The following is a 128,153-nucleotide window of genomic DNA, read 5'->3' on the forward strand; positions in this document are numbered from 1 at the left end:
GGAGGCCATAGAACCACTTGGATGTTTCCCACCACCCACCTTACCATATGGTAATTTATGTGGCTGCTTCACTGACCTTGATTTGGACCATGAAAATTACAAATGTGGAAACGTTATCAAAAAATAAAAAACTTGCAATATAGACCAACTTGAATTTCCAAACATTTCAATGAGTGACCTATAAAGGGTTATGCAAGGGTTGACGTACAGTGGGGCAAAAAAGTATTTAGTCAGCCACCGATTGTGCAAGTTCCCCCACTTAAAATGATGACAGAGGTCAGTAATTTGCACCAGAGGTACACTTCAACTGTGAGAGACAGAATGTGAAAAAAAAATCCATGAATCCACATGGTAGGATTTGTAAAAAATTTATTCGTAAATCAGGGTGGAAAATAAGTATTTGGTCACCTCAAACAAGGAAGATCTCTGGCTCTCACAGACCTGTAACGTCTTCTGTAAGAAGCTTTTCTGTCCCCCACTCGTTACCTGTATGAATGGCACCTGTTTGAACTCATCATCTGTATAAAAGACACCTGTCCACAGCCTCAAACAGTCAGACTCCAAACTCCGCCATGGCCAAGACCAAAGAGCTTTCGAAGTACACCAGGAAAAGTATTGTAGACCTGCACCAGACTGGGAAGAGTGAATCTACAATAGGCAAGCAGCTTGGTGTGAAAAAATCAACTGTGGGAGCAATCATCAGAAAATGGAAGACATACAAGACCACTGATAATCTCCCTCGATCTGAGGCTCCACGCAAGATCTCATCCCGTGGGGTCAAAATGATCATGAGAACGGTGAGCAAAGATCCCAGAACCACACGGGGGGACCTGGTGAATGACCTGCAGGAAACGAGGCTGGGTCTTCCAACATGACAATGATCCAAAACACACCGCCCGGGCAACAAAGGAGTGGCTCCGTAAGAAGCATTTGAAAGTCCTGGAGTGGCCTAGCCAGTCTCCAGACCTCAACCCCATAGAAAATCTGTGGCGGGAGTTGAAAGTCCGTGTTGCTCGGCGACAGCCCCAAAACATCACTGCTCTCCAGAAGATCTGCATGGAGGAATGGGCCAAAATACCAGCTACTGTGTGTGCAAACCTGGTAAAGACCTATAGTAAACGTTTGACCTCTGTTATTGCCAACAAAGGTTATGTTACAAAGTATTGAGTTGTATTTTTGTTATTGACCAAATACTTATTTTCCACCCTGATTTACGAATAAATTCTTTACAAATCCTACCATGTGGATTCATGGATTTTTTTTTTTTTTTCACATTCTGTCTCTCACAGTTGAAGTGTACCTCTGGTGCAAATTACTGACCTCTGTCATCATTTTAGGTGGGGGAACTTGCACAATCGGTGGCTGATTAAATACTTTTTTGCCCCACTGTAAGTTCAAATGATGTAAAGTTCATTATCAGAGGGTGAACATGAGGCTCTGCCCAAACTGATTTCCACGTGACCTCTGAATTGGAACAATGCAGGCTTGTTTATGCAGACACTACTGTATGGTTACCCACTACCTGTGATTCTTTGAATCAGGCTACCAAATGGTGTAACTTAAACAACTTCTCATCCATGTTTTCTACAGCTGTCCATGTTCCTTTATCTGAAAGCCCGTGTAGCGTTCAGTTACACCAACACAGTGACTTCAGTATCAAAATTCAAATACAGTTAGAACAGAAAAAGCCAGAAAAGTACAGTCCACATTAACATTAAAACAGTAATCTATTACTTTACGTATTTACTCCCTGAAAAACTTTAGCTGCACTTCTCTTTGCACTTTTGCTTTAATCACCCAAGATACATTAAGACAGAGTTAACCAGAGGGTTAACATGCACATCACTGCATATCCACACTAATGACTGTGCTAAGGAGGGGACATATGTTGGCACTTTACTGTCACATTCTTGCCCGTTCATGGAACAGGTTCATACTAAATATCTCCTCCCATCAGAAGTATGTTTCTTTATGCACGTTACCTGACAGCTGTTGCACAAACAGGCATGAAAGAGCATGTTTGATTTGGTTTTTGTTTCTGTTCACTGATTATGCAAGACAAAAAAAAAAACAACACAATTGGCATAATTGCTTGATGAGTGCACTGAATTTACCAAATCTAATGTGATTAGAGTGATGTTACCCTTCCTAGAGAAAAGTCTCTCATCTCTTGTTTTCTCTGGTGAAGGGACCACTTCACTCCTTGCTATCTGACACCAGAGTTCAAAGACTGCAGATCAGGTTACTCCAACTGCAGGCCCTTCATTATTTAGACTGTCCTCTTTCTCCCCTCCACTCAGTCTTGATTTTACTTTGAAATTGTGCTTTGTTCAGAATGCGTTCAGACTTACCTGCAAAAGAAACAAACAAAAAAAACAAGACCTTTCTGGGGTACTGCTCTCTAAACGCTGCCTGATTCATTGAGTTTTAAAGGTCAGAGATGAGGGTTGTGGAGCGGTAATACAAAAAATTTGACTCACCCCAGATGTTATGCATGTGACCAGATTAAGAATCTACGTGGAATTCTACAGTGCAATGCATTCAGAATTTTTGGTGTATGTTATGGTGTTAACGCTTGTCACGTGCATGCCTGGCCACAGATATACATGTAGAGAAACAAGTTTTCTGCACTCATTCATGTTGTGTACAACGAATCCTGGCTCTGCCATCTGAACGTCACAGCCGGGTGTGACAGAGTATTAAGGCCACATTAAGAAAAAAATATAATTTTGCCACGGCTGCTTTTTCTTTTTTTTTTCAACTTTATTCTCAAAATGCGGCACTAATACTCCTTTGTAGCAGGAACTCATCAGAACCAGGTAATATCTTCTGTTGTCCAATTTTGGTGAGCCTCTGTGAATTGTCACCTCAGCTTCCTGTTTGTAACTGATGGGAGTGGCACCCAGTGTGGTCTTCTGCTGCTGCTGCCCATCTGCTCTTCAGAAATGCTTATCTGCATTCCTTGGTTATAACGAATGGTTCTTACTATTGCCTTCTGCTCAAAGCTGACTGGCATAAACAGTATTTTTCCCCCACAGAGATGCCTGCTGGATATTACCTCTTTTTTGCGACATCTGCTGATGCTCTGTTGGAACTCCAGCATGTTGTCTTGACCATGTCTACATAACTAAATGCAGTGATTTGCCGAACTGTAATTGACTGATTAGATATTTGCATTAACGAGCAGTTGAATCTGTGTACCTAATAAAGTCAGTCAGTTGTCTGTTGGGGTTTCATTCGTTTAAATACTCTGGTATTAAAATGGGCAACTTTATTGTCATAGATGCTTGGTGTTGGCCATTAACAAGGAAATAAAGGGAAAAAGAAATGCCACTAAAAAATAGCGTAACATGTTTAGATTTGCACAAACAGCATGGGTATTTAAGAAATATTTTTTTATTAAAAAAACTGTCACAGTGCGTGGCAAACAGATGCAGCCATACAAGGGGTCAGAATTGACAAGTACATCTTACAATGCATCATTATTGATCATAGAAGCAGTTACATAGCAGGAGTAGTAAGAAAAAGGACACAGGAAAGTACAGGACAGGGAATAATGCCTGTGTCTGTACATGTGGGATGAGTGTTATAGCTTACAGTACATTTAGTCGTATGTACAAACATGATGATCTACTGGCTGACGTAATATGTTTTAAAAAAGCAACACCTGACATCTGTACAGCGTGCAATAGCTGTGGGTGAGTGACTTCCATTACCAGTTATATGTGTGCTAACTCAAAATATAGCTGCTGTTAATGTGGTTCACATTAAATGAAATGAACCCCGGGCCACGTTTCACTTCCTCCTTCAGTATAAAATGTATTATTGCAACAACTCTTTGCTTTAAGGAAAATAAGATGTAATTTTCTTGAGAAGGACCCAGGGCAGTTTGTGTTCATTGCTTATAACTAGGAAATCTTTAAAAGAAAAGAAAAAGAAAAAAGGAAGAAGAGCTTTTTAAGCAATAATTTCCTCTGTCTTTACTCAGAAGAGTATTTCACATCTTAGAAACAAATGCTAAAAGTGGGTAACACCTCGCGGATTATGGGTATTTCAAGACAGTATTAATGGAACAAAGTCATATTTATTAGCAACGTAACTTAAATGTGATGGCCATTGCACATTTTACTGTCGTCTTTCCAAAAAGAACATGTTGGATGTGCCTTAGGTGACCATTGGTGTTCCCTGGAAAGCAGACACATATCTTATATATACACACACACACACTACAAACACACCTCTAAGGCACAGTTTTTTCAGCATTACTACCCTCAAACCCAGTACTGGCCCTCTTTTAGAGTTGGAGTCGGGGACCTAGATCTCACAGAGGTCCTGAATCCTGTAGTACGTGGAAGTGGATTGCTAGAAGTTTTATTATCTCTTTCATTACTGTTACAGCCTCTAATATTCCTATCACCACCAGCTAAATCAGCCTCAAATGGCCCCCAGAAGGTCATTCCAGGGGCCAGACTCCTCCGGGGACTTGTGGGCACCCTGGGAGAAGTTGGGCAGCTTGCAGAGCCGAGTGGGGTGACCATAACTGAGGGCATAGCCACACTCCGCTCTGGCCTGCCCAGATACGGGCTGTCCTCATTGGGAACCGGCACTGCAGCGAGTGCCTGGACAAGTCGAAGCCGAGCTTGTTTTTCCTTGCGATGGCGGAACACCAGGATCAAAACTATGAGTATTATAATGAGAAGCAAACAAGCTAGCAGCGGAAGGATAATGAGGAGGGGGTCCGACGCAGGACGAGGCAGAACCTCGACATGAATCAGCTGGGTGTCGGGAGGGTTCTCCGGACCGTGTTTCTCTGGGATGGAGGGAGTGTGGGGCTGGGGGGCATGGCTGTGACCTCCTCCTGCTCCCTCTACGCTGCTCTTTGACCTCCCTCCAGGACTCCCATTCCGTGTGTGGTTCCCCAGTCGGTTATGAGGCCTCAACTTGTGGTGTGTCCTGTTGTGGTGTGACAAAATGTGGGGGTGCAAACCCACAGTGACCTCACCGTGTGCTGTAGAGCCTCCTCGTCCACCTTCCCGTCCTGCTCTTCCGGCAGTTGTCCTGTTGTGTGCTGGTAGACGGGCTGTTGTGTGTTCGCGACCTATCTTGTCTATTTTATTGAAACCACCAGGACCGTGGCGCATCTGGTGATGAGGTAAGATGGTGAAGTGAAGCTCGCCCTTTGCTGGCTGGACGTTTCCAGACCTCACCAGGAAGCTGAAAGAGTCATTAAGAGGCGTGGCGGGAGCGTGGACTTGAGCTGTTGTGAGCGTGGATTCATTATTGTGGAGCTGGTTGTCGCTGTCACTAAGATTCTCCTCGATGGCAACTCGGCCTTGCACCACATCTCTGAATGTGAATGACTTCAGGACCTCTGACGCTCTGTTAGGATCATATGTTATCTACACAAACACACACACGAAAACACATAGCAGAGGAGAAAGTCAACAGCAAACCAGTCAGACACGCGACATACTGTAGTTTTATGACATTGCAGTTGGAGAAAGGGACTGTCTAACCCCGACTCATTACAACAAATGGCTTTACCTTGACTAGTTTTCCATGTTTTGGTGGAGAGAGAACCTCAAAGACCGGGTTGGCTCGGCTGATTCTCGCCAGCTCTGAGGCATCAATCATGGCTTTTCCCAGTTTCACAGCGATACCACTGGGGACTCGAACTGGCTCTCTCAGGTAGATCAGAGGCCGCACGGTCACTTTCACCGTTGCTGTTACATTTCCATAATTAATGCCAGGTGACGAGGCTGACACTGACATTTGAAAGGTGTCCTCGGACTCGCTGAGATCAGTCATGTGATAGACGACGCGTCCAAACTGGAGGTCCTCGTGGCGGAATGTGGTGACCTCCTGGTCGTTAATAGCGATGCGTCCGTGGCGAGGGGGTGTGGTGACAGTGTAGGAGACAGTGGCCCGGCTCTGACCATTGGTTTGAGCTGCAAGCTGATTGGTTGTCAGGACCACCGCGGTCCGGCCTTGAATCAACGACAGGCCAGTGTTGTTCACAATGGACACCGAGGGCTTAATAACCTCCAAACTAAACAGCTTGTAGAGTGGACGGTGATGGCCGTCTGTTACGTTGAAGTAGAAAACTCCTGTTGAGGGGTCGCCCTAAGGGAGGAAACATTGAAAGGAAGAACAAAAGACACAATGCAGGAATTAGTAGTGGAAAAAACATAAACATGAACTTTATTCACTGCTTTGTTACCACAGAATAATGGCACCACTTAGCCAAAAATAAGGCATATTGAGCATTAACCATGTCCAGCACTTTTTAAATCTCTGCACAATCACAATTACAACAATGTAAGTCTGACGCTATTTTTTTTTTTCTAAATACATAACACTGACACATGTTTAGGCTTCACTGCTGCAGTAAACCTTCTTCACCTGCTGTATAAAATGCAGCCGGCCGTGGTTGACGTCGTACTGGGTGAATGAGGTCACCGGCTCCGGTCTTTCCCCCAGCGTCAGGTAGCCATTGTTGGGCTTACTTATCACGAGGTAGTGCAGCTCCTCTGGAGGAGTATCATGGTCCTCCACCTCGACATGGAAAAAGTGAAGGATTAAGAAATGATGTAAAAGTTTTGTAGACGTAAAAATAAATTGCAGCTCTACCTAAATTTATACTTGTCCTTTTTGCACTTACTCACCTGAAGACTGCTGGGTCCAAGTACGACTCTCTCCCCCACTACCACCTTCATACTGGGAGCCCTACTTCTGATCAGTGGTGGCTGGTCATTGACTGGTGTTACTGTGATGTTGAACATCTCTGTCACTCCTGTGGTGTCTTTAACGTGATGATGAGAAACTGTGTCTAGTGATGAAAAGGGAGATGATGACGTAGAGTACAGAGAGGAAAAGGAGCTGGAAGAAGAGGAGGAGTCAGAGGAAAAAGCCGACAAGGATGATGAGGAGGAAGAAGAGGGGAGATCCAAAGGCGCCACCCAGGCCCGAAAAGTGAAGCTGTCACTTGTGGTCTCAGAGTCATCGTGGAAGTATGTGATGCCAAACTTGTTCAGGGTGACTTGTGAAAAATCTGGTTGGTTCCTGAGAAAAGACGATAACCCAAAAGCCATATTTGATACTTTTGTTCATATTTACATGGATGCATGTATTTATATATATAAATCAACACAAGAAGAGAATAATAAGTGGCGCTGAATGTTCTGCATTGTCTTTTAACTTGACAAGGCCGAGGCCTATTGACTTCTCCTAAGTGATCATGATTCACTATAAATTGTAATTTCTCTTTGCCAGCATAAAAAGGATTTGTTAGGCAGCAGTCACTGGACTCTGTGACAATGGAAAAATCCAAGGAACTCAATGAAGTTCTAAGTAGAAGAACTGTAGCTTTACACAAGTTGGGAAGGTCACTTGCAAAAAATCCCCCAAACAAACAACAAAGAAACCCACCTACAAGCTGCCAATGGAGAGACGCCAAACTGTGTTTCATTGTTCTGGTAAGAGTGACAATAAAGATCTATCTTATCTTATCTTGCAGCCATTTCTAAAAAACTTCAAAGTTCAAGATGATCAGTTCAAACAACTGTATGTAAGTATAAGTTCTTTGGATGTGTCACTACTTTGCCAAGGTCTGGATGAATACCCAAACTGTCACCCTCAAATGAGAGGTAATTGGTTAAAATGTTCAGGAACCACCAAGACTCAAGCCTGACATGAATGGAAACTGCTGAATGCCGACGTCGCTGCCCACAATGAGACAGTTTGGACTAAGAAGGTGTAGAGCAAGAAAGAAGCCCCTGCTCAAAAATCAACACCTTCAAGTTCAACTAACATTTGCATCTGTTCACATGGACATGCCAAATGGCTTCTGGTAAAAGGTTTTATGGTTAAATGAGACAAAGACTGAGCTATTTGTCCAAGAGCTATGTGTGGAAGAGTAAAGGCTGGGCTTTGAAACCTATGATTATGGTGCCAACTATCAAGCATGGTAGCAGTAGCGTCACACTGCCAGTGGCAATGATATAATTGGACAAAGAGGATGGCATGATGAAGGAGGAACACCTACAAAGTATTCAAGTTCACCTCAAATCAATAGCTAGGGAGCTAAAACCTGGACGTGATTGGGTGGTTCTAACACGACAAATACACAAATACAGGATCCCAAACACCTCAAAACTGGTTTTAAAATTGATAAAGCAGGCTAACATTAAGGTTCTGGAATGACCTTCTCAAAGCCCCGACCTCAACCCGATTAAAATTTGTGGAAACCAAGGAATTTGAATGAACTTTACCAACTCTACCAAGAGGAGTGGTCAGATATTCAGTCAGAATTATACCAGAAGCTTGCTGATGGCTACCAGAAGCATCTGGCTGAGGTATAAAGGACATTTAACCCAATACAGGGGTGTATGTTCATGTTTAAGAGTATACATTTGACCCCATGTGGATTAGAGAAAATCCAAAATGATTTCAAATTAAAATTTTTATGGCCATGATATAGTATATGTAAACTAATCCCAGCTGTATAATGATATATATCTTTTATTGAATATATATATATTTACTTTTGCACTGTATATGGTATTACATTCCTTTGATTTTAATTTTGTTTTTCAGTTCATTTCATGACAAATAAGAGCAGCTATGTACCTGGTGAGATTGTGTCCTCGAATAGACAAAATCCCATAGCGAGGCAAAGAAATCACACGATACATGATGTGGTGGTCTTTCCGATGGGACTCTGGGATTTTTCCCAGGAGATTAGAGGCATCAAGCTTGGACCTGTCTATTGTCACCCTGCCTCCTTCAGCCACCACAGCACCTGAGTGATAAATACAGACATAAATGTAGTCACCCTTATATTATATTCTTCTTGCCACATGATATTTATTAGTTTGAAACATAGATAGTACCTGCATTGTTTATTAGTCTGGTCTTGTGCTGAGAGCTGTCATGATGTTCATTGGCTTGGTAGGAGATCAAGATGGTGAAGGTGTGTGGAGGAAGAGAAGCAGGAGGCAAAGACGCCGTGAAAGAAAAAGTGTCTGCAGCTGACCATCCCACTGACTCTGGCTTGTTCTGATCATACAGGATAACGCCATCATCCAACTAAGAGAGCCAAATAAATGAGGAGGGAAAAGAGAATTTCTTTCAGAAGTCAGTCCTCTTAGAAAAAGCGAACACTGACACATGGAGACACACACATCCCTACCATGCTCTGTGTAAAGGTGGAAACATTTCTTGTGGAGTTGTCCGGCATACGTCGGACCAGGCGGCCGAGTTTAGGAGGAGAGGTCACTGCAAAGACCACGGACTGGTTCCTCCTGATGTTGCCGTCAGCAATGTTAGTAACCGCCTGAAGCTCCTTGTCTGAGATTGGTGTCACAGAGCCTTCAGGATAAACAAAAAAAGTAATGCTAAGGAGTGAATCTACCGAGTTTAATGTATTAGTAGCAGGTGACGCCATGCGTCAACAATGCCAGAGTGTTTGGCCTTAACGTGACCAACATCTGCTGCTTTGCTGTACATTTCACTCAGGAGTAGTCTACACCTAATATGGGCCAGATGTCATGTGTGTTGTGGCATGAGCCCACACAATAACCCACGCCAAGCCCACCCCACACCTTTGTAGGGCGTGTTTAGTCTACAGACATCCTGTCACTGAGTCAAAGTGCCAAATGCAGCCAAGGTTCAAATATATTTGTCACCTGAGATCGAACATAACATTGTAAAACAAATATATCAAACAAAAATTTCATACTCGAATGTCTAACTGTGCTCATTCGTTCCTTTGACTGTCCATTGATTGTCAGCGGAAAAGTTGTAGCTAAGTAGTTCATATTGTTCTTAAAATAGCAGCATAACCAAAAGAGAGATCAGGAGGAGATGTTTTACTTTTTCTTGAGCCACAAATTCTCTTTCCCCCCCAATAGTGCCACATTAGATCAAGTTCTTGCAGTTTTAACTGATGTGCTAGAAGCACTGTAACCGTTTAGCCTTTAACAGTAAATCTATATTCCCAGTTTCAACACCAATTTTCTCAACACGTTTTTTATAAACTGTTTTTTACTTGACTGCAAAATGTTGTAATTTTTCTCATCAAAGCAAGTAAAATAGTTGTGTGTGGTTATATATAAGAATAAATGCTGTACATATGAGTAGGTGTCACTGTACGCATGTGCTTTATAGGTTTTGGTGTGAACATAAGGCACTGTGGTTTAGAGTAGCGAGGGCACCCAGCGGATTTGCAGTGTATTACATCAGCGTGTCACTGTTGTGCCTTCAGAGCGGCCTTGATTCTTTGTGACACAGATTCACCACAGTGCTAGAAACATTTCTTAGAGATTTTTTTCTGAAAGTCCCGTTCCACCACATCTCAGAGGTGTTCTGCTGGATTGAGATGTGGTGACTGTGGAGTACAGAGGCCATTCAGAGGGTCTTTTTAACTTCAGGTCAAGATGTGACTTCAAAACCATCAGTCACTTTATTTATTTATCTAGTCATTTACTGATTTATTGAAGCTGGAAGAGCAGGTATACCTGGGTAGACTTCCATCGGGTGGTTTCTCTGCAGGGTGAGGATCAGAGAATGAGCAGTTGTGCTAAAGATCTGACGAGGAGCAAAGTTGAGGCCGTCATTCACTTGGAAATGAAAGCCACCCGACGGCGCCCCTGCAGACAGACAGAAACATGTGGTCTACTCCTCTGCTGAATCAAAGGTCTTTTTAGAAAACAGAAACACATGCTTACCATTGTGCACAAACACCAGCTGCTTGCTTTCTATGTGACTTTGAGTGAAGTTCAGAATGTGTCTGGAGGGGGCGCTCTTCAAAGCCAAGTGGCCATTACTGGGTGGTGTCACTATGAACTCCAGCCCCTCAGGTGGAGTGTCAGTGTCCTCCGCACTGAGATCGCCTGTGGTTATCTCTGTAACAGAACCCACCCACACCTGAAGAGCAGAAAGGAAGCACGACAAGTCAGCTTGGCTCAGCATGACTATAAAGAGATATAGATATATAGTTACATAGATACATTTTGTTTGTTTTAATATGCACTAATAAAAAAGCTCTTTCATGACTTTTTGATTTAAGTGTGTCTTTGAAATAATTTTAGCTGAAAATAACAATTGTGTTGGCTCTTCTTATCAGTGTGTGGGCTTTTCCCACCTTCAGTCCGTGGTTGGTTGTAATCACTGGGGTCTCATCATTGACAGGTGTGATGTTGATGTGAACGGCACACGGCAGGCTGTGTTTCCTGGTTTCTGTCTGGTTTGCCACAATGGTGAAGTTGTCTCTCAGGGTGTCACTGCCGTCGTGGATGTAGGAAATGTACTCCCGTTCCACCTAAAAACAGATGTTGTGTGGAAAATGGAACAAACGAATCCAATGAAATGATAGCTCACATCATAGTATGAAGCATTTTATCACAAAGATGAGCGCTACATTTAATTTAAGGAAAAATCTGCCAGGTATTGTTGTAGGGTGATTGTGCTCAAGGTCAGCAGGTCAACGGAAAGTGTATCTTTTGTATATTTCATGTTAGATTTTATTTGCAATATACATGACCTGATCAGGGATGTTTGACCTGAGTATCAGCGATGAGGATTATACAAGTTTTGTGAACAGGTAGAACATGGGTATAAGAAGAAAACATCTATTTTTTTCCACTTATCCAATACAACGTCATGGTTGGAATAGAGCCAATCAATGCGACCATAGGGCAAGAGACGCAGGATAACCACTCACACCTACAGCCAATGTAAAATCACCAGTTAACCCTATATGCATGTCTTCGGACTGTGAGAGAGTATGAGAGGACTCAGACAAACATAAAGGTCTCACTGGCTAGTGGACAAACCCAGGATGTTCATGCTGTCAGGCAATGGTGCCAACCACTGCAGCACCATGTCACCCATGAGATGAACCCATTAAATGACCAACTGTTCCTGTGTCCTAGTTTACTCCATTTGTGAGAAATTATTTTAAAAAAAGAGCCTATTAAATGTTTTCAAAGTTGTAACACATGGTTGTGTTGATTGCCCTTCTAGTAAAAAAGGGTCTTTTCCTGCTTTTTGATGCCTCTGAGATGAACACATGGAGTCTTTCAGTCTTTAAGAGCTACGTGTGTAATCAAACTTGGTTTTTGAGTGGGTTCGGTCAAACCTCAGTGTGTGTGAAAGCTGTGATAGGCATCCCTGGAATGCGGCTGTGCTCCAAATGTCCATGTCGTGGTGGATTGATGACCTGATACAGGAAGTTCATCCCAGAGAAGTGATGGCTGGCGACTTTAATGATGTCAGAGGTCAGCGGCATAGAAGACCCCTCATCTAGAGTCAAGTCGGACACCTAAACAAAAAATGTGTAGAAGAAAGTAGTGACTGACTGCTTTCTGGTTTGGTAAGTTGACCTCCGTTTGACCTTTTTACCTGCAGAGGAAGCAGGATTGGGATGATATCAATCTCCAGCCTGATAGGTCCAACCTTTGTCACCCCATTGGTTGCTTCCAACAGAACAGAATCATTGGTGCTTCCTGTGGTCTGCTGTTGATAGATGACCAAGCCCTGGTTCAAGTCCTCCTGGGTGAATGTGGGTGTTGACTGCTTTTTGATACCCTGCATGGAGGGAGAAAGTGAACAGACCCCTTGACTGCAGCCTCATTGTGAGGCCGAAATATCACAAATCACCTACTGATTAGAAGGTTGGTTCGATCACTGGCTCCCCCAGTCTGCATGCCAAGTATCCTTGGGCAAGATACTAACCCCAAGTTGCTCTCCGATGCGTCCATCGGAGTGTAAAGGTGTGTGAATGTTATTAGAAAAAGCACTCCGTTTAGAGTCAGAGCATGGGAGAATGGGTGTGATTGGGTGAATGTGGCATGTTATATAGAGCGCTTTGAGTACTGCGGGAGAGTAGAAAAGCACTATATAAGAATCAGTCCATTTACCAAACACTAAGTGTCAGTGACTTTGTTTCTCAGCTGTACTTGAGCTCCTTTAGATTGTGCCATGATGTTGCTTTTTGAGATCTCTTAGCCTACTTTGTCAGACAGTTTCCATTTAAATGCCTCTTATGGAGGTACCTACTTTATAGTGCTGTCCTCCATTCATGCGTTGATGCTTGTTGTCAGTGGACAACCTCTGAATGATGCCAACTGTGGGAAGACTGTGCACAGTAAAAACTATCTCTGAGGGCTGACTGTCTTCATGGACCACCTGGTTAAAAAAAGAAAATCACAAAAGTGATGCTGAATATGAAACTAAACATATTTTATAATCAGAGAATTTACCTGCATATGTGAGGATCTTGGTTTTGCTTACCTCTAAGTTGTCCCTGCTTATAGAGATATTCTGTCCCTCTTCCACCACCACTGGCCGGTTGTTTCTGACTGTTGGTGGCCTCTGATGACTCTCCAGGTAAATCTTTACCGAAACTCCAATGTCTAGATGTACCTCCCTCTTCCCTCTTTCCACCTGCCTCTCTGTGCTCCGTTCTCTAGCTCTTGCTGTCACATTAAAGCTATCCGACAACTTGTGGCTGCCATCATGGCGATATACCAGGCGCCCTGCTATCAAGTCTCGCTGGGTGAATATTGAAATTGCATCTGCGTCTGTTATAATCCCACTCTCTCTGTCAATAAAGCAGATCACGCCATGTTTAGGTGGGATGAAGACCTCAAACGTCACTTCGTGTGGGTCTCTGATGTCAAGGTTGCTGAAGACACTGAGGTTAACAGAGGTCAGGGTCGTGATCCCACCCTGCTGGACCATGATGCCTGTGTTGTTCTCCACCTGCAGGTAAGGATCCTGCGCCATCACCTGCACCCCACAGCAAAAAGAAGACCAATCATGCTAACATGAACTTCATTATTTTCACACTAAAGTGTCTTCTCAAATAAACGGTATGAATAGAAATGAAATAAATCACATCACATAGGAATTTATAGTGAGTGCCTAATCTGAATCTTTGCCAGATTTCTACTGCTTGGTTTACTCAGCTTTTTTATATTTGTGCCAGTCATGGGCCTAATGGTTCAATCACAGTGAATCACATGACTCGGAAAAAATCAATAGTTGCCCGAATCAATAGTTCAGATTGCAAGTAAGCAACTGGTTTCCCAGAGGAAGTGCCTTTGTAATTTTGCAGTTAAAAATAATTTCTGTTTAATGTAGATTTCTGTGCTTGCGAACAGAAACAGATTTGAAAATAGATTGTGTGCAATTGCCAAATTGAAACCAATTGTCAGAGATTTACAGTTAACAAACATTCAGGTGAATAAACAACAATGAGACACTTGTGTAGGTTAACGTGCTGCACGGGTGAAAAGCTCAGAGCAAATCACACCGAACTGAAGTATTCGTTTATTTTTATAGGTTACATCGTCAATATGCAAATATAATCACATTTCCTGTTACGCAGGTCCTGATGTCTGTCTGCATGCAAGCTGTGTGTGTGTGTGTCACAGAGTATGTGTGTTGCAGGTCAATTTCTAAGAATAATATAATACAAGTCAACTTCTGCGGATATGTATTTCTGTACTGATCTCTTGTCAGCGTCACAGGGTCAGCTTCCTGTTTCAACAGAAAGCTGTGTCTGGTGAAATATGTATAACATAACATTTGAAGCATAATCAATTAAAACAATAAAAATTCCTTAACACCAATCAATTATAAACTGCTGGCAGACTGACTCAGTGTTATTGATGTTTTATCCCTGTCACTGTTGAAGTCAGCAACTGACTGCCAGTCACCGCAGACTTGGTCCTTGTCTTCAACACAACGATTTAATGGCAACAAGATCACATTGCACATGCTCGTAATAACTTTGTGGGCAACCAAGTTTCCTCAGCGTGACTGCAACATTACCCTTCCTGTCATTGTTATTAAACCAAAAAAACAAAACAAAAAAGAGAATAATCACCTCCAACAGCGTTGAAACATAATGCTTCCCATCAGATACGAAAAGCACAAAACGCCCAAAACTCACTCCTTTGTGGACAAACAGCACCTTTTTCTGAGATGAGAAAAAGCAGGAGGCCATCATGACCAACGATAAAAAAAAAAGCATTAGCAGGCTTTATAAAAAATATACAAACTATAAAAGATACCATTATTGCTCTTACCTGTTCGAGGTCTCGCTGTGTGAACTCATACAACTTGTGGCTAGGATCACTGGCCAGCACCAACTCTCCCATGGGGATCCCCCTCCGTGTGTACACCAACCAGCTGTCCTCGAAATCTGAGTCATCATCACGATAACGCAGGTCACTCAGCGTCACCAATCTCTGGCCCTCCCGTGCCACGTGGAAAACTTTATCCACAACCCTGAGGGGCCTCTGATCATTGACGAGCTGCACTGAGATGTTAAAGGTGTGCTGTTCTCCATTTCCGTCCTCTTTCTTGTTCGTGTGTTTGTGAGCTTTGTAAACCACTATCTGAAATGTGAAAGAATCCTGCTTAGTTTCGCTGTCGTCGTGAACGTACATGATCCTTTCCTCAGTTATATCCTGATTCGTGAACGCCATAATGTTGTCGTTAATTGAAGTTGAGTTGGAGAGGTTGATCCGCCTTATGTGCCCATGCCTGGGGCTCTCTATAATGTTGTAGAGGACCTCCCGGTTACTCACTGTGTGAGTGAACAGAATATCTCTGGTGATTACTTTACTCCCTCCTTCCATGACTGAGAGACCTTTGCTTATCATAGTGACGGTGGTCGACTCGGCTTTGATGTTGATTCTGAAGTCGTAAGTTGTTGAGTTGGAGTGAGCTGAAAACACCTGGAAGCTGAACGTGTCTCTCGTGTCGTCATGTTGCCGGTTGATTAGCTCGTACCTTACCAAACCATCACTGATGTTCCTCTGGCTGAAGGTTGAGTTCCTTTGTAGGGCCTTGTTGTTGAGGAGAAGCTGACCTTTCTTGGGTACCGTTACCATCCTGAAATGGAGGTCACTCTCACTGAGCTTAACACCCTTAGAAATCACATGGAGGTCCTCGGGAGTGAGAACAGCAGCCTGAACGCCATTGAGCTCCATCTTACTCCGTGTGATCTTGAAGTGAATCCATCGTACCGCGATGGGGAAAACAGCCTCTTGTTTAGCCAGGGAACCGATACTGACTTTAAATTTAAAGTGGTCTGTGATGTTATTCTGCATCTGTAAGCCACGGTAGGTGCTGAGGTATCGAATCCGTTCTTTTTCCAGAAGTTTCTGGGAGAAAGAGGTCGCTGGCTTCCATTCGCCGCTTGAGTGTAACCTCTGGAGCTCGCCATATTGTGGGAACTCTGTAACATTATACCAGATTTCTACTGTGGGGTCAGCCACATTAACTTGTACTGCAAGGTGATTGGTGGTGATGACTGAAGCTTCGCCTTGGTTCACCTCCAGTCCGGTGTTGTTCACCAGTTTATCTTCGAGTGGCACGGTTATTATCCTCAAAACTACTGTGTTGCTTACCTGACAAAGGGAGAGGGAAGAGGCAAAATACCATCTGAGAGGATAAGACATAAGATGAGAAAAAAAGACAAGCTGCTATTTTACTCACCTTCTGCCCGTCACTAACCCTAAGAGCCAGCCTAGAAGTTGAGACCCCTGTGTGGATAAAGCTGATCTTACCCTCCTCTAGATCGTTTAGGGAGAACAAGTTGATGGGCCTGGAAGATAAGAAGGTCAAAACCTTGGAGGTCAAAACAAACAACAAAAAATGTTTTAGTTAAAAGTTGTAGAAAGATGAAAACTACGGGAAAAAATTAGAATAATACTGCTTACTAACTCAAATGACTTCATCCAAGACAAGTGGATGAAACAAATTGGTTCAATTCGTTTTTGTCACTTGGTGCAATGTCTGTGAAAAAATCCTACCAACAAACACTTTACCAGATGAGGGGCTTGGCCCAGCTTTGAAGAAATACTCTCCACATCTGGGCTCAGGAATTTTTGGAAGGACTCTTTAACACAAAATCCCATCATCAGAAAAACAAAATTTGGGAGACATGTTCTCAATAATCAGCACTGATATAATTTTAGTTTTGCCAGTTTGGTCAAATTTGTCAAGACACAAGAGAGAGTGCAAATGCAAGATGTGACTGAAGGGCAGGCTTTCAGCCTTAATGCAAGGGGTAACACAAAAGTATTACATTAACTGTTTAGGAATGACTTAAATGTTTATGTAATGCTGCAAAATATACTGATGTATAAAGTGACCACACTAATTATACACAAACAGCCACTTCCACAAAAGAGCTCAGTATCTGGATCTAAAAAGATTTGCAATGCCCCATTAAAGCTTTATAAGCCGTAACACCAACCTGCCAGGGTAATCCTGATGCTCAAGGTATCCAGCCTCAGTGTTGAGGTTTCCCAGGGAGCTGAAAACAAGCTCCTCAGGACTGCTGTCAGGGTCTAGCGCTCTCAGCACATCTGTAGTCAGCTGGGGGAATTGTGAATGCATTAATTTTGATCTTTGCACGTATAATTACTCAGACATTTTGCTGTACCTACCTGTCGTCTGGACTTCTCGAGTAGAGTAAAATAGTTTCCCTCTGGCAGGCTGAGCACAGGGGCATCGTTCACAGCACTGATGCTAATTTCGAACTGGTGCAGACGGTTGCCCTTGAGAAACACAGGAAGCTCCTTCTTATTGCTGGAGAAGACTGAAAATGTGAAGAAGTCACTCTGGTCCTCTGAGCCGCTGTGAACGTACATCACCCTGCCCTGCCAGAGGTCCAGCATACTGAACGTCCGGTCCTTCTCCTCAATTCCTATCGTGATGGTCCTCTCCTGGCCCTCGTCCAAAATCCTGTCGGGGTCTGGACTCAGGTCCAACCGGAGCTGGCCATGAACAGGCTGTTCCTCAACGCGGAACATAAACTGGGATGGATGAATGCCCAGTTTACGGAAGTCCAAATTCACCTGGCAAAGAGTCCAAAGAGAATTATATATCGGTGCTGCTTATTTTTATTTTCACAATTACTTAAAAAACACTAAACTCAAAAGACAGATCAGCACTACCTTTATGTGTTTTGGTTCAAGAGGTGCCCGGCCTCCCTCAGATACTTCTAGTTTCCTCAGCATCAAGAAGTTAGGGCTCCTCTTCGCGTTAGTCTGTGCAGTTGTGATATCAACCCCAGGAAGATCTGTTGGGCTGGTGAGACTTGCTCTCTGTGGAGCCTGCCCTGTCCTACAGCCAACAGTGACATCCTTGGTGACTGTGGCATGAGGTAGGCCTGTTTTTTGAGTGTTCACCCTGATTTCACTGAGGCAGCCTTTAAAGGAGCCTCCTCCTTCTCCTCCAGATGGAACAGAAATCAGTCGAGCTCGCCTTGCTTGTCCCCGAGCTGCTTCATCCAGCCCTCCTACGAAGAGAGGCCCCGTGAGCTGGAGGACCTGAATCTCTGGGCTCAGACTGGCCTTCACCAGCTCTTTGCCTACCTTCAGCTGAACACTGTGAGGCAACAAGTGAAGCTGGATGGTGTACCAGGTGTGGTTGCTGTTTACATTTGTTAAAGAATGCAGCTCAGTTTTACTCCCCTCTCCACCTCCTACCGAAGCTACCAGATGACCACGTACGATCTCAATGGCAACAAACCCTCCTTGATTGTCAGAGCTATAAAGGACAATGCCGTCTTCTTCTTCTTTTGCAGCAGGATGTAGTTCACATTCAAACACTCCCTCTTGAAGCACATCCCACGGTGGGAGTGACATGAACGCTTCTGAGCTGAAAAAACTGACAGGATCTTCTTCTGTTGCAGAAAACTGTGGACTACAGCCCAGAGATACCTCATGGACGGTCTTGTACCCAGAATGTGGCCTGAGACTGGACAGTAAGTCATGTTGATTGAAGACGACTTCGTCCATGCAACCTCTAAACCCAGAGGAGATGTTGTGAAGATAGAGATGTTTTAATCCAGCTGTCCCGCCAACAAGGAGTCCATCCTCCACACCGAGCTCCAGATCTGGTCCCTGTATTTGTAGGCCGGTGTGGGAGTTCTGGTCCACAGTCATAGTGATATTATGGCGGGTGTGGGTGAGATCCACAGTGTGCCACGCCAGGTCACTGAGATGGATGCCCTTTTCTGAGTGCAACGAATGCTCACCTGAGCCCAGATCAAGACGCACCTGAGGATTAAGGGGGAAGGTGAAAAAGGAAAAAGTTCATAAACTCAAAAAAGTTGCAAGGAAAGCCGAAATATCACACATCACATGTTAAATACAGTGGGGCAAAAAAGTATTTAGTCAGCCACCGATTGTGCAAGTTCCCCCACCTAAAATGATGACAGAGGTCAGTAATTTGCACCAGAGGTACACTTCAACTGTGAGAGACAGAATGTGAAAAAAAAATCCATGAATCCACATGGTAGGATTTGTAAAGAATTTATTCGTGAATCAGGGTGGAAAATAAGTATTTGGTCAATAACAAAAATACAACTCAATACTTTGTAACATAACCATCCATCCATCCATCGTCATCCGCTTTGTCCGGGGTCGGGTCGTGGGGGCAGCAGCCTAAGCAAAGAGGCCCAGACCTCCCTCTCCCCAGCCACCTCCTCCAGCTTGTCCGGGGGAATACCAAGGCGTTCCCAGGCCAGCCGAGAGATATAATCTCTCCAGCGTGTCCTGGGTCTGCCCCGGGGCCTCCTCCCGGTGGGACATGCCTGGAACACCTCACCCAGGAGGCGCCCAGGGGGCATCCTTGTCAGATGCCCGAACCACCTCAGCTGGCTCCTTTCGATGTGGAGCAGCAGCTGCTCTACTCTGAGCCCCTCCCGGATGGCCAAACTTCTCACCCTATCTCTAAGGGAGAGGCCAGCCACCCTTCGGAGGAAGCTCATTTCTGCCGCTTGTATCCGCGATCTCGTTCTTTCGGTCACTACCCACAGCTCGTGGCCATAGGTGAGGGTAGGGACGTAGATCGACCGGTAAATTGAGAGCTTCGCTTTTACACTCAGCTCCCTCTTCACCACGACGGACCGGTGCAACGTCCACATTACTGCAGCTGCAGCCCCAATCCGTCTGTCGATCTCCGGCTCCCTTCTCCCATCACTCGCGAACAAGACCCCGAGATACTTGAACTCCTCCACTTGGGGCAGGAACTCATCCCCGACCCGGAGTGGGCACTCCACCCTTTTCCGGCTGAGAACCATGGCCTCGGATTTGGAGGTGCTGATCCTCATTCCCGCTGCTTCACACTCGGCTGCGAACCGTTCCAGTGCGAGCTGGAGGCCTTCACCCGATGAAGCCAACAGAACCACATCATCTGCAAAAATCAGAGATGAGATTCTGAGGCCACCAAAGCGAAAGCCCTCCGCCACTTGGCTGCGCCTAGAAATCCTGTCCATAAAAATTATGAACAGAACCGGAGACAAAGGGCAGCCCTGGCGAAGCCCATCACCCACCGGGAACGAGTCCGACTTATTGCCGGCAATGCGAAGCAAGCTCTTGCAACGGTTGTATAGGGATCGAATGGCCCGTAGCAATGGGCCAGACACCCCATATTCCCGCAACACCTCCCACAGGACACCCCGAGGGACACGGTCGAATGCCTTCTCCAAGTCCACAAAACACATGTAGACTGGTTGGGCAAACTCCCATGCACCCTCAAGTATCCTGGAGAGGATAAAGAGCTGGTCCAGTGTTCCGCGACCAGGACGAAAACCGCATTGTTCCTCCTGTATCCGAGGTTCGACTAACGGACGAACTCTCCTTTCCAGCACCCTGGCATAGACTTTCCCAGGGAGGCTGAGGAGTGTGATCCCCCTGTAGTTGGAACACACCCTCCGGTCCCCTTTCTTAAAGATGGGGACCACCACCCCGGTCTGCCAGTCCACAGGTACTGCCCCTGATCTCCACGCAACATTGCAGAGGCGTGTCAACCAGGACAGCCCTACAACGTCCAGAGCCTTCAGGAACTCGGGGCGGACCTCATCAACACCAGGGGCTCTGCCACCAAGGAGTTGTTTAACTGCCTCAGTGACCTCGCCCCCGGAAATTGGCGGGTCATTCCCCTCATCCCCAGACTCTGCTTCCTCCTCGGAAGACGTGTCAGTGGGATTAAGGAGGTCCTCGAAGTATTCCTTCCACCGCCTGACAATTTTCTCAGTCGACGTCAGCAGCGCTCCGCCAGCACTATACACAGTGCAGGTAGAGCACCGCTTTCCCCTCCTGAGACGTCTGACGGTTTGCCAGAATCTCTTCGAGGCAGTCCGAAAGTCTTTTTCCATGGCCTCTCCGAACTCCTCCCACACCCGAGTTTTTGCTTCAGCCACTGCCCGAGCCGCATTCCGCTTGGCCTGTCGATACCTGTCGGCTGCCTCCGGAGTCCCACAGGCTAACCAAGCCCGATAGGACTCCTTCTTCAGCCTGGTGGCTCCCTTCACCTCTGGTGTCCACCATTTGGTTCGGGGATTACCACCACGGCAGGCACCCACCACCTTGCGGCCGCAGCTCAATGCAGCAGCTTCGGCAATGGAGACGCTGAACATGGTCCATTCGGACTCAATGTCCCCAGTCTCCCTCGGAATGCTGTTGAAGCTCTGCCGGAGGTGTGCGTTGAAGATCTCGCGGACTGGGGCCTCTGCTAGACGTTCCCAGCACACCCTCACTACGCGTTTAGGTGCACCAGGTCTGTCCAGCGTCCTCCCCCGCCACCTGATCCAACTCACCACCAGGTGGTGATCAGTTGACAGCTCAGCCCCTCTCTTTACCCGAGTGTCCAGAACATATGGTCGCAGGTCTGCTGATACGATTACAAAATCGATCATCGACCTACGGCCTAGAGCGTCCTGGTGCCACGTGCACTTATGGACACTCTTATGTTCGAACAGGGTGTTCGTTATGGCCAAACTGTGGTTAGCACAGAAGTCCAATAACAGAGCACCACTCGGGTTCAGATCAGGGAGGCCGTTCCTCCCAATCATGCCCCTCCAGGTCTCGCTGTCGTTACCCACGTGAGCATTGAAGTCTCCCAGCAGGACAACAGAGTCTCCAGGTGGAGCATGTAACATAACCTTTGTTGGCAATAACAGAGGTCAAACGTTTACTATAGGTCTTTACCAGGTTTGCACACACAGTAGCTGGTATTTTGGCCCATTCCTCCATGCAGATCTTCTCGAGAGCAGTGATGTTTTGGGGCTGTCACCGAGCAACACGGACTTTCAACTCCCGCCACAGATTTTCTATGGGGTTGAGGTCTGGAGACTGGCTAGGCCACTCCAGGACTTTCAAATGCTTCTTACGGAGCCACTCCTTTGTTGCCCGGGCGGTGTGCTTTGGATCATTGTCATGTTGGAAGACCCAGCCTCGTTTCATCTTCAAAGTTCTCACTGATGGAAGGAGGTTTTGGCTCAAAATCTCACGATACATGGCCCCATTCATTCTGTCCTTAACACGGATCAGTCGTCCTGTCCCCTTGGCAGAAAAACAGCCCCATAGCATGATGTTTCCACCCCCATGCTTCACAGTAGGTATGGTGTTCTTGGGATGCAACTCAGTATTCTTCGTCCTCCAAACACGACGAGTTGAGTTTATACCAAAAAGTTCTACTTTGGTTTCATCTGACCACATGACATTCTCCCAATCCTCTGCTGTATCATCCATGTGCTCTGTGGCAAACTTCAGACGGGCCTGGACATGCACTGGCTTCAGCAGCGGAACACGTCTGGCACTGCGGGATTTGATTCCCTGCCGTTGTAGTGTGTTACTGATGGTGACCTTTGTTACTTTGGTCCCAGCTCTCTGCAGGTCGTTCACCAGGTCCCCCCGTGTGGTTCTGGGATCTTTGCTCACCGTTCTCATGATCATTTTGACCCCACGGGATGAGATCTTGCGTGGAGCCCCAGATCGAGGGAGATTATCAGTGGTCTTGTATGTCTTCCATTTTCTGATGATTGCTCCCACAGTTGATTTTTTCACACCAAGCTGCTTGCCTATTGTAGATTCGCTCTTCCCAGTCTGGTGCAGGTCTACAATACTTTTCCTGGTGTCCTTCGAAAGCTCTTTGGTCTTGGCCATGGCGGAGTTTGGAGTCTGACTGTTTGAGGCTGTGGACAGGTGTCTTTTATACAGATGATGAGTTCAAACAGGTGCCATTCATACAGGTAACGAGTGGGGGACAGAAAAGCTTCTTACAGAAGACGTTACAGGTCTGTGAGAGCCAGAGATTTTCCATGTTTGAGGTGACCAAATACTTATTTTCCACCCTAATTTACGAATAAATTCTTTACAAATCCTACCATGTGAATTCATGGATTTTTTTTTCACATTCTGACTCTCACAGTTGAAGTGTACCTCTGGTGCAAATTACTGACCTCTGTCATCATTTTAAGTGGGGGAACTTGCACAATCGGTGGCTGACTAAATACTTTTTTGCCCCACTGTATGTGTGTACATAAAAAACAAAATGAAGAAAATGAAGGCTTTTCCACAAATAGAAATGCAACTGAGATCTCTCTAACAGCACCAGTGACTTGTACTTGGTATTTTTATTAAGCTATTGTGGTTTTCTGTCTTAACCTCACTCGTGTATGAACTTGTCTGGAATTAAAGCAGTGCCGGGGGGGTTACTTTTCCCCCCACTCGCTGAGCAATTTGACGCCAAGATTTCTGGGTTTAATCTTCTGGCTGGTCTTCTTCTGGATAGTAAATTCCAGCATATTTAATGAGCTAAAATGGCCCGAGGGACAATTTTTACCCTTTTTTCCCTTTTTTTACGTCGGCCCCTGGACAGTTTTCACTAATCCGTAGCCATTTTATTGAAATGGATATAGCCTTTATCTTACCTTGTCTCACAGTGATACACTTTGTCTCACATTTTTTGTGTCTTTGAGATAAAGAAGATTAGTTTCTTCTGTGTTATAACCTCCTACCTGCAGGTACCCAGAGATCAGCTCCAGAAGCATGAAGTCTGTGTGTCCTGCTGCCAAAAGCAGCAGCCCTGACTGACTGGAGGTTCGAAATCGAACATGGATTAACGTCTGTATGGACGTCTCAACTGTCCGCAGGTAGATGTAGCCATCTCCGTAGAATGAAACTGCAGCAGTGCAACAACAACAACAAAAAAGACAGATATAAATTGAAGCCTGAGCTGTCACGAAATCACTAAAACATCGTGTAGTTAATCAAAGATGCTCTGACAGCCATGTTTCAGGATTAAGCTTAATTTCATTTGCTACCATACAGGAAGCCCTCATAGCGATCTGGTGGTGATTATAGACCTTCTACCAGGAAAAAACTCTTCCATTAACCTGCATTGACTGATCTGTCACTATGTGCACTCTGTACCTGCTATCTGAAGTCAATTAATGACAACTAATGCATTCTGTAGGGGTTCATTAGACGTCATTAGACCCCACCATTGACCCAGATGACGCAGATTGGTCTTTTAGTTCAAAATACATACCATTAACTTCAATGGGAAACTATGGGAAAAATATACATTAGAAGGAGTTTTAATCAAGGCAATATGTGCACTATATTGCATGACAGATGTCAAAAAGACAAAGTGAGGCATGACTGTGGCTTAGTAAATCTGTACTTATACAGCAGAGCACATGATTTTCACATTTTAGCATGATAGCATGATTATATTTGCACTAAACACAGTAAAGCATAGTGTTAAAGCAGAAGTTCATCTTTTTAAAAGGCATCACAGTATTTTCTAATGATAAAAACCATCTCCGTGGCCATTCATACTACACCAAAGTTATTATAGATAAATTAAATGACAGTAAAAGGAAAAAAAAAGATTTTCCAAAGAAATTCCTGTTTTTTTTTTGTTTTTTGAGGTTTTTGTTTTTTGAGGTTTTTATTTACTTATTTTTTAATAATTTCTAAATAGTTATTTCTGTGAATGACAAAAACTGCTTTATAATTACAAGACAGTCCATGCAATACACTATTTTGTAATTTTACCCACAATTTTAAACATTTGTTTCTTACAGTTTAAACCCAAACAGTTGTGGTGGCAGATCTCTTTCAATTACAACATCAGCATTTTATATAGATCATATATAAAGTATTTGATATTCATGAGCCATGAATTAGTGCTGACAAAAATTCAAGAAGCATTTCCATTACTTCTGTTTTTATTCACCTGTAGTCCAATGATCTTTATAATTAAATACAGAGGATGCTTGCCCGTCTCTGGCTTTATAAGCATGTAATTACAGCATACTTTTATCTATCAATGAGGCCAGCATATCTACCACTAACTATAAATGAGCACCAAAAAAGTACGAGTGTCTTTAGCATCATCGATTTGATCTACAAAGCAGCGACACGCTCTCTGACTGTCCATTTGTGCAAACTGTGACGTTCAATGGATAGAGGTCAGAGCCATGTGTCTGGATGCATGCAGCTGCAGTTTGGTGACACTAAAAATGATTCAAAGCTCTGTAAAAGCAGACAGCACAACACTGCAGAGGCAGTGACCACAAAATGGAAATAAAGGGACAATTTATATGACAAAAAAGGGTGGCAAAAAAATCAATGCATTTTAAAGGTGAATTAAAGTTTGTTTGTTTCCACATCGCACAGGAAAAATATTAACAATCCAGGCCTGTATAATCTTAACTATTAATTAGTTAAGATTAACAAATCTATTAGACTACCTGTCATAACAACAAATCTATCAAAACTTTGTTTAAACTTATAACTTGTGTTTATTAAGCAAATAACAAACTAATTTCACTTTTTATAGGCAAATTTGAGCTGACACACTGGAATTCTTAGAAAAGTCAAAAATTGATCAAGCACAACATTCAACCACTAAAATGAATTTGTTTCTGTTACAGCAATACAAGTAAAAACTGTAATTTGGTATCTAAATTTGAAAAAATAATAAGAATGCTCTTCACTATTTCTTTCAGCTTTTTTGTAAAATGTTTGAAAAAAACAATAATTATATTTTACTGGTGGACTAACAGTTACAGACACATTCAAAAATGATTTTGGTGAGTGCTAATGCTAATGTTAATTTAGGCATAAATCTTACTCTGGGTGGTGGTCTATTAACTTTGTTAAGACGTGTATTTGGTCTCTAAACATATTTTTGTGCTTTTGGTTACACATCTAACATTTAGGTGTTTTTGCGCGTGCTTGCTGTAAATAACTTTAACACAGAATTTATTTTTTTCATGTATATTTTGTAAATGTAGGGAAATTGTAATGTTGGTACAAAATTTTAGAATGAGAAAAAGTATTTACATTTATGTGTCTGCACTGTAACATATGTCACAGTGGCTTAATATTTTTTTCTTAAAATCCCTTCTTATCTCTGAGTGGGAAAACTTTTCTATGAAAGCTTTTATTGACTATACGTGCTGCAGTGTGAAGTACTCAGTCAGCAGACTGGCCCAGCATGCTGCTCTGCATAAAGCCTATAAGCCCGCTGTCAGTATAACCCACGTCTGTCCATGCATCCCTAATCTGCCTCTATGATAGCAGTGAACATTGGATTATTAATAATCTTCCTACACTCGCAGACATCTCCAATGTGAATGCAAGTCACTTATGTGCTCTGACAAGCAGGTGTGGTACAGAGACATGTGTAACTGCCCGAGGCAAAGCTGGTGACCATTAGAAAGTTTTGCACGCATACAAAAACTTTCCAAATGTTGTTAAGTGTTTATATTTAAGTGGCAGATACCTGTAGTGGAGAAAATGACATATTGTTTTCTTGGACAAAGAAATGCATTGCAGAGAAGAGCTTAAGAGTTAAGATCAAAGCTGTATTTGCGAGGATTACCACCACCAAAAATGTAAAATTCCTGGCATCAGCTCAACTAACCATGTTGCCGCAAATTCATAAGGGCAAGCATTCTCCCCCAAATATAATCCATCATAATGCCATATGTCACCAGTCTGCAATGTTAGACAGGATTAGATAATAAGCAACCAACTGCCAGATCCATTTGAAGTAAATCAAAGGTTGTAAAAAAAATAAACAGGCCTAAATAACACCAGCAAAACCTTCTTTTGTCTCTATAATGATGGAAATCATTTCAGCGCAGCAGTAATGTATAAAATACACGCCAAGAACCCTTAAGAATTATTTTTCACATGCATCTAAAGGTGAAAGTTTTCTCACGTTGCTATAATGTATTGAAACAAATGCCAGGTTTAACTTTTACATCTAGTTTAAGACAAGGAGTATTTTTTTCCTCTGCAGGAACCTACCTCCATAAACGTGTCCGGTGGAGACCAGCAGCAGCAGAAAAACATCAGCCAAAACACTCCCCATGGTTATGTAGGCTCCTAAAATCTATTTTGCATCTTGGTTAAGCGAAACATCTGGATGCATGACTATGCAGCCGATTATCTTTACTGCCCATGTCACTCCCAACACTGACAACGTCAGGACAATCTCTTCATGCTCTGCTGCTGGCCTTGGATTACAGACTTGGCTCCAAAAAAAAACAAAAAAAACAAAAAACCATACCTGTGTCTGTGAGCAGAGCGCAGAGAGGTGGAGCTCCACCCTCGGATCCTCCCCTCAAATTCAGGAGACCTGTGTGTGTAAGTATCAGTCGGGAACACAAGGGGGAGTTGTTGCAGCATATGGAGACAGAGATGGAGGGGGGAAATGAGAAGGTACTTTCAGAAGATGGGGCAACCTCAAGAGCCGAAAAATGAGACCAATGTGCAAGTGGGGAAAACTGCAGTACCTCTAGGCGCCACTTACGGCTCCCATGTTTAAATGCCCGACTTTACATCATTAAAAAGCATGTTTCCATTGCAAATCCAGTTTGGCCTCTGTTGATAATTTTCTTCACAACAACTCGGAATGGGGTGACTTAAAAAACACCAACAACACCAACAACAAAAAACCTCTTTGACCAGGATAACTGAGTTATAGTTGTGCGGCCTTATTTTTTTTAAGATGTCCTGATACAGTCGCTAGAGTTCATGGAAATCTTCAAGGCACCATCATAGACAATATAAAACACTGACTATCTTCTGAAAAAATGAAGCCAGTGCTAAAGTAAGTGAACATAACATTTAAAGATATCACAAAGTGCTTCACAACAGAAATGCTAAAACTTATTTATACAAGTTAGCCAAAAGCAATCTTATAAAAAAATGTAACTGCTTTTTAAAAGGGATCACTGAGCCCACAGAAATCAGGCTGGGGGCTCAGTTAGCTACAGTGTGACATGTGAGTATTTATAAGACTTAGAAGCCTCGCAGAATCATTGTGAACAACCTGCAGACGTTCCAAAGACGTTTTGTGAACACAAGTGAACAATGAATTATAATAACTGAGGTGTGATTAAATAAAAGCATGAATAACAATTTACATGTCAGAGTGTGACACACTGGAAGTTAACTTAGTGATAAAAGCAAGAGCAAACCAGAAATCTTTAACATGAGCATCCCGAGTGAGGATGAGTCAGGAGTTACTCTAAGGCTCATGACAGAAGATTTGGCAAAAGTGGAAGAAATCCATTGGGGACACAAAGACTTCAGTTTTTTTCTTCATTAAGTTGGAGAAAATTGTAAGCTTTTCAACTTTTAATGGAGTCTAAGCAGGTATAATAGACATGTAGCTAATAAATATCTTAAAAAGAAATACAACTTAATGTCATTTGTATAGCAGTGATAAGAATTGTGCTTAAAATGTGTGGAAGAGAGAGCAGATAGCAGAAACCATAAAGGTCCCAAAATAGAAACTTGTGGCACACCGTAGGCAAGAGAAGTGGAAAAGGACCTGAACTTAGAAGCAGCAGCAGAAAAGGTTAACTTAGATAGAACCACGACCCTTTCTAAAATCATAGCAATAAAAAGTAATTTTGAGATTGGGCTGTAAGTGCTAAGAAGAGAAGAGTCAAGCTAAAGTGCCGTAAAGCTGCATTTTATCTGAAGGCCACCAGATGGCGACAGTTGCAGTTACAAAAATACTTCTGGTCCTATACTATGGGCTGTTTGTTTGACTAATGTAAAGACTCCTGATGAGATTATGGGCTCATATGGGCTTTTGTAAAATTATGTTATATTTTGACTCAAAAATCAAGATTATTCTCGGTCCAGTCTTTGGGTAAAGACTTGTGACTTGTGACAGAGAGCATGAATGAGCTCTCTGTCTTAGCCTTGCAATAGACTAGCAACCTGTCCACGTATCTCTCCCCAGATTGGATAATTGGCAGAAAATTCCCAGGTTCCCAAGGTTTAATTCCCAGCAGACTGAATAATACATTCTGCAGCCTGGTTTCTTAAACCGAAAGGGTCACAACCAAAGTGGGTCACAGTTCAGGACAGGAGAAGTGGACTATTTTAATGAGCCTGGATCCCACGCTGAGAGGATTACTGTCTTGTCTTTTAGGTTGTAAAGGTTTTTAAAGCTCAGCTAGCAGACAGCAGATCAAACCAGTCTTTATTTTTGTCTAATTTCACACTTTTTGCTAAACTTAATGAAGCTGATGACAGGAAAAAATCTTTTAAAAACAAAAAAACTGGGAAAAGTTTATTAAAGTTCATTAACATCACTATTAACTGAGATATATTTTAGCAGGAGTATCACAAACTGATTCACTGTCTATTTGCTCAGGAGCATAAAGAACTCTTGAGCAAAGATAAAGGGTCATGTGGGCTGAGGAGTCCAGATTTACCCTGTTTCAGACTGATTGGCGCATCACGCCATCATCCTCAATCCTATTTGTTTTTAACCACACAGCTTTTCTTTTGGTAAATGTAACATTTTTTTCTGACTGCACTAAAAGTTTCACTAATCTATATTCAGAAATCAAAGCAACAATCAAAATTGAGTTACCATATTTGCGTTATATGCAGTTTTACAAATCAAAACAGATGTTGTGCGTTTCGTTTTCACTTTTACAAAGATGATTTACACAACTCGGCACGCCGGGGATTTGTCATAGTGCAAACTCAGTTGTTTTTCCCTGCTGGAGTCAATCAAAGGACTGGGACAAACTGTGGTGTTGTGGGAGGAGAAGTGCTCGAATAAAGACAAAAAGTACAAATAACGGCAAAAGATTATCTTTAATACAAAAGAGATTAGCTGAAAAATAAACTCAATTCAGTCTTCCGCTGCTCGCAGTAAAGCAGGCAACATGTCGTACAAATATTTCATATAAATCTATCTTAAGGACCTGAAATGTGGGCGGTTTTCTGAGATTGAACAGCTACATAACTGTACTGCACAAGTTAGAGAACAGGAACCACCTGGTTCCAAGCTAAACAGCACGGAGCTGGAAGAGATAGAGGATTGGGACTGATTTAACCCCAAAAGCAACTAAAACAACAAAAACACATCACACATCTGGGTGGAAGAGACTCAAACCCTGCTTCTTACGCAGTCACCACTTTACAATGTTTATAAATGAACATGTAAAGAAAACAGAAAGTTGCCATGTGTGTTCGTGCTTGCACTTGTATTGGTTTCTGCTTGCATGGGGACAATCTACTACAAGAGAAGAAAAAGTGCAGCACATTATGCACCTATGCAGGGAAGATAAATGACTCACTGTTTTGATACCGGAGTAAAAATAAAGTTAATGGAAGGAAGCTTAAAACCTTGTGTGGGCTCTGGTGTAAACCTTGGCCTGAGCCATTCGCCCATTTCCAGTATGAAAACAATAATTGAGTGACACATCCATTTTGTATTCATGAACAGGTTGCATAAGAAGGGAGAGAAAGAAAAGATGAATGCTGGGGAAAATTAGCGACAGAAGGAGATTTAGAAGGTCGGGATTCTTTCGCTCAGACAGGAGGTGGATAATTAACAACCTGCAGGGTTTTTTCCTGTTCTCTGGGCAGTTTGCCTGAAATATCATGGCATTTCTAACAAAACTTAACAAAACACAGCTCAGGTGTGGTGGTGTGTGTGTGGGGGATAGACTAGAGCTCGATCAGTCATTTATTATGGTAAGTGCTCTCTCTCCATCATTGGCTCATATAATATACCACACTATTAACACACTTTGCTTGTGTGTGTGCTGTGCATGTGTGTGTGTGTGTGTGTGTGTGTGTGTGTGTGTGTATTCCATGTCTAAAGGCACCTCTTCAAATGTTTAGGGGAACTTTTAAGATATTTGATATTTCTTTGCCAAAACATGCAACTTGATGCTGAGACCAGCTGCTGCCTTTGCTCGGGGACACCTTAGAGTCTTTGTGTGTGTGTGTGTGTGTGTGTGTGTGCATGTGTGTGAAAGTGAAGTGAGGTGTGACTTACAGAGAAGAAAGTACATCATAAAACACAGGCATTGATAGCAGTGATCAAAGATGGGAAAATGAATGTAAGACAATCAAGGATACTGTTAATAAGGAACTACAACTCTAATATTCTAATATTATGCTAATGCACAGTAACTGAACCACTTTTTACAAGCAAGATATGCAGAAGATCATCTCCGAACACAAAACCCCCATTAATCCTTGGACCAGATGGGCGACAGCAGCACCTGTTAGCTGAGAACAGGAAACTGGGCTCACCAATATTGGACAACTGAAGATTGGAAAAACCTTGTTTTTTTGGTTTTGCTGTGCAGCAGGAATAAGGTTCAGTTCCTGCTGCTATATTCAGATGGTAGAGCTTTGTGCAAACAATATGAAAACAAGGATCCATCCACGCTTGTATCAAAAGTTGATGGTGATGTAATAATATAGGAGATGTTGTCTTGGAACTCTTTGGGCCCCTTAACACCAGTTAGGCATGATCTAAACACCACAGCTTGCTTGAGTATCGTCACCGTCCATGTCCACCACAGTATACCCATTTTCTAATGGCTGCTCCCACCATGATAAAACATCATGCCCAAAAACTCAAATCATCTTAAACTGATTTGTTTAAGACGACGGTGAGTTCACTGTACTCGAATGGCCCCCACAGTCACCAGATATCAATCCAGTAGAGCACCTTTGGGATGTGGTGGAACGGGAGATTGACATCATGGCAGCAACTGTGTGATGCTGTCTTGTCAATATGGACCAAAATGTCAGGTGAATTTTTCCAGCACCTTTTGAATCTGTGCCGTGAAGAATTAAAGCAGTTCTGAAGGTAAAATGGGGCCCAAGGCAGTACTAGCAAGGTGCACCTATGCTTCTCGATAGTTTTAACATTTAAAATGAACAGACTTGAGTTCCAGCTTGAGGCCCAGCTATCCCACCTTACAAGTGCTTTCCTCTCAAAGTCCTGAGAAAATAAAGATGGGCAACATCTGCCGGATCAGCGCTCAAAGTGATGAGTGATGGGAAGGGAAATTGTAGAGGAGGAAGGATGGGATGGGATGAGAGGAAATGAGCGTACATTTTTTTTTCCAAAATGGTAAGAAAGTTGAAGAAATGGAACAAACGTGCTCATGCAAGGGGACATTTTGGTCATCTGTGTTGTTTATTTTTTCCATGTTCAGCTTTATAAACTGCCATGTGAAAGGCGATTTGGTGCTTGCTTTTACAAAAAAGCCCATTAGAAAACATTGAAGCACAGGTATACACTTTTAGAGCTGCATGCGTGCAGAAATTTACATAAATGGCTTATGGTCCACATGCACCTCTTTGCTCTTTCTCTTTCTATGTTATTTTGTCACTCACTGAAACACACACACACACACACACGTACACACACACGTACACACACGTAGGCGCCGCTTGTTTCCCTTGTTTCACAATTTCACACTTTCAGACGAGGACTGTTTTGCTCTCATTTTAACTCTTCCTCTCCATCACTGTGACAAAGGTCACGCTCCAAACACAATGGCTGCTGGCAGCTGCTCGCCTGACTCACTGCCACCAGTTGACCCTGCAGCTGATCAGATAATTTAACTTTGTTAAAAGACTTCTAAGCAAAACATAGTCTGCTTCTGCTTTTGCACAAAGGCAGGAGCTGGACTCTGTCACTAGCAGACACGGAGCATCGCTTTATCTCACCGAGCAAACATTTACGATAACATAAAATACTCGAACATGTGATCGATGACACGTACAGGACACTGCAGCTCAACAGTGTGACGTGCTGCCACAGTTTTGCTGCTGGTTGGCTTTCAGTCACTTGTGTTGTAGCCTGGAGTCTGTAAAAACAAACAAGACTTGTTTGTGAGTTTAAAAGAAGGAAATGCATTACATGTGAAGTTAACATCAGATTTCTTTCAGTGAAACTTTCCTCTGATCTTTTCTTTAGCTACGGTGATACATTTTCTCAGCAAATGATTCTGATTCAAAAGCTATTTTTACACAAGTGGCTGCTGAAAACCTTCCCAAAATACTAAACAAGCTAAAACTGAATTTAGCACATAATGTGGAGGGGGCTAGAGAAATTGAAAGTGAATGTTCCCCTCAAGATACAGTCATGATTTTTAATCAGTGTATGACTACATTGCAAAGAAGAAACATAGTAAAGTAGGCATACTTAAAGAAAATAAATGCACCATCAAAAAGATTAACAGTACTGTATGCATCAACGAATGCACAAAGCTCTTCACTATGCATTAACACAAGCTCCATCACCCACTGTTTTTTAGACCTTCCTTTAACAGATTCCTTTATCTCCACCTAAACCAGCACAACTAGTACAACAGCTCCGTGGTGTCGCATCTTTTTTTGAAAAACAACACTGAGCTTGGGAAGACAGCGAGGGCCTCGGTATGAAAGAGCCAATTGTAAAGTTGAACTAATTAGGAGGCCACGACTGAGAATCTGAGACAAAAAGTGGGGTCAGAAGGTCAAACTGAACCAAGAAAGTAAGTGAGTTAGATATGAATCAGCTATTGTTGTCTGCAGAGTGGTCTAATTTCATGTTTACAACTGGGTTTCGTGAAAATTATTCACATTTTGATGCTCTCCATGAACCAGAAGTTGTATTCTGATAACTGTTGTATCCTTAGTTCTACTCCAAAGTGAATTTTGGTGCACCTCAGCAGCACTTTAATCTACTAAAATATTAACAGAAGCAAAACTTAAATGCAACATTTTCACTTGAACGTTATTTCCTCTGCCAAGGAGGTTATTTGATTGGTTTGGTTTTGTTTGTCTGTCCAAAATTTATGGATGAGGCAGAGTCTGGCACAGCTAAGGCGTCATGGAGTCAATCCTAATCTAGATCCAGGAATTTTTGGAAGCTTTCTTTGCCATTTTGCAATACATCTTCACAATATATCATCTTCATGTTCTTAAGAAAATATGACAAACTAATCCAGATCCAGATATCCTGGATCCAGGGATTTGTTTCACTTTAAAAGAAATTTCCAGCCTTGGCAGAGCATGCGGCCCTGGACCGGTCTTGTTTTTAAATGTAAGCCATGCCCAAAGCAGATTCAAAGATCGCATTCAGCTCTTGTGCGGTCAACCAAATGTTGGTGATCTGCTGTTGTTTTAATTCCTTAAGTCACAAATTTTGCCTCTCTCTTGTCACTCAGCAGCGTGTGTTTGGCACAGAGTGGTTTGTATTATTTATATGAGGGAATTAGTGAGAGCTGCTGGGACTCCATCAGACAAATGAGTGACTGACCACAGCTATGAGCTAAACAGCACTGTGTATTGTAAAGCTGATCCTCAATAATCTGGGAGTCATTTGATTAATTTTTTTATTTAAAAAAATGTCACTGTGTTGCCTCGTCAAACTGTCATTTTATTGCGCTGACTGTGCCATCGCTGCTCCGGATTTGTCTTAAATGTGATAAACGGCTGTGTGGTTGGCAGGATTTGGATGTGAATGCAGGACTCGGGAGACAGGGAATGAACTCCAAATTCAGCCCTGTTGCTGGTATTTCACAGGAAAAGAGCGAAACAAAAAAATCAGAGCAGGGAGACACACGACCATGAGAGAGAACATGTAGAAGGGAAATGGGCAACACAGACAATTTATACAAATGTAATGAGGTGACGGGTACACAGCTGTGCAATGCGACACTGCAAATTGTGGTATCAATATGATACCAAGTAAATACAGGGTTAGTATTGCCAATACCAATACTGAGCAAAAAGGTTCAGATATTTTTCATGTTCATGTTTGAGGTATATCAATTCACACACAATTCAGTGAGCTATATGAACTTAGAGGATAGAAACAAAGCATCGATTCTACCACGTTAATATTGGTCCCATCCCAATACCACCATTAGTAACAATACTAACGATATTTGGATCAATCTGCCTGCCTCTAGGAAACACAAAGAGTTGGCGACACAAAGAAGACAAATCAGGACAAACGAGACAAAGAAAATTAAACTGGAAAGCCCAAGGCACAAAAGGCCAGCAAATTAGAACAGGAAGTAACTAAACAGATGACAGACATGTAAAATTGACATGGAAAGACAGAAAGACAAGACTAGGCAAACATAGCGAACCTATCATCTAAAGCAAAGAACTTTGGGTAAAAAATGCACCAGAAAATATGAAACATTATAAACAGAAGACCAAAATCATAAATCGTGACAAACAAACTCTGGTTTCAAGACCCGAGGACCATGATATTAAAGGTTCTCTGACATTAGGGTCATAATATAGATGCAGGCATCTGTTTGCTATGTAATGGTGCAGTGGGGACCCATTTAAGGATGATGTCAGCCAGTATAAGTTCAAGCTTCTTTGTTGCATGACGCTCTGTGTTAGTGCATGTTTATAGTGTTAACATGGGTTAACATTAGAAAAAAATGATGAAGCTTCAAAACAGGATTTCTCTAACCAAAGGGTGACATCACACTGTGACCATCATCTATATACAGTCTGCGGTCTCTGTGCTTACCACATAGATTCCAGGAGCTTTGACAACAGCAGTGTTCAGAAACCTGAGAATGAAAAGGGACTGCTACATATGCTCTTTGTGAAAGAGTCTTTCATTTTGTTTCCCCGGCTCCGTGAAGCAGAATGAGACACAAGGGAAGTAACATTAGTCGAGTTCCAACACATTCAATGTATTTAAAATGCTAATGGTTGGATTAATGATTGAAGAGTATTTTGCTGGTTTTCTTGGACAGGCGAAATGTGGCTGGCAATGACATTGTAAGTTGCTGACTAATGTAGTAGTAAAAACATTTGTTTTTATGATGTGAAACATTGTGGAAATGCCCCACTTGTTACACGTTATTGTTTTTTGCCCTATTAAAGCCAATAATAGCAAGCGTCGCTGTTATGCAATAATTTAATAGGTTCGCTTCACCTCTAAAGGTTGTGCAAATGCTAAATAGCTCAGTTATAATTTGATTTCCCCACTCTCTCTTTCTTTCCCGTCCCACTTCTGTGTCTGTCTTTTGCTACAGGAACGAATCACTGCCATGAGTGGAGCTGAAGTGGCACTTCACTCCAAAAACAAGCAAATCCTTCCCACCCTTTGGTGCTGGCGTTAAAAGAAGAGCTGTTTACGGTCCAGATTCAGGTCACAAATCACTGCTGATGTATGAAAACCTTATGTACATTTGTACAGCTATCCATGTGAAAACTATTAAACCTAACCAAAGGATTACAGACTCACTTAAGAACTGACGCTATCTTCGCTCTTATGAAACACTTTTGAATCTAGTTGGATAAACTCGGAGACTCTTGGCAGTCTTGGCGGAATTTATTTTTTTCCTTATTGAAATCTTGACAATAATGTTTCCACCAGACATGGAGGATATATTTCTGTTATGAAACAGCTACGGTCAAACTGCAAAATTGATTAACCCACAAACAGTCTCTTATTTTTGTATTAGTTACTACAGATTTGCACAAACCCTGTGCAGATGCCAAACCTTCTTCTTTTTCTTTTTTGAAACGTTTTCTAAGGTCAAACTCAGGCAAAAACTATTTCAGGTATTCCTTATGTTGTGCAGGAGTCAGTGACAAACACTGACTTTCAAAACTGGAAAACATCACAGACAAACAAACACATGACCCCTCCCACAACAAACTGCCTCGAGACGCGTTTTAAATCTAGCACGGCGGGAGTAAGTGGACAGCAAACAAAATGCAGACGCACTGGAATGTTTGCTGTGACTCGTTAGTGACGCACTATTTGTTGTCGTGCAGCGCTGCAGTGCACTTACTGTTAAACACTTTGCACGTGTTGGTGGAGGGGTTGAGGGGAAGGGACAGAGAGAAAGGTTTTGTTGTGTGGCCGAGAGGGTGTTCTCCTTTCCTTTCCTCTCTTCCCTGAAAAGCCCACCCGTCACTCTCCCGGTCTCCCTCCCTCTCCTCTCCCAACACCCTTGTTGCTCCTAACGTCTTTCCTGTGCAGGGGAACGATCTGTTCCCACAATGTGCAGGACATGCCTCTTTCTCAAACACGCACACAGACCGCCAAGTCATTGTGAATATAAATTATTAAAAGGAGATCACATTTCAGTAATAAGCTCACCCTCTTCTTTGAAATAAGATTGTTTGTTTCTGTGGTTTTAAGCTGTTTTTTGCAGATTTGAAACTCTCGGGTTTGTTATCGCTTCATACTCTTTTCCAGAGAACTTCCTACAACACTACAAAGGCTTGCGTCATCACACATCAACAAGTCCAAGGAGGACAGGTGTCCCATATCTAATGAACAACAAACTGAAAGAAGGGATTTTTTATATAAGGAGCCAATTCCTGAATAACTGATGGCACTTTGCCCAGAGCTCCCACTAATTAGTAACTCAGATCTGCACTCACATAAGTCTGAGTGAAGCTAAAAATTTGGTCAGTTACAGATTTTAGTGCTTTAGTAAGTTGATATCTCCCACTAGTGTTTGTTATGTAAGCTCCTGGCAAAGCCCACAAAATACCCTGGAAAAACACAAAGTTTGGAATAAACCTTTCGTGTGCACCAAGGAGCAAGCAGGAACACAAAGCTCGTTTCCTGTTTGTGTCACACTCAGACCCCTCCCCTCCATTTCCTTCCCCGGGGTTTGATTGTGAACCTGCACCTGCAACTTAAGGCCAGCACAAACGCTTTTAGCTGGACTCAGCTGGACACTGAATTCATCTGCAGCACAACAACATATGGAGAAACAATACAGCCCCTGCTTGAAAATATGTTTGTTTTTCACTGATCCATGGTGGTACACAATGGAAAGTCCAGAATGCCCTCAGATTCCTTTGCATTCTTCCCGGTTAGTGTAGACAATGTACATTTGGTCACTACAATGAATATAGCCATCTTATTATGTAGAAGAATGTGAGGAATGTGAGCAGCCGTCCTACTTTCTTCAAAGTATAAAGATTCTGGGTCACGGTGACGAAAGTGGCCAAAGAAAAATGTGCATTAATACAACAAATCATTTTAACTTTTTTTTATTTGAAAATGCTGTAGCATAAAACAAAACGAATCCAGCTTATTACGTTCAACATCACAAGAAACAAACACACTAATATATCAGCATCACTGATAAATATATATTTTAATTTCCAGACTCTGGTAGAATACATTGCATGAATATGCTTTGCATCTCTTTCAAGAGTATGACAGCAATAAGGAAAATCATAATCAGCCCACTTTAAACGCTGCTATTGGTCTCTTTTTAAAAATATTTTTTCTGGCTTTATTTGATACAGTAAAGAGTGCCAGGAAACTAGAGAGGGGAAGACACGTGGCAAAGGACCGGGGTCAAACCCTTGCCTGCCACTTTTAGCCATGCAATATACTGTCACCTGCTCCTCCCAGTGAGCTAAACTGCCATCACTGTTACTGGACTCTACCACCAAATTATTTTATTCTTGAACTCCACGATGCATCACAATGACTCCTGCAAATTCTCTCTTTGCAAAACAATCACCACAAGACGGTTTCACACACTCCAAAAATTTTATTTTTGCAATTTGGAAGTCAGAGATAGGACCGCCAGGGCCCTGCTTCTGACTGTCACCGAGTCGACGAGGCACCAAACCCTCTGTGGTCCCTCCTGTGGTTGGTAAGCTCACAGGAGAGCAGACCTATGCTACTTCACTCTACTATGCCTGGTGGGGCCTCATGGGCTAAGGCCCACCCACCAGGTGCTCGCTCAGAAGCCCGGGCCTTTGCTCCTGGGTGGGACCCTGGTTACACTGTCCTGGGCAGAGTAGTCCCTTGGTCTAACGGTCATTGTGTGTGGGGGTTTTGAACCACTTTTTGTCTGGCTCCTCACCCAGGACCAAATTGCCTTGGGAGACCCCACTAGGAGCAAACTGCCCCAGATGGGACCACTGAAACAAACCCCTCATCCACCAAAGGTGGTGCTTCACAAAGGGGATCTGTTGTGCTTAGCATAAAAGCAAAGATGTTGATTTACGTTTTTACCCTCACCTATTGTCACGAACTCTGTGTAATGACCCAAAAAATTTGATTTGGGGCCCAAGTGATGGAAATGAGTTTCCTACAAAATGGCTGGGCTCTCTTTTGAAGATAGGGTGAGGAGCTCTGTCATCTGGACTAAAGAGGCTGCTCCTCAAAGAAGACAGGTAATGTGGTTCAGGCATCTGAATAAGATGCCTCCTGAGCCTACAACATAACCTACACAAGTGGCCAGAGCTGTTAGCAGCATCCATGCTTGTCCATGGTGAATTCTTTGTTAAATACCTTGTGGCTGTGAATCTGTGGCTTTCTAGCAGCCATTTGTTTCTATCTTGCCAGCCAAGATAGAAACAAATGAAATGCTGGGACTCTTTCCCCCCCTCTTGGGTCCCTTCTCTTTGTTGTGCTCAGTTTTTGTATCTAATTCAAACATAATTGTCCCACAAGTTTTTCCAGTTCTCTGAAGAGTCTCTCATGTCTGTTCTGATAGGTTTGGCAAACTCTCTGCGGGAATTTGCTGACATGTCAGAGACTTTGGTTATTATTATTTATATATGGGCAATGAGTATTATTCTTTCACTGATTAACTGAAAAACTGAAACGATGAAGTAGCTGGAGATGCATAGGAGGAATCAACAACACTGATGAGGAAGGCCCATGCGAGGTTAGTGTGTACATTATGTCCTAGGGTCTCACAGGGGTTTGCATTTACAACATACCTACAGAGGTATAAATCCCATGTGAGGGTTTGTGAGATCCCCCACACCACCTGAAACCAAAGAAACAAAAGCTTTACTTGTTCTGGCTGCTGACAGTTTGTTTCTTTTTTTAATGTGCTGTCACACTCATAATTCTGACCATCTAACAACAGCAATGGAATCCCCTTCACAGAGTTAAAAAAGAAGAAGAAAAAAAGATTTATTTACTGACAACTAGTGTGTACTGATATACATTTTTTATTATAAATGTAATTCCTAACTTTAATATTGTCCATGTGAAATATTTAAGACTGTTGGAGTATGCAATCTGATATCCAGGTAATGTGATTAACATAATGAGTGTGCGTGTGTGATGAGAGACAATGAACAAACAGGAGAATCCACTTTAAGTGTGACTTATTTGTACAGACTGACACCGGCTGATGCTGGTTTGAAACGCAGTTTTTCACTCAGTCAAACAGTTGTTTTAGCTTAAAGGCCAAAGTTCTGCTGCAGGCAGGTGAGAGTGCTTCACACCTGAACTCACTCCTGTTTAAAAGGTGTGATCAAGTCTGCTCTGCACAATAGTGTAGCTGTCACAAAATCCCTTCACTTACCTAATGGTTCGCCATTTCCCCTCGACCACTCCATTTGGGAACCACTGACATAGACAGTGTCCCTGGCTGTTTGCTCTCAAAGCATGAAAGGAGTTCATTTTCATGTTCACCAAAGGGACTGGGGTTTGTTTGTTTTTCCATTTTAAGTGCTGATTGTTTGCTTTTGTTCTTCTCACTAACATTACTAAGGAACAGTTTGTAATGTGGGTTCAATAGAGCCTATTTTAAACATTAAAGCTTGCTTTCTGAAAATGAACTATGTGGAGACTTCTTTTGCCTGTCCCGTTTGGATCTTTAGCCATCAGAATTGTTGTCTGAAGGTCAACAAAGATGCCAAGTGGATTTACTTTACCAAGTGGATCATCGTGGACTTGCCATATTGGTCCATTTGATTGACCTTTATTATAATTATGTATTTTTTTTATTTGATTTTCGGTTGTTACAGATGGGACAGACATGACTGGGGGATAGGACAGGGAGAAAGAATGAAAGAAAGAGAGGGAGAGAAAGAAAAACAGAGGGGAGAAGAGGTGGTGAGAAAGGGGGGAAGAGAAAAAAAAAGAAAAACAAACAAAACACCTGGATCACCTGTATGGAGATAAGAAAAAACAGAAGAGAAAACAAACAAAAAGGAGCAACATGGTAAATACAATACCATCACAATAAACTAGCTAACAGTAGATAACAGTAGATACTAAATATTACATGTTATTGTGCAGCACGCAAGATGGACATAATAGAATAGTCCAGACTGCTGGACTCTTCTTTATTTCAAAACATGACTATATTCTGCATAGCTCCTCTGAAGCTCTTTGAGGTCAGAGTTCAGTGAGTCTACAGGTCGTTTTTAGAGTATCTGAGTCACTGTGACTGATTCATAATCCCATGTAGTAAATTCAGTTTTAGTTAAAAACACTCTGAAAACAGAAAATTCCTCAGAATCCTATTTAGTTTGAACATGAAGCAAAGCACACACACACACACACACTCACTACAGACATTTATTCCCTCCCACTAAATCCAGTGCCACATCTGCAGACAGTGTAGGAGTGGTTTACAGTAAAACCACCAGAGCTACAGTGAAATTACAGAAGTAAATCAAACCATTCACAGACTGTGCTCACTCCCAGATGTATCTTTACTTTTGTTTTTAGTAAGAGCGTGGGCAGCTTACAACCCACCTCAGACCTCTATTGGGTTAACAGTTTATTGGTAAGATGAGGAGGTAGTGGAGTGGGCACTTTGTGCCGATATGGAGCTGAAAGAAAAGCAGAAGTGCCTACGCTGTGTATTTAAAAAAGGTTACTTGAATATGTGTTTACTGCCTCCTTTTAAATATTTAGGCTTCATGGGTCGTCAGCTTTAATTAGATAGTAAACAGGGACATGAGAGGAGGGATAATTGAGAGCAAGCAAACCAAGTAGAGAAAGTGAGTGAGTGGAGAGAAATGTGACCTCCTTCAGAGTGCAGAATAAAGCCACAACTAACTTTCTTTGAAAACAAAGCTGTATTACTCTGTTATTTTTATACATTTCTTCTTGTTGTTGCAAAATTCCCCAAATAAGATTCCAAAGAAATGCAAATCAGTGCTGTTTGTCATGGTCACACGGAAAACCTAATGACAAAGCACTTTAAGAAAGAAGAGGCATCGTCAACACTGAGAATGTTATCTTACCTATCTGTAGTGGAAAAACAGACAGTAAGGTCAGTGTAAGGTCAGCTGTGCAAAAGTCTTGAGACACTCCTCATTTCTTTATATTTTACTCCCAAGCAGCCAGATTTTCTTGTAATCTTTTAAAACTGGTCTTGAGCTCTCAGAGCTTTCAAAATGTTTTCACTCATTTTCAGTCCAGTCCTGACCATTTTCAGAAGAATGGGTTTTTTTGTTTGTTTGTTTGTCAGGCCACTTATCACTGATGTCTGAATCATTCACCCATGAATGATTCAAGCAGAAAATGTTAGGGTACCTGGGTTGTTGACCCAGTGGTTTCAGTTTTGTACCTTTTTATTGGTGTTCTCATCTTAGTTTGTTTTTGTGAAGGTTTTGGTTTCTGTTTTGCATTTCTAATTTTTCCCCAGTTCTTCTTGATGTTTGATTATGTAGTTCTCAGGTTTGGGTTTCCATACTCCCTCTATTCTGTGTCCAGTCAATGTCTGTGTCTGCCCTGTTCCCACGTCTCTGTTACAGTGCCTGCTTGTGAGTCTGTGTCTCTAAGTTCAGGCTGTTTCCTGTTTTATTTTGAAGGTCCATGTCTTATGTTAATGTATCTGGTTTTGCTTCCCCTGTTTGGTTAGGCCTGAGTTGCCCCAGCTGTGTTTCCCTCCTGTTACTCATTCCCTGATTTCTCTGTGTCTGTGTTGTGATCTGCCCTTTTCTTGCTGTGTGTTCTGTCTGTGTACGTTTATTTGCAAATTTGTTACCTTTTGAGTTTAGCAATAAATCTGAGTTGGAGTTACTGTCCACCTCTGAGTGTCTGCACAATGGGTCCTCCTACTACCACTCCTGCCTGCACACAGCCTTCACATGACAGAAAAAAGGAGCAACTCAATGGATGAAGCAGTGTTGTGTCCACACAAAACAAACAGCTTAACAAAAAAACAATTTTAAACTATATCTTTAGGGACTTTGTTATGAGCAGACTGTCACAAAAACATAATTTGTTCCCATTTCTTTAGCTGAATCAATTAAAAAACGCCAAAGATAAAACTGTTTGACAGGCAACAAATTGTTATTTTGTACCAACAAAGTGAGTCCCAAAGTTCTATTAGCCAGTTCTGGTGTATCTTAGCAGTGTGTGCTGTGTGTTTTTAAAAATGTTGAGGAAACTGGTCAAGAAAGCCAAAAGAAGCAGCGGCAGATCTAGAAAACTATCAACAGCAGATGAACAATATCTGAAAGTCACGTCCTTAAAAAGTAAGAACTAGAGCAGCAAAGATCTAACAGGGCACTTGAGAGATGCTTCTGGTCCTTCAGTTGATCCATCTACTGTTCACTACAGTCTCATCAGGAATGGTCTCAGTGGTAGGATGGCTGTCAAGACGTAGTTCTTAAGGGAGGGAAATGGGAGAAAAAGCTGAGGTATACAAAACTACACAACAACTAAATTAACATCAAGGGGTCTCTTAGAGCGATGAATCCAAATTCAAAATCTTTGGTTCAAATGTTAATCAATATGTATGCTGGACATCAGGAAGAAGGTCCCACAGTGAGTGTCTGTCGCAGGGGTCTCAAACTTAAATGAGCTGTGGGCCACTGCTGGCACACTCGTCTCATTGGAGGGTGACTTTAGTGTTCAAGTAGTACAAAAAAACTAATTAACAAACAAGAAAGCACCCACAAATATTTCAGAAAATAGTTTTTTTTTAAATTTCAAATATTGTATAACAAGACAAAACTGCAAATACAATTTTTTTTCTCACTCTTAACTAACTGAACCCTTTCATTGAACAACCAAATAAACACATTGGTACTCTCTTTCTGGCCAGACACATGGCAGCACTTCTGCTATAATTTTGTTCTTGGGCGATTGTGGCTCAAGAGTTGGGAGTTCGCCTTGTAATCGGAAGGTTGACGGTTTGAGCCCCGGCTTGGACAGTCTCGGTCGTTGTGTCCTTGGGCAAGACACTTCACCCGTTGCCTCCTGGTGGTGGTCAGAGGGCCCGGTGGCGCCAGTGTCCGGCAGCCTCGCCTCTGTCAGTGCACCCCAGGGTGGCTGTGGCTACAATGTAGCTGCCATCACCTGTGTGTGAATGGGTGGATGACAGGTTGTGTAAAGCGCTTTGGGGTCCTTAGGGACTAGAAAAGCGCTATACAAATACAGGCCATTTACCATATTTAACAAAATAAAAATGCAGACACACATGTACACATACATTTTTGACTGCTAGTGAAAATTTTCTTTACAAATCACTGAACTAACACAGTCATTTCCTCAACATGTTTGTATCTCTGCTCATATCACCTTCATATTAAAGAATTTTCTGCTTTTTAAAAATTTTATTTTAACATTGCACTCAACAGCAAACAAATTCTCCCTAACAGAAAAAGTAACTTCAAGGGCCAAATTGCATTATAGTTTTTCATGTCAATATATGGGGCGCAAATAGGGGCGACGTGGGCCGCAAATGGTCCCCGAGCCGTAAGTTTGAGACCCCTGGTCTACAGCCATCTGTAAAACAGAGTGAAAGCTCTGTCAAGGTTTGGGGCCCCTTTTCAGCCAGTGGTGTTGGGGATTTTTTCAAAATTGGTGGAATTTTGAATGCAGAAAAGTACCGTCAGACTTTGATCCTACCATCTGGAAAGCATCAGAGCGAACGGAACAAGAGGCAGCCAAAATCCAAGGAAGAGCTTTGGAATGTCCTTCAAGAAGCCTGGAGAACTATTCCTGAAGACTGCTTAAAGAAAATTATAGATTTCTCAGGCTGTGTTGAACAATGAAGGTGATTAAACCACATATTGATATTCAAGCTTGCTAAAATTGTACAGACCTGTTTTTGCCCTAAATGCTGTATTTCCATGTGCGTTTGCACATGTTTCAATGAACCACTGCACCCATTTCCCATTAAACCAAATATTAAGAAACAAATGGTGGCTCAAGTCTGTTGCACATTTCATATAATTATCTGTGCACTGATTTACTTTTTCGTTGTAGCTTTTGGCAGAACGTTTTACCTGATGAGAATTATGTAACGTGGGTTCATCCGCTTTTCCCATGTCTTTTCACAGGTACATGCTGTGTTTTTATAAGCTGCCTAAAATGTGTGCACACGCATATTATGAATGATTTGTTATGTTCACAGACATTTTATCAGACACTTGTGGTATACAATAACAACAATATGCAAATGTAGGTCAGCGTAAGGATATTAACTTCTCTACTGAAAAAGGATGTAAGGTGCGCCTGTGTGGACATGGGTCATGTGTTTAAATGTGTACCTCCCATCCTAGGAGGATATCTGTGTGTGTGACATGGAAGTTGAGGTCACATCCAGGAAACAGTCCCTCTGTCTTTATACCATCCATCAGCAGAGAGTTCCACAGAAAGAGCCAGACAGGTCAAAAGAGAAAGATGGGGGAGTCTCATTGAAAGATCAGGCAATTTACCCCTCAAATTTGCTGCTTTATCTTTAATTTAAGCAACTTAAAACAGTTGATTCACACTAAGGATGGAAATGCACCAACTAAATTTTGGTTTCCTCTTTTTTGCATGGGTTATATAACCAAGTGACAACAAAACTCCTTTTTTTCTCATGAGCTGTTGTGTATTTTCAAACAGTGAGAACAAAATCCGTGCCAAGTGTAGAAAACGCCAAAAACACAAAAAGTTAGGGGAATGAGGGGACAGTCATTTTCCTTTCTCTTGATTTAATGCCTCATCGGGCGTTTGTAACTGTGCTCGACAGCAGGAGAAAGCACACACAGATGACGACTGACGTTTGAACCTTAGTCATCCGTTACATAATCAAACACCTGCATTTCCCTTGTTCTTTCAATATTTAAAGGCCAATAAAAAAAATATGAACAGAAGAATGAGACATTACATATGCTGCAAAAGTTGGCGTGTTTCCACAGATCGGCCATGTGACTCATAATGGAGTCTCTGATCAGCAGGTTCTGTCATTACTGTTCCCGTGGGTGAAAATGATCCCCTTTCTCTCGTCTCAGCGTCGCTATAGGAACGCTGTTTGAAGGTCACAAGGTCTAAGAGAAAGACGGATCACTTCAAGGAAAGGACGGCGCAGTATGAGAGAGGGGTGGGACAATGAGCCCATGCAGGACTTGTGGCAGGGAGGGGGTGCATGCATTAGGGTTTTGTTTCTCTTCTTTTTATAGGACTGGGGAATGATGAAGAGTGAATCAGCTCATCTAAACGGTGACTCACATACTCATGTGCTTTCTAGAAGTCAAAACATCATTAAAACCGATTTGAGGCCTGTTGATTTGGCTGATTGACAAAAGCATACAATCGGTGTTGTTCTTCATTATCTGTGCGCAAAGGACAAGAAACTAAAACACTGGTGTCCTGAGGGGTTTGCTTTGGGATTTCGTGCTGTTGGGGCTGATATACAATCACAGTAAGAATGTGGTCAAACTTGTACGGTTTTCTACGTACGCCCTCGGACAAAGGTTTTCTTTTTGCTGATTATGTGGTCCTATTGTCTTCACTGAGCAATGAAGGCAATCAGTTTCCAGCTGAGTGCAGCGTTGCTGGGATGTGCATCAGCACCTCTGAGCACGAGCCCATGTTTCTCAGACGGAAATGGGTGTAATGCCTGCTCCACCCGGCTTAAGGAGGAGTTGTTTCCTCAAGTCAAGCATTTCAAGTACATCAGAGGTCTTGAGATTGAACATACGGCAGATCCAAGGAGCGTCTGCAAAGACACCGTACGGGTTTTTGTGTTGACAGCAGCGCTGAACCCAGCAGCAAACCTGTCGATTGACTAGTTGATCAACATTCACCAGTGCTTTCACCAGTGGCCTCAGGCTGTGGGGCGGTTCCCAAAACAAGCAGCAGATATCAGCTTCCCCTGAAGGGTGTCTGGGGTGACCTTTAGTGACAAGGTGAGAAGATCAGGCATCTAGAGGGGACTTATTTTAGATCTGCAGCAGGAGAAGTGGTTCAGGGATCTGATGGGGATGCCTCCCAGGTGAGGTGTTTCAGACATTTCAATGGGGAGGAGACATATCCAGGATTCACTGATAGATTATATCTCAATGCTGGCTTGGGAACTTGGTGGTAAAAACAGCTGAAGAGAGTGGTGGTACAGCTCTGCAGAGACTGCCGGCCCTGTGACTTGGAACTGGATAAGCAGCAGAAAATGAACAGCTTCATGGATGGATGTGCACTCTCCACAGTTTACAAGATTCTACACACTTCTGAAGCCAGAAAAGGGAAAGTAGTGAAATCTGTAGTTTAGCTTACATATTTACTGCTGCACTGTTTTTCTGCCTTTTTTCCTTTGGCATACTTAAAAACACAGATAATTGGAAAACATATTGTCTCCAGACAGGGTCAAGGGGCTTCCAGTAGCTGAGTCAGACCTCTTACTGGAAGCCTATGAGTAACCCGTCTCCCCCCTCCCCCCCCCCCCCCCCCCCCCCCAATCCACTCCTCTGTCGCTTCCCCTCCCCTCATATAGTCTACTTATCACCACTATTTATAACCTCTGCTGTCTTCAAGCTTGCTTGTCACAAGCATAAGTGCAAAACACAGACAGGACGTGTTTAAAATTCTTTTCTTCTTCACTGAACTCCTGCTTTTTATATATCTGCAGCATACAACTCCACACATTCCTCAGAGAAAGAATGTCACCATAAAAGCTTCCCACCCATTTGCCCCCAAGACCCATTATACTCAACCCCTCCCCCAGTTTTTGAGCTCTCCCCTTTCTTTATTCCCCCCTTTCCCGAACAGTAATGATCTCACCCAGCTGTCACTGCGTAATCACACCCACACTCAGTGCGACACACAGGTTTGCTTCTGGTGGCGGCTGACATCACTTGTTTTGAACCCTGTCACCGTTTCCCCGAAATCCAAAACACGATGTTTTTTTGAACACACGTGTTTAAATGATTTAATCTTAAATAATATTCTCTTGGTCACATTTGAAGGTGGTTATTATAGCTTTTGTAAAAGTTTGTGTTGTAAAAGTTGTACAAATAAGCAGGATTAAATCGGATTTAAGGGTAAATTGAGACTATTTAGTGAAATTACTCCCAGGTCACACAGAACTGTGCCCTAGAAAACTCTGTATGAACCTTTACATGAAATGAGGGCCTCACCTGTAAGACGTGCAATCCAATCTTTTCATTTTACCTTTGCCTGTTCTCCTAATCATGATTTTGATGTCAATGTGATGTGAGGAACATCTGTTGCTTTGTCTGCCTACATGTCATGGCAAGTAATTTTCTTGAAGCCCATGGATGACATCCACTTTATTTATGCATTTGATGTATCTTCCCATGTGTTAACATGTTCAAACAAACCACTGCAGATCATTTATTGGGCCAATAATGCCCAATAAATGATCTGCAGGCCTAAGTCTGGCCCTGCAGCTCATTTGCATCCCGCTTGTCCGCTCACACTGTCACTTACTTTTAGACAGTTAGGTAACTAAAATCAGTGTATGTAAAACAGAAAGACATTTGTGACGTTATGATCAGATGCCAGGATACGTGGCTGCCAGTTTACTGAATAACCAAATCCTGAACACTTTATAACCACTTCTTCAGGTTAATCGTATTTGCATTGACGTCGTCCACTCTGACAGGAAGTCTTCCTTAACAACACTCCAGCATCAGTGGGCGTCAAGTAGTCAACTGCAAAGCCAAATCTAATGAGAGCTGTCACTGAGCAATGCAAAGGTCAAGTATCAAGGCAAAAAGATGCATGTGCACACACATGCATGAGAGCGTAGTTGTGCTTCAGTCTCAGATGAACTGATGAGCCGGAAGCGGTGCACTTGGGTGCCTGGTGTAGGAGTTGGGTTATTGAAATGAGAAGACCCCGCAGCCTGAAAGACTCAGCTATTCTTGCCTGAATGGTGATGTGTCAGAATGTAAGAGGCGTCAGTGATCAAAAAATGAGCGCCACCCACAACCCGAAGGCCCGGCTGTGCTGCAAGTCTAAAGCTGGTGTTTATGTAATTTGACGTTTATGCAATGAAAATGATCGGACTGAGCTGAGGTGGATGCAGCAGTGCCTCGAGGGGGTGGCTGTGGAGTGCACCCACCTTGCTTTAATTACCATATTTCAGAGGAAATTTGACCGTTTGAGGGCGAGTAGTATATATATTTAGAGTATATTCTAAACATTTAGAAAAAGAGAAGAAGGTGCACTCTGTTGAAGTCTGAATTTTGTTTTCTTTGACCGTGCTGCATGTGGTATTCCTGTTGTTACATCACAATGTTATTTTTCTTGTTTTCTCTTCAATTTAAGGATAACTTTGTGCCATGGGTTGAGTAATGTCTCCAATCTTTTGTGGGTTGTGAAATTCTTTCAAAATCTTATTGTATGAGATTGAGTAAATACTACCACTGAGTGTCAACAACTGTGTTTAGTTTAAATTTAGTCAAGTCAGCTGCAGTTTAAGGGCTTTGCAGAACTGCAGGTTTGGCTTTTGTGTCGAGTAAAAGTAAAAGTGTTCTCATTATAACACCTTTACATGCATGATAATGATTAAAAGAGGCATTAAAGGTTAGTAGCTAGACTAATGCTAGAACATAAGAACAAAAGTTACCCAAAAGTGAGTTTACAAAGATGAGTTTTTAGCTGATTTTTAAAAGTGATCACTGAGTAATTGTAAACTTTGACATGTACTCTGCCCTTGTATCTTGCACAGCCAGCAGGCCATGATCACCATGACCTCAGGGACCTGCTAAGGATGTATAAATGTAAAACTTCACTGATGTATGCTGGTGCTTGTCCATGCGAAGCTCTAATAGCTAAAAACCAGAAACTTAAAATGGACTCTCAAGTAAATGGGAACAAAGTGAACCTGAATTAGCAATTCTGTGACATGTGAGTTCTTAGAAAACTGAGTCAGAAGCCTCGCAGTAGTGTTTTGAAAAACCTGCAGACGTTCCAAGGAAGCTTTTTTAAGACAAGCGAACAATGAACCACAATGACTGAGGTGTGATGAAATAAAGGCATGAATAACAATTTCCATTTCAGAGCGTGACGTGTTAGAAATCAACTTGCCAGTATTTCTTAAATGATAAAAGCAAGAGTGAACCAGAAATTTAATTTTAAACCTGAACATCCAGAGTGAAAGGTGAAAACAAAAGCTACTCCAAGGTTCCTGACAGAAGATTTGGCAAAAGTGGAACGAATCTGTCAGGTACACAAGTAAGGACTTCTGTTTTCTCTTCATGAAGTTGGAGAAAACTTCTTGAATGTAAATGTCTTTAAAAGGACTCAGAATGGGCTGAAGAGGGAGCAGATATAACATAAAAAACGAGGTCCCCGAAACAGAACCTTGTGGCACACCATAAGCAAAAAAAGTGGAAGAGGACTTGCACCTAAAAGCAGCCACAGAAAAGGATTGTTCAGACCGATATGAAGAGACCCACTCCAAGGTAAAAAGTATCAAAGGCAGAGATCAGGTCCAGCATCGCTAAAACAGAACATTTTTCTGCATCATTTCACATCAAGATGTCTAAGAAAAGGTGTTTCAGTGGAACGAGCAGTGGAATGTATTTGTATAGAGCAAATGAAAGCTGCTTTTTAGCTGTTTTTTAAAATCTTAGGGGGGAAAAAGACTCATTTTGAAATTGGTCTGCAACTGCTAAGACGTGAAGGGTAAAGCTTGTTTGTTTGTTTTTAAACTGGGTGGATAACCATATTCTTAAAATAAGCAGGGAGTTGACTAGACACCAGTGTTACGTATATTACAGCACACAGGGACCTATGAACAAGAATTCAGGTGAAATGTCGCAACAGTGAAAAGATGCTTTTATCAAGTCAAATAATTTGACCAGATCAGCTAAGTAAGAAAGTTTGCAACATTCCTTTGAAGAAAATGAGAAAAGCAGGTAGACCAGAAGCGACAATACCACTGATAGAGTCAAATAACACATTTGGGTTACCTCTGCTCTTTGAAACCAAGTTTGACAATTCTTTCATCTCTTAGTGAAGTGCTGACAGAAACTAAAATATCCTTTAAATGAACGACATGAACACTTTAAACAGAGAATAGTCTGATATATCCCAGGAGAAGGTTTAAAATAGGGGCTAATCAAATTTTAAAGAACATATTTCATCTCAAACAGAAAGACAGTGATCAGTAACAAAAGTTTTCGAGAGATCAACATTGTTATTAATTGTTAATAAGTCCCCCTCTCAGCCACATTGCCACACACTTTTGCAGTTTTCTTCTCTCTTTTGTTTTTTTTTTGCAAAAGATTACATAATGCTGCTTGTTACAGATCATATGTACAAGTAGTCCATGTCAGCTTATTTGACAAATATTTATACATTATCCTATTGTACCCAGCTATTAAATAAACACAAATGTTGATTATGGTTCACAAAAATGAAATTAACAGAATATTGTTACAATGCCAGTGATTTTTTTTTCCTCCTTTGCTGTAGGGAGGAGCCAAGATTTTCCTCCATGCAGGAAAATCCCTGGTTTTGCTTCCAAGATGCCAGATGAAGAATCGAAAGTATCAAACTATAGAGAATTGGTAATACAGGAGCCAATGTCAGCAAACAATCTGACCACTCCACACAGATTTCCGTACAGTGCTGAAATAAATGGCAACATTTGGCAGGTAGGAAAAAGTGAAACCAAGTGCTCTGAGTAACACATACTATCCAATTCATGAAATATATAAGCCCTACAGAAACACAAACAAAACACTATTCAGGGATTTTTTGTCTTATATTTTAAGTCACTAAGACCAGCATAAAGCCACACACACTAACACATTCCCGACGGAAACCGTATACCTTCCATATTTCAGCTCTCCAACAAAAACACTCGTTGCAAGGCTTCACTCGAAAAGACAGAACTTAGATGGAGAGGGAGTCAGCCAATCAGAACTTGGGAGATTTTTGATTTTTTGACCCCTTTTCTGTGATTGGGCCTAGTCGCCACCCGCCCCCTTGCGTTGATTGGTCAGTTTTCCCGGCTCTGTGGAAGTCATTTGAATACGTCTGGCTTTGTGGGTTATTGCGAGCTTTTGCTTGTTCAAATACTCAATGAAGCAAGAGCGGAGACAGACAGTGGAGAAGAGCACTGCATGGACTCACAGCAGCTAAACGATTTCCCTGTTTGTTACACGTTTAGCGTCTCCTCGACGTGAGAAAGACTCGAAGTAGCGTGGAAAACCTTTTTCCTTTTAATTTTCTCAAAGGTTACTGGCAGAGACACAGTATTTGGACGCTGAGTAGCACCGTTTCAGAGGTGAGTTGTTTGGAGTGTTGCTTATGTGGATTTTTCGAGAAACGATATACTACTATTTATTCATTTTGTGATAATAAAACCATTTTTGCTATTGAAATATAAATAGATAACTTTCGCATAGGCATAATCGAGTTATAGAAATGCCTTTTCTTGCGCAAAAGTTGATTAAAGTTTCCTAGTTTTTTTATTATTATTTTAAAAACGTATTTACTTCACCTAATATTTTAAAGTGATCTATATCTGATGAACTATTTTCTCTCTAAACGCCCAGTTTCACTCCCGACCTGTTGTTGTTGTTGTTGTTGTTGTTGTTGTTGTGCCACCCATAGGAGTATATAATTAGGCTGGTTGTCAGACTCAAACGAGCATTACTCACCAGCACCTGCGATGGGACCATGCTTGCACAGCATGACTTTTTCACAGTCAGCTTTTACTTTTAGTGTGTTATGACTCAGTCTGAACCCCATCATGCTAACCAGGCATGCTGGGCTGGTTTATATGTGTGTAACAGATTGTGTGAGTGTGTCTGTAGGGAAAAGAAGAAAGAATGGCAGAAAAAAAATGTGTGTGCTGCTGGCCAAGGAAAAAGCCTCCACACACTTCTACACAAACCCACAGGCACTTAAAAGAATGTCAGTACTCTGTGAGCTTGTGAAGCTGCTTAAATAAATCTCACATTAAATAGCTAAACTAATTTAATTATTAACCGAGGCGGTCTGAAGGGTGCCAGCAACATTTGAGTCTTTGGAACTACCTCAAAGTCAACTTACTCCAAGTTAAAATTAAATGCTGACATCTGTGTGTTGTGCAGAGGTTGGAAGTCAACCCCTCCATCCCCAAACAAGCTTAGGTTTAATATAGCTTTGTAGTAGTGTTTATCCTTTCTGGCTGTAGGTTAATACTGTACTAGCCTACCAGATGATACGGGAGACAGGTGTGTGTATTTGTATGAAAGTGCATCCCTGAATCCATTGTGTTTGGAAATAAAAGAAGACAACAGGCTCATAAGTGGTTGAGCCCTGTTGTGCGTATCTCTCCTGTCGATCTGAGTCTGGTATTTTTGTCTGGCTCTGTTTGCCTATCTATCAGATTTTTAAACCAGGCACCGGGTCCCAGCCTCTGGTGTTTTGCTGTGGGCCTCCCCTGACCTGCACACTTCCTTGCGCCACATTTGTTTGGACACTAGGGCTGTTTCCTCCTACTTTGGTTTGGCAATTTGGTTGGTACTTTGATGACGTGTGACTTTGCTTTCCTGCACTCAGAATGCAATCCTGAAGCATTATAGGTTGGAGCTTCTGATGCTTGGACGGCCAAGCAGAACAAAACAACATCTGGACAAAGATATAAAGAATTTCATCAAGTAGGCTTTTTCTGTAATTGAAAAAACCCCCAAAGTCAATGTGTCAGACAATTTTTACCTAAAGGGATTTGAAAATCTATTTCATACCCAAAAAACAGATCTATCCTCCCTTTAAAATCACTGCATGTGTCTTGATTTTCACTACTGATGTATCCTAAGTCCTTGTCATGTCCCCATGAACACATTTAAAAAATTTTCCTGCGCAGAGCACATGAAGGCATCTTGGTCCATTGGCATGCTGCATTTATGGGGCTGTTTGAAAATTAAAATCTGACATGGAGGAGCAGTAGAATGTTCTTCACACCGAATGTATTGCTGCAGGGGAGACCTGCAGCAATACATTTTGTATTTTATTTCAACTTATTTCAACATCTGTCCAGTCTTATAATCTTTAAAAGGTTCAGTTTGCTGACTTCTGAGGTGCTCAATCATAAAAAATTAAAAGAAGCATTAAATCATTAGAGAGCCATCTTATTTTTCTACGATATTATGTTATGAGGTGAAGTTACTAGTCCTCCCACGTAAATCGACAAATCATCAGTGACATCATTGTACAGCGTCTCTTTAAAAGGTTAACTCTTGTACACGCAAGCCACAAATAAGTGTCATGAGCACAGTCTGAACTTTGGCCTCATTATTGATAACGATAATCCCGGCTGTCAGGAGTTTCCTCCAGACTGTCATGCTTCTCTCACTCACCCACCTTGTCTGTTGTAGCTCATTAGTGTCAAAGTACATTGGGTACAAAGTAGAAGTAAGATAGCATTGCAGTACATTGACATCTTAACACTCTCACAAATAGTTTTATGGATCCTCTTATCAGGCGCAGGCTCTGCCTTCAGCTTACTCCGCTGCTCCTCTCATGAAACCATTTTTATGGGTATACACTTTATGGGTATATAAACTTTGCAGAAGACAAGGTGCTAATTTAGAAAACGTGACTGTTGTTTTCTTGCTACTGACCAGCTGCTTAAAGTCTTCGAATTTTATTAGATGTTTTTTTTTTTTTTTTAAAAAGCAGGAGTCAAACAAACCCCTGTCTCATCTAAGCTAAGGCAGTTGGTCCAGGCTGTTCTGAGGTCAGTATCTTGTAGCTTTTATTTTGTATGAATAAAGCGATCTCTACTAAGGTCAGTAAATGGGTTTCAATATGCTCTTTTATTGAAGTCATAAACAAAAAGTCTTGTCCTTGTTTAAGCCTGGCAGATTATTATTTGTGACTTCGCTATAATAAGAGGTCCCACCTTAGAGAAGAATGAGTAAAGTCTGCTTTTCTGGTTTGACTGATGTAAAAATGATCCCAGGCTCGGCTCACGCAGAGGCTGGGCGTCGTATAACCTGACAGCGGAGACCAGAGTGTGTGAAAGCTGCTGTGTGTGTCTGATCTGCTGGGATCTGCTCTGATCTCTTCCTGTGGGTCTTTGTGTGGTTGTTAATGCCATGACAGGATAGATAATGCTTCTATTGTTGAAGACCTCCTCCCCTGCCCCGTCCCCCTCCTCCTGTAGGGCACAGCATTGCTAGGTGTACTCTTTAAAACCACATTAAATGGTTTTAGAAAAAAGTATTCTGACAACGCCTTCAGATTCATTAAAAGCCAGACATGGGCAGCTTTCATGTACAGAAGACCTTTTTAAATCCGCCGAATTGGCTTGTCTTGTTGATGCAGCGCGAGCACGTTTTATTGGTGTAAATCCATTAGTGGATGAGATTTTCCTGCTGCACCATCAAAAGTTCAATTTGTTTTAACCATTTCATGACATTTTAGCCAATGGGCGCTGCAGTCTTGTTTCGATGCCAGCTGGTAAGAAAATGCACAGACGTGCAAGCCCTTAGGATTTTTAACGGTCTAGTACAAAAGTGGTTTTCTTGGTAAAAATGTTCTTACATCACTGTACATTTTTTGCTTTTTCCTGTATTATTATATTCACATCAGTCTGCTTCTTAAGCCTGCAATCTTCAAAGTTTACAAACAAGAGAATATAAACAATGCTTTTAATATGAAATTATACTCCCAATGCCATCATTAAGTCATTCACGGAGAGTCCAACCTATGATTTAGAAAGAGTGCAATTGCAGTGCAGCAGCGGGGAAACCGCAACTATTCAAAGGGTCAACTTTTCAGGAAGTCCGTGTGGAAAAACACAGGATTGTTTTCCAATTTCTTAGTTTTCCCCCTTTGCACAAGGTCACCTTCCAATGCAAACAGAAGGACAAAAGGCATCTACACTGGAGTAAATATTACTCAGAGGACTCTTATCTCAACTTCACCACCGCAGCCATGCTTTTCCAGATTGCGTTTGTAATTCGAGGAAGGTAAAGACACCGTAATCTCTAACTAAGTTAGAAGAAGAACAGCAGGCTGAGATCACAGAGTTCAAAAGATGGTTTGGCACTGGACTGGCTTACACTGGCAACATGCCAAACGCTGTGGTATATGTGTGCGTGTGTGTGTGTGTGTGTGTGTGTGTGTGCATCGTTCAAGCCATCATTTGTTTGTGTGTGTGTTTGGATTATACCGGCATGGGGCTAGGCGCCATTGTGGACAAGGGTGTGTGTGTGCGTAAGATGTTGGCTCAGGCAGACACTCCTCTGTCGGCACTGTGATGGACAAACAAAAGTCTGCTGGATTCCTGCAGGGTTTTGTTTCTGGCACAGTATATGTGCATTGCTCATATGTAACTGTGTGTGGCTCGCTTATGCTGACATGTGGTGCCAAGACAGACAACAGTAGCAGGATAAAGATGGCTCCAGAGTTAAAGCACGCCTCGGTGGTGATCTGGGATCAGCTTACCCAACTCAAATCCAATTATATTAACCATTAAGACAAAGGGCGGGGGGATCACTGCTGTTGTGTCATCTGGCAGGTTGTTGTTGTGAGTATAAGCTGATTTGTAGAAATTTTCACCAACAAATGACTTTCTCCAAGCTGTAAATTTCCAAAGGAGAAATGTTTGTGTTCAGAACCAGAAAGTATAGACAGAGGAGGGATAAAATTATGTGATTAAGTATAATTCTTTTCACAGACATCCCTAAGTCTTTCCTTTGCGTGATGGAGTTGCTTAAACGTATTTTCACAACACTCGGCTTCCCAGAGAGACGGGCAGGCTAACGCAGTAAGACGCTGCAAGAGACACTAGTCACGATTTTGTGACTTCAAGTTGACTATAAAAGGATTGGTCTGTTGACAACTGTTGGGAAACCTTTGGGAAATCATGGATTAGCTGATCAACGAAAGAAACTGCATCATAATTATTCTTTAAAACTGGCTTGTGCAATGGAGTTATAATTTTTGATGGTTGATTGGACTTAGACACTGCAGTAAGGGTAAGGAGAAAGAAAATGAAAACAAAGATCTGCTTTAATTCAATCACAAAAGCCTTTCTACTTCATTCAACACCTACATGTCTGGTATTATAACTTGTCAGGATTTGTTTGAATAATGCAAAGTGTCACTTTGAAAGCCTCTGTTTCTACAAACTAAATGCAATGTTTTATTTTTATTGGGCCTCTTCCTGTGCCGTCCACTGTTTCAGATACCCGGGGAAACCTACTGATTGTTGCTCTTTTCCTGTTTAGGCTGTGCAATCATCTCTTAATTTTCCTGGGATATTTCATACCCAGTTCCAGAAAGATTGGCTTTAGAATGAGGTTTCAGGAAGCAAATCTAAATTATCTTTTTAAAAAAAAGAAAAAAAAGAAACCCTCCCTGTTGCCTGTTTATCATATCTGGCTTATTGGGAATCTTTAAATTGGCTGGAAGATGTATCTTCATGTGAATTATGAAAAACATTTATTCAAGATTGCATGTTATCCATCATGTATTTCTCAGCTGACTGAGAAAATGTATTATCATGTCATGAAATTGCATATAAATAGTCTGTTAATCTTTATTTCTCAACCCTAACCTACTCCTTGTATGTTTTGTAAAGGTCATCATGCCTCCAACAACGCCATATGCTGGGAAGTTCAGCTCCTGCGTCCCTTACAGCAGCAATGCCAACCACCAACAACCTACGAGCCCGTACCGGAGCAGCACTGTCCCGAAACCTGCGAGGGAGAACATCTACAACGGCGCCTACTCGGTTGGAGAGAACCCCTACGACATACCTCAGCCTCACAGCGGGGCTTATCGGAGCGCCTCTGTCTCCTCTGTGAATGCGAAGGAGCATCATTACACCAGCTGCGCTCTGTCTGAAAACCCATACTCCTCGCCGCAGCCTTACAGCCCTCGCCAGCACAGCACTTCCTGTCCAGGCCGCGCACATCGCCACACGAGCGGCAGCAGCGGCAGCAGCAGCGACCAGTCCTGTCGTAACAACAACAACGTAGCTGCGGCGAAAGCGCGGTTTTACGGACACGGCGTCACCACCAGCTACGGGGAGATGTGTTACCATGACAATAGCTTGGTGTCTGCATCTCTTGAGGCTCTGATCCAGCACCTGGTTCCCACAGTGGACTACTACCCTGACGTACGTTACAGGAAACATGGTCTTTTTGTGAGAAACGGAGTGGTCTAGAATAGACGAGTCTGAGAAAAGAGGTCGGCTGTCCTGGCTGTGTTGACCTTTCTCTTCTTGTTCTTTCCTCCTCATCAGAGGTCGTATGTGTTCACTTTCCTGCTGAGTTCACGCCTCTTCCTCCCCCCCTACGAGCTCATGACGAGGGTTTGTCACCTGTGTGTGGAGCAGCAGCGGTCTGGAGATGCCCTGCTGGATAAGGTGGGCTGGCAACACACACACACACACAGGGCTATAATTTGCTTCTCTTCTCGTCACACTCACTCTCTGCTCCCACACAACCTTCCACCCACTATAAAATCCACAAGCTCGCTCACCCACATGCTTCTTTCTGAGAGAAAGTATTTATCTGGTTTTTTTTTTTTTGCCCAAGCAAATAAAATCCAGGCAAGGGAACACTCGGAAACAGAAACTGCAAAGATAAAATAAATAATGGCAGAATATGCTCTTAGAAAAACAGCGAGCTGTGGCTACTCTTGCGTGTTTTAAAAGATATGAGGGCCATGCCGTTTAGATTATTGACCAGAGAGAGATTTACTCATAAGATAAATCAAATCATGCCTGCCTGAGTGTCACTTAGTGCGCCATCTGATGGTTTTCAGATTCGTTTCCGTGAGGTGGCCCCTAAGCTGGTGCAGCTGCTGACCGAGTGGACTGAGACGTTTCCATACGACTTCAGGGACGAGAGGATGATGCGCTGCCTTAAAGACATGACGCTTCACGTGGCCCGAGGGGACGAGGTTAGCGTTCAGAGCTCCTGTAGTTAAAACTTCTCATGCAATGAATTTGCAGTAATTCAACATAAATATCTCAAGTTCATTCTCACCTCCCTGTCATAGTTTTCATTATTTGTGCTGTCTGTGTCACGCTGCAGTACTCTTGGCGAGCCATGCAGCAGATGACCCAGCGTCTTATCAAACGCCTCTCTGCCCTCGGCCAATACGAGGAGGCTGTGGCAGCGCTCAATGTGGTGGCAATGGAGCGTCCCGCTTCCTTGAAGAGCAAGCAAGCATCGGCTCAGCGGAGCGACGTACTGAGCGTGTGCGACGATCCCTTCGTCCTCGCCCAGCAGCTTACACACATTGAACTGGTAGGAAGTTGGCGTTAAAACTTGGGTGCCTGTGCTTATTATCGGATTCTGTAGAGAGAAATTTTTTTCACTCCTTCAAAGCACGTCTGTAGATTATATTAATGAGCTTTTATGATTGTCTGTCTTATGCTATTGTCATTGTCTTAATTGTTTTTATGTTCTGTTTTCTGCCCTCAGGACCGACTGAGTTTTATTGGTCCCGAGGAGTTCATCCAGACGTTTGCCATGAAGGATCCTCTGGAGAACCATAAGGTACAATTGAGTTTGAATGAAAAAACGCTTAGCTTAGCTCTACCTCCAGCGTTTTAGATCGAGTTTTGGACAAACAGCTCACAAAAATTCCCATCTTCTCACTCAGGAACTTGCAGGCTCAGGTTTACTTTTCATTTCATTATTTGCTTTTTTCCTTTTGAACTTCTACATGATAAAACTGGAGACATGAGGAGCTTGTGCAAAGTCATATAAATGAATCTCATTCCAGTCACAATTAGCAGATAGATCTAACAGCTACGGCTTGCTGCGTGCAGTTTTACTGTGTAAAGACGGCTTGAAAATACAGTAACATGACCTCTTTATAATTATCAGCATCAAAGGACTGCAGACGATTGCAGTTATTTTGAGTCAATTTTTATTGTTTTGATTTGAAGTATATTCTAGGCCTGCTTTGGGTGTAATTTGTGGTCTGCTTCAGTTGAAGTAAATATGCTTTGGAAACCACATCAGAGAATCTACTGGCAGATAGATAACAATTTGTGCAGTGTTATTTTTAACATAGCTCAGACACAGTATGAAAAAGTCCTTTTGCATATGTCTAAGTGAATCTGAGGGACCTGTAAGGGAGCTGAAGGGTCGTATTCAATCACTGCTGCTGGGAACAAGTGCTCACCCACTGTTTGTAGCCGTGCTCCAACCAGTGCTGTGCCAGTTATATAAGACCCACTTTGTATAAAAGAGCAGTTGAGTCAGCGAAAGGGGTCCTGAAGTGTAGAAGGGGAAGTTTGGAGTGGAGTGGGCTGTCGCTGTTGTGTAAGCATTTAATAGAGCCATGAATCTCTGAGATTACATCATCACGGACAAGTCAAATTTATTTATACAGAGCTTTTATAATGTTTGTTTAAATAAAAGGGCCTCTGAGAAACAAGTTCTCCACAGAGTGTCCTTATAAAAAAACAAAAAAACAAAAGGCACCAAAGTAGATGTAAATGAGATGAAAATAACAAGCAGACACGTCACAGGCTTCAGTGCAGGTCCAGAGGTTGTGTGGGTGTGAAGGCTAACAGGATCCATTAGCAAAGGAAATTATAGAGGAGCAGCAGTCTGTCTCCTTCTATTTCTGATTTATAAAATAATTTATTGGCTAACCTTAAGAAGATTATGCCGATGATGCTGAATCTCAGGGAACAAATATTAATAGAAGACCAACAAGTAGCCAAAAGGTACATGGAAACATTAGCTTGACTGATATGAGGAAAAAGTAAAACAAAGCGGAAATTAAAACCTAATTAAAGAATTGAGCAGACCTACCTCCGAGCAGAAACCTCAATAACAAAAGGGTATTTTATTAGATAATTAAAATAGATAAGATCTATAGAAAACATATATTTGAAAGATTGTTAAGTTTGTCTGTAGTTGAAGTTGTTGGCTATCTGTGGATAAACATTGTCAGTAAAAGAAAAACAGATACACAGTAACCAATTACTTTAGAAGCATGGAAAAAGCTGGAAAGTGTTAGCTATGGCAGTATAACTAGCTTAGCGTATGAGTTGAATTATTAGCTAAAGATAATAGATAAACACTGGATATAGCTCGCTAAGATTATGCTAAAAGGTGGAGATTACTAGCTAAATGTAAACTTAAATAGCTAGGTAAAATCTAGTATAAGAGATTGTTGGTTAAAGCTGTGGATAACCTGTTGAAATTTTCAGTTACAGAAATTGATAAAATGCAAATGTTAATCATGCCTTAAATTTAAACAGAGGGCAAACATTAAAATAATAAGCCAAAAGCTTTGGTTAAATGCCGCGGACCGTTTGCTAGCTAAAAATGATAGATGATGAGCTGAAAGTAGTACAGATATAATTTAACCTCCTAGGACCTGGCATCCACATATGTGGACATCACATTTTGGGTTATTTAGACCAAAATACAAAATTTTGCTCTACAAGGGCCTGATATCCACTTACAAGGACAATATACTGCTAGTGTTCTATCGAAATTTTAAACGAATATCCTCATATGTGGCTCTGATTTTTCTTAGAAGGAAAAATCTGGTAAAACAAAAATCTGGTAATTCTTTGTTTTTACATTCATCGGGTTCCAATCAGCCCAAATATCAAAGAGAAATTAAAAATGCATGCTGTGGAAGAGTTCGGGTCTTAGGAGGTTAATGTAAGTTCACATTTGAACGTGAGTGATGGAATTTATGAAGGTGTCAGAGCTTTAGGGGTCCATAAAATGAAAGAGATCTAAGTTCTAAGATCTCATTTAATTTCGAAATGGTCCTTTCTGTGACTCACAGTTTTAAATGTTTAACTTCTTTCAAAAATAATGAAATACAGACAAAAATGCACTCAGATCTAGACTTGTTCTTTGTTTTAATTATGCCATAATTTGTGTTTCAGGGTTTCTTTCGGAAACGTAAAACTAGCAACCTGGAAGCTTACGTCAGCTGGTTCAACAGACTGAGCTATCTTGTGGCCACTGAGATCTGTATGGTAAGTTGTTGTGATTCGTTTTGGACCAAGGAACGCCTTTGAATGCACAGCTGAACTACAAACCACTCTTAGATTCTTACTACACTCCAAAGGTGCATAATTTTGTACATATATTGAATTTGTACTGACCTGCTCTGTTTGTTCTCTCATTTAAGCCGATGAAGAAGAAACACAGAGCGCGGATCATAGAGTTCTTCATCGATGTTGCTCAGGAGTGTTTCAACATTGGAAACTTCAACTCTCTCATGGCCATCATCAGTGAGTATTTGACGGCACACATACAGCTCGTTGGCTCGATCTGACCCCGTAAGTGCTCTGCATTTACTCACCCTTTCTCTGTGTCCAGCTGGGATGAACATGAGTCCTGTCGCCAGACTGAAGAAAACCTGGAATAAAGTCAACACGGACAAGTTTGAAATTCTGGAGGTAAGGACAATTGGCATGCAGCAGTGAATCCTGTGTAGTGTAATGTAAACTTAAGATTTCAAGTTGCTCAGGATTTCAAACCCTCACCATGTGCAAACTCATGCCTACACGGATTTGCGTTTGATGGCCGTCTCCTGTGTGTGCTCTCATTCAGCACCAGATGGACCCATCCAGTAACTTCAGTAACTACCGCACTGCGCTCCGCGGTGCTACCCAGAGGTCTGAGACCGCACACAGCAGCCAGGAGAAGGTGAGAGAGCACCTGGGATTTACTCTGAAAATAAAAAGCTCCAGGTGGTGAATGTGTACGTAAATGAGCTGGTGTGTTTCTCCTCCAGATTGTGATTCCTTTCTTCAGTCTCCTCATTAAAGACATCTACTTCCTGAATGAAGGCTGTGCCAGCAGGCTGCCCAATGGACACATCAACTTTGAGGTTAGGACACATTTCAGAAGATTATGTTGTTTAAAGGATTAAAAACGGTCAGATTTGTAGCAGTACAAGTTCAGGCTTTTACATGTGATGTTGTGACTCCCCCTTGTGGCTAAAAAGATCAATGCATTTTCCTTAATGATGCTTTTCTTTCATCTGCCCATTATAATCGATTGTACAATCTGTCTCCACAGAAACTCTGGGAGCTTGCAAAACAGGTGAGCGAGTTCCTGGTTTGGCGTCAGGTTGTTTGTCCGTTCGACAGAGAGCGGCGAATCCTTCAGTACCTTGTCACAACACCCATTTTCACCGAAGACGGTCAGTATTCAGTCTCCCCTGCGTTTTGGAGATGTCAATCATACAAATGTTTGCTATAGTTTGTCAGCTTTAGGAAACAAACAAAGCCATTATTGTTTATCTTATTGTTGCAGAGCTGCATCTGGCTTCATATGAGAGCGAAGGACCAGAGAACAACATGGAGAAAGACAGTCGCAGGTCACTTCGGTAGGTGTAGACATATGTGCACACACCCACATATCCCAAACATTGTACTAATGCAAAAAAGGGCAATTTTTGAGTGTAATAACACTGGTTACTTATCTTGTGTATTTTAGATCTTCGCTTCTCCATCGAGAGAATCGGACCTAAGGCCAGGGAAATCTCTGCTTTAAAGACTGAAATTGAATCAGGTGTCTTAAAGCTACAGGTTTCTCCGTTTTATAATATGGACACAGAAGATTCTTATGGTCACAGTTAAGATGTTGGACTTAAAACAAGCTGGGACCACATCCTGCCTATATTACTGTATTTGGGCTTTGAGATCACAAGGAGCACTCCACAGAACTCATTCCATAAAATTCATCCAGTGCCAAAGAAGCCCATTTTATGTTATTATTGTAACCTCTTTTCCAACAAGTCTTCATGGATTTAAATCATTTATGAAGCCAATGATTCTCAAGAAGAGCCTGGATCAGCTGTGCTGCTTCTGTAAAATCAGCTCTGTCCAAGGCGCTCAGAGAATATCAGACGACTGGCCAGAGGTCTGCAGACTGGGTTTATACCTCCAGCGGTTGCCACACTGGCCTCATATTGTGGATTGACTTACACGCTGAAGGGAAGGTTTCATCTCTAAACGAAGTCATCGTGGACCTAAATGAGTTTCAAAGCTACATTAACGCTCCTTGCCTGCAGATGTCCTTGCTGAGGACCACAGAGATTTGAAATCTCAAAGGAAAGGACTGACTTGCATCGATTTGCGTTATAAATAACGGGCTAACAGCTGCTTTTAAAAGTGGTGTTGCTGCTTGTCTTGTTGGATGCCTCAGTTTTAATGCTAACACCTCGAGCAGAACCTGCACCACATCCACTCCATTAGCTCCCACTTTGCACTGTCATTTGTTATCTTTGTGTAATGGAAGCTCATAATACGAGGCAGTACATCAGCAACATTATTCCAGCGTGCATTGACACGGTGCTTTTATCAACCACATGTTATTCAGTGCTAAGCATTTTGTGATGTGCACACTTTGACTCTGGTGGTGATGCAAAACTGTGTAAGTGACAGCAACATAATAACCATGCAGACTACATCAAAATGCACTTCAGTGTGTTCTTGTGTAATATAGGCAACTTTCTATGCTATAGTATTAAGTCGTATTTTGTATCAAAAGGCTTTTTTTTTTTTTTTTTTAATGTACTTTATTTGATGTTCTGCCAGGAGCTTGTTTTTTTTGGCTGGTTTTGTGTTAAGCTATCAAACACCAGTTTACATATTAAAAAAAACACTATTTTGTGTGTGTGTGTGTGTGTGTGTGTGTGTGTGTGTGTGTACAGAAACAGGAATTTTTATTCTTCTCATCTCAGCTGTGTTGATGCGTGTGTGTGATATGCGATGTGGTTCTTTGAAATCCACTTGTGAGTGCTGTGTTTTGTCATTTTATTTGTCATATATGCTACTTTTTTGTGTATCTTTTGTGTCATCAGTCAGGGTACTTGTACTGAAGGTCTTTGTGTAAAGAGAATGATCTATTTTCTTTCAAATAAAAGAATCATGAAAACACTGCTCCTTTTCATGCATGGAGACTCCTTTAGTTTGGGTTTTTTAGTAAAATACAGATTACAAATAGTAGGGTTAATCAATTTGTGTTCTAGTAGCTTTAATTTTAGTGTTGTACGAACACCTTGCAGCATTTAAGGACAAAACATTTAAGAAAAATTTCTGCAGCCGAATACAAATTCTGGTGACTATGTCAGGCACACAGCTTGTGCTGCTGTGCTTCATTTGGAGCTGTTTGTGAAATGAGGCTCAGCAGGTTGCATACGTACAGAATTTCTTCGGCAGAGACTCTATATCACACTTACAGCATAATGTAAATAAAAGGTTTTGTGAAAACGAAGCACTTCCGGTCAATTTTTAACAATGACTTGGAACATAACCAGCTTCTGACCCGGTTATGTGCTCAGCATAGGTTACCACGGTAAAAAGAGAGCCAACTGTGACGCCACAATGTACATAAAGAGGTTTATTTACAATACAAAGTAATTCTTCATGTTGGATCGCACATGTTTGTCATCTTTGGCAAAACTGGCATGAAAATGGGAAAACTGAGCCTCGTGTTTGAACATCAGTGATTCTGAACTCTGGTGAAGTTGATGCAGCGGCCCTGGAGAAAACAAAGGAGACACACCATAGTCCGATTTAAACATTTAACCGCAGTCAAGTGGGAATGTAAAGTGATTTTAAATTCAACATGCTGTAAAAAAACACAACTTATTTATCCCACCCAAGCCTTGATGCACCACTAAAGACAAAAACTGCTTTAAAATAAAGTGGAATACTCTACAATAAACCTTTCATAACACATCCATTATTAAGCTCTGAGCCCACTGGGAGGTTTTTAAAACCGTGAACTCAAAGCCCCCAAAATTTATGATGAAAAGGCCCAAGTTGCTTCTAGCTCTCCCAGCAGCTCAGCTGACGGAGGATCGATACAGTAAATCCACGTGAAGTCTCAAAATAAGACTTAAACTAAACCATTAAGCAGCCTGTAGCTCATGTGCGCTGTTTCATGACACACTCTGGAGGCGTTGGCATTTAAACTGTTATTTATAACAAGCGAGTTGATACAGCAAGCTGTTATCTATCTGTTGTGCACATAAAAAAAAACAGCAAGATTGGCACTATATTATTATTATCTGTTATCTAATCAAATCACTGGGGGATCAAGAGGGTGGATCACTGATCTAACCAATTTGATGGTTGAATACTTTTGGCAAAACTCAGACTGGTGACAGTCCAGCTGGATGTAATGAGATTTTTTTTATATGATAACATGCTGAATTGATAGCCGTGTTTCTCGTAAGCTTTTGTAATAATGCTGCTGATATTTCTTGCCTTGTCCTGAGGTGTTGGCCTCATGATTGCCACTCTGTCATATTGTCTTCTCAGTAACGCCAGCAGCGCATCAATACGTCCCTGAAGGCAAAGACATTCAAAAACATTACAAAACAGGCAACTTACAAAGGACCTAAATATTAAAGAGATCGTTATCTCACCTTGATGGGGGTGTACCATTTGGAGTGCGATGAGGGGTTGTAAACCGGAGGAGGCCTTGGTGGGGGTTGAGGAATGATGGGCTCCTCCACTTCCTCTGGCATAGTGACCACAGCATTTCTGGCCTTCTCTAGCCGGGATCCCTCCTCTGTGGACCCCTTCTGGCCCCAGCGCACCTGCAACATGTGGGCACAACTGACTGAGACAGCTAACATTACTGCATCTTCACTATAGCAACATTAGCAAATCAACAACAAAAGCTTAGCAGTAAAACCTTTTTTTTTTTTTTTAAATTTACCTCCATGCGTTTGATGCCTCCAGCACCCCTGCCGCCGTAGTATGAAGCATCCACTGTAGGCCACCTGTGTTTGGGCAAAGGGTCTTCTTCTGGCTCCTTAAACACAAAGTTTTTTAAAATATTTGAATAAAGTTTTATTATATTCAAAATACAAAATTATATAATACTATTCTAAAACATTCCTTTGCTAAATACTTTATATTGAGCTAAAGAGCAACAGTGTAGCCACTGGAAGAAAAAAAAAACTGCCAACCATGAGACAAAATTTTAGGTTAGTATCTTGAAATTTCGCCTTAATAACTCAGAATTACTCAGAAGTTTGAGAAAATAACTTGAAATTTTGAGTACATACGAGATAATATAATTTTTTTAATAATAACTCCAAGTTTGGACTTGGAATCTACCCGCATGATACATTTCTTCTCAAAATTCACACAGGAAAACATTTATGCCACCATGATTGGAAATGATTGGATTCGATGAAGTACATGAATGTAGTCAGTAGATGCTTATCCACAAAGAGAGCCTGAAGACTTTTATGTAATAAGCATAAAAGCTTCGTTGTAATAAGTACTTCCATTTTTTTTAAATCAAGCAATTAAAAACAGAGAGAAAGGTTTTGTGTTGCTGATCAGTCTATAATCTATAGATCCAGTGGATTTACACCAAAGGTTCAGCTGCAGTGGTGGGATATTTGTCATGCAAAAACATAACTGCATTTTTTAATTTATTTATTTTACAATGAGGGAACTTTGCCTTCTGACTCATGCTCGATGAATAAAATCTGCCACCAAACCACTTCTGTCGGCTCCTTCTCCCCAGCTCCACCTACGCTCCTTCTGTATTTGCCCAAAATTGGATTTTCTCACTGCTTTTACTGCCAAAATGGCAACGAGTGGTAAAAAAATCAAAGCGTCCCTTCAGTGATATGAAGTCCTTGGAAAAAGAAAATATGGCTTTAAAAAAAACAGTCAGTGGAGTACTCACAATCACAGGGGGGGGAGGAGGGGGGCGAGAGGGAGGGGGGTCTCTGATGACCTGCGAGAAACGAAACATAAATCTTATACAAAACAATAATGACATATATCTTTGACAGAAAGCAGTCTATCTGCTGAAAGACTTGCAGACTTTGTCACGGCGGTGTGCGTCGGTGTGAAGATGAGGTAGACCCACGAGCAGACACGGTGGAGACAGAACTAGGTTTCCAAAAATAAAGCGAGCCTTTATTGTGGCTGATGGCATGACAAAAACACCAGGGAACACTGAAACTGGGAAAACTAAGGGGACTAAGAACACTGTGTAAACTAAAAAGACTATGACACTCTGTGAAAGAACCATGAAAAAACTATGAACACAGAGTAACTAGGCAGGCTGTGAAACACAGTGACACAATAACGGAAACTATGAAAACATGAGGTGAGGATAACAGACGATCTGACACTGACTGAGCGGAAACACACAGACTAAATAGACATAAGGAATGATCAAGGGAAGAGTCACATGGGGAAAACAGCTGACAACAATTAACATAATGACAGGACAGGGGACGTGAAAGTAAATACAATAAACAAAAAACACAAGGCTCTTTCAAAATAAAACGGGAAACATAACGAGTCCCAGACTTGACTCGAACTTGACAAACAAAGAAAACTTGGACATGAAACATGACAGATAAACACACGAAGACTTAACATGACAATCTGACACAGAAAACTTCACACAGGGATGAGACAGATGGGGAGCTTGATAAATCATGAACTAAAACTGTAACCTAGGCATGACAGAATGTAACTAGAAAAACTGAAATGAAACTAGACTGAAACGAATAACAAAAACATCAAGAAACTCAGAATACTGGGTCACATGACCCAGGACATGGACAGACTTGTTAACACTGATGTCTGTTTATTTGTGTTTGGTGCTTATGGCCACCAAACACAAATAAACAGACATCAGGTGTGATTTACTCTTTATGCGACATCTCATCGCTGTGATCTTTTGCATTTAACCTGCCGAGGGACTGCAGATGCAAATGAGCTTTAAGCTTATTCAGTGCACCAAATAATAACATGTATGGTTATAGTGCACACGGCCCCATTTCAAACTGGTGCCTTTCACTTTACATTCATTGGACATTCAATTCCACAACAATTCATAATTGCAGTATCCGACTCAAACACCTCACTACATTTACTAGTTCCTGTGTCCTTCTGTATTTCTTTTTTTATATGCTGCTTTTAAAACGACTGCCTTCAAAATGAGTTTTGTTGTACAAAAATGCACAAGGACAAAGCTCACCACGGTGCAGCAGAGAGGCCAGAACCACCAGAGCAAACCCAGGCCCAGCAACAGCAACAAAGCCAACAGGAACCAGAGCACCCAGGTCCCATCTGACTGCAGAAAACACACAACACAACATTATTTGATCTTATTCTGTAATCTATCACAGTTACGTCAGTATGCTCTCCTGTACCTACACAAAAAAGTGTTGTATCTAAATTAAATAACAGAGGGCAGTGTGACATCATACATGCAGGTAACTCCTTCAAAACTGTTCGTGTTATACAGAATTAATGTTACTCACACATGTTGTGGCATAGATGCTCATGGGACTGTAGATGTAGGACTTTCCATGGTTTAAGCTGACCAGCACTTCAACTGATCTGTGAATAAACAGAATCACAGAACACATCATGAGATCTAGTCCCTGTTCAGAGCTCAGTGTGACACTATTGGCACTTTTACAGTTAGAATCATAGTAAAACGTGTGTGGGGTAGTCTCAAATGGATTGATTTAAATATAATTATAGTGTCAAATCATCAAATTATTATAAAGAACCAGGAGTTGCTGCAATAGGGAGTCACCATCATTTATATTCTTATCAAGTTTTGACCAGACTCCCTTATTTCTAAAGGTTGTTTGCTTTTGCAAATGCTTTTTTAACTTCATGTTCAACCCAACTGAGACTTTTCCAGCTGTGAGGGCTGAGGAGGAGAAGTAGAGAGAGAGGGATTGACTGTTTGAAGTGTAGAAGTCAAATCAACCACTCACTCTTTAAATGCCACGCTGGTCAGCCCGACTTCTGTCCATCCAACACTTTGACACAGTTTTACTGTAAACATTGTGCCTGTTTGCATTTTCAGAGAACAAATCTCAACATCAGTCAGATGAAGAAATGCTGATGAACTACAGTCTTGTAAAAAACTAAGTACACGTCGTGATTCTTAACAACAAACATTTGTACAACCACTTTTAGCAGCAATGACAAATTCTTATCTGTATAATGTTATCGGTCTCTCACATTGTTGTGGAAGAATTCTGACCCACACTTCTTTACAACATTGCTTCATTTAAAGTTTTGGGGGCATTTGTTTAAGCACAGTCTTCTTAAGGTCCCAACACAGCATGCCACTCAAGTCTGAACACCTTGAGCTTTTTCTTTTGCTGCTTTTCTTGCAATCATTGACCCAATTTCAGCCGAGCTTTAGCTCTTGGACAGACGGCTTTAACGTTGACTCTGGAATGTTCTGGTATAACGAGGAGTTAATGGTTGACTCAGTGACTGCAAGATGCCATGGTCCAGTGCCCAAACCATCATTCCTCCACCACTATCCTTGCTTGACAGTGAGTAAGAGGTGTTTGTGCTGATATGCTGTGTTTGATTTTCGCCAGACGTGGTTCTGCGCATTACAGCCAAACATCTCCACTTTGGTCTCATCTGTCCAAAGCACATTCTTCCAGAAATCTTGTGGTTTGTCCAGATGCAACTTTGCTAACCTAAGCAGAGCTGGCATGTTGTTATTGTAGACAAAGGCATTTCTCCTGGCAACGAGCCCCAATCGCTTAGTCTTTTTCTAACTGAGCTGTCATTATTGCACAGTCTGACATTGGGGTGAATATACTGGGACGTCCACTCATCTCAGGATTTTGACCTTTGTGTTGACACACACCTTCAGACTAGCAAACTTGCAGAACTTCTAGCACTAATAATCAGTTAATCAAGTGCATTTGATTATCACCTGACTGCTACTTCCCCTTCTTAATTACATTAATTAAATGAATGCAAAAATTAAGGATGTACTGTAAGTCTTGTTCTTACCATTTAAAGTGCCTTGAGGTGAGATGCACAAGTTTATGAACACATGTTAGCGTTCATAATGAGGCTTTATGCATCAGCTTTTGAAAATGTTGCCACACCTACAGTGAACCTATTACATTCATGTGTAGAACCATATTTATAATCCTGGGACTTTTCTACATTATAGCTTTGCATGTTTCAAAATACAAAATAATTGTCATTTATCTAATACGGGACCTTTTGTGCTGCCTCATAGTTCATCATATAACAGAAACAAGTTATTTTAGCCCCCTTTGCTTTCTATCGAACACTTTAGCTCTGTCCACTCTCTGTGATGTCATACTATCATGTTTGTATCTGTTGATTTTCCTCCTGCCCCACTGTTGTTTTATTTCTTAAGATATCCTTGTTTTCATTGTTACATTCAGTCGTCAGTGTCATTCATATTTTCTTTAATCTCCTGTATGTGTGTGTGTGTGTGTGTGTGTGTGTGTGTGTGTGTGTGTGTGTGTGTGTGGTCTTGCCTTTCCCCTCGTCAGTTATCAGATGATCTGTCTGCCCACCTTCTCTTCCCTGTGCTTCTCATGCCCTATTTTGGAATCCTGTTTAGTCTTTTCTTACCCTTCCAACTCAGAGTTTCTCTTAAAGATTCAGTATTTGTTTATTTTCTGTGCCTCTGCATCCTGTATTTGGGCCTCCGCGTCAGGCTGCGACACACACAGAGATAAGTGCAGGAAAAACTGCCTGAAAAGCCTCTGTTTATTTAAATCGCATATAACCAGAAAAAAACATATAAATAAATCTAATAAAGAAGGAAACTAAAAAACCCTCCCAGTTCCCCCTTAAATTATTTTCCTGATATGGCACTTTTGATGACAGTTTCTCTTCTTTTTAATTAAAAGTCAAAATCAAGCTGCTTTCAGAGAAACTCTGAGGTACACATCATACGAAACAACACCCAGAGAAGGATTTTTCTTTCTTGGCTTTTTAAGGCAATTACAGGTACCAATAGGCTCCGTTTTTTGTTACACACACTGTGTTTGTGCTCACGTGTGTGTTGACTTACTGTCCGACCTCTTCTAGACGAACAGCTGGACAGAGCAGATACCCATCTCTCACTACTGTTGGCTTTTCAACTGAAAGGAAGAGGAGGCAAAGATGAACTCTGCAAGCCCACACAGGTGGAGGAAAAAGGTCCGTACTTTTCTACTTCAATTAGCTGCTTTGGTTTCTTGTAGCAGAGACACATCATTTAATTCATCGTTTAATTTTACATATGGCAAATTAGAAAAAAAATTAATCTTAATGTTATTGTGCAACTTCTTTGGTATGTACACAGGTTGAGAGACGCTACAAACAGAAGAAGCATTAAGCTTTTTGGCTGTTTTCTGTGACAAACTGACTGAATAAATTCAATTTTAAATTTGTAATTCGACTGCAAAAAGAAGTAAACACAAGAGATCCAGATACAGTTTTGTGTTATCTCCTCATGTCCTCTCAGTAACTCCACCCTGTGCCATTGATCTGGTAATGGACTAATGAGACAGATCATCTCCCTCCTCGTCCCTCCCTCTGCTCATGAGCACTCTGCTCTCATAATATCTCCTCTGTTCTCCAACTGAAGTCAATAAATAGCAGCCACTGTTTGCTTCTGGACGTCATGACTCTGATTTTCCACTGCACCCCCCAGAGATCTGCACACTATACCACATTTTCACTTCAGAATTTCACTTTAATCCTCGAGTGCTTTACAGTATCAGCGTGCAGTGAACCTGTGATACTGTTTCACTTCTTTAGCAATGCAAAGACTGAATCCTTAGCATTGGCATCTAAATGCTAGCTATGCATCAGGTGTGTGAATCATAAGTGTGTGTACTTTACTGACTGTGGGTCACTTGATTGATGGTGAGGGAACAGAGTACATTGTCCATCCTTTTGGATCCGCTGAAGCCACTTCCCCTCAGGACCACGTTGAAAGACTCTGGGAAACATCAGGTAGATCACATTACTCTGACAGTGCACTTGAATGGCAGCAAAGCAAAACAATAATTATTAAACATGAAACATTGTGATCAAAGTAAAGTGACTCTGTGAGGCGATGCTTTCAGCCACATCCTGGGTCCTGGATTTCTTTCTTGAGTCTTCTGGTTTCATTATTATTCTTGGAACATTTTCCTTAAGATTTTGTTCACTTCAAGTTCCAAAGAGCGGTACTACCACGAAAACTAAGTTGGATTTGTAATTATCCAGGTTGACAGTGAAGGAAGTTCACTTCTTACCAAGATATGCTTTTATCCAGTGCCTACTGACAAAGTAATTCTCCATTAATAATCTTTTTTTTTTTTTTAAATCAGTGAAATTGGTGTTGCAAGCAGACCTGTCCATGTTTGTGATTGGTGAAATTAGTTAAATATGATAAACACATTTGTGTGGATGCTTAGCCAGACTACTGATCATATGAGTGACTCCAGATCATGGAAAAAGATCCTGGGTATGTTGAAGTTGCTTCATAGTAAAGGTGCTTGAGTATTTGTGTGTTTTTAATGCCTGCTGAGTTCCTTCAGTGTTTCCCTGTTTTGCCTCCCTCTGTGCTGTCTATGCTGTAATGCTTTTTGTCCTCCCTCTTCTTGTTTTTTGTTCTTTCTGTGCCTTTTGGTTATTTCTCATTTCACTTTAAAAAATATGTTTTCTCTTGTGTCTCATTCAAGTTGTACTCTTGCTTCTTTTCCCTCCTTTGTGACTGTCGGCTCCCTGCTTTTCTGCTCCCTCCTGTGCCTTGTTGTTTACCTAGCTCCCAGCTTATATATACACCCATCAGGCTTAACTTTACGACCACCTGCCTAACAATGTGATGTTCCCCCTTTTGCTGCAAAAACAGCCTTGACCTGTTGAGCCATAGATGCCAATCTCTGAAAGTGTGCTGTAGTATCTGGCATGTAGATGTTAGCAGTCCTGTAAGTTGCGAGGGGGGGCTTTCATGGATCAGACTTGTTTGTCCAGCACAGATTGCTCGAATGGATTGAGATCTTGGGAATTTGGAGGCCAAGTCAACACCTGAACTCGTTTTTCTCCTTAAACCATTCTTGAAACCAGTTTTGCTTTGTGGTTGGGCACATTATCCTGCTGAAAAAGGCAAGAGCCTGCAACAATGCTTAGCTAGGTGCTACGTGTGAAAGTAACATCTACATGGCTGAACCAAAGGTTTACAAACAGAACATTGCCCAAAGCATCACACTGTCTCCTTCAGCTTGCCTTCTTCCCATAGCGCATCCTAGTAAGCACCTGCACCCAACCGCTGATGTGATATAAAAGGAACAATTCAGAAGCTCGTCTGTTGCATGGTACGCCACGGGCCACCCTTCGGTCTACATGTGCTGTGACCCGCAGTGGTCTCTGGACTATCATTTTTAACTGAGGTTGTTAAGTAATGTAAGATTAAAGATCCTACTGTTGTAGACTTTGTTATTTTTCCTTTATTATTCCATATATATATATATACATATATATATTCTTCATGCAACTCTATATGTTTGGACAAAAATAACAAACTCATTGGGTTTCATCATTACGAAACCACAAACACCTGTTCAAAATTACATGATAAAATTACATGAAGTTTTAAGACATTAAGACTACTTTGATTAAACTTACCATTCACACAAACACTCAGTGGCTCAATTGTGAAAACCTCAGAGCAAGTTTTCTTCAGGACCTGTGAGATACAGAGATACAGGACTCTGCATAAGCTCGCCATGCCACAGCCTGCACGTGAACGTTACTGCATGTCGCTGCATGGAGCGTAACCTCACCGAGTTCACCATGTCTTTGAGAGCATGAAAGCCGGACACAACTGGAAAGACTTGCTCTCTGCCGTCGGCTATTTCAGCAAGCTGTGGCCAAAGTGGAAACAGCAAAAGATTACTGATACAAAAAGCATTTCAAATTTCTGTTCTCATGTCTTTCTGCTTCTCAGGGAGGTTTTTGGCTTGTGCTTGGGCATTTAGGGAGGCAAAGTCTGCTACTAGGAGATTAAAGCTTTGGGGAGCTGGCTGAAGCTTTCATCTGCTGCTTTAACGATCGCAGGACAGGAAGTTTGCCTGGCCTTATTCAATTAGAGAATGATGTAATTACTTCCTCCTTTAGACCACAGATCGTCGGTCAGTCAGCGGGCAGAAAATCAGCCATGCCCTCTGACTGCTGAAGACATTACAGATCATATGTTATGTAAACTTAAGCACTTTAAATATGTATTAGTTCATGTTACACAAATTAAGAATGTCATTCAGACTGCTGAAACATCAACCAGAAATAAACAGGGCTGGGGATGTTCAGCAACAGATGCCACATTAATTGAAATATTGTTTAGATCATTTTATGATTCTCAGCAAATGTAATTATAGATTTTGCATTGGACTGTAAATCTTATTAGCACGAAAAAAAACCCCACAACAGAACAGCAGCTTTCCTCCCTCCTTTGTATTGCTTACAGTCACTGCAGTCAGTAGAAGAGTTTGCAGCTGCATAAGATTTCCTGCTTTTTCTTTTCCACCACAATCGTCTCTTTCAACCGCTCAATACTTGCACAGGAAGAAATCACAGCCTATCCCAACAAATAATAACTTCACATAAGCTGCCTGAGAAAATGTATTCAGTGTTTTTTGTTTTGTTTTACAAGAACAAATGTATCATGAACCACAAACTACAAATCCCTGACAGCTGCTTGCTGTTCAGCCCTTTGGAGGTTTTTGGATTGACACGAACAGATAAGCAAAAGGGGTCGAGGTGTGTCGATAAATCTGGGCCAGAAACAACAGCCCACTGAAGCTTTCGCACACTGACATGTATATTTACTCAGAAAGACAAATAAAAGGTGTTTAAACAAGAAACAATATCAGCAACAGTATCAAAGCCTTGAGAGTGTTCTCTTTTCCCAGTGCTGTATGGAAGAGGTAGAAAATGAAGCCCCCACACCTACCTGGCTATGGTCAAAGTCCATGACCCCGATACAGTACACTCTGGCTCCAAACTCTCTGGCTTTCATAGCCTGGGAATCACAAGAGGAAAACTTAAGCCATGATTCTACAGACATACAGTGAATCCATGTGACTTATAAAACATCAGAGTAGTGTTTTTTATTGTTACAGCTCAGCCGCAGCAAATGCTGTATATTTTAAATTACGATTAAGATTTCACAGCAAACAGTTTTGTTTGTCCAGCCAGCAGCAGCTTGTCCGGTTCATGCAACACGATACAAACGGAACAAACTGAGCCTTTCAACTTTTCTTTGGTTGAGATTTGTAACAGAGTAAAACAGAGAAGAGGGTATGAGAAGTATGTGAATTTGTGTGTTTCTTCAAACAGCCATGCTATCAAAGCTGCTTTAGGCTACTCCCTTATTCGCAAGGGGGGGTCCCCACCACAGAGGATGGCTCTGCATATCTGATATGGCTTTTTGGTTTTTTTACCGGATGCCCTTCCTGACACAACCCCAGCCCCAAAGGATTTCACTGCACTCACAACCTGTGCTATATGCTCACAACCCACATTTTGAGATGATATAGCACAAAAACAGCACATCAAGTGTCTTCAAATCCTTCCTGCGTGAAAGAACATTTGGTATTCTCAGGAAAAATTCAACAGGATGCTCATCATGACCTTCAACATAATATGGTTCTCAAATTTCATCCAGCTCCTCATTTACAGCATCTTCCACTAAGCCATTAGTGTGTGTGTGTGTGTGTGTGTGTTACCTCTTGTACACTCAGTTCATACGGGTAGATGTTCAGCTTGCCATCAGTAAGAACTATGATAATACTGGATGATGGTGAAGTTTGTGACTTCATTTGCTGTGATACCTGCCAAAAATACAGATTATTTAAATTAAAAAAAGCCCCAAAATAACAAACAACAATGAAAGGAAGCATCTGTAAGGAAAACAATGCATGGCAGGAAGTTGCAATACTAGAAAGGAGCGCGTACCGCTTTCAAACCTTCGTGCATGAACGTTTCACCGGCAGGTGTGATTTGGCTCAGCTTCTCCAGGCCTTCATCTATCTTAGATCTGAAACAAAAGCAATTCAATTTCAAAAAAAAGGAAAAGAAAGAAAGATTTACTGTCTGAGTGAAGCGGAGGAGAAGGATTATAAGGAAAAGGGAAATATATACCTGTCTCCAGTTAGTGGGAGAATTACAACAGCTCTAGCTGAAAAGACGATATAAGAAACCCTCATCCTGGGGCTGGAACACACACACAAACACACTTTGTGAATACACAAATGTATATTACATGTTAGCATCATATCATGATTATGCATTCCAGTCTTGCTTAAAATAAAAACACATCGGTATCAGTGCAAGCACTTTCTTACATTTTGTATGCTCACATGCTATCATGCAGTGACACATGATACACATGCTGTCAAACAAAAATTTAACAGTCAATTAAAACAGCATTGAGTCACTTTATAAGACGTCGCACAGAAAACCACAAAGATGGTGACAAAGCAGACACAGAGTCTCGCATTAATATCAATCCGTGACATTAGTTAACAAAACAGGGACTTGCACACCAGCCACAAGGCCAACGAGATGTCTCACCACACCCTTCTTTAACAATACTATATAATGAAACGGGGTAGCAGTTTGAGTTTATTGGATGACTGGTGGAGAGAGGAGGAGAAAAGATTTTTCAGCAGCTTCAGTACTCGTGGGTTTGCCATCTTTTTACTAATCAAGTGTCAGAGCAGGTTGTTCACTGATGACAGGGTTAGCCCTTTACACGCAAAACTGGTCTTCGGCAAGACGAAGAACGCACAACGGTCCCAATGACAAACCAGACAATTTACCATTACGCACGCTAAGTTTTGCAGCTGCGAAGCTTCATGTAGCCTGTGTTGATGAAATCTGTCCACACCGATCCTGATTTAAACACCTGCCAAAGTACACAAACTATTTTGTGCTACAGTAGATGTCTCCGGGACCACGTTATGCTATGATGACAGACGGGGAAAGCGGTTTGTGCCACAGTGGTGCAGCTGGTTGATACAAAAAAAAACATCAGTTAATAAATGTTAATAACATGGGAGAGTTTTGAGATGGGGAAGTGAGCCATTATCCCTGTGCCTTGTTCTACTGTGAAAGGGGGACAGGACTGCCGGTTGTGGTTGGCACCACCTTCAACATCTGCTGCATGTTTGGTTCTTATATTTAGCAGTCTGCTATTAAACTTAAAGATATCACACACACCCTCAGTGCTATTGCCCAGAGGGGTTTTGGAGCAGTTGGTTGCCTTGTGTGATGTCTAGTGCCTGAAATAGGCATGCCCTAGTTTCTGCTAGCCACTACTGTTTGAACCACTGACTCTGTTTCCTCTGTTCAACTTCTTGTATGTGCTTGAAGGGCACTCGAAAGCTTCCTTTAAATGTTCTACATTAAGTGTTTTTTTTACTATTTTCTGTAAGTTTTTATACAGAGAATGAGGAGATATTAATTCATTTGCTATTAATACTGGCAGAAAACAGCTACTCACCTAACAAACCTCCTGGTGAGCTGCTCCACAAATCCATAGATCTCATCCCAGTGTCCCCACACGCTGCCTGACCTGCAAAAACAGGCAGTGGCCGAGTGAAAAATCAAATGCACCCAAACAATGTGCTAAAATATCACTTCATTTAGCATTATTTAGCTTTATTACCAAGGATTCACAACTGCACTAGAGTTATATGAAAATACTTAATCAAACATATATAGTTTGATTCTGCATTTTGTGTAGTATTTTACTCCATAAACATATGAATTACAAACAGAAATAAAAATACAGTTAATAGAAATCTATTATTGTGCAAGTCTTTGCACCATTGCTCTTTTCTGTATATTCTACTAGGAAAATGTTTCAATACAGTATAAAACGCAGTTCTAACAAACTTGAAGTCGATATTTAGTGTGACCATCTTTATTCTAAAACACAGCCTGAGTTGTTCTTAGTCAGGCTGTCTGATCATTTCTTGAAGTAGTCTTCAGGATTAGTTCTCCAGGCTTCTTTAAAGAGCATTTAAAGCTCTTCTTTGGATGTTGGCTGCCTTCTGTTTTGTTCTCTGTGAAGATGATTCCACGCTGCTTGAATAATGTTGAGGTCCAGGCTCTGGGGAAGCCAATCCATGGCTTATACTGTTACACTGTGTTTTCCTCTGTCCAGGTATAATTCTACTCCACTGGCTATGTGTTTGGGATCTTTGTCATGCTGAAAAGTGAAGCTGTTGCTGATAAGATGCTTTCTAGGTGGCATTTTGTGGTCGCTCAAAATCTGATGGTGTTTTTCTTTGTTCATAATTCAATCAATTTTGGAAAGATCTCCAACACCACAAGCTGCAATGCAGCTCCAAACCATGACAGAGACTACATCGACTTTTACAGATGGCTGTAGACACTCTGTGTTGTGCCTCTCACCTGACCTCTGTACAGTGGGGCAAAAAAGTATTTAGTCAGCCACCGATTGTGCAAGTTCCCCCACTTAAAATGATGACAGAGGTCAGTAATTTGCACCAGAGGTACACTTCAACTGTGAGAGACAGAATGTGAAAAAAAAATCCATGAATCCACATGGTAGGATTTGTAAAGAATTTATTCGTAAATCAGGGTGGAAAATAAGTATTTGGTCACCTCAAACAAGGAAAATCTCTGGCTCTCACAGACCTGTAACGTCTTCTGTAAGAAGCTTTTCTGTCCCCCACTCGTTACCTGTATGAATGGCACCTGTTTGAACTCATCATCTGTATAAAAGACACCTGTCCACAGCCTCAAACAGTCAGACTCCAAACTCCGCCATGGCCAAGACCAAAGAGCTTTCGAAGGACACCAGGAAAAGTATTGTAGACCTGCACCAGACTGGGAAGAGTGAATCTACAATAGGCAAGCAGCTTGGTGTGAAAAAATCAACTGTGGGAGCAATCATCAGAAAATGGAAGACATACAAGACCACTGATAATCTCCCTCGATCTGGGGCTCCACGCAAGATCTCATCCCGTGGGGTCAAAATGATCATGAGAACGGTGAGCAAAGATCCCAGAACCACACGGGGGGACCTGGTGAATGACCTGCAGAGAGCTGGGACCAAAGTAACAAAGGTCAACATCAGTAACACACTACAACGGCAGGGAATCAAATCCCGCAGTGCCAGACGTGTTCCGCTGCTGAAGCCAGTGCATGTCCAGGCCCGTCTGAAGTTTGCCAGAGAGCACATGGATGATACAGCAGAGGATTGGGAGAATGTCATGTGGTCAGATGGAACCAAAGTAGAACTTTTTGGTATAAACTCAACTCGTCGTGTTTGGAGGAAGAAGAATACTGAGTTGCATCCCAAGAACACCATACCTACTGTGAAGCATGGGGGTGGAAACATCATGCTATGGGGCTGTTTTTCTGCCAAGGGGACAGGACGACTGATCCGTGTTAAGGACAGAATGAATGGGGCCATGTATCGTGAGATTTTGAGCCAAAACCTCCTTCCATCAGTGAGAACTTTGAAGATGAAACGAGGCTGGGTCTTCCAACATGACAATGATCCAAAACACACCGCCCGGGCAACAAAGGAGTGGCTCCGTAAGAAGCATTTGAAAGTCCTGGAGTGGCCTAGCCAGTCTCCAGACCTCAACCCCATAGAAAATCTGTGGCGGGAGATGAAAGTCCGTGTTGCTCGGCGACAGCCCCAAAACATCACTGCTCTCGAGAAGATCTGCATGGAGGAATGGGCCAAAATACCAGCTACTGTGTGTGCAAACCTGGTAAAGACCTATAGTAAACGTTTGACCTCTGTTATTGCCAACAAAGGTTATGTTACAAAGTATTGAGTTGTATTTTTGTTATTGACCAAATACTTATTTTCCACCCTGATTTACCAATAAATTCTTTACAAATCCTACCATGTGGATTCATGGATTTTTTTTCCACATTCTGTCTCTCACAGTTGAAGTGTACCTCTGGTGCAAATTACTGACCTCTGTCATCATTTTAGGTGGGGGAACTTGCACAATCGGTGGCTGACTAAATACTTTTTTGCCCCACTGTATATACAGACAAAAATTTGAACCAAAAGTTTAGATTCATCACTCTATAAGACCTGTTGCTACTGATTTTCAGTGTAGTTCTTGCATAATTCTGCATACCTCAGCCTTTTTTTTCTCTTTCCCTTCGTTAAGAATGCCTTCTTGTTAGCCACTCTTCCACTGAGATCATTTCTGATGAGGCTTCAGTGAACAGTAGATCCACTGACTGAAGGGTTGTCTCTCAGGTTCTGTATCAGGACTTTGCTGGATTATTTTCTGTTCCTTAAAGATACGACTTTCAGATACTGTTCGTCTGCTGGATAGCTTTTAAGCTTCCTCTTATCTAGTTATTTTTTTAAAGACACGCTGCACACCGAACTGAAGTATGTCAAGTTTTTGTTAAAAGTTATTTGGGAATCACCTTATTGCTGCATTTTTTGTAGAATCGGATAAAGAAAGAGACGGAAATTATCTCTTTGCAACAGGTTGCTAGTAACAAAGTAGTAAAAGTGGCTCTGTTTTAGGCTGTCTTGTTCATCCCTTCAGTTAGATCCCCCTTTATGCTTGAGATCAGTGTTAAGTGGCTTAACAAACAAACAAAAAAACACATCCCTCCGAAAACTAGACATGGATGGGACTGAAAATGAGTGAAAAAGTAGCCAGTGTCCAAAGAGAAACTCTGAAAGACCTTCAGAAAGCCTGGAGATCTACTGCTCAAAACTAGTAGGAAAACTGTAAGAAAAATGAGGGGTGGCTCGAGACATTCGCACAACACTGTACTTTTAACATTAACGACAATAATACAGTCCGATGCAAGGATAAAATGTAAAAACAAAGAGATCTGTGACAGAATTTGACTACATCATGTTTTCCAAAAGTTACTACATTTGCAAGCGGCAGAATAAACAGAAGAGGTGAAGGGTCCGTTTATTCTGCTGGTGCATGCAGACACACAGAATAAGCGGGGAGCAGGTTGATCTGTCGCTGTTGGGAATAACAGCATAATAAGAGTGAACTTTGTGGTCACTCCTGCAGTCTAGCAGAGGAGGAACTAAACATAGCCATACATGGAGAGGACTGAGTAAGTCTCTGCCCTGGGGTAGCAAGTATTTAATTAATTAATGAATTAATGCACGGGTAAAACAGGCTAGCCTTCATGACTCACCGGTCTAAAACAAAATAAATATCAAACGCCCCATCGCAAGAAGCGTCCTCTTCTTCCAGAGATGACGAACTCACACAAACAATTGCAAGGAGTAGGATTTTGCAGCATATCCACATGCGATCCATAACCTGTGCTTCAGACTACATATCAACAACGTGTTTGGGAAATGGAAAACACAAATAAAATAAAAATAAAACCAGTCAGTGCGGTTAAGGATAGTCTCTAATCTTCACAGTTTCATCCCTGCTCACATGTTGAATCAGTGGTGTGAGAGGGCATTTGGTATTTTCCCCTTGAAGCTGCATGTTGATCATGAAATAAAATGGGCAGGGCGCACAGCTGCTCACAGTGACGCTGTCAAACTACTGCCAATGAGACGAGCCCTCGGGACGAGACGAGAGCTTCCTCCCTCTGCACTTCCGGGATTCCTTATTCGGGGGGCGTTAACAAAAATGGCTTATATATTATTAATTAATTAAGAGTTTATAGGGACGCTAAGAGATAGCATGTTGAAGTTATTTTGCATTACATATTTAGACACTAATAAAGAAAGGGTGAGTAGGCAAAAGAGGACGGTTGTGTAAAAATATTTATTCACAAAAACATTTTCCTGATAAACTTTTTAACAACTTTTATTTTGAAGATAACTTCAGTGATCTTCCTGTTTGGGGTATTTGAGACGTTTTTTCATTGATATGAGTAAAAAAAGAACATATTTTGAAATATTACATTCGGCTGAGCTTGTTTTAGGAGCCTTTTCTACTATATAAACTCGAGTCTCTTCTTCTTCCTACTTAAATCGCTTCAAGATTTAGCAAAAAAGAGTAATCGGTAATGGCGTGTCTTGTTGTAATACAGGTCTAACTGACTCATAAATCACCCTTTCATGAGATGAACTTTATGCTTCGTGTCTCAAACAAGTGCATCGTGCTCTTGTAAATCTCTTCCAGATGGAAACAATTGAAAATGCAAACACAACGCCCTCGGTGCGCAGGGTTGATTTGTTGTTTTGCATGAACACTTGCATCTTCCTTCCAAGTGCTGAAATTAAGTCCCCACCTTTGCTCAGCGACACACGGAGACTTTGTTTTCCAACACAGTATATATAAACTTGTATAGTCTTTAACACCAGCCCCCCAGGAGCTTTAATCTTGGAGACTAAAAACATTTTTAATTCATTCCTGGAGTTCTTTTGTGAGCGAGTGCTGTAATCATGTGTCTGCACTCTCTGTAGGGATGTCCTCACAGCCTGTGGCTTAGTGTTAACTTTCAAGAGGATGAAGTCATGACAATGCAACTCTAATAACATACCAAAGTCACTGCGTCAGCGAAGAGGAATCTATTCTCTTCTGATGGCTGTTTAGGTCATGATCATGGTCCATGTTTTTGTATTTTATTATTTTTTATGTGGGTGTGGTTGGAAGAGGAGACAGCAGGGCTCTGGATGTTAGATGCTCCTACTGACAATACTCCGATAATACCAACTCAAACTGGATTTTATTTATTGTTTCAAGTTATAGTGGAGACCCCAAATTTTCTAAAATCTCGAGCCATCATCTATTTCCCATTTTGCTTGGAAATGGGAAAAAAGAAGAAGTGACTTATCGAAACACATGCAAACATAAACTGAAATACAGTAATAAAAGGCAAAATCAGAGTTTGTACAATTCTTATGAGCTTGAACGGTCAATATTTGGTGTGGTTACCTTTATTTTCCTACACAGCCTGAACTCTCTTTCGCTTTCTTGTAGTTCAGGAATAGTTCTTTAGGCTTCAGAAGGACTTCCACAGCTTCTTCTTTGGATGTTTTCTGCCTTGTATTTTGATCTCTAGCAAAATGATCCTGCAGTGCTTCAATAATGTTGAAGTCTGAGCTCTGGAGAGGCAGTAGATTAAGAAAAAGCATCCAATCTCCAAAGAAAGACTAAAAGACCTTCAGAAAGGCTGGAGGCTCAAGACCATCCATTAATTTTCTTATTTCGTTCAAGATCATGGCTTGCTCAAGACCACTTTCTTGGAGATTTTGGCTCTGTAGCAAATAGATATCAACATCACAAAACAGCTATTTGCTTTAATATTTCACAATTTTTAAATAACGTAAAGCAGCTGCTAAAGGATTTGTCATGTTCAGGCATTATGGTAGGATGATGTTTGACAATTTACAAACATGGGTAAGAATTGTAGATCTGAGAAAATGAAAATAACTGCTGTAGTTTTTGGTTTGTTTGGTTTTTTTTCTCGTGGGATGCTGGTAAGACTTAAACAATGTGCAACAGTCTCAGTGAAAGCAAAAAGTCAGTATTTTTTAGGTGTGGTCACCAGTCAAACTTATTAAATAAACAAGCCGCATTATAATTAAATGGTCCACCAATGCTTGGGCGTGATGCCTCTTGGGAAGTGTTCAAACCGCTAAAATAAAAGATGCAGTTTGAAATGCATTCCTTTGTAGAGAACAAGGCCTTAATTAACCTACATCAGTAATTAGGATACATTTCCACAAATTATTATTATCATCATCGTTGTTGTTGTTGTTGTTGTTTTCATTTCAAGTTTAATAAAACACCGCAGGGTGAAATTCTCCGCAGCCACCAGTTGGTGGCAGCATTGTGCCGTTTCATTGTTTACCATCAACGTCAAAAGAAGAAAGACAGGTTTTGCGGGTAGTGTGTCTGTTCACTAAAATGTAACATTATTACTGACGTGTCAGGTTAAAAGCCATCCAGATATGGCTGAACTGTGTGAACGGGGACATCGAAAGTCGGAGTGGGACTAATGGTGAGTTCTGTAACCCCGTTTCACATCACTTTAGCGGACTAGCGTGCGCATTAGCTAGCATGGCCCAACAATAACAAACGGATTGACGTGCGAGTCGGGCACGCTAGTGTGTTTAGTTTGCTGTTTTAAGGGGTTTAGTTATAAGGGAGAGATATGCGGAGAGCCTGTGGACTTAACTGAGAATGTGGTGCTGGTGGTGGTGAGATTTGAGAGCTTTTAAGGAGGTAGGGTTAGGGAATAGATGAATACACACACACAAACGACGGTAACCCTGATCCTGTAGATATAACATAATGTCAGCACTGATTTCAGATAGAGGAGGACTTGTTTTACCATCCTAGCACACTCCCTTATAAAGCCTACCTTTCCTTTTTCCATATGCAGCCTTAGCCTCCCTCAGCTTGCCTTACACCGCCAGAGGAGCCCCGAGCAAGATGCTGCTGAAGATGCCCCAGAAGCTGCTGAAGACTGCCCACTACATAGAGCTGGGCAGTTATCAGCACTGGCCGGTGCTGATACCCCAAAGGATACGACTGTACACTTACGAACAAATCCCCCTCTTCCTGAAGGAAAACCCCTACATCACAGACGGCTACAGGGCTCACCTGCCCTCCAAACTCTGCCTGAAAAGGTGCTGGGAATACTGCAAAATCAAGCTTATGCATTTCACCTCTGGCCTTTACTGTTATTTATCTTTCTTTGAGTTGCCCAACTTTGTAGATATAAATATATAGCATTACAGACCAGAAGGGGGAAAATTGAGTGATTATATCCATACATTTGCACATAAACCATGCACATGCAAACATCCTGCACATTTCTTTTGCAGTATTTTTATTCTGTCCAATGAGACGGTGAATATCTGGAGCCACCTTTTGGGTTTCCTGCTGTTCTTCTCTCTGGGAGTCAACGACCTCTTGTCTGTCCTGCCAGCTTCTGGAGCCAACAGAGAAGACTATGTCATCTACGCTATAGGACTCTTCTGTTTCCAGGTAAGTTGTGTGTATGTATGCAAGATGGTTTTTGAGCTTCCTGTGAGCTGGTTTTAATGATTTGTTTCGTCGCTGCAAAATTACAAATCACTTTCTTGATTTAAAAATAATCATCCCTCCAGTCATAACCATAGATCAATAAATGACATAATTAAATAATGTTGAAAATAGGAATAAAAATACCATAAAAACAGGATAAATGCACATGTCATTCAGATTGTAGCATTAAGCAAAATGTATATGAAAGAGAGTGCTGTGTAAACTAGTAGCCTGCTAGTAGTTTGATTGCCTCATATTTGCATAGAGATTGAAGTTGTTCAATTGCTTTTTGTCATTGTTTGTATAGTAAACGACTAAAACTACAGTTTTGAGCTGCTCCTTATGGCTGATCACCTGAATCCATCTCACCCTATCGCTAGCATCCTACTCTGTCATGCCAATCCTCTGCATGTCATCCTCATGGCATTCTTTGCCATTGTTGCTCCCTGATCAGCAGTCTATGGCCCAAGCTGATTCTAAAGTCTTTTCTCTTTCCTGCATTTAGTTAAAGAGAGGGCTGTTCACTATTTATTTGCTTCAAGTATAACACTCAGCTTCACTCATCGTCAGTGCACAAGTATGAATGCAAACGGTGACACCACCCACCAGGGCAAAGGTTGTGCAGGGAGTCAAAACTTGGCAAAAATCCACCTTAATTCCTGTGAGGGCATGTCCAGACAGTGCATTAATCAGGCAGCTGTACACTTCTCTGTGCAAAAATAAAGCACTTTCTCATGAATGTTTTCTCATGATTCTTTTCTTATTGTGCATTTTTTGTAATGAATCTTTTAGCTGGCATGAGATGTTTCTGTTTCCAGATATTGTTTGTGAAGCAGTTTTATTTTACCAGGGTAGCTTTGTGCAATTGCATGACTGAACAAACCTATTAACATAGGTTTCATGTTTCTTGCTACAGGTGCACTCAGGTCACTGCCACCTTCCCAGGTGTGTAGATAGAAGTAGCTGTGAAGTTTAGAGTTCCTGTTGACAGATAGCGGATTTTGACATTTTAGCTGTGTATTTGTTTATGTTGTAAGTTTCACTCGCAAATGGTTTGAAATCTTTTAATATAGTGAATAACTAGTCAGTGTAATTCTTATGTAGGTATAATGTACCCATGTGGTAAAGGAACACAAAGTTTTTCGTGTAGTCACAAATGTGATTAGCTTGATGGATGCATAAAAATGCTCTATACGTAAAGAAATTGTCGAAAAACATTTGCATCTGGTGCTGTGTGCTTCCCTCTCAGGTTTGCATGCTGTGTTCAGTGGGGTATCACCTGTTCTCGTGTCATCGATCGGAGAAGACTTGCCGCCGCTGGCTGGCGTTGGACTATGCAGGCATTTCTGTTGGCATCCTGGGCTGCTATGTACCTGGGATCTTCTACGCTTTCTATTGTAATGCTGTAAGCACAAACATTAGTATCAGGTTGCTGGCTAATTCCTTTTCCTTTAAGATATGAAACTGGAGATCCTCAGGCTCATATTGCGCTGTGTTTTATATTGTCTGTTACTTCCCCTGGTTGCAGTTTTGGCGGCAGGTCTACCTGCTGACAGTGCTGTCCCTGATCCTGGCCGTCTTCAGCGCTCAGGTCCACCCTCGTTACCTCAGCAATGACTGGCGTTGGATACGGATGTCAATCTTCTGTTGCGTGGCAGGTGTTGGCACGATTCCTGCCTGCCACTGGGTCTGGCTCAATGGTGGTTTCACCTCCGATGTTGTGCAGGTCAGGAAACAAAGCTTGTGCGCTGTATGTTCGCTGTATCGTTTTAGAGCTTTATTACAAGCCGTTTCTGCTGTGATGCTGTTACTATGGTTTTAACCCAGAAATGAGGATTTTCCCTGTGTACAATAAATCTTTCCTGTCTCTGTTTCAGCTGTTTCTGCCTCGAGTTATAATAATGTACTTGATTGCTGGTTCTGCCTTCCTGTTCTACGTCACCAAAATCCCTGAGCGATATTTTCCTGGTGAGTTTTGCTTGTCTGCGGCAGCATTTGTGTCTGTTTGCTTTTGGCTTTACAGAGTGAACGATTTTGATATCAACTTTTCAAGTATGCATTCACCCATCCAAATCATTGTATTCAGGCATTCCAATCATTTCTATTGCCACAGGTGTATAAAAGCAAGCACCTAGGCATGCAGACTGCTTCTACAAACATTTGTGAAAGAATGGGATGCTCTGGCCAGGTAACCTGATAGGATGCCAACTGTGGAAAAAGTCCTGTCGTGAAATTTTCTCACTATTAAAAATTCTACAGTAAACTGTTAGGAGTACAAAGTGGAAGCCAGTGGAAAAAACAGCAACTCAGCCATGAAGTGATAGCGTTATAGCTACGTAAATTAACAGAGTGGGGTCAGTTGATGCTGAGGTGCACACTGTGGAGAGGTTTCCAACTTTCTGCAGAGTCAATCGCTACAGACCTTCAAACTTCACGTGACATTCGGATGAGCTCAAGAGCCGAGCGTATAGAGCTTCACTGAAAGGGTTTTCATGGTGAGCCTTACATCACCAATCGCAATGCATAGCATCACATGCAGTGGTGCAAGTTACGCAAAAACTGGATTCTTGAGCAGTGGAAACGTGTTCTCTGGAGTGATGAATCACACTTCTCTATCTGGCAATCCATTTTCATATGAAAAGGAGCTGATCTGACCCTTCTCCGTCAGTTAAACTGTTATCATCATCATTCTGGGTATGAAGTTCCTGCTCTGAGGCTTCTCAGGCCGTAGATCTTCCTACTTTATGTCTCTTAGCCATAACTCACAGGATTCACAAAACATGATCAGAAGTGGAAAATTACAATGAAAGCTACTCAGCTGTTATCCTTACCACACCTATGTGCCGATGCCCGTTCACATTAGGAACCATTTTCATGATACATGATGAAATAAGCAGCTTTAAAAGAGTGAAGTTGCTTTGAGAGTGACAGAGTACTGAAGTTGACCTTAATGGTCTTGAGACCTACAGTTAAAAAAAAGCATTTGAGGAAGTAAGCTGGGAGTATCAGGAATGTAAGATGACATGTCACAGTGTGACTGCTGCTAGATCTGGGTCGACAAACTAACCAGTAGGACAGGAAATGACACCCTGATCAACGGACACAGACTGGTACAAACTTAAGTGGAGTGGAGGAACGTAAATGTAAGTGTAAAACAAAATGTTTGCAATTCCAGCAAAGAAGGAAATCGGGTTTGTTGCAGCAGAAACTTATTTGTTTTACCATGACAGACCCGAGCGGGTATCAGGCAGTGTGGCGTACAATAAAGTTTGCTGAAGAAGATTGCTGGGATCTCGCAGTGTGCAGGCCTCTTCAGATCATGTTCATAATTCTAGACACATGGTCTGTTAAACTTCACTGCTCTGTCTTTGAAAAGAATGGTTTGATCTTCATGTGGATTATACAAAACACAATGTATGGAGGGAAAAAAGTTCCCACTAGAGGCCAAAATTGTCAGGCAATGCTCTGGATTTTCTACGAGTCTGTTCTGGGCAGTCAATATGATAAGAAAGGCACATCAATTCAACCATATGTTTTTAAATTTGTGTGTATATATATATATATATATATATATATATAAATAAATAAACTGGGATATTTATAATTAAAGCTATTTTGTAACTTTGTAATATATTGTATTTTTTAATTTAGTTGAGTTAGTTACTGTTCTTACTGTCTTGGAGCAGCTGGGACCACATCATTTCCTCTGGGACTAATAAAGGATTCTGATTCTGAAATGCTAAATATAAAGTGCTTTAAGCAGAAAAGAGCTGTATAGGGATCAGTCCATTTACCAGTCAAATAAACTGCTTAATGACCTTAAACAGGAAATGGTGAATTTATGTGGAAACAGAAATATTAATGATTAAGAGGGTACTGTATACACCGCCATGACAACGACACACCAGACATTTCATTTTACAGTACGATGAAGCCATTAAACTCTCTGACCGCTACAGAGTACGCGTCCCATCCATCCATCTGTTATTTGTTTTCCCTTTAAACGATTGAACTTCTTTCAACAACAGTTCTACATTATGAGAATTAATAAATGCATTATATTTACACTTTATTTTTTCTTTTTCCAGGCCAGCTGAACTACCTGGGTGCCAGCCACCAGGTGTGGCACATACTTGTGGTGGCTATGTTTTACTGGTGGCATCAGACGGCTGTGTACATCATGCACTTTAGACACAGCCAGTCCTGCCCAGCGCAGACCACCAGGAGCTAAGTGAAATTCATCATGTAACTGCAATGTAAAGCTGCCTAAAAACAACACAATAATAAGAAGAACCATATTTTTGTGACCTCTACCTTGTCAACCTAACGACAAGGTACTTCTGAGTACCGGCGGTAGAAATAAAGGGGCTTCTTTATCGTACGCCCTCCGTCACACTGTTCAACTCACCTGTGCGTACCACTCGCAGATTATCTTCCCAATCTGAAGTCCACATTAGGGATTAGAGCAGCAGCACAGCCTCAGTAAGAAATATGTCTGACACCCTTCACTGTAATTTAACTGTCCAAAATAAAATAAAATGGATGAACACATCATGTCAGCCACTGCATGCATTAAAGGAGAATGAGCGGATGTGATTACAGACAGCTGACCGATTGACACAAACATATAGCATGTCAGTAAAATGTTTGGCCACCAGGTGTCCCCAGAACAGCTTAAATTCAGCTTGAAATTAGTTCTAAACCTCTGCTGGAGGGATCGAACACTTTGGTTTTTTTAATAATGAGGCATATATAAATATGCCGAGAGGGTACCTGCATCCCACGGCTTAGCAGAGCCACTGGAGGTGGAGGTTGGTGCTGGGATTGTGTTTGCTCCCTAAGGACTGTGAGCTGATGTTAGATGTGGTCGGCCACACTAACTCAGCCCCTAAAGCACAGAAAACAGTGAGCTCTATTAGATCAATGCATGAAACTGTATTTTTTGTATTCGTAGAAAATATTTGGGTGATAAAAGCATTTTCTCATGGTTGTTTATGATTGTAGTTTTTGTACAGAAGTGTTGGTAAAAAATATCAATAGGTATTTTGAATCCTTTGAATCTTACTTCTTAGTCTGTGGGAAGAATTATTTATTTTAATTTTGTTTATTTTTTGCCTTGCTTTGTTGTTGGTTCTGTGTGAAATGTCTTGATTAAGAAGTGGGAATGACAGAAAAACCCAAAGGAGCTGAACGTTACCGTTTGGGTACTGCGAGTTACCTCTCTTTGGTAGAAACAGTCACTCAGTACTTGCAGTATTTTTTTTTTATATTTGAACACATATGTTGGGAAAAAATACTTTAAATGCTGCAAAGTTGCAAAGCCAGTATATAAAATCAAAGCTGTTGTTATCAGCTGAGAGAAACAGACTAATCTTAATGCTAAACTCATTTTTATCATTGAGATGATGGGTATATATTTTTTAGTCTTCAGTCTCATCTTACATAATTTGGGAGTCTGATTTCAGTCGTCCTGCTGTAGCTTACTTACAGTTCACCTCACTCAGCACAGCTCATCAGAGAGGTGCTAAGTGACCTGTGGTTGTCTATCTATTGCAATTGTTTGATCAAATTATAGGATTGTGCATTTATCTCTACTGGCACGCTTCCAGTTTTGATATTGTGCCCTATTGTAAAACAGATCAGCCACAACTCACAGGAGTTTTAATGTGGTGGCTGATATGAGTCTGACGAGAGGAAACAAGATCTCTTCCTTCATATTTAATTTTGAGGAAATGACGCTTTAGCAGCGGTACGTGTGACTATGAATTCACAGTTTGCTGTGAGCAGTAGCACTTAACATAACACTCAGTGATGAGCCCGGGAGGTCAGTCAACTGTAGCAGATATCTGTTATCAGCCATCAGTCCTTTTATCATGAAGCTTCTCGCAACAATGTGAGGAAAAAATACTGATAACCGCCACCTCGTTGCTTTAACAAGGCCAGTTTGATGTGTGTCAGTTTCCTTTTCTTTTTCAAATTAATGTACTTTTGGACAGTTATATGTTTTTGGTGGTTTGTATTGTTTTTGCATTATTCAATCAGGTTTGCCTTATTATCTGTTTGTACTGTAATGGCACTTCTACAATCTGTGGGTCCACAATTGAGCCTAAACTAGGACAAAATGATCAAACTGTTACACTCCAAGGCCAGTGTGGTTTTCTTTCTTTCTTTTCAGAGCACTTACTGCTGCAGTCATGACGGCAGCACTCAAAAGCACTCTGTTTTTTTTTAAGTGTCTTTATTTTGGCATTAAATGCTTGATCTGCTTGGACTGCTGTTTGGTTGTGTTTTTCCTTTGTGTGTTTTGTATGTTACTGCGGTGGCACTGACTACTGCAATGTGAAATATTTATTTCAGTGCCTATGTGAAAATATATTTTTAAATGAATAAATGAATGAATAAAGTGCTGGGAAATCAGTTGTTTGTGAGTTTCTGTGCTTCAGTTGCTTAAAAAGCCAAGCAGGTTGATGTGATTTAAGAGAGGTGCAAGATTAGCTCATTTTGGTTTGCGAGGAAGCTGCAGGTCTCATAAAAACCAGTAGTAGGCAGCATTGATTCAAATGCTTCTCATTTATGATGCAGAGTTCAGTGGAAAATGTGGATTAAATCTCGGTTTTTGTGCCTATTTCTCTCTATTCACAGTCTCCACAGGTAAAGCTCACAATGTAAGTGATTCATGTCAGTTGGCAGCTTGAAAAGTATGTTCTTGTTAAATACATGGCATCGTGATGAGAACTGCCTGGTCAGAAGTCATGTCTCATCCTCACAGCATCAGCATAAATCCTCATTCCTTGTTGCATGACACATCAGCAGATGGGCTCACTGTGTTTATAAAGGGATGGAGATGGTCAGGAACAATACTCAGGTGTGGTGTTTAAATGATGCTGAGTTGGTACTAAGGGACCAAAAGCGTGTCAAAAAATATCCTCCACACCACTACAGCACCAGCAGCCTGAAGGGTTGATACAAGCCATGCATCGATGTTGTTGTTTATACCAAATTGTCACCCTACTATCTAAATGCTACAGGACAAATCAAGACTCATCAGACCAGGCAACAGTTTTCCAGTCTTTTGTTGTCCAATTTTGTTGATCCTGTTTGAATTGTAGCTTCAGTTTCTGCTCTTAGCTAACAGGAGTGGCACCTGATGTGGTCTTCTGCTGCTGTAACTCATCTGCTTCAAGGTTCAGCAGGTTCTCCATTCAGAGATGCTCTTTGCATAGCTTAATTGTAACGAGTGGCTATTTAACTCATAGTTACGTCCTTATCAGCTTGAAGCAGTGTAGCCATTCTCCTCTGACCTCTGACATCACAATGCATTCATACGTCTTCCACTTTCCCACTTTAGAATTCCATCAGTGTGATGTAAATAATGTGTATTTTACGATACTACCTTGTTAGTTAGGTCTGGATTATAATTGACCCCAATTCAGCCACATTTTAACTCCGAAGGCCTCGCGTGTGGAAACTGTGGCAATGCAGACTTCAAGGGGGTTCAAAGTTATTCAATCATTGACAGGTACAAACAGACAAACTGCTTACTCTTCATTTCTTTACAGTTAAAAGATGGGTGTCCCATATATACTTGAACGTGTGAGTGTGCAACAGTATGATGAAGTCCTGCTGCGGTGTTATTATGAGACATAGTGTCAATATTTCAAAGTATGATCATTATGCAAGCAAATAACAACCTTGAGTGTACTACCTCATGAGCTAATGGCTGTTTGTACAGAGAAGTGTCTGCAGTGATCAGCATTTTTGGAAACGGTCAATTTTTATTTTAAGAACTTTTCATTTTAATGCCGTAGTTTGCATTATATTTCACTGTCTACAGCCTATATGTAAACGAGCTTCTTTGAGAATAAAGCTAGTTCAGTGTCTATTCTCATAATACATACCAAAAAAGACCAAATAGCTGATAGCTAGGAGAAGTCAGAGAGCCAACCCGCAGCTGAACATGAATGTAGAGGAGCTGGAAAGAGTCTCTAGTTTCAAGTTGTTTTGCACACACATCTAAAAAATACCTAAAATAGACACACAACACACAGTGTCTTATTAAAACAACATACAACATATACAACAAACACTGTATTTTCTGAGACCTCTGAGGAACATTAGCCTGCCTCAAAACCTCCTGGTGTCAAAACCTATTGGTTTACTATTAAAAAAGCTCTCTGAGCCCCTACAGGCTCCGCCTTTCTCAGGCGTCCCCCCCCCCCCCCCGAGGGGAGTGCTGGTGAAGGAACTGACAGTACCCTAAAAATCTAGAGGAAAAAAATCCAAATTTCTGCACTAAGAAATATTGCATTTATAAAAGATATTGTGCCCTCTCAAAACAGTCATTCCATCTCGAATCATCTTTCTGTGTGACAGTTAAGATAAACCTTTGGTGGTGGGGCTCACCTCAGGGGGAGATGACATCCTCTTCCCTCCCTGAAGGACCTGTGCAGCACTCGCTGTCTCAAGAGGGCACGCAGCATCCTACGGGACTGCACACACCCAGGACACCAGGTGTTTAAGCTGCTGCCGTCTGGCAGGAGGTTCAGGCTGCTGAGGTCCCGAACAAATAGACTCAAGGACAGCTTTTACAACAGGGCAATAGCCCTGATCAATGCAAATAGCTGACCTGACTGGATACCTCCCTGGACTTTTTTAGGGGGGAGGTAACAATGTTTAAAATAATAACAATAATAATATTTATATTTATAACAAGGTGCAATAATAATTAATGTGCAATAATACCAGTGTGCAATACACATACACTTTAGTGTTAATATACTGTGTTGTGTTGTTTGTGTTGCATTGTGATGTGTCATATCGTGTCGTGTTGTGTTATATGTAGTGCTCATTGTACTATGTATGACTGTGCAATGACAATAAAGAGTTATCGTATCGTATCTTATCTTTATTAGTCCCACAAGTGGGAAATTTGCTAACCATCTCCAATTCACCTAAACATTTTTTAGTTCAGCTTTTAAACATATATAATGATTGCTGTGAAATGTTATCTTCATGCATCAAATGCTTTTCAAATATATACTTTTATATTTTATATACTTATTTTCTCCATTGTAATTACTACCTGTAATTACTACCACCTGAAATTACATGGAAACTCCACAATGTTGTTCTATTTAGATTAGAATAACTAGTGTGATACATATTAGCTATACCCGACTATTTCTATTGCATATTTTCTGCATGTATGTGACTAAGAATGTCATATTAAAACATTTTCTCCATTTTATTTTGCATTATTGTGAAACACAACTATTTTGTTTTCTTTGTTATGCTCAATGAACAGGAATGCTTTAAATGTTTTGGTTTTTTTTCTCCCGTAGTTTAATTCCCCAATTCATTGTTTATGTACCCGGTCCCAAATTATATATTCTGAATAGTCCAGTGAAATTTTCAGGCTTTTGACTTCACAAGTATTTATGTTCAAATATTGTCTCAAATTTCAAAGGAGAAAAAAGGCCTGAAAGTGGGTGAATGGGCCTTTTAAAAAAATGAAGCTAAAATTTCACAGCAATCTGTCCCAATTAAAATAAATAAATAAATACAATTTCCAGTTTGAGATGGACTGATGCAAAGAAAATCAAAAGATTGTCAGAGTATGTACTAGCTTACCTACAACAAGCTTTTTAAGTGGTTTGAATAGCTAAAAGAAGAATTCACATTCCCTATCACAGAGCCTACATAGACTCCTACTGGCATCTTCAACTAAAGACTTAAATCTAATAAACAGGAAAGAGTTTTTAATAAACTGCAAACTGGGAAGCAAACTAAAGTCATCTCAATATGATGTTTTTGAGTATGAATTTAAGCAATATGCTTCACATGGGAAACTAACATTAATACGGCTGTATCACAAGATAGATGACGGGTGAGCTACCAGAGGGCAGTGATGCAAGAGTTAAATAATATCTTGGAATATTTCTAACTGAAGCAATCAAGTGTACCACAGTTAAGTGGCTCAGACCTGAAGCATATATCAGATGGAACAAATAACATACTCAACGAGACTTCAAAACAATTTATCAAACGTTGGAGGCCGGTTGCCTATAGCAATCCCGACTCAGTTTGCTAATCTGAGTTAACTGACAGAAACAATACGCATAAATATGTCCTAGAAAGTTACTTACTGCTCACACATACCTGTATGCACACACCATGGTGGGGTCTCTTCCCTCTCTCTCTGGTGTTATTTTTGCTTTTTTGCAGCTATTTTTTCCAGTTTTCATCTTTATTTATTCTATTTTTTTTATCTATTGAATTTTGTATCTGTCTCTTTACTCCTTGCAGAGTAAGGAGATGGGATACTTATGTATCTAACTATCCAGATAAAAACAGAGTAGATGAAACAAGAGTCTGAATTGTACACGTAAATGCATGAAGGTCTAAATTTACTGTGACTACAACCTGATTTTCCAAAAAAAGTGTCATGTGGTAAAATGTAAATAAAAGCAAAACACAGTGATTTTTAAATTCTCAAAATCCTATACTTTATTCACAGTAGAACATAGAAAACATATCAAGTGTTTAAACTGGGACATTTTACTATTTCATGAAAAAATATTACCTCATTTTGAATCTGATGGCAGCAACACATCTCAAAAAAGACAGGGGCAACAAAAGGGTTGAAAAGTAAGTGCTAAAGTATTAAAAAGGAAAAAAAAAACCTGGAGGAATATTTTGCAATTAAGGGTGTTGTAACACTGACCTGTTTTGTAACAGGTCAGTAATATGATTGGGTTTAAACCGAATCATGTTAGAGAGGCAGAGCTCACAAACACCAATCTGCAAAAAGCTGCATCTTTATAATGTGAAACAACTTCAGAATGATCTTCCTCAGTTACGAAGTATAAAGTACTGGCCATTGTAGGTTGAATACATGTTTTTCTATCAAAATGATAAGTAGTCTCTCTTTATATGACATCCTTTTGTTTGTTAACCAATTTTAATTAACAATAATATTAGTAATTGTAATAATAAATCACACCCACAGGTGTTTCTCTAAAGACACGGTTTAATCTAAGTGTTAAACATTAAAAAACATTTGATGATGTTGAACGTCAACGCTGTCTCTAAGACGAGAATCAAAGAAACTCCTGCTAAAAACAAAAGTCACTATCACGATTCCAGTAAAAAAAAAATCTTAGAAATGGTAGATGACAACATAAATGTATGAAAATGATGATTTTCAAAATTTACAGTTGTCTCATGTCCACATCATATTACAGTGACAGTTTTTCAACACTTCAGCCTAACATATCATTTTTTATTGACATAGTCTCAGTTATTATTCATTTTTAAATTTTAAAGAAATTACCCAATTTCCTTCGGGGCCAATAACGTTTATTGAATTGAACTGAATTGAATTGAAAGATTTAAAGAGATCAAGGAAAATTGTGGTTTAGCAAAGATACGAGAGTGAGAATTTAACAATCAATGGCAGTGAATCAGTCCACGTTTATGGTATCACCTGTTGCCGTCGATTCAAGGCACCAGTTTTTGTTTTAATTTTCACCTGAGCAAAGTCCCCATATACATCTTAATCATATGTTACTATTTCTTTCCATGGTTTTTCCCCATTTGGGCCATTGGAACGGTCCAACAGTACTAGCATGTTGTAATGAACCCTCACCTAACCACACTGAGAAAAGCACATAGTCCTCGTGTGTCACGTATAACTTTCCTTCCTGGTGTCAGGAAAACTTTAACCAGCCTTTTATGAATGATTTAACGTCCAAGGTAATAGCTGGCACTTAGATAAATCTCTAAATCTGGATTCTACAACCCCGGGTTAAAGCCATTACGGACTTTGGCCAAGAGGTTCAAGGTATGTAAACTGAACTGACTTATCTTTCATTGCAATAAATAATACTTTCATATTGTGGCACATGTGTGTTGTACTAAAACTGCACACAGAGTATTAGCCAGAAACTGAGTGGAAACTAGCTTGGGAATGAAAAAAAGCAAACATCCATCCAGTTATACACTACAGGCAAGCATGCACAGATTCAGAGTTCATCAGTGCTTGCTCTGCTTTAACAGCTTATTTACTGATGTCACTAATGCTTTTTCAGGGGTAGCTCCTGAAAAAAATTCAGGTTCACTTAACTCTAGACTATGTAAAACTGTTGTCTGAAAACTAATTGCAAAAGTCTATATTCAGTCATTAGCACTGAAAAGTTAAAAAGCTACGTGTTTGTTTGTGTCGCTACTCCTCCAGCTCATTTCCTTTTCCTGCAAAGAGAAGACTTGACAGAACAAAACGAAACTGCTACTGACTGAGAACACCTACTGCAGCTCTTTTTGGACCACATTTTCTTCATCTTACTTGGAAAAAATATAATGACGTACACTTGAAAAAGATTTTAAAAATGCATGTAGTAAAGTTGGATTTCAAACCTTTACAATTTTTTTTACTTTTAAAAGCAGAAAATTTGTTATATTTTTTAAGCCATTTCTGTCTCATTGGTTTATCACTGGATATGTGTCTTCACCATATCGTTCATTTACTCTGGCTTGCGTTGCTCATTGCCAACTTGAATCCATTTTTTTTTATATCTTTGAAACAGAAGGCTTTGGATCAAATTTAATAGGCACAAAGCTTAAAAATATATTTTCCACTGTTTTCTAAAAAGAAGGGTTATAAAAAGCATCATAGAGCTATCTAATGCCCAAACTGATACTGCCTAAACATTTTTTCACAATACCAGTGGGAAATCAAACAGAGGAATGAACCGGGCACATCTTTTCTCTTTCTCCTCTGGCTCACCTACACCTCAGAGTCCTCTGACCTGCTCTCTGTGGCTGCAGCTGCCCTGTTAGCATGGACAACAGCAGCGTGAACTGTGTGAAACAGAAGGCTGCCCATGTCTTCGTCATTCTTACCAAAGAATTTTCCCTTCTGCAGGGTATCAATGAGTGAAGTGTTACAACAGGCAAGGAGCACACTCACGCCAATCCCTTTATATTCCTTGACCAGCCCTAGAAAAGCAGCCAAGCCTGCTGAATCTATGAAAGGGATTGCAGAACAGTCTAAAACTATTGTGTGAAACTCCAATTCTCTTTGGACCAGTCTCACTACAACATCTCCGTTATTTTTCTCTCCGTTCGCCTTGGCCTGCTTCGCAGACGCATCTTTGGCCTTCTTCTCTGCCTTTTTCCTTTTGGTCAGCTCAAAGAAGGGTTCGACTCCGACAGCTTTGTAGAGAGACTTGAGAAAAGACTCCTTATTGGCGTAGTACAAAGGAGCCTGGAAGCGGAATATTTGAACCCGAGATGGTGCCACAAGGTTCTTATACTCTTCCAAGTCCTCGTAAAAATCAGTGTCATCAACCCGGCCCAGGAGGGAGACCTGACATCAAACCCCAGAGTGTTGAGATTATTCACAATTACTTGAATCATTTTCCAATTATTAGTATAAGCATCATTTAAAATGACCTTATTTGCTTACCTTTGGATTTTGAGTCCTAAAGATGAAGCAGATCATGGAAAAGATTATTCCTACAAGGAGGCCCAGCTCCACACTGATCAGAGCCGTGGCTGACATGGCAACCAGCCAAACGATGGCGTCATTTCGGCTCGCACGCCACTTAGCCGGTACATCCCTGAACTTTCTCAGTGCCCCCCGAAGGCTAACAATTATGATACAAGCAAGCACACATTTCTGGAGAGCTTGGAAGAAAGGTGCAAAGAAGAGGAGGACAAGGAGGACTACCAGGGCACTGATCAGACTTGACACCTGGTGGAGATGGTAGAAGACAGACAGAGCTGATAGTTATGAAGAAATCAAATTACCACACAAATACTAACACCGCACACTTGACGTCAGGACAGACTTGAAAAAGGTTACAAGAAAATGTTTTCTCTCACAGGAAAGTTTGAGCAGGATAATAACGTGGAGGTCTGAGCTGTCACCAGTGATGAACCTAACCCTGGGTAATCAGACTAAGTCTTGGCAATCAGCAAAAAAAGAAAATAATCAATCTAATGGACATACATCAAAAAACATTCACATTTTTTGCAAAAAAGTCCATTTAGGTTAGGGTTAGGGTTATCACCAGTGATGACTTACAACTCAGAAGGTATTCCCCAAGGCATTTTTAGTACGTCACTTGCTTTCACCAGCAATTTCACAACTAAATGTAGTGAGAACACTTTTTTCCAAGATCTTCAAGTGAGAGATTTTAGACTATTCCTTCAGGTCAAAGAAGAAATGTACCTGTGTCTTGCAGCCTGTGGAGTCCTTCACCATTGTTTTTGCCAGTGCTGCACTGGTGGTGAATGAGTGGAAGAAGGAGGGAATGATATTACAGAAGCCGATAGCCAGCATCTCCTGGTTGGGACGAACGGTGTAGCCATGTTTCTTAGCAAACATTTCAGACAAAGACACCGTGAAGGCAAAACTACAAGACAAAAATAATATTTTTGGTGAATATTTAGGTTTTGCAAATTCATCTCACCTGAGGTCAGCATGTTTTCTAGCAACTTATCAAACATTATTTAACGGATCAAGAAGGCTTTTTAGAAAGTTCAGCAGTTTGAAGAATCTAACTTCCCATACCACTTTCCTTTAAAAAAGATACAAACAATAGAGGTGGAAATGACCTTAGGTGTGTGTGTTTTGAAAGGAAAGCCCAGTCAAAACTCAAAGTCGTGCATCCTGCCCAGACAATAATGTGGCTACTGATATGTATCTGTAATAACTAAGATTAGAGGCACATGTTCCTGCAAAGTCAACCTGCTGTTAAACTGGTTTCACTTTACCTAATGACTGCCAAAGGAATGGCATCCAGCACCACACGGGACATCAGACTAAAGCCGGGCAGCTGGGGAGGCATGAACCCTGTGGGGATGTGACCAGAAACGCTAGAGCCATAACGGCTGTTCAGCTCTCCAAAATGACTGGCTAGTGTAGCTCCGGCCACTACTACAAGCTCAGTGGGGAGAGGCATCTTCAGACGATCCTTATAGCGTTCCTGAATCTCCTTTGCTGCCACTGAAATAAAAATGTATTGTGAAATAAAAATCCATGTTAAAGAAAATTTTATTTTTCCAGGTTACATTATATTGATATTATATACGTATCCAAATGTGACTGACCTAATATTGAGATACAGATGGCACTAGTGATGAGGTCACACAGGTTGGTCTTGTGAATGTTGGAGAAGATGTTGAACCAGGTAACGACTACTGTGCCATAGCCCTGGTGACGTGGAATCTTTAAACCCAGGAGGTATTTAGCCTGCACGGTCAGGATGGTGAAGGACGCTCCGGTGGCAAAGCCATCGAGCATGGGAGCCGAAAGGTAAACTGAGACAAATCCCAGTCGAAACACTGCCATCAAAACCTGCCGAGGAGACAAGGATGTAGAGGAGAGAGAGAGTAAAAAAAAAACCATGCTGGTCTGTTAAGTGGCTGCAGGTGTTTTGATCGATTTGTGAAAAAGGTTCAAGTTAGAAGCATATAGAAACCAAAGTCCAGTGTGACGTGTGGAAATTTAAGCCCAAAAAGGAAAAGAATAAATACCAGAAAACTGGAAAAATTCTAATGCAATAGCTGTGAGATCATCATCATAATAATGACCCTTCCACAGAAACACATCGTCTAACTGTGCTGTATTATTTTACCATCCTTAATTAAAGCATTATCACTGTAGTCGGATGAAACACTTGGTCAGGCTGCATACATTGTGTGAAAAAGTAATTACTCCCTTGTTAAATCATGAATTAACTGTGATTGAGCCCATTTTTTGAAAAACCAAGTTCAATTACATTAGCTAAACCCTGACCTGATTACTAAGAAAAATGCAGAATAAAAAAAATACCTTCAATAGAACCTGTCTGACAAACTGAAGTAGGCTGAAAGAGCTAAAAATGAAATGTATCATGCCACAATTTAAATACATTTAAATAAACAGCTGAGAATCAAAGTCATTGATATCTATCAGGAAGTGTCATAAAGCCATTTCTAAGGGTTTGGTACTCTAGCAAACCACACACCATTATCCACAAATGGAGAAAGCTTGGGATAGTGGTGAACCTTCCCAGGAGTGAACGGCCTACCAAAATTACTCCAAGAGCACACTGATGACTCACCCAGGAGGCCACAGAAGAACCCAGACTAACATCTAAAGAACTGTCTCAGTTGCCTCAGTTAATGTCAGTGTAAATGATCCAACAATAAGAAAGAGACTGGGTAAAAATGGCATCCATGGGCAGTGAAAACCACTGGTGACCAAAAAGAGCGCAAAGGTTCATCTTATCCAGGTCGCTGCTTGTGCGGTCGACAGGCCAGTCAGCTGATTCTGATTATCAAACAACATCCTGACCATTCCAAAGATTTTGGGGACTTTTTGGAAGGTTTGAATCCCATTATATCTGGTATAAAACTACATCCGCATTTAATAAAGAACAGACAAATATGGTGGTGGTAGTGTGATGATCTCGGGCTGCTTTGCTGCTTAAGGATCTGGGTGACTTGCTGTAATTGATGGAACTGAATGAATTCTGTTCTCTACCAGAAAATTCTGATGGAAAATGACAAAATTAAGTTCTGGAGTAGCCTAGACTTAAATCAGATCGAGATGCTTAGCTAGGTTTAAATCGGTTATTCATGATCAAAACCCCCAATGTGGCTGATTTAAAATGATTTTGCAAAGAAGAGTTGGCCAAATTCTTCCACAGTGATGTGAAAGACTCATTGTCTGTTATTGCAAATGGTTGATTGCAGTTCTTGCTGCAAAGGACTGCAAAACCAGTTATTAAGTTTAGGGTCCAATTGCTATTTTGCACAGAGTCAGATAGATTTTAATAACTTTTTTTCTCTTTATTAAGTGAAATCAACGTTCGTAAAACTACATTTTTGTATTTACTCGGGTTATCTTTGTATAATAATAAAATATGTTTGACGATCAGAAACATGAAACTGCAACAAATCTGCAGAAAAATAAGAAAACAGGAAGAGGGCCAACACTTGTTCATAGCACTGTATCAGTGTGTGCATCTTGCCAACAAAGGTGCTTGAAAAACAGAATACACAGAAAAACAATTGTGCTCTTTACCTGGTAGACTCCAGCCAGGAATGTAACAGCAACAGCAATGCTGATGGCGTAACACTCCTTCCCACACTGCATACCCATTAACTCCACAGTGTGAACTTTAGTGACTGTGAGGTTTATGCCCAGTGTATCATTAAGGACATCAATATTAGACACTGCTGAGTCCTCACTGAGGTCAAAACCTGCCTTGAACACCTCCCTATCCACCACCTGTAGAAAAAAGAAAATGACAACATAAAATCTTTAGCTGCATGCTTAACATGCACGTGGGAGATTGACCAGATTCTGATTTATTACCTGTCCAATCATGAGGCTCATGAGGCTGAAGATGCCTACAGACACATGCCTGGATGTCCCCATGAGGAAGTAGATGATGTTAGCATAAAACGAGGTGTATAGGCCATATATGGGCTCCACCCCTGCCAGCAGGCAGTAAGCAATGGCCTGTGGTACCAAGATGATACCTACAATCATCCCAGACATCACATCACCCCAGACATACTCTTTAATGTTGTATTTAGGCAACCAGCGCATCACAGGGAAAAACCCTGACAGGGTGGATCGGATTCTGGGCACAGAGCAAGTTACAGCTTGCTTCAGCTTTGATTTAAGGACTGACACTGCAGGCTTTCGCTGGCGAACTTGTCGCTCCAAGAGAATGGGTATGGCCGGTGGGGTTTCTGTGGTGTTGGCAGCTTCCTCCATGGTCTCAGAGAGGAAGAAGAGGGAGCACAGTGTAAGGAAAAGGGAAGCGTTGACGATGAAGTGGTCAGCTTTGCTCCTGCGAAAGAGAGGGACAAATACAGTTTTATATCCAGTGATTCCTACTTGAGTGCATTGTTTGTAACTTTGAGATCTAACAAATTTGTTGACGGCTGTCAGAATGGTCCATTTAAACCATTTTCATCCAAAAGTTCAGCTTGGACTCCATCTTTTAAGGATTCCTTAAGTCACAGTTCTCATGACATGCAAATGCTGTTCTCTGTAACGGTCCCACGTTTTTGTGATGACATAGTGTAATTTTGCTGATGTTTTTTCTTTGTGCATTCTTCCACGTCCTTTAAACTGCTGATTCAGAGCTCTGTGTGAGAACGTTCACTCGGGGTTATGAATTAACTTAACACTATCTTTCTTTGTAAATAAACTAACAACAGGGCAAGGGTTAATTAGCTCCATTGAAAATCCATGACAAGATGTGCCATTAAGTTAAACTTCCTCACTGTCTAGAAGCAAACATACCACACACACACACACACACACACACACACACACACGATTTAAATACAATATGGACAAGGTTAAATTGTGATATGATGTAAGGCACAAGTGAAACATAGCTTATCTTATACCCCTACACTCTTTAATTGTGGCTATGCTGGGGTTGAGTGGGGGCAAGGTTACTGAAGACCAAAGCGATGGGAAATTACTGACAATGGCCTTATAAACACAGAACAAAACATGACTGCAGTCGTTATAAAATGATCCCTGGTGCTGGTTTTGGAAAAGAGAAATATAAATGGAAAGGAAAGCCCATATGTTGGATAGACCTATCCAGTAGTGCCTTTCCCCCCCAATAATAGCTAGAAAAGACTCCAGCCCCACATGCAACTCTAAATTGAGTAAGGGGTTAAGAAAATGAATGAGAAAACTAAGGTTTGTCTAGTTGGAAGCTTGCATTCATTTGAGTTTACTTCGTCATATCTAACATTCCAATAGTTTAGTGAATTCACTCATGTGCAAACCATTACAGCTCCCAGTAGATGAAGCCTAATGACTGTGGTGAATTTCATATTTTGACCTAGTGCAACACTGAGTTAACATTTGGTATTTTTAGTGAAATTTCTTAAAAACTATTACCATGAAAATTGTTTCAGGGATTCAAAGGACAAAGCCTAATCTTACAGCTATCATGTATGACTTATCCTTATCCTTATATTTTATAGCCTCCAAATATGTGAGATTCCCAGACAATAATCCAAATGTGTTTTGACACATTTGTTCAGTGAAACGTTTGATCAAATATGAATGAAATTTGCAACAGCACTTACATCATCAGGTCATTTTAGCAATATTTTAACCATATTTGATACACTTCAAGCACTTTTCTGCCTCAAATCTACTGCCAATTTAGAATCACCAATTAAGCTAGCTCACATTTCTCTGGACTGTGAGAGGAAACCTTAAGGACAAATATGCAATCTCAGCACAGAACCAGGGAATGTCTTGCTGTGAGACAATAGAGCTAACAACTGCACAAACATGCAGTCCAAATGCCTGCAGAACTTGTGTTTTGCGCTGTTTAGCATGCTAAAACTAGCCATGATGAAAATAAAATTGAAATTGTCAGTATGAGCTTGCTAGATTCTTTTTATTATCACCTAGCTTAAAGTAGGCATGAAACACTATACATACTACGCTTTAGTACATGAATTCTAACTCTAAAATTTGTCATAGGTTTTCAAGTTGCAGTGAAACTGGGTCAAAAGTGTCTAAATGTAGCATAGCAACATATTTGTCCCAAAGCACAGAAGGTCACGAGGTGGTTGATGGGCTAACTATTACACCACATACAATAACTAACTCAAAATAAGTCAAATTAAACAAAAAAAAAAATGCTTTAGGTACTGTTTTTGGTGACAGGGATGAATGAAAAAAATTATCCACTATCTATACAGATGCTGCTATAGCTCACCTGGTTAAACAGTGTGATTCTGAAGTGCTGTACTGTATGCTTGTAAGTTTTCTCCCCAACAAAAACAAAAAGGTCGACGAAACGTCGTCACCTGCAGATGCCTTTGGTTTCATTCTATAATACTGGACTTATTTTTCTACAAGGTTTGAACTTTGAGAGTGTTTAAACGAGAGAAAGTGTGAAAATGTTCATGCCTGTCTGAGAAAAGTGTATAAAGTGTGTAGTGAGGGGTTTTACAGCCTTAAGACAGCTATAGTAATTGTAAAAAATAAAACTGGCTACTTCGCAGATTTCACTCATTGCGGGTTATTTTTAGAACATAACTCGAGGGACCGCTGCAATAAATCATAATTAAACTGTATTGTCCCTTTTTAATCATTGCTTCTTAAGCAGCAGACGGTCCATTATCGCTGGCTAGCTATTTCATAAATGAGGACTATGTGGAGGACAGGGTTTTTTGAGCTAGGTGTATTAGTAGGCCACTCTATGTTTGATTTTTCTTCCTTCAATGTCATCAGGATCAGGATCAGCTCTGACCTATAAGCAAAGCATTATGATTTCACAGTTTTACAGGCTTATTAGTTACTCAGCATTTTGACTGCATAGGTCTTGACATTTATTGGAATGAAGCCTCAATACTATTTACTGAAGTGTTAAATTAACCAAACCTCTAATTTTTAAAAAACCTTTTTGTTCTAAATATCTAGGGAAGATTATCAGAGCTTTGTCGCTTGTAAACACATAATGTTCAACTAGCTTTTAAAAGCCATTACAGTTGCACCGAGTATAATTTATATATAGATATTAACTTGTCAGCACATTCCTGGTGTTCAACAATACAGTAGCAGCAGCGCTGCAGCTAAGATAACATGTCTCAGAAACCATAAAAAAAACCAAGTGACATATAATCTGTCTGTGCCATCAGAACGCTGACATGTGCTGTGATTTACTGTAGACTTCCTGTGGCAGCGCTGGCTGTTATGTAGTCAATGGCTTGATAGGAATTGTTTATCTTTTATATATTTGCTGTTTTTGTTTCTGATTAGTTTTGCTCATATTTAACTTTTATGTTGCTTTTTATTAAACTCGCTGTCTCTGGGTAGTTTTGTTTAGCGAGCAAAAACTGTTCAGGCAGCACAGAATCGGCTCCTTTGAAGCAACAAACAAGTCTATGTTCATGTGGGTATCATAAATCTCACCTGAAGTTTCTAACTGATAGAAGTGACAGGAGATAAATTGTGACCGTTCTCATTGACGAAAAACACATGAAAAGAAATCAAGAGCTGGCTTGCTGTTTGCTTGGTAGCTCACCCCCGCCAGCAGATACAATCTGTAAAGATTAACTGCTTTGAGGAATAGAACTCACACTGAGGACCCAAACAAATTTAGTTCATTTAGTTCAGTGTCAGCCCCGAAAAGCACCGAAACCAACTGATTGAAGGTGTGACAGTCAGCAGTTTCTAATCAAAGTTTTCTGCCTTTAATCATGTGATGAAAGCACTTCTCAGCTGCTTAGAATTCACCTTGGAGTCCATCCCAGCTGTCATTTAATCTCAAAATATAAATTTGTGTATACCACAAAAAGTGACTAAATTATGCCAGGTCTGCATATTATGTGCATACGCAGAAACTTTCATAGTATTGCAGTGACTGTGAGAGGATAGAAAATGTGGCATTCCACATAATGAGCACTAAATCTGAGGTCTTCCAAAGCCAACAGTCCTTCTGCAGGCAACTTGTGTTGAAGCTAACCTCAAGTCAGAGAACCGGCATTTTTGCATGTCATTACACTCGTTTAAGTCAGGCTCCAGAATTGTTTCACACAGATGTGATGTCAAAAATGACAGCGAGGATAACATCTAGAGCAGCGGTCCCCAACCCCCGGGCCTCGGACCGGTACCGGTCCGTGAGTCGTTTGGTACCGGGCCGCGAGAGTTGAGGCTCAGGTGTGAAATGTATGGTTTTCAGGGTTTTTATCAGTTTTCAGCGTTATTTTGTTATCGTTTTTATCGTTTACTCGGTTTTCCTGGGTCTTTTCACGTGTGTTATGAATAAATCTTCTTTTCTTCGGTACCGGTACTAGTTTTATTTTGTTGTATTTATCCGCGACACCTTAAAGGCCGGTCCGTGAAAATAATGTCGGGCATAAACTGGTCCGTGGCGCAAAAAAGGTTGGGGACCGCTGATCTAGAGAGAAAAACACTGAGTAAGCTAAATTGTCACACAACCGCTCCATGCCAGCTTAGCGCAGTAGGTGTAATTTATCATTAATACCGCTGAAACATCTCTAATCTGAAATGGGTGGAACTAAATAAAACACCTTTCTCTGTGGTGTTCAAAACCTTTGCAAATGGGGAATAAATAATTACAAAAACTCCTGAAATAACACAGACATCTGTTCCCTGCAGACTAACTACTCTCACTATAAAGAACAACTTTGAACTGTGCTTCCCAGTGAAAAACAAACTCAGCTTTCAAAGCCAGAATTTCCTCTACGTCCAAATCCAAATTCATAGAAAAGTTCCAGTCAGTGAAATTTAATAATGCACTCACCTGTAGAGTCACTGGCACAACTACAAATAGCCGTCTTCACTGTGTCATATTTAAGTCAACTCTGAGTGTATTTTTCTCTTCCTGTCCTCAAATCTCAGATGTCATGCAAGCAGTCAGACCAGTCGATGTGAGAGCTGAATGTATATGGTGAGATAAGAGCAGCGCTTTGTTCCCTCCCTACTGGGTTGATAGCTGGGAGTGGGTGGGTCTTGTATTTATATGCAAGTGTGTTTGTTGGCAAGAGGTTAAATTGAGTCAATTTTTTACTGGATCACAGTGTTTATCCACTCTGTTGGATGGCTCGGGCCGTGATTGTGTTTGCAATGTTAAAATGGACCTAGACTCTGTGTCAACATATCCATAGTATTTAAATATATCTTGTAGACAGAGTGGATTACAAGGCAAACAGAACCTAAGGTGTGACAAGCAGAGAATTGCTGCTGGGAAACAGCTTTCCTTAAAATAAACTCATGTCACCTGTGAGTTAAGTGGTCTTTGCATAATGATTTAAACAATGATTTGTTCCTATATGACTGGATTAAAAAACACAAAGCACACACAGAATGAGTAACATTGCACCAATAGCGTATTAATGAATTAGCACCTTAATCTAATCTGAGGTTATATCAGCTATTTTATAAGGTACAAGGTTCGGTAATTGATTAAAGTTCTTAATAGACACACATATAATCATTTAAAAATAATTCAGTATTGTGTAATATAAAGAAAAATCTGACATGGTAGTATTTTTTTTTCATCAAAGCACATTTAATTAGGATTTACAATAAATATGGTATTTGTGCTTCCGGATAAAAAGGCATTAGTATCTTACTAACCAATTTACATGTGTTTTTTTCAAGTCATAGGCAACTGCAGGTGTCAAATTGCTTCATTAGCATGTAAATCTTCCACAGAGATTGTGAATCCCTGTCACTAGAGAAGGGAAGGCAACACTTTGCCTACATTTGTCAGAGATCTTGATGAAAATAAACATATACATACTGTTTTACAAGGCGTTACCTGCTTCGCGAAAGCTGTAAAAGCAAAACCAAAAAGGCACCTGGGAGGTGGAAAAACAAATTCAGCAGTCAAAATGTGCCAACATAACATTTCGCAGCAGTGCGCACGAACACTGAAAACTTTCAGTTTTAGTGCATTGACTGAATATTGCAGAGAAACTGTGACACACCAGCCCTTTACAAGCTGAGGAACCTATACTGACTCAGTAGCTGTGTTACTGATTGAATCAGTAGCTTTTTAAAGGCGATCTCGCCTGATGGGGGACTGTGAGAGTTGCTCCAGGCTCAAATGAAATTACTCGGTTACTCTGGTTAAAATCTTTCTAAAACGATCAGGAAAACAGTCCTGGTATCTTTGCACTGAGCTTATTACACTTTAACAGGTTAAACCAGCATTTCTTAACAGCTATGCAGCTGTTCCACTTCATACCTCATCACTATATTCCAAGGCAGTGCACTGTGAAGTGTGAGGTCGTGTGGATGAGCAGTTGTTATATTTCAGCTTAATCTGTTTTATATTAGCAGCTCATTCCAATAAGCCTTTGCATGTGAGATGTTTATGAAACATTGGTGAATTGCATTGTACAGAGTCTGCAAGTGTGGCATTAAGCATTTATTAAATAAACTCAATCACAATCCTGGGACACCAACTGATCTCAGCGTTATTGCACATCAGCTAACAGCTGTCCTGATGCCTTTTCACACATCCACTTGGTGAATCTAATTTAGGTCCAATATTTAAGCTGTCTTAATGCTGCCGTGCATTTGCAAGCCAGCCCGGTCCTGCTCTAAATGATGTTTCTGACCTAATCAGATAATCACAGTATCAATTGTCATTGATGCTTGTACCTGTCGCTTTTTCTTGGTCTCAGCTGGTCTTCTGATCAAATTAGTGGTTCGCTTTGCATTTTAAAGTTTCCATGGACAAGATACAGAGTCTGAATATGACAGGTGTTTGATGGCACAGAAGTTCTGTATGAATGGTTGAACCTTAAATGTAGTAAAAAGTGATTTGAGTTCACAGAGTAGAAAAACATTTTATAGAATATTGGGAAAAATAACGTTTTCGTAGGACCTTGATTAATCGATCAAATGATTAACAGATCGTGAGTTTGACAGTACCAGCGTTCAGTTGCTGTATGTGTCTTGGGAGTATGAAAAGGGGAATATTGGCAATTAATGGCCCATGCTTACACAGACATTCGGGTGTGTCTAAATTTATCTAAACTGACAGGTGAAAAATATTCAAAATAGTTGCCAGTCTTCCCAGGTGTGGATGTCCCAGCAAATCTACCCCAAGGTGAGATCACAGAAATTGCCAAAAAAAACCCAAACAAAAGCTACATTTCAGACTCTGCAAACTATTTTATTACATCAATGTAGGACTGTAAACCTCAATACAATTGGGTAGACAAAACAGAAAGCTGAACATGACATACTGCTAATAAAACCATTTAATAGCCACACTTTGTCACATAGCTAAATTCAACATCCAAACAGCCTCCAGGGATGTTTTGCTGTTTCTGTTGCACCTGTGACCGAGGGTTTCTAATATGAAGATAAATGCTTGGCAGGGCACGAGGGGCCAAAACTATTAAGCCCATTTTGAATGAAGAATTTCTATCTAAATGTGGACTGAACAAACCCGAGGATATCATTAATGAGAAAAACGATAATGGGGGGAAAAGCAATTGGTAAAAGCACTTTACCATGGAGTAGAATAAAGAAAACACTAAGTAACCTTATGAAACTGATAGTGTACTTATGATAGTTACATAAGTAAACCAATAAAACAAATCATCAATCTGTCATCTCATAGTAAGAAGACTCTAGGTTTAAAGCTGTTCAAAGACATGACCGTCAGGTTATCTGATGATTCCAAAATACCTGGTGGCGTTCATGGATTGGTTATTTGAATCTGTGTTATCCTGTTAAATAAAATACTAATACTACTAATAATAATGAATTAATTATGAGAGAGTTAAGCCAAGGGTAACAGAGCCTTCATGCATTGAGTACATGAAATCCACAGAATTCCACAGGAATAAATTGGCATCCAATAAATGTTAAATGTCCAAATGTAGCTGTACAGGACCTAATGCTAACAATCAACATAAAACATGTGTTACGACAATTACAGTGCTGTGCAAAAAAAAACTCTTCTTGAGCAACCCTTCATTTCTTTATATTTTGCTTCCAAGGAGCCAGACTTTCTTGTGATTTTTAAAAATGGTTGTGAGCAGGCTTTCTGAAGGTCCTTCAGAGTTCTTCTTTAAACATTGGCTGCTTTTTCACTGACTTTCAATCCAATCTTTGCACTGATAATTTTCAGAGGAAACCGATTTGTTTGTTAAGCTACTTATCACTGACATTTGAATCATTCAAACTTAAAAAACACACCTGAGTCTAACCAGTGTTGTTTCTACACATAAAAAGAACCAATTTTAAATTATATCTTTAGGAACTTTGTTACAAACATTCTCAATTTGGTCACTTTTCTTTTTGTTCAATCTCCAAATAATGTCAAAGAAAGTGGCAGGCCTAAAACTATCTGTAGCAGATGAACAGTATCTGAAATTCATGACCTTAAGAAACAAGAAAAAAGACTGGACACCGGGGCGGATCTAGAGAAATTTTCTTAGGGTGGCATGGAAATCAGATGGGGTGGCAAAATCAAAGCAATTTCTTCACACGTATGCAGGTGTTACTTCTGTAATAAGTACTATATATGGTTAAAATACATCAAATAGAGCAAGTATAACCAGTCTTCATATAAATATAGTCTGTAACTGTCTTATTGGTTTCAGCCCAGATAATTAGACACTCAATTATATAAAAAGGTGAATTTTGAGTACTGTATAATCTATGTAATAAATAAACATGTAGCCCAATAAGAATAAAATCAAGAAAGCTACACAACATGAGGTGGATCAGTTAGAAATACAAGTCTAACTAGAAGTTAGTTGTGACAAGGCATTACCTGCTTCGCGAAAGCTGTAAAAGCAAAACCAAAAAGGCACCTGTGACGTCATACTTTTGCGACTTCGGGAAAAACCGGCGTAAAACAAAAAACTGTACTTAAGCTGCGTGAAACCGCCTCTGTCCGCCGATCAACTGACCCTGACCCTAACCCACACCCTAACCCTTTAATAAACAGTAAGCAGAATTGATATTGTCCTTGCAACATTGGAATTTCATAAATGCACAAATGGCTTGGCACGCAAAGGAATAACGTCACAACAATGTGATTGGTCACTTGCAATGGTGAACCTGGAACAACATTTTCATGATGGTCTGGGAACAACACCAACACGAGGATATCAGATCATCCTTCCCTCCCCACAGCCTGGACCTGAACATTACTGAGGCAGTTTGGGATCATGCTGACAGAGAACAGAACAAAAGACAGTCAATATTAATTAAAAAGCTATAATGTTTGTTCAAGAAGTCTGGAGAACTTTTCCTGAAGACGACTTCAAGAAATTACAAGAAAGCTTGCCAAAGAGGGTTCAGGCTGTGTTTAAAGAATAAAGATGGTCAAACCAAATACTGACTTTCAAGTTTGTTAGCAATGTACAAACTCTGTTTTTGGATAATGTACCGTATTTCCGTGTAATTTTGCCCTTTAGAAAAATCCTTGTACTTATTTCCCACTTTAGCTAAACAAAATGACACAAGAGCACTCTGAGTGCACACTGCCCCTCCCAGAAGGGCAAGAGTTATACTAAAACAGTGATGTTTATGATGTTTTTATTACAACATGCTGCCGTTAGTCTGTTTTTATTACAACATGTTGCTGTCTGACCCATGACTTTGAAACATTACATACCATATTGTTGTATTTTATTATCTTTACCTCTGTGATTGGAGCCGAGTTGCTCTCTCCATGCTGTACATGCTCGCTCCATATTTGTGATAGATTACTCGATTTTTTTTGTCTAGGTGAACTTTGACCTTGTTCACTAACAATGAAGTTCAAGGTCAAATGCTTAGCCCGTCAGGGTATTCATGTCTCCCACGGCCTAGTATATTGTCATTAAATTTGAAGACAATGAATAAAAACACTGTGGGTAATATAATGTTTTTACTGATTTTCACATTTGGTGTGACCTTGATTGGTTTCACCAAAATTAAATCAGCTTGAGCTGTTACTGACAAAGTTTGAACATATCTTAAAAACTGAGCACACTAGACTGCTAACAAACAAACATACAGACAAACAAACATGACCGATTACGTCCTCCCTGCCTCAGGCGTGTGAATGAGGGGTGGCTAAATCATAGTATTTATATGTTGTTTTAACAACAAAGGAGCTCTGAAGAAGTTTTTAAAACTCTAAACTTGATGTAGTTATAGTCAAAACCTTCAAGAGTAAGACCAAAGAAATGTAATCAGGTGTTGAAATTCTCCAGTGAAACAGTGCAATGATAACATAATTGGAATATGTCAAACTTTTTAAGATTCTGTAGCTTTTTTTTTTTTTTTTTCAGATTAATTGTTCCTGAGGGACAAACATGCAAATTTTGGCACAGATTGTTTGTTATCTGCTTGTTGCTGTTATCTAAATAAGTCTGCAAGGGATAATAAATAGGGCTGAAATTCACAGTAAAGGACACTGTGTCTCTCTGTGTGTGCAAGTGTGTGGGTGTGTCCCTCAATGCATTATATGCTAGACTGAATGGCATATTTGTCAGTGAGATGTGGTAATTTGCTTCTTTATCTTCACTCAGTCACTATTGCGCTGTTGATATTGCACTCGTCTTTGAAGTGACAGTTTCTTCAGTCTTGTAGCATTTGTTTGTCTCTTTCAGTAAAGACCCTTATCTTTTTCCATCTGAAAGGATTCCTGCACTGCCCCTTTAAATCCACCGGCAGCATGCATATGTCTGCAAGCCTGCTCCACCATCTACATGCTTCATCATGCTTTTCGGACACAGTCTTGGTTAAACACAAGCAATGTGAGGCAGGACTTACCCAGAGCGAAAGAGCTTGAATGTGTCCTGAAGGCAACACTGGCCATAACTCCCTGAGTCCTGCCTCCTCGTTCACTATCAGTCTGTTTTCCTCTGTACTGTTGTCCACTTTGCTGCTTGCTGACAATATCTGGCTTCTTCCTGCTTCCTACTGCAAAGCATGATGGGAGCAGCAGCCCCTCTTGTCCTTGGCAGCCTGTTGTCCGTGGAGAAGAGCCTGGCGGGGGGATGGGGAGAGAATATGAGAGAAGGAGAGAGTGAGAGAGAGGAACCGTTGTCTGTGGATGATGGAAACCATGGTAACTAAGCTCCTGCTAGTGCGTGTGTGTGCATATTAGTAAAGATGATGCATTTTGAGTATAAAATTTTATCATATTTCAGTATTATCATAAGGGAACAAACAAATCCCGTTCTTTCCTATTCAGCTCATAAACACAGCTCATATTTACACTGTCATTAATTTAACGATTAATGATGTCTTTTAAATCAGCGGTCTCCAACCTTTTTTGCGCCACGGACCGGTTTATGCCCGACAATATTTTCACGGACTGGCCTTTAAGGTGTCGCGGATAAATACAACAAAATAAAACTAGTACCGGTACCGAAAAAAAGAAGATTTATTCATAACACACATGAAAAGACCCAGGAAAACCGAGTAAACGATAAAAACGATAACAAAATAACGCTGAAAACCGATAAAAACCCTGAAAACCATACATTTCACACCTGAGCCTCAACTCTCGCGGCCCGGTACCAAACGACTCACGGACCGGTACCGGTCTGAGGCCCGGGGGTTGGGGACCGCTGTTTTAAATAACAGATAAAAATATTCTGTGCCTCTCATGATCATCTGGAAAAGGGGCAGAATTATGCTCATTTCCTGCTTTAAGAGCTTAGTGTTGTGATTAGTGTGATTCACTATGTGAAACAAGCTGTTTTAGCTCCCTTCTCTCTTGCTTTTGTCATGGTCCGGGTGAATACGGGGTGTTTCCACTCTGCTGGGCTCCACCTTCAGACGGAGACTCCAATCAGCTTCCACACCTGGTTCCAATCAAGTCACCTGCATATAAGACCAGCGTTCACGACAGACCCCTGCCAGATCTTCTGCTAACACATGTTAGTGCTAGGCCGCCAAGCCCTTGCGAGAACTCTGGATTACTGTTTTTTCTCCTCACCGTGTTTTCTTTCCTTTTTCGCCATAGGACCCATCTGCCTGCCTCCCTGCTCAGCTCCCCACTCCAAGCCTATTCTGGATCTGCTTTGGACACTCCTCACCCGGAACCCCCTGGACACTCCCTCCTCGATTGACACGCCAAATCTGCAACGCTGACTTCACACCTCCCTCCAAGCCGCTGCCCCCTTTCTCCATTCCCCCGGATCCCTCTGTGGAATCCAGCCCTCAGAGTTTCTCGTTCACAGTCTTGCCTCACAGTTTTCCGCTCATAGCTTTCACAGTTCATAGCATGCATAGGTTATAGCATTCTTAGTTTTCTGTTTTGTAACTTCGCTCAGCTCTGTAAATAAACTCTGTGCTCACGCCCGTTTTGCCTCCCTCTGTGTCTGCATTTGAGTCCACACCCACTGCCTGGCCCTCTCGGCCGTAACAGTAAGATCTGGCCACAATATGGACGCAGCAGACGCAGAGCGGACTGCCATTCAGAAACAAGGCGCCATCCTAGGTCACCACGAGCAATCCATTCAATATCTCCTGGCTTCGCAGAAAGACCTTGGTGAGGGACAGGCTAAGATCTTTGCTGCCCTGGAAGCCCTACAAGCTAACCTCACGCCCGTGCCGCGTCCCGCCCCCGAACCCGCGGTCCCCGCACAAGTCACTCAGCCGTCTGCTTCGTCCCCCGCCTCGGCTTCCGCGCTCCAAAGTGGGCTGATTTTTCGCGACGCATCATCTCCAGAGCCCGAATCTTTTTCTGGGGATCCGGGGAGCTGCACGGGGTTCCTGCGTCAGTGCGACCTGGTATTCGGCCGCTCACCGCGCACCTTCGTTGACGACGCCGCTCGGGTTTCCTATTTCATAGGGAAATTACGGGATCGTGCTCTAAGATGGGCGGAAGGATACCTGTCAAGCCATCCCTTGCAAGCCTGCTCCTACGATAACTTCCTGGGTGAGTTTAAAAGGACATTCGCTCATCCTGTCTCTGAGGGCAGTTCGGCCCGCAAGTTGTTAAAGTTGCGCCAGGGTCGCCGCAGTGTCGCTGATTACCTCATAGACTTCCGTACGGCCGCCGCGGAAACGGGGTGGCCGGATCACGTGTTGCAGGGAATATTTCTACAGTCCCTGAATGATAACATGAAGGATCAGCTTGCTTCTCGGGATGAGCCCGCTACGTTTGAGGAGCTAGTCTCCCTTTCTCTCCGTATTGACAACAGGCTGAGAGAGAGGGAGTATGAAAGGAACTACAAACCCCAACGTTCCCTCCTCCGTCCACTTCCGTGTTCGGCGGTGCCAGCTCCACCCATAATGCAGTTGCCTGTGTCGGTTGCCTCTCCCCCCGTCGTAGACGCGGCGCCGGAACCGATGCAGATAGGCCGCGCTCAGCTGACACCGGAAGAGAGAGAGCGTCGTTTTCGTGCACGCGCGTGTTTCTATTGCGGGTCAACCGAACATTTAATCGCAGCATATCCTAAGAGGGGAAAAGGGCCAGCCCGCCAGTAGATTCGGGGATACGGGTGGGCGGTTCTCTTAGTGATGACAAACCCCGTTTGCTTCTCACAGTCAGTTTAGTTATCAACCGTGTCATGCACTCCCTTCAGGCTCTGGTCGACTCCGGGTCGGAGCAAAACCTAATTAGTTTTGACTACGCCACACAGTTAGGGTTGCACCTGGTGCCGTTAGACCCGCCTATTTCAGCGAGAGCACTCAATAACCAGGTTTTTGCACAAATAACTCACCACACAGAACCAGTGACTGTAATCACTTCAGGTAATCATAGGGAGGAGCTCACTTTCTTCGCCCTCTCATCGCCCGACACTCCCCTCACATTCGGCTACCCTTGGTTAAAGCTGCACAATCCACACTTGGATTGGTCGGGACAAAAGATAACAAGCTGGAGTGTATTCTGCCATTCTAACTGTTTGATGTCAGCGTGCCCCCCGGGTCCCGAGGAGCCCTATGCGTTGGATGAAACCACCCCCGATCTCACTGGGGTGCCCCTAGAATATCACGATTTCAAAGAGATTTTTAGCAAGAGTAAGGCACAATGTTTGCCGCCTCACAGACCGTATGACTGTGCCATAGACCTTCTCCCCGGGGCTCCTTTGCCCTCCAGCCGGTTATACAACATATCCAAACCAGAGCGTGCTGCTATGGAGAAGTACATCAGAGAGTCACTTGCTGCTGGACTAATTCGACCGTCGTCTTCACCTGTTGCAGCTGGATTCTTCTTTGTGGGTAAGAAGGACGGGTCGCTACGACCGTGTATCGATTTCCGTGGTCTCAATGACATAACCATAAAGAATAAATACCCATTGCCACTCATTAGTTCCGTGTCAGAGTACCTGCAAGGCGCCACTATCTTCACAAAACTGGATCTGCGTAATGCTTATCACTTGGTACGTATCCGGCAAGGAGATGAGTGGAAGACGGCCTTCAACACGCCACTGGGCCACTTCGAGTACTTGGTCATGCCCTTTGGACTAACGAACGCCCCAGCCACTTTTCAAGCTTTGGTGAATGATGTGCTCAGGGACTTTCTGAACAGATTTGTGTTCGTGTATCTGGACGACATACTCGTCTTTTCCAGATCGCTCCAGGAACATCATGTTCATGTCCGTGCGGTCATCCAGCGCTTATTGGAGAACAAGCTGTACATAAAGGCGGAAAAATGTGAGTTTCATGCATCGTCAGTCTCTTTTCTTGGTTATATCCTGGCAGGGGGGCAGCTGAAGGCGGATCCGGCAAAGGTCAAGGCAGTCACAGAGTGGCCGGTGCCCACGTCCCGCAAGCTACTCCAACGATTCCTGGGCTTTGCCAACTTCTACAGGCGATTCGTCAGGAACTACAGTCAGGTAGCCGCACCCCTAACACGCCTCACATCTACCAAGCACACATTCACATGGTCTGCTGAGGCCGACAGAGCTTTCAACAAGCTAAAACAGCTGTTTGCAACCGCTCCTGTGCTAATTCAGCCCGACACCAGCAAGCCCTTCATCGTAGAGGTGGATGCATCGGATGTTGGAGTGGGGGCAGTGTTGTTGCAACACACTGGTCCATCAGCAAAGTTACAACCCTGCGCTTTCTTCTCTCGCCGCTTGTCTCCGGCGGAGAGAAACTACGATGTTGGGGACCGTGAGCTGCTTGCCGTGAAACTGGCATTGGAGGAGTGGGGCTGGAGGGGGCTGAGCACCCATTCATTGTCTGGACAGACCATAAAAATTTAACATACCTACGGAATGCAAAGAGACTTAATACACGCCAAGCCCGTTGGTCGCTGTTTTTTGCTCGTTTCAACTTTTCTATCTCATATCGCCCAGGTACCCAGAATATCAAGCCAGATGCTCTCTCCCGCCAGTTCGAAGCTGCTTCAGAGCAGTCAGGGGTGCCCTCCATACTCCCTGCCAGCTGTCGGGTGGGGGCTGTCGCATGGGAGGTAGACTCCGTCATTCAGCGGGCTCTTCAAGCAGAACCTGATCCGGGCACTGGGCCTGCTAACAAGCGCTATGTACCCACGGCAGCCCGCTCCAAGGTGTTAGAATGGGTTCACACGGCCAAGTTCGCAGGTCACCCGGGCCGAGGCCGGACGGCTATGCTACTGAAGAGACACTTTTGGTGGGAAACATTGGATAGGGATGTACGTGAATACGTAGCTGCTTGCACGGTTTGTGCTCGCAATAAGTCCAGGAATCACCGTCCTTACGGACTGCTTCAACCACTAACCATCCCACACCGGCCATGGTCTCATATTGCGTTGGATTTCGTTACGGGACTTCCAGACTCGGCAGGGAAGACTACCATACTTACCATAGTTGACAGATTCTCCAAGGCCGCACATTTCATAGCTCTAGATAAACTGCCCACTGCTTCGGAAACAGCTAAACTGTTGGTGGAACATGTTTTCAGACTCCATGGGATCCCTATGGAAATCGTGTCTGACAGGGGTCCCCAGTTTGCTTCTCAGGCCTGGAGAGCCTTTTGTACGGCCCTGGGGGCCAAGCCCTGTTTGAGCTCAGGCTACCATCCACAGACCAATGGCCAGACTGAGCGCTTAAACCAAGAACTTGAGACCACTCTTCGCTGTGTTACTGCCCAGAATCCAGCCTCTTGGTCCACGTTCTTACCGTGGGTTGAATATGCGCATAACACACTCACCGCCTCAGCCACGGGTCTTTCGCCTTTTGAAGCATCCTTAGGTTACCAGCCACCTCTGTTCCCCGAGCAGGAGGCCGAGCTTGCTGTGCCTTCGGTCCAGCATCATCTACAGCGTTGCCGCCGGGCTTGGACGCGGACTCGTGAGGCGCTGTTGCGCGCTGTGTCTCGCCAATGCCACTACGCCAACCTGCGGCGCACGGCGGCACCTACTTACTCTCCGGGGCAGAAGGTGTGGCTGGCGGCTAAGGACATCCCGCTCCAGGGAACCTCCCGCAAGCTGTCTCCGCGCTATATCGGGCCTTTCAAGGTTGACAGGCTAATCGGCCCTGCAGCAGTCAGGCTTGCATTACCTACATCGTTGCGGATCCATCTGGTGTTCCATGTTTCGCAGGTCAGGCCGGTGTTGTCTAGTCCTCTGTGCCCTCCTTCCGACCCCCCTCCTCCCGCCCGGCTCGTCGATGGTCATCCTGCCTACTCGGTGCGGCGTATCCTGGACGTGCGGCGGAGGGGCAGGGGCCAGCAGTTTTTGGTGGACTGGGAGGGGTACGGGCCTGAGGAGCGTTCGTGGGTGTCTCCGTCTCTGATCTTGGACCCGGCGCTTGTTTCTGATTTTTACAGGTCTCGTCGCGTGTCCGGGTCTGCTCGGTCGCCAGGGGGCGATCGTTGAGGAGGGGGTACTGTCATGGTCCGGGTGAATACGGGGTGTTTCCACTCTGCTGGGCTCCACCTTCAGACGGAGACTCCAATCAGCTTCCACACCTGGTTCCAATCAAGTCACCTGCATATAAGACCAGCGTTCACGACAGACCCCTGCCAGATCTTCTGCTAACACATGTTAGTGCTAGGCCGCCAAGCCCTTGCGAGAACTCTGGATTACTGTTTTTTCTCCTCACCGTGTTTTCTTTCCTTTTTCGCCATAGGACCCATCTGCCTGCCTCCCTGCTCAGCTCCCCACTCCAAGCCTATTCTGGATCTGCTTTGGACACTCCTCACCCGGAACCCCCTGGACACTCCCTCCTCGATTGACACGCCAAATCTGCAACGCTGACTTCACACCTCCCTCCAAGCCGCTGCCCCCTTTCTCCATTCCCCCGGATCCCTCTGTGGAATCCAGCCCTCAGAGTTTCTCGTTCACAGTCTTGCCTCACAGTTTTCCGCTCATAGCTTTCACAGTTCATAGCATGCATAGGTTATAGCATTCTTAGTTTTCTGTTTTGTAACTTCGCTCAGCTCTGTAAATAAACTCTGTGCTCACGCCCGTTTTGCCTCCCTCTGTGTCTGCATTTGAGTCCACACCCACTGCCTGGCCCTCTCGGCCGTAACAGCTTTCCTTCAATAACAGCAGGTTTGAACAGCAGGGCCCTATTTCAGGAAGCCGGTTTAGAAAACTCAGTGAAAAACGATACTCAGGATTGAGTAACCCCGAACTGTCCAACTCGGAATATTCGGTTTCAGAAAGGCTGATAACAATTAGTTCAGTCAACGCGGAGTTGCTTTAACCCCAAGTTAAACGCGCGCACGAGGATACATAAAGCCCTGATTAGTGGAGCACAGATTAAGCGAGTCACCATGGAGACGGAGGGAAAGAAGGCGCGGTCAATGTATTTTACAGCGCTTGAGGCCGAAATTCTGATGGCAGCATATGCCGATAACATGCAAATTTTGCGGAAAAAAAGTAACACAGCCTCAGCTGCAAAAGAAAGGGAGCATGCATGGCAAAACAAAGCCGACAGAGTCAATGCGTGAGTGTTAGTTTAAACATTGATCTAGGGATTTCCATCCATTTAACACGTTATTTTATTATATTTTATTTTATTTTTTATTTCATACATTTTATTTTGTGACGTGATGTGAGCGCAGGTGCAACCCAACAGGCCCCAAACGTTCCTGGCAGCAAGTAAAAATGAAATATAAAAATATAGTCCAAACAGGTGAGGTGTAATTGTATTATGAGCCATAGTGCTTGGTCTGTTTGTCCGATGTAAATCAATTGCAGTTAGAGGCTACATTAATTTCCCCTCTGTAAGCACTTATTGAAATTATCTGAGCACATTACAAGTACATATTTGCTTACTCTGTATGCTCAAATTTGACCCGTTATAGCCAACAGAAAAAAAAGCGGAGGCCCGAAAAACAGGTGGGGGTCCTCCACCACCACCACTCACAGAGGCTGAGCAGTTGGCTTCCACATTTGTGATAATGTTGGCAGCATCACATATGATCTTCACAGTGCAGAGAAAACAAATTAGCATCCATTACTATAATGAAATAATTTGTTAGTTTGAAATGCTACAGGGAACTATGTACCTGTACATTAATGCTGTGGAAAGACTTCCTGTTCACATAGTCTCCTTCATTTACTGAAGGAGCAATGATTGGAATGTGAGTGCCATCTATACAGCCACTCACGCCTGGGAACCGTGAGAATAAATGTAAAATTTAAGTAGTAGTTCAAGTATCATCACATCATGAATTAAGTTTCGTTCATCCTGATACCTGCAATTTTGTGGAATCCCTCTTTGATAAATCTTGTGGGTCTGTGACCGGGGAACACCACAAACGAGTACAGGAGACGTTTCAGTGCAACTGTAGCATTCCTGACTGCCCGACAGACGGTAGCCTTGGAAACGTGCTCAGCGTCACCAATATTATACAGAAAGCTCCCGTTTGCAAAAAACCGAAGTGCAATACAAATAATATGTAATGAACTGAGAGCATGTCCGCGATGTGTCACATGAGCAATATTAGGCCTGAGGATGTTATTCAAATAAATTATAGATTGTGCTGAAAAACGGTAACGTTCACACAGAAAATCATCAGGAAATGATAAAATGTCCAAACGCGCTCTAATCACTCTCTCCCGGCGGAGAGCTCTGCGGAGAATTTGGGCTTCAACATCTACTGGCTCTTCAAGGAAGGGGCACGCCATGTCTGACACTTCCTACAGTCAGGTTTCCGACAAAGAGGCGGAGAACGTCAGGGTTAGTTGAAGTAAACCTGCTAGGGGGCAGGTTAGCTTCACGGAGTGTGTCGTCATAGTAACTCACTCAGAATTAATCTAAACTCGCTTTGTGAAACCGAAAAACCAGAGTTTTCGTTAACTCAGGGTATACTTACTCAGAGTTTGCACTAAACCGGCTTCCTGAAATAGGGCCCAGGTGAAAGCAGGTGACAACAACCTTATTATTAAAATAATACAGGGTGGACTTTAATATCACCAACCATTCCCATGTTATTACGGTGTATCCATATAAATGGCCCACCCTGTAGTAACCGTATATACTGTTGTGTGTAAAAGAAATCACACGTTTAGGATATCAGGATAGAATGAAAAGTCATCTGGTCCTTATCAGGTTTTGAAATATTTACATACAACAACACATGAAATATTCCACCTTTCCATTATTTAAATGAAGCACCAATCCTGAAGCAGTATGTGGAAAACAGGGACACCCAATGCACTTGAGTAACTGAGCACCAATGAGTGTGAGTGTTGTGAATTTGTTAGTCTGGAGCATTCCAAGGAGGACGATTATCAGCAGTGAACTTGCCCTCTGTTGCTTCTAAGAGTATAATTAGACTGTATAACAGTCTAATTATAACAGTATAAAAAGACTGAATAAGTATCTCTTGTTTGGAAGGGATGCCAGGAGAAAGTATCTTCTCAGGTTAGGTGGAGACGTCTCGCAATATCACACAAATACAGCAGCTGTCAAACCTGGTGGTGGTGAAGATTTGGGCTTGTTTTGAAGTCGCTGAGTTGAAAGTCAGCTCGTCTGTATACCAAAGTATTTTAGAGTCAAATGTGAGGTCATTTCCTTGGGCCAATATTAGGTCACCCAACAGGCGAATGATTTTAAGCAAATCTTTAACCGAAGGGTTGAAAATGAAAAGAATCAAGCTGTTGCAATGGCCCAGTCAAAGTACAGACTTCAAGTCGATTGAAATGATGTGTCGAGACCTTAAGAGAGCTGAGCCTAAACAAACATCAATATTTAAAAACCTCAATAAACTGAAGTAATGTTGTAAAGAAGAGTGGTTCGAAATTCCTTAACAACAATGTGAGACTGATAAAGTCATAAAGAAAACATTTGCTTCAAGTTATTGCTGCTAAAGGTGGTTCTAAAAGCTAATCAATCATACACTGTGGTTAGTGTTTTGTAGGACTGCAGAGAGCACTTATTTCTGGAAGAAGCACCTGGTGAGACAAAGGTTTGTGTTATACACATCAACTGATATCCTTGGATTTCTGTAATCAGGTTAATTTTTTTATTTTTATTTTTTTAATTTTTAAAGCATTTAATCCAAGTGTTCCTAACTGTAGTTGTTCCATCTGGGTTGCTAACGAGAGCAGCCACATTTAACTGCTTAACTGCCCTGTCAAAACGTTAAACAGTAATTTGCCACAAGTCCAAAGTTACATCTTGACAACCTCATGGCACGACATCACCTTCTCTGCATCTTCAGGATTTCTCAACAGTTGAATGGATCCCACAGAAGACACTGATGGATTCATGCAAAGGCTCCGTCAACTACATTTTAACTCCATTTGTCTAGAATTAGCCATTGTCCTGGGATGTAAATGTTTAGGGAAGATTAGCAGTTTATGGAAAGTAACTTGAGTTTTAGAGCCCCATGCACAAAGAGCCATTGTGGTGCTCCAGTACAACCCTTCTGGTGGCTGTAGCTCAGGTGGCAGAGCAGGTCAGCCACTAATCAGAAGGTCGGTGGTTCGATCCCAGGCTGCCTCCTGACTGCATGCCAAATATCCTTGGGCAAGACACTAACCCTGTGTTTGCCTACTGGTGGGGGTCAGAGGGCCTGGTGGCGCCAGTGTCCGGCAGCCTCGCCTCTGTCGGTGCGCCCCAGGTCAGCTGTGGCTACAATGTAGCTTGTCATCGCCAATGTGTGTGTGAATGGGTGAATGACTGAATGTAGTGTGAAGCGCTTTGGGGTCCTTAGGGACTAGAAAAGCGCTATACAAATGCAGGCCATTTACCATTCAAACTTCCCTTGAATGATGATAATAATGTTTCGGTTAAAAAGTTACCCAAAACAGCTGTTTATTGACAAAGCACTAACATATCAACCGATAACCAAAAGACCTAGTTATTTATTCTACACAGGCAAAAGGTGAACTCTAAGCATGTTGTTTACACTGTTTATAAAGTGGAGCATGCAGAAAAGAGACATACACCAAAACACGTCATCAATGAATAATAACTGAAATATGCATAAAGAAAGAAATACATGCCTAAACAATATCACAAAAGTCTTAATAAGCTCATTTCTTTTTCTTTTTTTCCTTTCTTGCATTAATTCATTCATTTAAAAAAAAAAAATGCTCTTTGGTAGAAGTTCCTCATTCCCATTAATTTACCTCTTGGCTCACTGATTGCACTTGTACCTTTTAGATTTAAATGAATGCAAACAAGAATCTACAACCACTGATGTACATCAGACGGAAATAAATGTTTGCTACTTTCTTTCAGTATGAAAGACATTTGTGCAGCGTGAAAGAAGACACGATACAGAACATGGAGCATAAAAGCCTGTTTGCAAACACTGGGAAACATGCATGAAGTGACTTAAAATGTTGGTTAAAATGACTGTTTATAAGGTTGGGGAAACCTGCAGTCAGCTGAGACTAAAGAAGTCACTTGGATGAGTGACAAAATGTTTCTCCCACTGAAAATGCTATGTCCAGATGAACAGAATCAACCTTTTGGGATGCATGAAGTGACTTTGCAGTTTGGGCTTTGCTGCAGAACCATGCTATTATAACGAGTGCAGCTGTGCATTGATAGCAAGCCTTTCTCTGTGTGAAAATGCCTTTATGATGTCAGAGGAAAAGGGTCAGACTGCAGCTGATGAAAGGCAAGTAACTCAAATAACCATTTGTTACAAACAAGATATGCATAAAAGGATCTGTGAATGCACAACATGCCAAACTGAAGAATGTGGACTACAGCAGCAGAAGACTACACCAGGTTCCACTCTTGTGTGCTAAGAAAGGAAACTTACACAAGATCATGGGAAACAAACAGGAAAATGGAAAAACATCACCTGGTCTGGCTAATCTTGATTTCTGCTGTGACAATTGGATGGTACAGTGAGAAGATAAAGGCGTGGATCCCTCCTGACTTGTACCAATGGTTCCTGTCCCGTAGTATCAACTGTGCTTTAAATGCCACAGTCTTCCTTAGCAATGTTGCTGACCATGCTCATCCCTTTATGATCACAGCATCTAATGGCTCTTCCAGCAGGATGGCATGGACAACATCTCTAAGGAGTGTTTCCTGCATCTTGAATCACAAAGAATTTAGTGTTATGAGTGGCTGTGTGCAGACAGGAATAGGACCCAAGGTGCAGACTCCGGAGACAGTCGTGAACTCAAAACAGCTTTAATGTAAAACTTAAAATATAACATAACTGGAAAAAATCAAAAATAAACTTAAACCGAAGGACTGACAGAACACACAGCTAGGTAAACAGTAGATCACGACCCAGACACAAAGAAACACAGGGCTCAAATACACAGAGGGAGCAATCAGGGAATGTGTAACAGGAGGGAAACACAGCTGGGGCAAATCAGGCCTAACGAGACAAAGGAAGCAAAACCAGACACATTAACATCGGACATGGACTTTCAAAGTAAAACAGGCAACCCATAACACAGACTGAACAAAAGACACAGACTCACACGCAGGCACTACAACAGAGGGAACAGAGACGTGGGACCAGGGCAAACACAGACACTGACTGGACACGGGGATATAGCAACTAAGGATACACAGAGACGCGAACTAGACAAGGGGATACAGCTGACAGGGGAGACAGAGCAACTAGACAAGACAGAGACATAAACCATAAGACAGAACTCAAAGAAACCAAAGACTAGAAATTATAAATAATATAATAAACTCAAAAACCCTGGGGGGGAGCATTAAGAGCAATCTGTACCTAATACATTGTCAGGTATATTTTATAAAGTGATATTTGTGTTTAATACAGTGTGGCGTAATGGCCTGAAGAGCACAGTCAAAACTGATTTTCAGCTTTATCAGTTGTGTGTATATAGATTTTTCAGCATTTGGTCACTTATTACTTACTATTACTATTGTTTTGGATTAAATATAGACTTAAAAATTATTTAACAATCGTTGAATTTGGATTACACTCCTGTGAGATTTCCATTTTATACCTTAATTATAATAGTAATAATAATAACAACAAAGCAATCATAAAAAGATAGTTTAGCTTAAGTTCCAGCGGTAGACTTGTAGCTCATAGCACTTATCATAGTGATGGAGGCTTTCCTGTGTTGGAAAGCTGACACTTATAACAGGCATGATGCTTTTCCTGTCAAAATCTGAACAAACAAACAGAAGCCTCCCCCCCCTCAGTAATATGAACTCCTACTCTACCCGCTGAATAGAAAAGCCCATCACAGTTAGTAGTGTTGCGACGACATCTGGTGGTATTAAGCAGGAAGTCTATGAGAGTCTCTGATTTCTGCTTTCTTTATCCCCATCCAATTTTTCTCTGCACTGCACCAGTCATTTTCTAAACTTTCAAATCCATTAAAGACATCTATACTCCGTCGCTTTATAAGACTAATGGGGAAAAACAAACCCCCTCACCTGAACTGGCTCATCTGTTGTATTCCAAGTAGCACCGTGTGTCGGTACTAGTTTTTGCTGCGCAGCTGGATGTCTTCTGCTCATCTTTTACTTGGCTTGAAGAAACAACTGTTTGCGTTTGAGACAGGCCCGGGTGGTGCTGGTTGTGGCTATGCACTGTTCTTTAGCGCAGTTTTCCCAATAGAAATTACCTACAAATTTGCCCAACCAGTGGGATTTGTTTTGAGCTCTGATAACAGGGGGCAGTAGAGAGCCCGCTACAACTCGATGTACACGATGAGTAAAACTTGCTGCATGTTAAAGTAAGATTTGTGCTTCACTGAAGGAATTTTCAAATTCTTTTTTTTTTTTTGTGTTATGAAAGAAAATACTTGTTGGTTGAGACTAACAGGTTGGTTGAGCAGGAGCATGTCTAATAAGCTTAATGAACTGCTTACAGCTAGCTTATTTAAGTTTTTCCAATAGGAACCATGTGGGACTGCTTCCCAATGAATGAGACACACCTAAAAGTGGCTCTTGGGGCCGTGCTTTGAAGTTAACTCTAAGATCTTGCCTCCATGTGGAAAGAATGATAAACCCCCATGATGAGGTACCACATTTTATATCCTCAAACAAATTGTTTTGCGTTGTGCAGGCCTGTTTGCTATAAGAGATCAGACCCTGAAACAAAAACATCTCCATTGCAGTCAACATTATTTTTTTCAGTACCATAGATGGAAGTATAAATCTATGTCTTGTTAGGTTAAAAATGATGTTCTGTTCCTGTGTTAGCTTCAGATTAATCCTCGAGCCAAATGTTTTTAGAAGACCGGGTCCAGCTCTGGCACTGTGGTGCTATATGAGCCAGAGCCTTGAGATCTCGAGGTCTTGGACAGGCTATAACCCCAGAAGGATTGCAGCGGAGTCAGAGAGTTGTGAGAAGGCTCACAATATAATGAATTCACCGTTTAGTTAACGGCCAGCAAACTCCCAACCTAAGTCATTTGTTTTGTTTTTTCTTTTTTTAGCAGCACTGGGAATGATTGGAGATATTCAGGTTT

At 41.6% G+C, this 128,153-nt stretch overlaps 5 protein-coding genes and 2 long non-coding RNA genes across 11 annotated transcripts; 4 read left to right on the plus strand and 3 right to left on the minus strand.

The window, feature by feature from the left end:
• Positions 1–3,382: 3,382 nt before the first annotated feature.
• Positions 3,383–27,452, minus strand: LOC146570644 (chondroitin sulfate proteoglycan 4-like). The gene is made up of 22 exons (XM_085279210.1): positions 27,141–27,452; positions 23,831–23,994; positions 17,979–19,085; positions 17,469–17,879; positions 17,276–17,397; positions 16,513–16,621; positions 15,096–16,424; positions 14,894–14,986; positions 13,294–13,791; positions 13,060–13,188; positions 12,403–12,588; positions 12,140–12,322; positions 11,144–11,320; positions 10,728–10,926; positions 10,518–10,649; positions 9,191–9,369; positions 8,892–9,087; positions 8,629–8,800; positions 6,666–7,062; positions 6,403–6,555; positions 5,545–6,123; positions 3,383–5,399 (listed from the first exon to the last, which is right to left on the minus strand). Exons 1-22 carry the CDS (start codon positions 27,202–27,204, stop codon positions 4,272–4,274), a joined length of 7,707 nt encoding a protein of 2,568 aa, XP_085135336.1. The 5' UTR covers positions 27,205–27,452; the 3' UTR covers positions 3,383–4,271.
• A 24,698-nt stretch (positions 27,453–52,150) lies between these two features.
• LOC146570645 (ras-GEF domain-containing family member 1B-B-like) lies at positions 52,151–64,957 on the plus strand. The gene is made up of 14 exons (XM_085279211.1): positions 52,151–52,357; positions 57,650–58,189; positions 58,316–58,438; positions 58,840–58,977; positions 59,112–59,327; positions 59,505–59,579; positions 61,949–62,041; positions 62,197–62,299; positions 62,388–62,467; positions 62,622–62,717; positions 62,806–62,901; positions 63,093–63,216; positions 63,330–63,402; positions 63,513–64,957. Exons 2-14 carry the CDS (start codon positions 57,656–57,658, stop codon positions 63,544–63,546), a joined length of 1,785 nt encoding a protein of 594 aa, XP_085135337.1. The 5' UTR covers positions 52,151–52,357; positions 57,650–57,655; the 3' UTR covers positions 63,547–64,957.
• Positions 64,958–65,405: 448 nt separating this feature from the next.
• On the minus strand, positions 65,406–82,356 carry LOC146570646 (anthrax toxin receptor 2-like). The gene is made up of 17 exons (XM_085279213.1): positions 82,034–82,356; positions 78,357–78,428; positions 76,994–77,065; positions 76,808–76,889; positions 76,579–76,683; positions 75,804–75,872; positions 74,638–74,718; positions 74,480–74,540; positions 72,714–72,809; positions 71,895–71,964; positions 69,334–69,412; positions 69,048–69,143; positions 67,737–67,787; positions 66,750–66,845; positions 66,454–66,627; positions 66,293–66,373; positions 65,406–65,561 (listed from the first exon to the last, which is right to left on the minus strand). The coding sequence occupies exons 1-17, from the start codon at positions 82,156–82,158 to the stop codon at positions 65,523–65,525; spliced, it is 1,449 nt and encodes a 482-aa protein (XP_085135339.1). The 5' UTR covers positions 82,159–82,356; the 3' UTR covers positions 65,406–65,522.
• Positions 82,357–84,665: 2,309 nt separating this feature from the next.
• On the plus strand, positions 84,666–92,256 carry LOC146570647 (progestin and adipoQ receptor family member 3-like). Its single transcript, XM_085279214.1, has 7 exons — positions 84,666–84,808; positions 85,193–85,439; positions 85,638–85,800; positions 87,089–87,244; positions 87,368–87,565; positions 87,717–87,807; positions 89,928–92,256. The coding sequence occupies exons 2-7, from the start codon at positions 85,243–85,245 to the stop codon at positions 90,068–90,070; spliced, it is 948 nt and encodes a 315-aa protein (XP_085135340.1). The 5' UTR covers positions 84,666–84,808; positions 85,193–85,242; the 3' UTR covers positions 90,071–92,256.
• A 4,063-nt stretch (positions 92,257–96,319) lies between these two features.
• slc26a1 (solute carrier family 26 member 1) lies at positions 96,320–117,887 on the minus strand. 4 transcript variants are annotated; one of them, XM_085279216.1, is made up of 9 exons: positions 117,661–117,887; positions 114,149–114,364; positions 103,208–103,691; positions 102,914–103,120; positions 100,954–101,200; positions 100,618–100,849; positions 100,073–100,256; positions 99,305–99,592; positions 96,320–99,205 (listed from the first exon to the last, which is right to left on the minus strand). In XM_085279216.1, the coding sequence occupies exons 3-9, from the start codon at positions 103,613–103,615 to the stop codon at positions 98,624–98,626; spliced, it is 2,148 nt and encodes a 715-aa protein (XP_085135342.1). In that variant the 5' UTR covers positions 103,616–103,691; positions 114,149–114,364; positions 117,661–117,887; the 3' UTR covers positions 96,320–98,623. The 4 variants fall into 4 exon arrangements, with proteins under 4 accessions (XP_085135342.1, XP_085135343.1, XP_085135341.1 ...); XM_085279217.1 differs by lacking the exon at positions 117,661–117,887 and adding an exon at positions 115,067–115,082; XM_085279215.1 differs by lacking the exon at positions 117,661–117,887 and having other exon boundaries at positions 114,149–114,976.
• On the plus strand, positions 114,377–115,687 carry LOC146570649 (uncharacterized). Of its 2 annotated transcripts, XR_014893016.1 has the most exons (3): positions 114,377–114,446; positions 115,163–115,263; positions 115,350–115,687. It is a non-coding gene; the product is annotated as an uncharacterized LOC146570649 (long non-coding RNA). The 2 variants fall into 2 exon arrangements; XR_014893015.1 differs by lacking the exon at positions 114,377–114,446 and having other exon boundaries at positions 115,123–115,263.
• Positions 117,888–120,163: 2,276 nt separating the features above from the next.
• Positions 120,164–120,728, plus strand: LOC146570650 (uncharacterized). The gene is made up of 2 exons (XR_014893209.1): positions 120,164–120,304; positions 120,391–120,728. It is a non-coding gene; the product is annotated as an uncharacterized LOC146570650 (long non-coding RNA).
• The last annotated feature ends 7,425 nt before the right edge of the window (positions 120,729–128,153 follow it).

This window comes from Mchenga conophoros, linkage group LG7 (genome assembly GCF_057382185.1).
Source record: "Mchenga conophoros isolate Kocher_MC1m ecotype Shallow Benthic linkage group LG7, M_conophoros_male_GT1.1, whole genome shotgun sequence".
NCBI lineage: Eukaryota > Metazoa > Chordata > Actinopteri > Cichliformes > Cichlidae > Mchenga > Mchenga conophoros.

Excerpts from the sequence above, each read along its gene's own strand:
- LOC146570644 (XM_085279210.1), bottom strand. The coding sequence starts at position 27,204 with ATGGGGAGTGTTTTGGCTGATGTTTTTCTGCTGCTGCTGGTCTCCACC. Across the intron at positions 13,189-13,293 it reads TAAGCAGGGACAACTTAGAG|GTGGTCCATGAAGACAGTCA; the intron begins GTAAGCAAAACC and ends TTTTTTAACCAG. Across the intron at positions 8,801-8,891 it reads CAGACTAATAAACAATGCAG|GTGCTGTGGTGGCTGAAGGA; the intron begins GTACTATCTATG and ends TTTATCACTCAG.
- LOC146570645 (XM_085279211.1), top strand. The coding sequence starts at position 57,656 with ATGCCTCCAACAACGCCATATGCTGGGAAGTTCAGCTCCTGCGTCCCT. Across the intron at positions 58,439-58,839 it reads GAGATGCCCTGCTGGATAAG|ATTCGTTTCCGTGAGGTGGC; the intron begins GTGGGCTGGCAA and ends GATGGTTTTCAG. Across the intron at positions 63,217-63,329 it reads ACCCATTTTCACCGAAGACG|AGCTGCATCTGGCTTCATAT; the intron begins GTCAGTATTCAG and ends TTATTGTTGCAG.
- LOC146570646 (XM_085279213.1), bottom strand. The coding sequence starts at position 82,158 with ATGGATCGCATGTGGATATGCTGCAAAATCCTACTCCTTGCAATTGTT. Across the intron at positions 76,890-76,993 it reads CTCCCACTAACTGGAGACAG|ATCTAAGATAGATGAAGGCC; the intron begins GTATATATTTCC and ends CTTTTGTTTCAG. Across the intron at positions 65,562-66,292 it reads GGCCAACACCTCAGGACAAG|GGCCGCTGCATCAACTTCAC; the intron begins GCAAGAAATATC and ends TGTTTTCTCCAG.
- LOC146570647 (XM_085279214.1), top strand. The coding sequence starts at position 85,243 with ATGCTGCTGAAGATGCCCCAGAAGCTGCTGAAGACTGCCCACTACATA. Across the intron at positions 85,801-87,088 it reads TAGGACTCTTCTGTTTCCAG|GTTTGCATGCTGTGTTCAGT; the intron begins GTAAGTTGTGTG and ends CTTCCCTCTCAG. Across the intron at positions 87,566-87,716 it reads TCACCTCCGATGTTGTGCAG|CTGTTTCTGCCTCGAGTTAT; the intron begins GTCAGGAAACAA and ends TCTCTGTTTCAG.
- slc26a1 (XM_085279216.1), bottom strand. The coding sequence starts at position 103,615 with ATGGAGGAAGCTGCCAACACCACAGAAACCCCACCGGCCATACCCATT. Across the intron at positions 103,121-103,207 it reads TGAGCCTCATGATTGGACAG|GTGGTGGATAGGGAGGTGTT; the intron begins GTAATAAATCAG and ends TTTTTTCTACAG. Across the intron at positions 100,850-100,953 it reads CATCTGTATCTCAATATTAG|TGGCAGCAAAGGAGATTCAG; the intron begins GTCAGTCACATT and ends TTTTTATTTCAG.